The 121,843-nt window shown below is 40.9% G+C and overlaps 3 protein-coding genes and 6 non-coding genes across 28 annotated transcripts; 3 read left to right on the top strand and 6 right to left on the bottom strand.

The window, feature by feature from the left end:
* Nucleotides 1-1,399: 1,399 nt before the first annotated feature.
* trnah-gug (transfer RNA histidin (anticodon GUG)) lies at nt 1,400-1,471 on the top strand. Its single transcript has one exon. It is a non-coding gene; the product is annotated as a tRNA-His (tRNA).
* Nucleotides 1,472-2,817: 1,346 nt separating this feature from the next.
* Nucleotides 2,818-2,889, top strand: trnah-gug (transfer RNA histidin (anticodon GUG)). The gene has a single exon. It is a non-coding gene; the product is annotated as a tRNA-His (tRNA).
* A 1,656-nt stretch (nt 2,890-4,545) lies between these two features.
* On the top strand, nt 4,546-82,099 carry ptk2aa (protein tyrosine kinase 2aa). 20 transcript variants are annotated; one of them, XM_078175600.1, is made up of 36 exons: nt 4,546-4,761; nt 22,133-22,159; nt 30,921-31,165; nt 33,771-33,940; nt 35,869-35,956; nt 36,199-36,278; nt 38,349-38,411; nt 41,850-41,904; nt 48,253-48,393; nt 48,630-48,707; nt 48,956-49,063; nt 49,662-49,779; nt 50,196-50,226; nt 52,516-52,580; nt 52,920-53,006; nt 56,635-56,652; nt 60,238-60,294; nt 61,272-61,292; nt 63,805-63,902; nt 64,621-64,705; nt 64,805-64,905; nt 65,138-65,253; nt 66,833-66,933; nt 67,265-67,354; nt 67,436-67,640; nt 68,028-68,139; nt 68,235-68,309; nt 70,486-70,593; nt 71,192-71,302; nt 75,706-75,768; nt 76,306-76,345; nt 77,447-77,550; nt 79,347-79,502; nt 79,718-79,798; nt 80,140-80,225; nt 80,315-82,099. In XM_078175600.1, the coding sequence occupies exons 3-36, from the start codon at nt 30,965-30,967 to the stop codon at nt 80,430-80,432; spliced, it is 3,231 nt and encodes a 1,076-aa protein (XP_078031726.1). In that variant the 5' UTR covers nt 4,546-4,761; nt 22,133-22,159; nt 30,921-30,964; the 3' UTR covers nt 80,433-82,099. The 20 variants fall into 20 exon arrangements, with proteins under 20 accessions (XP_078031726.1, XP_078031727.1, XP_078031722.1 ...); XM_078175596.1 differs by lacking the exon at nt 4,546-4,761 and adding an exon at nt 15,809-16,029; XM_033636840.2 differs by lacking the exons at nt 4,546-4,761; nt 22,133-22,159 and adding an exon at nt 27,288-28,307.
* A 4,027-nt stretch (nt 82,100-86,126) lies between these two features.
* rplp1 (ribosomal protein lateral stalk subunit P1) lies at nt 86,127-89,296 on the bottom strand. The gene is made up of 4 exons (XM_033636503.2): nt 89,041-89,296; nt 88,015-88,089; nt 86,658-86,769; nt 86,127-86,255 (listed from the first exon to the last, which is right to left on the bottom strand). Exons 1-4 carry the CDS (start codon nt 89,110-89,112, stop codon nt 86,173-86,175), a joined length of 342 nt encoding a protein of 113 aa, XP_033492394.1. The 5' UTR covers nt 89,113-89,296; the 3' UTR covers nt 86,127-86,172.
* A 521-nt stretch (nt 89,297-89,817) lies between these two features.
* On the bottom strand, nt 89,818-98,791 carry clptm1l (CLPTM1 like). Its single transcript, XM_033638010.2, has 18 exons — nt 98,523-98,791; nt 96,913-97,141; nt 96,703-96,797; nt 96,075-96,264; nt 95,668-95,855; nt 95,482-95,560; nt 95,242-95,359; nt 95,046-95,140; nt 94,637-94,721; nt 93,950-94,053; nt 93,721-93,786; nt 93,289-93,339; nt 93,078-93,160; nt 92,934-92,968; nt 92,722-92,777; nt 92,337-92,381; nt 91,965-92,080; nt 89,818-91,868 (listed from the first exon to the last, which is right to left on the bottom strand). Exons 2-18 carry the CDS (start codon nt 97,075-97,077, stop codon nt 91,784-91,786), a joined length of 1,656 nt encoding a protein of 551 aa, XP_033493901.1. The 5' UTR covers nt 97,078-97,141; nt 98,523-98,791; the 3' UTR covers nt 89,818-91,783.
* An 817-nt stretch (nt 98,792-99,608) lies between these two features.
* trnah-gug (transfer RNA histidin (anticodon GUG)) lies at nt 99,609-99,680 on the bottom strand. The gene has a single exon. It is a non-coding gene; the product is annotated as a tRNA-His (tRNA).
* A 781-nt stretch (nt 99,681-100,461) lies between these two features.
* On the bottom strand, nt 100,462-100,533 carry trnah-gug (transfer RNA histidin (anticodon GUG)). Its single transcript has one exon. It is a non-coding gene; the product is annotated as a tRNA-His (tRNA).
* Nucleotides 100,534-101,707: 1,174 nt separating this feature from the next.
* trnah-gug (transfer RNA histidin (anticodon GUG)) lies at nt 101,708-101,779 on the bottom strand. The gene has a single exon. It is a non-coding gene; the product is annotated as a tRNA-His (tRNA).
* Nucleotides 101,780-102,324: 545 nt separating this feature from the next.
* Nucleotides 102,325-102,396, bottom strand: trnah-gug (transfer RNA histidin (anticodon GUG)). The gene has a single exon. It is a non-coding gene; the product is annotated as a tRNA-His (tRNA).
* Nucleotides 102,397-121,843: the final 19,447 nt, after the last annotated feature.

The raw sequence follows: 121,843 nt of genomic DNA, 5'->3' as shown, positions 1-121,843 counted from the left end.
TAAAAATAAAAATAAATAAATAAAAATAATTATTTTTGTTGAATTACTCTCAGTCATGGCACTCTCTTTATACAAGATCTCAGCTTTTGCTTCCTCACAATAAATATGCTTACAAACGTTATTTCACTGTTTGTTTGCTTGTTTTGAAATAAATATTGGTCTGAAGCAGAGACATACAAATCTAGAGTGCAATTAATTGATACACACACCAAATGCACCCACACCTGTTTACACATCACTGCCCCAGGATCCTACACACTTATTCTGTGGCACACATAAATAACATGCATACATACACAGAACAATTATACCCTGTCATATAAATACAGATCTAACTACTGGCACATACACACACATCGGCCTACTTCTAGGAATTGTGAATCCACCTGCAGATTAGAAACAGGGATTATGAAACTGTGGCTCAATACAGATTAAGGTACAATACAGTGATACGAGTCAGAGGCAAGGCACACTTGATGCCATGATTTGAGTCCAGCCTTTACATGTATAGCATGGTATGTTACAGGATGTAAATATAGTATGGTGACATCTGTCTGTTGTGCTTATGTTGTCTGACTGCCACTACCTGGTCTCTCTTCATGGGATTATGTGAAATTAAGATGTGAAAGAAGTGTTGAAGACTTAATCATTTGCTTTGTTTGCACCTCTGCTGTATTGGTTAACTATGACACAATGGCTCAGCAGGAACTGAAAGTCTATTTATAAGCACTGGACAATGAACATAAAACACACCTTTTTAAATTAGCCTGTGTGTCTTAATCTGTGTCCTTTTGCCAGCCTAAAGAGAGATAGAGAGAGACAACAGAGGGACAGAGTTTATATGAAGGTTTAACCTTAAAATGTGCATTGAGTCATTCAATACACAGAATGCATTTACATTTTTAAGCAATGTATATTTTAAAAAGTGACTGAGTAGCAACAATTTGTCAATACCTAATCATGGTTTGGCATCATGGCTGAAATCAGAAATAAATTAAATTACATTTAAAGGTACTCACATAAAGAAAATAAATACAAAAATATACATTACACAAGCTAAATTTCACATCAGCTAGACAGTTAACAACACTAGTGCTAGTGGCCTACTACTACTAACTTCTAGGCTACTTCTTCTACCTATTTCTGCAAAGAGAGGGAGGAGAATGGCCATGCAAAACTCCAGTTCATATTGTTTTTCATCTAAATCGTCCACAGGCAATATTTCTGCTAAGTTCCCAGTATCTCAGTGTAGACCTACTTATAGTGCCAAAACAAACGTACCCTTCAATTTTTGATTCCCATAAATAAAGAAAGAGAAACTGGCAATATTACATATTCCTGTGTATGCCATGTTGATTTTGCCTATGGTAATAATGTGGTCCTGCAGAGGAAGTGGCCAGCCGTGATCGTATAGTGGTTAGTACTCTGCGTTGTGGCCGCAGCAACCCCGGTTCAAATCCGGGTCACGGCAGATCTTCCTAAGATGCTGACATCAGCCTCTGTATTATCTAACATCATGGTTGTCATTTGGATCTTGGCCTTGAAAGGCATACGCTACAGTGAGCTTACTCTCAGTTGCCACTTTATTAGGTACACCCAGCTAAAATTGATACAGTGTAACACAAAATTATGTCTTAAAGGGATAGTTCAGATTTTTTGAGGAGGGGTTGTATGGAGTACTTATCCATAGTTAGTGTATTACATACAGTAGATGTCAGTCAGCACTCTCCCAGTTTGGAGAGGCAAGCTGGAGTATAACACAGAAATTAAGCAATGTACTGCTGCGGATGGGGGTCGATAATATAATGTATTTCAGCCACCTAAAAAAGTCCCACCTAAAGAAATCAATATCGATATAAGGGTATGCTATATTGAGAGTATATTCACAGTTTTACCTTTCCTTCAGACAGCCTGTACTGAAGGGAACGCCATTAACAGCTTTAGTTCCCATCAATGCTCTCGTCAAAGCCTCCAGACTCCATTGACAAAAACAGTAATTTTAGTACGCTAAACATGAGAGCTGCTGGTCTACTGCTACTTTGATCAGTTAGTTAGTTTGTGTTATTGTATGACTCTGATGAATCCCAACTAACCCTTTATAAAGCCAAAGTCACACAACAACACAAACTAACTAACTGATAGAGGCAGTAGTAGACCAGCAGCTCCTGTGTTCACCAATATTAAATCACTAGTTTTGTCAATGGAGTCTGGCTTTAAAGAGAGCAGAATAATGACATCATTTTTCCCACTGGAAATCAATGTCTGACATTAAGGTAAAGCAGTGAAAATACCATCAATATAGCATACACTTAAACTGATACAGAGTTTTTTAGGTGGCTAAAACAAATTTTGTTGCTGACCCATCCACAGCAGCACATTGCTTAGCTTCAGTGTTGGACCCCAGCCTGCCTCTCCAAACTGGGAGCATGCTGACAGTCATCTATTGTATGTAATATACTAACTATGGATAAGTATCTCTTACAACCCCACTACAAAGCATCTGAATTATCCCTTTAATGAAGTTTATAATGTTAAGTTTTCATGAATATAATGATGCAACTGTACTGTCATTTTAGAGGATGTACTACTACAGGTTTCTTTTATTGTGTCCACCCCATTTATATCAATGAAGAGAGGCTAAATGACAAAAACACTTCAGAAAAAGTTTAAACAAACCCTGCATGAATTTAAATTGTGTGTCTATAGCAATCTTTAAATAATTGAAATTTTAGGCTACACAACAGTCATTTCATCATCATCGCAAAACAAAACCTCAGTGTCCGTGAAACCACATCGTAGCATGAGGTGCGGTGGCCAGCCGTGATCGTATAGTGGTTAGTACTCTGCGTTGTGGCCGCAGCAACCCCGGTTCGAATCCGGGTCACGGCAGCCTGTTTTGAAGGGGAGATTAGCACCCTGATAGGGTGTTGGTGGTATGTAGATGAACCAAATAAGATAACACAAGCAAAATTCAGCATAGAGCCTCAAAGGAAAGGCTCCGCCTGAACAACAGATTTAATGTCATCTGTTCTTGGACATAAATGATTGAAACCACAAGGTCTTTCCAGCACTATCAAACAAGGATCCTTTTCAAAACTAATTGCAAACTTTTTTTTCAGAAAACACACATGGCAAAATATGCTAAATGCTAAATATGTGGAAATCCATACCCTCGGGGCAATACGTAAACCCAAATATACTGCAGTGACAAGTAGTGACCAGCAGGTGTCACCTTTGGACCTGTGTAACACGAGCCGATATAAACTGTACACCATGCAGAATACTACCTGGCATTAAGATGGACAAATGAGAGTGTCAAACAAGGTAAAGGGTGCAAGATTCAATTCATGATTCAGTGGTCTTTGACATAAAATATTTTCTGTGCAGAGGATGTACTCATTCAGCCAGATAGTCTTTCAGTCGTGCAAGCATGGACATCCAGTTCAATACCAGGCCTCGCAACTGATCAAGGGCCCCAAAAGTACATATGAATTAGTTGTGCGTAATTTGATTGATTGCAGATTTGTTTAAGTACCAAAAAAGTGCAATAAAGACTGATATGTGTTTTTATTATAACCCAATCTTGTGGCTTTTTACTTGTTATTCCACTATTTGAAAGTTAAGGTAACTTTGCAGATTCAGATTACACAAACTATAATCAAGTGACGTGATATTAGTCTATAGACTAAGATAATGACTTCACTGATCCCTGGGGGCAACTCCACATGCCAGCATTATATAAAGTCCCTACAATCGACCCCATTTGTGACAGCTGCAGCATTAAATCATGTAGTCCACACATTAATGTATCAATAATTATAATCCAGTGATGTAATATGCATAATCAGTACTGTATGCATATACTGATGGTGTAAACCTCATATTTTTACTTTAAGATCCTAAAAGTTTGAATGTATGACTTATATTTCTTCACCAGTTTTGGGGAGTAACACGTTGCATGTAGTTAAATTACAAAATAAAATTGTAATGAGTTACAGTTACTGAGAGAAAAATAATTAAATTACAGTTAATAATCAAAATGTAAGTGATTATAAATGGGTTACATCTGAATATCTTCTTTTTGATAGAGTTTCTATTTAAAACATTTATTCTGTTGCTTTCCATCCATTTTACAGCTTTATTGCGCAGTTTAAAACTTTTTTAAAATAGAAAAGTAGTCAGTTATCCAATGAAATAAATTGCATTACTTTGATGAAGTAATTCAAATAGTTACATTACTTAGGCCCATTACATTTTTAACTGTGTAACTAGTACTGAGCAACTCATTGCATTTCAAAAGTAACCTTACTACTACTACAATGGCTACTGCTGCTCTCACTGTAGTATGAATGCCTGATGATAACATGTACAGTATACACATTCATTCATTCATTCATTCATGGGCTGCAGTTTGCTGTGCCTGAGGCGAGGCTTTCCTCAGAGGGAGTAGTTTGCTCTGTCTCTCCCTCCCTCTGTGTGTGTGTGTGTGTGTGTGTGTGTGTGTGTGTGTGTGTGTGTGTGTGAGTCGCTCCCTGCACTGCAGCGGCCATATTGGAATGCTGGATGTGGAGAAGGGAAGCAGGAACAGGCGACGGGAGAGAGGGAGAAGGGGGAGATAGGCAGGAGCGAAAAAAAAAAGCACTAACTGTAACTACTCCTACCTCTCCAACTGAAATAACGGATTATTTACCGACTGTAAACAGCTTCCCACGCCGGTAAAGTCAACACAAACCTCTCGGACGTCTCCCGGAACAAGTCAACGTGAGTGATGTTGTGTTTTTGGGGATTATTTCAAGAGCTAACCTTTAAAGAAAGTAACGTTATGGGATGCGGTTGGTTTAATGTCCGTCCTGGCTGGCGTTGGCTGTTTCCTCCTTTAGTTTCTAAACCACACACTTTTTTGTAAGTGGGGAAATATCTAATATATAAGCTTAGTTTTGCAGCACCATAACTCGGACGTAGTTTTCCTTGTAGTTAGTTGGAGCAGTTGAAAGGAAGAGTGACCCACTGCCACCAAACTCGTCGCCACAGTCACATGGAGTGAATGTGGAGTAACGTTAACTCCAACCAACGGTGAATAAGTGCACAGAATTAACCTACATTCAGCTCCTAAATCTGTTTTAAGCACTTTTATGTTCCCACTGTCATGAAATCAAGGCTGTTTAGTCACCTTGATGTCCTCCCAAACAAACTAAACCCACTGAACTCTTCCTTTCTGTCTTAATATACCAGTTATGCTTTATTTTTTCCACATAACATTACTTGTTTCTAAAGACTTTCATAAACCTAACCAACCAATATGGCCCAGTTATTTAGGTTATTGGCTACATGACTGTGTTAATTAGTTGGGTGTATGATATGATGTGCCTGCCTACATTCCCTTTCATTTAGCTGTCATAAATAGGTGCGTATTAGTTATGTTGAGAAGTATTCATCCACAAATGCAATGTTTCAAATTAGGGCTGAAACAATTTTTTGAATAATCAATTAGTTTGCAACAATTTGCATAAATTTTGACAATCAAATATTTGTTTTAGTTATCTAGTCAAGCAAAATGCCAAATTTTCATGGGTGATAGCCTCTCAGATGTGATGATTTGCTGCTTTTCTATTGGCAGAAAGTGGTATACAATATTCATAACTATGTTTTATGAGTTTCTAATCACCTTAAAATATGTATTGTTGTGTTTTTGATACCTGAGAATGAGCCGTTTATATCTACATATGGAGTGGGTCCTCTTTCACAGAGTCCGGCATGTTGTTTCTACTGTAGCCCAGAACAGACAAATCAAACACTGGGTCTAAAGAGGGCCTTTTGCATTTTTGTGTCAAACACCATAGTTCTCTGGTTTTCTCCAGGTACTCCGGCTTCCTCCCACAGTCCAAAGACATGCAGGTTAACTGGTGACTCTAAATTGCCTGTAGGTGTGAATATGAGTTTAAACAGTTGACTGTCTCTATAGGAGACACACTGCCAGATTTTTGTCGAATGTTGGGTCGTTTTGCCGGCAAGCTGTGAGCGTTTAGACACACAGAGCGGGATTGGTGAGTTGAACTGAGGTGCCCAATTTTCCACCTCGTAGGGTAGACATATTGGCGGAACCCTTTTAGTTTAAAAAGACCGAGGCGGCCTTCTGCAACGGGAGGGGCTGTTGAAGACTTGTGGGAGGAGCTGTTGATGACGCCGCACGTGCGACCCACTGGTGGTGGATAAACAGGAAACAGCTGATAGCAGGAATTAGCGAGCAGCTAGTAGCAAGAGGGAAATGCAGACCTGACACACTGTAAAGATGAGCAACTGAGGAGACAAGGAACTGCGCGCCCTCCTTGCCCTCGCAAACGAAGAGGCCATTAACTGTCAGATGACGGGGACGGTGAAGAACGGGCCAATTTACGAGAGAATCGCCGAAGGACTGACCAGCTGTGGCATCCCTCCATGTCACTGGTTACGTCACACGCTGAGCTACGCGTTTTGTTACTTGCTCACGCCCCCCATTGCCCCAAAAAGGCACATTCTGTATGAACAAAAGTAGGTAGGCGGCATTTTGCTGCACTCCCCGATTTTGATTTTATACTGCCAATGCTGAAAGAAGACTGATTGGGGTTTCCTGCAAATTTGCACAATTCCTGTTTAAAAAGGGCTTATGTGTCAGCCCTGTGATAGTCTGGCAACCTGTCCAGGGTGTACCCCGCCTCTTGCCCAATGTCAGCTGGGATAGGCTCCAGCCCCCCCACAACCCTCAAGAGGATAAGCGGTTACGGAAAATGAATGAATGACACCATAGTTCTGCTAAATCCTTGGTACATGGGAGAAGTTCAGTTCTGCAACCTCACTGCCACATGCCACTAAATCCTATACACCAGACCTTTAAGTTGAATATCTTTTGTTCTTGGGCAGTTAGTCAGAGAAAACAAGACATTTAAAGACATCATCCAGCGTTCCCATAACTTTCTCATTTTATAGAGTAAACAGTTCATCAACTACTCCATGGAAAACATGTCTTCTGTCTTAAGCTATCATAAACAACCTCAGATTGTTGGTGCAGTTCATTCATAATTCCTTGCATATTGGAGCATCTTAAAGTTCTCTCTCTTTTAAAAAAAAACCCTGGTCTAAAAACATGTTTTCCATATTTCTCCTAGATAACAAAATGCTTATGTGGATATAAGTAAACACTCAAATGTTTGATGTCACTAAGTCCAAGTGAAACGTCCCAAAAACATGCTGCTCCTGTGTTCTGCATTTTCTGAACCGCGAAAGACTGCTGGAGCCTGATTTGCCTCTACTTCATATTCAAGATGTGAGAAAATGCTAATGAATTGCGGTATCCTGAGGCCACTGAGGCTTCAGACCTACAGTATACTAATAGGATTGCTGTTCTGCACATTTATAGTCGCAGTTCTGCGAGCAAGCTAAACCCAAAGCAGTCATTTATGTACTGATCGATCCATTACTGTTAGTGCAGGGAATGCACAGTTTTTTTAAGGTCATGGACTTGTTTATGATTGCACCTGTGCACCACAGTCACAGTTTGGCACATTGTAGGTGCAATACAAATACTGTGAGTTCACTGTCCTGTTACAGTTGCTCGCTTTTCGATTGAGGCATTTTGAATTCATATAGGCAGTCGTTTACCGAAACAAGCAAAAAAAAAGGGGGTTGCGATGCTAAAGCCAAAGTTTTAATGGTTTGTCTCATATTCTACTTTTTTTTAAAAAACACATTGCACTAAACGCTGTCAGCTGCAAAACCATATCGTCTAACCCAGCACTTAATTAAAATGTAATTGATTGGGAATGACATTCACAGAGCTTTCCACCGGTATGAGGGAGTATTTCTTAATTAGCAAACAAGGCTCACACTGCTAATTAGCTTATCCACTTGGTAAGCTTGTATTTAGTTCCACTCCGGCTGCTTTCATTCAGCTCACTTACCATGACCAAGTGCTACACCACATGCAGAACTGCTTCTTTCAGTGATCTTTGAAGCTGAATTTGTGCGGACAGTGACAACCTACTGTGGCTGCTTTTTGCTAATTATCACAGATGATAGCACACAGCCTTTAAGTAAGTTAGACATAACGATTTTCTGACTTGATTACGCTGAAATTTGTCCCATTCATGTGTGTTTGAACCGTGTGGTGAACTCTAGCCGCAGTCTACTAATTTGGCATCATAAGACCAAAATGAATGCAGTGTAATCCTTTATCTGGAGTAGAAACATGTCATTACCTTCAGTGTGTGACACAAGCAGAAGACGATGCTGCTTTGCTTTGTGACATACATCATGTGGCTCTGGGAAATCCCTTCCTATGGACCCTCTACTTTAGTTTTTAGTGTTTTTTTTTTAATTTTTGCTTTACTGTGGAAATGTTAATTTAGGCTTTTGTGATAGATAGCAGTAAGTCGGTAGGAAGAAATACACTTCACAGAGAGTATAGTAAATGGCTACACCTTGAATCCTGACACAACTCTTCCTGTGGCTGGTCCTCAGCAGGCTAATACAGGCGTGGCAGTGGTGTGTGTGCGCGCGCGCGTGTGTGTGTGTGCTTGTGTTTCCGTGTGTGTAAATTGCAGAGCAGTGCAGGAGGCCTGTATTTATAGCAACACTTGACTACACTCAGAGATCTTACAGGAGCAGTCCATTACATTGCAGAGAACGCTACCGTTTGTAGTCTGTCTTCTCTTTTTTATTTCCCGCAAGGTTCGCGCTCCGTTTTGGTCCCAACTTCTCTATTCTTTGCCGACATCTACTATGTATTCTATTCAAGTTTGTTCCACTCCAGACAGACAGTCAGAAAACATGTAGCGAAAAAGACAAGAGGGTAACAAAGCCAGCAGTCTAGTGTCAGTAGATAGCAGAATGTGGTGACTCAGAATGACTCTAACTAGTGATACCAATCACTCGGACACAGGCTGTGTGTGTGGAGGTATGTAGAGGTCCTGAATAAGAGTGTGTCCTTAGTGTGTGTGTCATGAGGAATTCATGATACCTAATGAAATAATTTGTTTGCAGAGAAAAAGAACAACTCTCGAGTCAAGATTTCAGTTTGAGCATTTTTGAAAATAAGTTGTTTTCCAAGCAAACATGGTGACCATTTTTCCCCCCAGTGATTGGCTACTTCATACCTACTGTGTAAATACTCACAGCTGTGTGGAGGTCTATGTTGTTTCCTCACCTCTTGCACAAATGTATGAATGTTATTCGCAAGCTCACCTCAGGAAGGAAAACTTATGAATGAACAGTCGACATGGGCGAATGGTGTTCTTTGTTTTGCCCCGGCCACTTAATTTGTAAGTATGACTAACTTTGTGTGTGTGTGTGTGTGTGTGTGTGTGTGTGTGTGTGTGTGTTTGTGCAAGCGCAGGCATGTATGCGATTGTATGTGTCCTATAAATGCAGCTTTTATCCTCTGTGGAACTAATTCCCCTGCATCCTCCTGCATGTGGTTTCAGCTGTGAAGGAAAAGGAGTATGTGTGTGTGTGTGTGTGTGTGTGTGTGTGTGTGTGTGTGTGTGTTTGTTTGGGTGTTTTTGGAGACAGGAGGTGGAATGAAGGTCCATTCCCTTTGCTTCTGGATTGGTTGCATTCAGGAAGCAGCCCCCACACCCCTCCATGAGCACACACACACACACACACACACACACACACACACACACACTCACAGAGCACTTACTGTACATCCTAAAGCATGCTGCGTCCCTCAGGAGCTGAAAGGAAAACGCCTTCTTCCTCTCAGCAGCAGCAGCAACGCTGCTCAGACCTCTGTGGGTTTGTGTGTGTGTGTGTGTGCTGGTATGTTTGTGTGTACCTGTGTGTGTGCATGCTAGTGCATGCTTGTTTGTGTGTCGCTCTGCTGTGTTAATGACTGTGTTTACTAAAGATAACATGAGTGAACACTGTCTTGGTTTTGTCAGTTACAAATCTTTGTGCTCATTATAACTTGGTTTAGCGATGTGTGTGTGCATTCTCGAGGTTGCATTTGTGTGTTTTCAATAAGACAGTAATATCTGCATCATGGCCACCTGCAGTTGTGTGTGTATAATTGTGCGTGAGTCATCTTCAGTGTATTCATTTATCCCAATAATTGGAACTGCAGCTGATACAGGCATTTTTTGGATGAGTTATACAAGGTTAGATCCATTACCAATCCATTGTTTTTTCTGGGCCAGCGGTCAAAAACTCCTCTAACACGAGATGATGTTGTTAGTAATGCAATGTAGCAGTACTAGTGTTTATTAGTAATGACATAGAATATACCTTTGGGTCCATATGTCAGCTGTCAAACTCCCCACAGTGGGAGTTCCCAAATATATGTTGAGGAATTCTCTACCTTGCTGTACATACATGGGCCAGCCATTTCAGAGATAACATCTCTGCTAAACTTAAATTGGTCCCAATGAACCAGAATGGTCCATCTCTAAATAGTTTAGTGGAAGACAGTATACATGAGGAGGTTGTCCAAATACAGTTGTTTTAGAGTGTGTCTGTGCGTAGACAGGCCACTGTGCAGCACAGCGTTCTCACTGTGTGCACTGAAATTTGCTACAATGGCAGGAAATGACATCGTAGTTAATGACTTGTCCCTCCTTGGGGCATGCACACACAAGGACACACAAACACACACACACACACACATACACTTATGCACTTAGAGCGAGCTACCTTCGGTCATGCAGGTCATTGGTGCAGCATGTCAGCTAGTGATGAATGAAACTGGAGCACAGTGATTCCCTCTGGTGTGTGTATATATGCATGTGTGTGTTTGTGCGTGTGTGTGTGTGTGTGTGTGTGTTAGTGTGCAAACTGACTGCTTGACTCAAGCAAAGTGACTCCCAAACTAATGACCACTCTCTTGCTCCCTCAGTTTTCTCAAAGTGAAGCAGCGACTGAACTGCAGACTACAAAAGAACAATTACAACCACATATATTGTAAATACGTCGGCCCTCTCCCCCTGTGTGTATGTGTCGTGAGTGTGTGTGTCGTGCTTGAGCGGACAGTCATTGTAATTACATTGCAGTGAGTCAGAGAGTGAGAGAAAGAAAGAAGTAATTGTTGGGCTTTGTCATATAGACACAGAGAGAAAAGAGGTGGGAGGAGCGGAGAGCTGGGTGGAAAATAAGTGTGGAAAAAAAAACAGAGAGAGAGAGAGATGAGGCAAGAAGAAAGGGTCTCAAGATGTACTTAACCCTAATTTTAAGCACATTATTTTACCTGTAGAGAAAATGTGTAATTACCTACATCAATCAATCTTCTTTTATCTTCAGTGGTAGCCTTGGTGGCAGGTTTCTTTTGTCCCCAACTGTTCTTTTCCATTTGTTCAGCTGTCCACCAGTTATGATCTCAGGATGTGTCTCAGACATCAAATGCACTTTGTCCAAACAATAAAAATACACAGATTGAGGCAATTAATGATACTGCAGTTAAAGGAACAGTTTGACATTTTGACAAGAACCAAGAAGAGGTGTCGATTTATCATTGGTTGTGCATAATAGTATTGAGTGACTGGTTTCCAGGTTAAAGCTGGACAAAATGCATTTAAATTGCACAATCATGAGACAGAGAGAGAGAGCGGGAGAGAGACCAAGGCAGACATCAGTGTCTGCTCGGCCAATCATATGACCTCATCCCTTCGCTCGATTCATGCACAGCCACACACCCACAAAAACACACAGTCATAGTAGATCACGGGGAAACACACACACACAGACACACACGCACATACAGATCGGCAGTGAAACACCTGGATGCGAGCCATAGGTATGACATCACACACACTCACATATATTCATAGACTGGTCTGCGACCATAAACGAGTGTTGCTGAGGTCAGATGTGGGTATAATGCCACAGTGTGTGTCTGCCTGTGTGTCAATATGTGTCTGTTTGTGTGATTAGTCAGCAGTAGGGACTCTCCTGTAACAAAGGTTCATTGAAGAATAGTCTCTGGGCTGTCTGAGTCTTAGTCTGCTAAAATGTTTTGTCCTGTTTTTAGATGGTTTTAACACGAATGTCAGCCATGGCAAACACCTGAAAACTGGCATAGGCTGATTTTGAAAAGGAATACTTAAAGCTGGGTTAGGCAAAAATCTGACAAAAGGCAAAAAAAAAACCCTGACAGAATTTGAAAATACATCCTCCTCTTTCAGCTTGCCTTTGTCCCCTCTCTATTTTAACACCCTCCCACCGGATGACCACGGGCGTATGCACACACTTCATAAATTAATCTTATTTAACTGTCTCTTTTTCTGTTTACCAGACAGAAAATAAGACAAGAATTAGAAAGCTAACGTTAGCCACCCCACCATTCCTTTGCCCTGCTCTGTCACTGTGGACTGCCTCTTCACAAGGAGAGGTTGCAGCTCAGGAAACGGACCTTCGATCGGTGGCTGCACAAACCCCCCAGCACTGGGTGTCATAGCAGGCTGGTGGCCAGCGGTAGTGCCAGGTCTTACCTGTTCATCGATCTGGACAGGAGTAAGGGCTGTCCGATCTCTCAGTTCTGGGGTTTGCGCTGGCTGGATTCGTGTTGCTCAGGCCACTGACTAGCTGCCAGCTCTGCGTTTTGCGGGGTGGTGTGTAGCGGCAGGGAGTGAGGCGGAGGGCACAATGTGATTCGAGGCTCTTGCTTACATTAGCTGCATAAATGTGAGCTTGATGCTGCAGCTCTTGAGCCTTTAGCTCCTGTCAGCAGAAGGCTAATCTGTTTGCCGCATTTTCTCTCCATCTCTGAAATACTTACGCCAATATTGACATATTTGTTTAGTTTATTGTCAGACTCTTTTAGACAAGTCCATCTTCCATTTCCAGGTTGCTTTGCAGTGTAGGCAGTTGATGCCAATGCTGGAATAGCAACTCTCTCAGCTGGAGTCTCCACAATTGAATTAGGCTCTCACTAAAAGGACATAAACGCGCATTGGCATTTGTGGAAAATTTGTAGGAATGATCTGTGAGTGGCCAAAGTCTCCTGCCACGGCCTGGATTTTATAAAGCCTGAAAACAGAGCTAAGAAGAGGTGCAGAAGTAAAGTGTACTCTTGGACCACCTGAATTCCAATATGCTCAAAGTTTATTATGGGATTTTTGCCCATGACTAAATCAGACTTTAACAGAATGTCAGCTGATGTCTTTTTTCTTGCTGTTTGAAGCTGATGGGATCATTTATGCACTGATGGAGAAGTTTACTAGCTATCAAACAAACTACTCTCAACTGGTACATTTGTTGGATTTGGTGAATTTTTGGAATCTGGCTGATTTGTTCACTTTCCCAACGTTTAACTAATGGATTGAATAGGAGTTTGTTTTTGTTAATGTTTTGATGTTTGGGCAAAGTACAGAATCAGCCCAGCAGACCCAGTAATGGGAAATAGATTTTAGTGGGGAAAAAAAGCAAAGTCACAGCAGCAGGGTTACGTTAGGACTGTGTGACACATGACTTTAAAAAGGCATTGCCACTAGAGGGTGATGTTAACACACTGACTCATCAAGCACGGATATGAGGGACAGAGCAAAGATCCACCTTCTACATGAGAGTTATTATAGCTGGGGCGTGTGTGTGTGTGTGTGTGTGTGTGTGTGTGTGTGTGACATCTTGGCCTACTAATCCAGTGGCCCATTAATCTGCTTTACTCCTGAGCAACTCTCGTCTCTGGTCTTGTCCGTCTGCCTGTTTGCTTACTTGTGTGTGAGAGAGAGATCATGTCTCCATCGTGGCTCATTCATAGTAAATATACTTTGTCAAACTGCTCATAATATCAAGGATCAGTGGCAGCCAATTGATTTTATGGCACTTGGAGCACATTTTGTAGTTCATATCTACAGGCACAAACAGTGGAAAACGGCTATAGATAGGAAAGTTTCCAGCAACAACAGATTTCTGCCTTTGGGATAAGGATGTTCAGGCTCCCAATTGCTAAACTCTTCTTGGTCTTATGCGATTTACGACACAAAATTGCTGCTTTGTTGTGTCAACCAACACTGTGTCCCTTCTTTAGAATCTGTTTTATGAGTCTGGGAATATGATAAGTGTTCTAAAAAGCCAAAAACACCCGAGATTGCTGACCGTGGCTGACGTTATTGTGGTAGGTAATTCACTACATACTGCAATCATCATTATTAGTCCTGACAATTTGAAGTACAAAAGTATTTTGCTGTATATCTGGCACAAAATGAAATAAAATTGCACAAGATCTTTAGATGAAAGGTGGGCTTACTTGAATATTAGTTGTAGAAACAATAACTCAGGTTGAACTTATTGCATCATTGTTCATCTGCCCATGTTTGCAAGGATCTACACTACGGATGGGTATCGGTACTCAATACATCGAAATTAGGGCTGCAACTAACGACTATTTTCATTGTCGACCAATCTGTCAATTATTTCTTTGATTAGTTGACTAATCATTTTATCGAAAAATGTGTTAAAATGTTGAAAAATGTCGGTCTGTCTCTCCCAACCCCAAAAACTATGTCATCTAATGTCTTGTTTTGTACTCACGCCAAAGGGTTTTAGTTTACCGTCATGGGAGGGTGTGTAAAGCTGCCAATATTTAAAGTAAGAAGCTGCAATAAGAGTATTTTGGGGTACTTTTATAGTATTTTTCTATGGAAAAAGACTCAAACCAATTAGTCGACTACTAAAATAGTTGATTAGTCATCGATTAGTCAACTAATCGTTGCAGCCCTAATCGAAATAATCCAGTACCAAGTGGTATCGAAACTTTACCCTTTTGTACCCTGATCTTAAAAAAACAAAAACAAAAAAAAAGGTCTTTGGTTTTGCGTGCAGCCAATCACTGTAAGCGTTGAAGTAGAGCACAGCGTATTTGACAGAATCATTTGTACAGTTTTTTAATAAAAATTGTAATAATGTGAACACTGTCAAAATGTTTTTAAAAAATGTAAAAGGTTATTTGTATGGGGACGAGTGGTGGTGGCATTTTAAACCACTGCATGATGCTCCCATTCATATGATGGGTAGCAATTGAAGTGCTTTATTGGTATTGGTATCACTTCAAGGGTACTTGGAATTTTTTCAAATGTGCATGGACTAAACATCATATTCCCATAACTTATTTTCAGTGTTTCAGGTTGACTAAACCATTCTGTCTCAAAATATTGGTAGAAAGAAATTAGTGTTGGGGTGGTTTACCTCTATATCCCTGCATGTGATTTGATTACACTATAATTGGATTAGATGTGCACCCCTTACCAAACAAAGTCAGTGGAACAATTGACTGTGTTTATTGTTCTGACGATTGATGGTTTCCATAGGACAATGTTGAGTTGAGAATATTGTAATATGATTAATTGAATAGCTCCTCAGGGGTGCGTTTGTGTCACAGAGGCAGAATAGCCAAAGGCAACACAGCTCACACTCCTGTCTTCCTCTTATTTTATTACCAAATCTATATTCTCCCCATATATTTTTTTACTCCTCACTTTTCTCCTTTTATCACCCATACTGCTTTGTTGGTGTTTCTGATTTTTATGCGTCTTTTCCTCCCTGATTATCACTTCTTTTCATGAAGTTGTTGCATCATTTCTTTTCATCTCTTCTCTTGTCTCTCCCCCTGAGTCCTGTACATCTGGCTCCCCCTCTCCCCCTCCATCCGTCTCCTGGGAGACAAAGACACCCCCTCCTCCTACCTCCTTTTCTCTCTCGTTCGTCTCCCTCCCCCCCTTTCACTGTCATAGGCTACCCCTCGCTTTCTCCCGCCTTCCCTCTTCCCTCCCCTACTCCACTCCCACCCATGCTGCTGTGTATCTGAGTGTCAGGGTACTAGGGGTAGTTGTAGTAGTAGTAGTAGAGGGAGGAGGAGGAGGCTGGGTTGTAAGCTTAAGCCGACATTAGCCATCATTACTGAGTTAGCTGACTAGCACATCTCAACACTAGCCCAAAGACCACAGGAGCCCAGGATTTTGGATTTTCCCAATTTAGCTGTCTGTCAGAGGGGATTACTCTTCTCTTCTCTTCTCTTCTCTTCTCTTCTCTTCTCTTTGAGACTTTAAATGGAAGGACTATATCATGGTAAGAATTCAAACATACAGTAGTGTGTGTATTTGTGAGTGGGTGGTTGCATGTGTGTGCATGTGTAAAACTATGTTCAGTGTGTATGTGTGTCTAAAAATGTATGAATGAGCATTTGTGTTTTCATCCTGTAGTCTCTAAACTCAAAATCAGGAGTTTGTGTGTGTGGCAAACAGTTATGATAGTGATGTCAATGAGGATGAGGAGGAAAAGGAAGACATTTTTCAACTGAATGGCTGAATAATTGAGAAAATAATGGTGCATTTATCAATAACATATCTGAACATTTGAAGTGCAATTTTTTGTTTACCATCTGCCACCCTTATGATGAGAGATGGTGTTTGTATGTGAAAATCGGAGGTGTAAGTGTTTGTTTGACTGTATGTAGGAGGTTTATACTTGAAGTGCGTGCGTGTGTGTGTGTGTGTGTGTGTGTGGTGATGGGGGGTTAGCGCTGCCTGTGCGTGTGTGCTTGTGTGTGTTTGTGTGCACGCGTGTGTGTGGGAGAGAAGCAGTATGTGTCAGATGATATGTGTGTCAAATTAGTGGGTTGTGTTTGAACACAAGTGTGGATCCTCATGTTGAGTGTTGCCCACGTGGCTCCATGTGTAGGTGTATCTCAGTGTGTTGTGTGTGTGTGTTATAAATGTAGGCAGGAAGTAACAATCCCCCTGCGGCGTTTTGTTTCTAGGTTATATCATCCATATTTCAGTGCATTTTAATATTTCGATCTTGGTTCATAATTGATGGAAATTTGCTTCATAAGAAGCGTAGTGATACACAAACACACACTCGGGACGCTGCACCTTTCCTGCTTCACTTCTTCAGATGTGATGATTGACCCTGTGCTTCTGTTTAGAACGCTGTAAAGAAGTACAAGAGATAAAAGTGCACTTATAAAGTATGTAAGCTATCCTAAAAACACAAATTTGGCTCAGAGGGCGTTATAATCTTCACCCTCTATCCCAAGACCTTAAATTTGTATACAGGAAAATGCACAGATATATAAAAGAACTTGAACTTGTGTTTATCCATTTGAGCATAATTAATTATACATATATTAGCCTTGTACTACTCTAATCTAACAGAGCACAGAGCTGAGCAAGTACAGATTAGCTTTCATTGGCCAATCAGAATCGTGTATCCACTTTTTAGCCTTGTAAACCAGTGCCCCCAGTATTTGCTCTCATACAAAATGAAAGAAGAATTAAATATTTAATGTTGCGTTTGATTTTCTTCTTACTCAAAAAGACATGTTTTCATCGCATGTGTAAATGTATGCTGAAAGCCACAACAGGGACTGCGATTAAATTGGCCATTAATGTCAGATGTGTTTTGATTTATTTTAAAAATACAGACTGGTATCATATGAAAAAAATTAAACGTAGAGCTTACGCTATCGCACCGGTTCACTCGTCCTAAATCTGCTGTGATGAATTATACACAGCATATCTGGTGTGAGTGTGATACATTAACATGTGTGCCGCTCCAGTAAGCCAGTTAGCTTTATCACTGCACCTAAACTGTACATACTTGAGTGAATGTGTGTGTCCCAGTGTGTGTGCTTGTGCAGATAAATGTGTATGAGCAGTCATGCGTTCACGTGACCTTATTATGTTGCATGCACGTAGGATTTATCTGGAGTATGCATCATCTGTGTGCTGGTGTGTGTCTGTGTGTGCAGTGCATTTTTATCTTGTGTTTATGGGACAGACAGGTTTTGAATGATTGCTCAGTGTTTATCTGAATGTGAATAATGAGGAAACGCACATGTGCTTCTGTTTGAAGTCATGACCTGTGCAGCTCACCGTAGCAGTATTTTTTATATTTCCAAGTGAAGTTGAGTCATGAAACGCACACACACACACACACACACACACACACACACACACACACACACACACACACAAAATACACAGCTATTAAGCACATTATGTGTCACTTTCAAAGTCAAAACGGTGCTCACAACCTGTTCTTGGAAAATGAATTTTCAAGGACAAAAACATCCTCTGTGTGTGTGAGTGTGTGTGTATGTGTGTGTGTGATTCTATTCATTTGTATGTATGTGTGATTGGCAGGTGTGATTGGTGCCTCAGGGGTTATGTTGTTGCATCGTAAGACTGCACGCTCCAGTAACGCCCCATTGTCCAGAGGGTCACACAGACACACAGACATGCACACACACACACACACACACAGACACACACACACACACACACACACACACACACACACACACACACACACAGGCGTGTGCCAGCTCAGCTTTAACCATTAGACACAGAGCAATGAGGCAGAACAGCTGACTGCTCTCATCAGGTTAATTCAGTTGATTCTTGCAGTGAAGTGTTTCCTTTTTTTGTGGGAAAAAGAACATCTGGCGCTGCTCCTCTTCGGCCTGCTCGATCTGTCACTGTTGTGTTGCGCTGCACACACGTTTGTTAAATTTCCCTAACTTTTATTTCCATCTTTTGAGCACAGCAGCTGTTGTGAGAAGCTGCGTCAGCCTTTCTATTTTACATGATAAATCGAACTGGTGTAATGTCTAGACATGCAAAAACAAGGATTTCTGGACTTGCTAAAATGATAATGGAAAACATCTGGTTGTAACGTTAAAACGCAATGATAACAGTCATTTAATTTTGATGATGGGAATTTGTTCTTCAGCTGAGCACACCTGTTTCAGCTTTTGTTTTTAATAATAATGTCAAATGCATAACAAAAAGATAACTTTGCTTTTAATCTCTCCATTCAAGAGGGTATTGTCTTTAATTTGTGACTGCAGCAACGGAAAATGTGTGACTCTGACCTCCCTCGGAGTTTTGGATTTTATTTAACTACTGATCTGAGACCAGTAGTTTAGACGTCATTGCATAGCAGACTCTGCCTTGATTGTTCCGTCTAATTACTGCCACCAAAAAACCTGTGATTAACGTGCAATTATACACAGCTTGCAGACTTGGAGGCTTTCAACAGCATGTCTGTGTGTAAGTATAGTGTATGTAAGGTGTGTGAGATGGTAGCTGACAGATTGTTTTCCGTTTTTGGACTAGTGTGCAAACCTAACAATGGCAGAGTGAGAGTACCCACATACTTACCTTCACTAAAGTGCCAACAATTATAAAACAAATGCAAAATACTGAATCTTAAAAATTCGGATTGTGGTGACATCAATCTGAATTTGTCTTTTTCAGTTAACAGAGCTGTAATTCTGAGGGGAACTGTTTGTGTTTTGGCACAAGACTGACTTTTTGTTTTTGTGCTGCCTGAACTCTTCTATATATTTTGCTTTTACTCCTCCACAATAGCTTGAATAGGTCACAAACCCACAGTAGAAAAACACTCAGAGTTGCTGAGAGGGTATTATTTGTGGATCTATCTTCAGCAACACAAAATTGAATTGAAATGAATTTAAGAGCTGCCTTTTGACAACATTTGTGGGATAGGGAGCAGTGTATCTGCATAGATCTGTGAAATAAATCCTTGCTCCTCTCCCCTCCTGCGTGTCTGGTTCTTGAGGACAGCTTGAGGAGCAGGTGTTTTGGGCTGCCTGCCAGTCTACAGGCCGTGTGTGTGTGTGTGTGTGTGTGTAAGAGCCATGGCCCTCTTTGATATATGTGCAGTGGAGGCTGTTAAACAGTCTGGTATGTAATTAGCACCATGCTAGCACTTCTGCAGCATATTCTATGAAGAGAAGAATCACATAGCGAGCTAAAGTTAACACTTTTTCTCAACACGGTGTTGCTAATGGTTTCAAGAAATTGTACATGAAAAAAAAAAACATACATAAAAGAGCTCTGGGCTGAAAATGCACTTTTATAAGAAGTGTTTTAACTGATTATTTTTACAAATATGGCAATTTTCCCCCATCAGGTGCGGTCTCATCTTGTCTCTCAGACATGAAAAGGCCACAGTCTCCAATGGTTTTTGAGTCTAGACTGTAGCAACAGCACTGCGGCTGCAAATGTCAGGCTACATAGCACTTAACTTGCATTGAGCTCTCACAAGAGAGACAGTGAAAGACAAATAGTCAGTGTAAGCATCCATGGGACAGATGGTGTGTGCAGGGTTAAGCTCTATCTACTGAAGATGTCATTATAGAATATTCGACACTTGAGCAGCTCCAGATCTGTGTAACTTGGTCCATTTGATCCATGTAGGATATGGTTTAGTCCAGGGCTCATCAAAGCTTCAGTGAGAAATATCCAAGATCAGTCAAAGCACCAACAGGGGAGATGGAGTAATGAGAGACGAGGACACAAATTGGCCTTTTTAGCATGCAGGTTGCCGTTATATTAGCCATTATAGCTAGGAAGAAATAGTACTTTGCAATATGGTTATTCACAGTTTTCAGGCAATCTGGCAAGTTCGTTATACATTTGTGCTATGCCAGTTTCCTTTGGCATTTCTGGCTCTTGAGTTTTTGGGGGTCGTCTCTGCAAACAAAGTCTACAAGTCTGTCACAGGTGGTCAAACTGTCCCCATTTCAGTGCTGCTGTACTGCAAGTGACTCAGAATAATAGTAATAATACTAAGGATATATAAATGGAGCATTCAAATACTGACTTGGACATTGATTACCATGGCAACTACTGAAGTTGTGAAGCATTTCGGCCACCCGTAGTTTAGACATTTATTATCATGCTTGTCATTGACTTAATCATCGAGGTGATCCATGGCAACGTGTTGTATTTTGCGGGGTAGCAGGCTTGATGTTTGCATTCCAACGCAGCGGGCCAAGTCACAAGGACAGTTTTCATATCAGAGATGAAGGTTAAGATAAGACTCTTTTAACATTATCTGACCTTACCGCCATTTGACATAATAACCAAATGCCTGACATACAAATTTTTCCCACTGTTTCAGATGTGTTTTGAGAGGGGATGCGTTTAAATGAATTAAGTTGTCAGATGAACCTAAATTTAAATGTTAAAATTGAAACTGAAAATGTATTACCTGAAATTAAGATTGTTTGCGGAGAGAGAAGATGAGAAGTTCTCAGAATATATTATGTAAAGATTCAATTAAAGTAAGATAAATATTAACAATTGTGTATTGTTAATATTTATCTTACTGTATTGATGTTATATTTCAGTCCCACAACCACTAGCATGAGCACACAGATGCACACACACACACACACTAACTGTGGGGTCTTGGTTTCATATTACAAAGGGTTGTCGATAATACACACACCATGAGTCACCTTTCTGGTATTTCCTTTTGGTGTGTGGAGATTCTTGTTACCATTACATCATTTTTGTTGACAACCCCTGCTGTCATTTCACCCTGTGTGTGTGTTCGTGTGCAAGTGTGTGTGCATGCTAACCCAGTATTTGTGTGTACATCAGGGTGTCTAAAGCACTTCAGCACTTATCCTCTTGACCTCCTCCTGCACACAGCCCTATCACTGCTCTAACTGGGTGTGATAGGTCTGGGTGTCAAGTTTTCAAAAGGCTTCTCCTGCACTTCCTGTGGGAGTTTGAGAGCTGTGGTATCGATTTAGTGTTATGTACCTAGCCTCGATGATAAGAGTAGGACTGTTTGTTTTACTTTTAACTTGGAGGCAAATAAGCATTTCGTGCACTTTTTAGCATCTACAACTTTCTGCTAAAACATGTATTCTCTTCATATTCAGTACACATAGATGTGAGTGTCAAGCAAGCACAGCCACGTCATTTTGTAGTTTACCAACCAAACAAATGAAAGATGGTGGAATCACCTGGAGCCCGCATCACCGTCCTCATCTCACAGCTGCTGAGCAAGAATCCATCAACATCTCTCAGTTAGCTAGTTAGTTTAATCAATAGAGCTTCAGCATATTGCGGGTGGGGGTAAATCATGTAACCATGGGATATTGATTTTTTTTCCAGAAGCAATCAATATCCTGTTGACTTTATCAGGTTATTGATTGATTTAATGAATCTATTAAAATTGACAAACATCATGCAGCAGACACTGGTTCCCTTTTGCAATCCACATTAAGTAACTGATCCGAGAACAAATGCTGTGGAATTTGTTCCAACCTGATGATTGCTTTATTCAGTGGCTCGTACTTAAACAAATCAGCTAATTCTGTTTATTATCTGTGTTTGTCTTTCAGATATTTCCAGGATTGCCTACTACACAGGTGAGTCACTGACCTTTGTGTTTTGTACACATCTGCTGCAGCACTGATGAGCACTCAATGGCTTCATTCACTCATTTAGTGTTTGTAGCAGCTCAAGTGTGGTCAGGTCAACACAGTGGGTCCCTAAAAGGGAAAAGATGAGATGTATTACTGTAAAACTACATCCAGTGCAGTGTTGTACACAGAAATGCTGCATCCAGGTGCTGTCTTACTCCTTCTTTCTCTCCTTGCAGCTCTTGTACTTATATAGCTGAAGTTACTTCCAGTAACCACTTTTACACAGCTGAAACACTAGGAGTTTTTGCAACTTCATTGTAGAAGATTTTGATCCCTGTTTCAACGCCAGTAATGTCTGTTGCCTTTCACACACAGCACCACTCATTCACCAGATCAGCCCCAGTCGTCAGCCATGGCAGGGCTGCCTTCAGTGTTAATAGGCTGTTACTTGTCATGTGTAACCAATCAGATGTGGGAAGGGCATTGAGTGAGGCAACAGAGTGGTCACACTACACAATATCAGCCCAATTACAGCCAGTTGCAGCGTCGTACGGTGTCGGCCTGAATCGTGAACGACAATGAGTGTCGTACGCGATAATCCATCGTTTCATCTTGTGTAGTGTGTCATAGTAGACGACAACTGATGCTACGTCTGGGACGCCTCACGACATCCAGACAGAAAGTCTAGCATGTTTGATTTTTTTATGTCGTTCACGACTGCTCCTGTCACAGCCGTCTCTTTGACCAATAGAAATAGATATTATTCCCTCTGTATTTTGATACTTTCTACTTTTTATCTGCTCCTGTTTGCCTTCATAAAGTTAATATATTGTGACGTAATTTCAAACTCAACACTTCCTGTATCTGTAAAAAATTAAAAGCCCATTATAACTTCAGTTGAGAGAATCCCTTCATTGTCTAAAAAGGCTTTTATTGTGAAACATTTGCAGGAACTTGTTGTGGAGGATTCAGTGACTTGCATGTTTGCATGCGGTACTTCAAATGTAGCTCCTGCCATCTGGTGGCACTTTTTATGTTACTACAACAAAATTTTGGCTGGCACATGAACTGAAATAATAGTAAAAATAATAAAAATAGGACAAGAACAACCCGATGACATCACACATGTTGCGAAAGACAACTGGGGATGATTGGTGTGGACCATCGTGTAGTCTGTCATGTCTGTCGGCCAAGTCATGGCACGATTTTATGACTCCACAATCACGTAATCTAACATAGTGACTGTCAGAACGGACAAAAATGTTGTGTAGTGTGAACCAGGCATTACTAGTGCTTTCTGTTTCTGGTGCTTTCAACCACATGTCATAGTCTTCATCAGGAAATAGAAGTTGGCTTCATTGTCATGATGTCAAAGTTTGTAAATTCCACACTTAAATCATTCCATTAAAATTTAGCCAACTCCATGACAACTGAGCCTACGTACAACTCACTGCTTAAGACCATGACATGCAGTCTGTATCTCCAGAGGTGGAAAAGAGACATAAATGGACCCTTAATTTTCAAAGATGAGGAATAGTTTTATTTCAGTATTTTATTTCCTACAAGGGATTGCAGTCTAATGAAGAACAAGTGTGATGAGAATAAGTGAATGTGTTGTGTTATTGTTTGACATCCTCTTGTGAGACGTCAGCTGTTGAGATATTCTCAGGAGCTCAGGCTAATAATCTGTGTTGGTGCTAATGAGAAGATAGACTAATTGCACATATTTATGTGAGTCATATTATTAATGTGTGAGACAGTTACACCAGTGAGAAAACAGACAGAATGGGACTATCTATCTGTGTGTGGGTGTTTTGGTCTTATTAGTGCAGACAGGGGTGAGGGAAAGAATTGCTGTAGTTGGAGTGAGTGACTAATTGTAATCTTCACTTTGTAGATAGCAGAAACAAAATATGCTCTTTGAAGATAATTAAAAGTCCAACGCCCAACCACCTGAGGGTGTGTTTTTTTCCCCTTTATGTTCTACAGAAATAAGATAAGTGGGGAAGCATATGTATGTGTCGTGGCACTCTGCCCTGAAAGAAGGCCTCGTTGGCCAGTAACGTCAGATAAATCAAGTTGCCAGTGTCCAGCAATTCCTATTTGTTGCCAGCTGCAAGGAAGTAAGAGAATAACAATGGAATCGTCAATACAGAAACAAAGTTGGACAGGATGTTTCCAGGGTAATTCCAGCATGTGTGCAGGCATTTTGGGGGTTTACGAGGCATTTTGGGGGTTTTCTTCACACCTAAAGTGATAATTATCAGGTGTGGGGTCTTCATCAACATAATCACTCCACAGTCTTCAGATACTTCATTGGACCGCTGATTTATGCATTTATGTCATCAGTGCATATCATAAGTAAAACTTCTAAATATTAGCTCATGTTAAACTATTTATGCCAACAATCACTTGACTCAGACACACAAAGAAATGGCAATTATTTGTCCTGTAGGTCAAGGAAATAGTAACATTACAACAACAAAAGGCCCTGCAAACATTAATGAGATATCCATTTGTGTTAATATAGGCAATTTTTAGATTCCAAAGTATGTTGACACTGTAAAGTGTGTGTTTTAAGAAGAATAGAACCTACGTACAACCTCATTACAGTATTACAAATTGAGAGAGGGAGCTGTAAAGTTGACATCGTCAATAGTTAAAGGGCCTATGAAGGGTACAAAATTAGCACCATCCAATAGCCAAATGTGGCTAATAGGTTTGCTTCACTCACTAGCCAAAAAAAAACATCAACAACAAAAGAAATAATGGTAACCCATTGAGTGGTTGATAAAATTTGAATATTCACTGGCCATTTGGCTGTTTGACAAAAAAGTGAATTTTGCAAACTGAGGCTGTGACTGTATGACTTTTGACATGCAGGTGTGAAAACAGTTATTGTTACACATAGTTCTGACAGGATCAGCAACAAAAATAGTAATGTAGCAAACAGTGATTTGAATTACAAGCAGGAAGACTGTTTAAATTTATGAGATGAAATACGTGTCTAATTCAAATAGCTTTTGAAGTTTAACTTCAAGGCATGGATGCGAGCGCATTGATTGTTCACTAATAAAAACATATGCACGCATACATCAAAGTAGCTACTACACTTCTGAGGTTTACCTGCATCTTTGATTTTTTTTTTTTTTTTTTTTTTTTTTTTTTTTTAGTAGGTGGTGGGTGTTTCCCTCCTCTGGTAAAATAATTATGTGTTCACAACATACAGCGCAAGAGAGCGAGAGAGAGAGACTTTGGCAGAGTCCCAAAAGAGCGCTTCCCATTCATGGCAACATCCGGCTCTCCGACAAAAGGCTTTCAATAGCACACACACACACGCACACCCCCTCCTAAAACCTTCTGGTCCCACCAGATTTTCATAACAATGGCCAATGCCTAAGATGGAACACAAATTATAGGAAACCCACGTGCGTGCACACACACACATACACACATACACTCACACACACACAAAGGTACCATCAAGATTTCAAGTTTCTGTGACGTTGCTGTGCGCATTTATGTTTGTGTGTGTTCAGTAACTCGCTGAACTCTGTTGGGTTCCTCAGTCGATGTGTTCGGCCATATAAATGTCCGTGTGATTAATGGAGGCTGGCATCTGGTCAGCAGTAACACTCGTGGTGATAGGTGCCACTCGCTCACAGGATATTGTAGGCATGTTGCCTTGGAGACGAGCCCTCAGGGCAGCACCTCCAGCACTCTGAGAGCTAGAGGGAGTATGACCCCCAGTGTACAGGCTGAATGAGTTTGAATGCTCAGTATGAAGTGCGATTGATTAAGACCTTGTGGTTTGGAAGTGGATTGGTCGGCATGTTGTGTAGACCTGCTTGTTTACATGCTGGGCACCGCCAGGGCAACGGGCATGTTGGCGAAAATGTACTTTTGTTCTCTTGTGTTTTTTCTAGTTTGGAAAAAGAATGTTTGTGTTCCGATAATTTCATTATTTGTGATAGCTAACTTGGCCATTTTGGACTAGAGCTGCAACTAACCATTATTTTTATTGCCAGAAAATGTCAGAAAGTGGTATAAAATGTTTGTTTTTTTTGTTTTTTTTGTTGGTTTGTTTTTTTGTTTTGTTTCCAAACGTCCAAGATGACTTCCTCAAATTAATTTTTCTGTCCAGATATTGAGTTTACTGTCATCTGGGAATGAAGGATTCAGAAAACATTCACATTTTAGAAGCTAGAATCGGAGAATTTTGACTTTTTTTTATCACTCAGACTAATTAATTGCTACTCAGATTAGTTGGCGAATATATTAATAGTGGAAAACCAATTAATCAATCATTGCAGCTCTATTTTGGAGAGCCAGACAGAGTGCAGGGGATTGTGGTAACTTGCCCAAAGACTTAAAAATGGCTATCATTAAATAGGGTTACAATTAACAATTATGTTAATTGTCGATTAATCTGTTGGTTATTTTCTTAACTTACTGATTATTTTTTTGGCCTATGAAATGGTAAAAAAAAAAATTATCCAAAGCCCAAGATGGCGTCTTAAAATGTCTTGTTTTGTCCACAAACCCGAAATATTCAGTTTACTCTCCCAGAAGAGCAAAAAAACCCAGAAAATATTCACATTTAAGGAGCTGGAATCAGAGAATTTTGACAGTTTTTCTTTAAATTACTCAGATAGTTGGCACTCACTTAAATAGTTGACAACTGATCAAATAATAGTTGCAGCTCTATTGTTAAATAGTGGTCAGTGTGAAAATATGTAGCTTTAAATTAGCTACAGGAGGAGTGTAGTGTGGGAGATGATGGAGATGTAAACTGGTTTTGATCACTGTTTCTGTCCTGGCTTCTTTTTACGTGTGTTTTGTATTTGCTGTTATCTTCAGCAAAGGAGGTGCTGTAGATGTGTATTTCAGAGTACTTACATAAGGAGATTTTTATCTTGCATTGCATTTACCATGGTAGCAATATTGGCACAACATGAGGGCTGTTCTGAGGTCAGCTTCATAAACAGAAGTGGGAGGTTTTTTTTTTCATTGAACACAAGAGACTAGTGAGATTAGCATATTAATAGTTTCTAGCTCCTCCTGCTTCTCCTGCAGCCCCTGTGTGTCTCTCTCTCTCTCGATCTCTCTCATTCCCCACTCAACTTTCTTTCAGTTGTGCAGCTCTGTCCTCTTCTTCCTCTCATTCATCCTGAAACAATCGCTGCATTTCTCTCCCTCTCTCTCTCTCTCTCTCTCCCTCTGTCTCTGTTCGCTTTGTTTTTCTGGCTCCCTCTGTTCTCTCACTTTCTTTTTCCAAGTTAACTTTCTGTTTGTTTATCACTGAGCGCAGAATTTGTCTCTCCTTCTCTGTGACCACTAAGTAACTGTCTGCTCATTGGACCAACACTGTACAAGTTGGATTTGGCTGTGAACTTTTTGCTGGAGGGACAGTCTTCTCACCATCACAGGGACTCCACTGAGCGAAATAGCCCGAATCCTCTCCTGAGCGATGGCAGCTTGACTCTTCCTCGGCAACTGCGTAACTATGGAGTGCAGGCATGGGGCAGAAATTGGGCAAAAAACAAACAGTGTGTTGTCATCAGAGAGGGGCCACTGAGGAGTACTTTAGAAGTGGACTGAGACAGAAGAGGAGGGAAGCTTGTGGATGAAACTAGCTTTACATCTCTGGAGATCGATCTTGACTTGTGCAACTGTGGATAACAGGAACAGGATTACACAAACAAAGAAGAGTTTTTTCATTTAACTTTCTGCCTGTTGATGTGTTTCTCGTTTTGTGGCGTCTTCACACTCCATACAACGTGTCAGAGGACATAAAAATTGGCCTTTTCGAGGATTACCCCTCTGGAAGTAACTGCTGGCTAACAAAGCTGTTGACAAAAGTTGGAGACAAAGATTTCAGCCTTGGAGACAGAGTGTGTGTGTGTATCGCAGTGTTTGGGTTATGTGAGCGTGTTCTTGCAGTTGTGTCAGGACCTTGGGGTGTGTGTGTGTGTGTATTTATTTATGTAGCTTCTGTACACAAGAAGTTTAGTGTGTGCGTGTGTGATGCGGGGCTGCGAGACTGCTAGCTGTGTGTCTGTCCTCGGCGCAGACAGACACAGGGAGGGACAGACATGTGTTTCCATGGCGATGAGTGGCTGCAGCCCCTTCCCCATGTGTTGGGACAGAGGTGAATGAAATCTCCTTCACACACACAGAAAAAACACACACACAGTAGCATGAAGCCCCTCCACAGTGTGACATCTGACTCCATGGGAACTGACTTGGTGTACAGCCAAAGCTACTGTTGCTCTGTGTGAGGTGTGTGAGCTGTGTGTGTGTGTGTGTGTGTGTGTGTGTGTGAGTGATTTGTCAATATAAAAGTCATTTGAAATGGGCAGAGTGACATGGAAGGACATATTTATCTCACTGTGATATGTCCCTCAACGACATTATAGTCTTTCCTCTGACTTATGCAAGTGTGTGTGTGTGTGTGTGTGAGTGTGAGTATGCATCCGCTCTCTCCGTCTCTTTCTCTCAGGTGTAATTACCTTCTAGAACATATCAATTTTCCTTTAATGGAGGAGAGAGGAAGAGAAGCACAGGGCAAAAGGGAAGCAGAAAAAAGATAGTGAAAGCGATCTGGTCTTTTTTCCCTACACAGTGTCATTATTACAGACCGCACACACACAAAACATGTCCTGCACCCTCACACACGCAGACACAGAGAAGGTTCTTCTTGTCGGGCATTCCCAGATGAAGTTACCATGGAATTCCAGGAAGTGTGTCAGTGTTGCGACTTCTTATTCAGGAAAAACGTCAGCCCGAGGTGCATTGTATTCTTCTTTGTGTCATGTCATAGACACACAGGTGCCTACGAGCCTTGACCCTGACTGTACTTCTCCGTCTTTATTTCTCTCCCTGGGAAGATGAAAGACATGAAACAATGAAATACCGAAGAACTATCTTGCCAAAGAACGTCACATCCAAAGCAGACTTTTGCTGTACAAGGTTTATTCTAAGGAAGACAAGAGCAAGATACAAGTCAACAATATTACAAGGGGAAGGAAAAACACCTAGCATCAGTCTATTATTATTATATTATACAAACTAGAGCAGAAATAATTAGTTGTCTAATCAATTAGTAGAATGACAGAAATACAAAACTATTAATGATTTGTTTCTGTCAGTGTTTCAAACAGAACTGCCAAACGTTATCTGGTTCCAGCTCCTTAAATGTGAGGATTTACTGCTTTTCATCGTCTAATAGTGGATTCATTATTTTTTAGTTCTTGAAATGTTCTTTGGACAAAACAAGCATTATGAGGTGGAGCTCAAACCATTGATTATTTGATTAACTGAGTGCCAGAAAATTAGAAATTTGCAACTATTTTGATAATCAATTTGCTTCTTCTCTCTGTTTTATATTACTGTAAAGTGAATACCACTGGGTTTTGGACTGCTGGTTGCACAAAGCAAGCAACGTGAAGATGCCACCTTAGACATTAGGATATACAGTATATTGACCAAACGATTAGTCAAGATGAAAATCTGCAGATTAGTCACTTCTTTGTTGTTAGCCCTAATGCATCCTTTTCCTGTGTATGTGATAGAGTTGCAAATCTTGCGGATATCCGCGGGTGGGTGGGCCAATAAAAAATAACATTGTAATTAATTTCGGGTGGATTGTGGGTGGATTTGTCAGTTATATTCGTATTTAATAACCTTTTTTTATATAGCACTTTTTAAAAAAAAACAAAGCAACAGAGCAAACAATATTAGGCTAGAGTAAATTTTTACATTAGAGATGTGACCACATTTGAAAGTAGCCCATAATCTTTTAATTGTTTAAGTCAAGAAAATGCACCTATATGAAAAGCGAATGAGCACCAATGGCTGGACATCATTTAAATGTAAATACAATAACTTAATATTTGGCACGGGTTGGGTGCGGGTCTCTAAATTTTAGAAGATAATTACGTCGGGTGGGTAGCGGGTGGTTGATTGATGAGTGCACGAGGATTCGGGTGCGCCCAATCGCCATCCGCGCATCTCTAGTATGTGAAGCAGTGGTCAATATTCGAATAAGCTAAGTTCACCCTACACGACTTTCAAAGTCATCAGATCGCTGTACCGTTTACATAACTTGCTGTCTTGTAATCAGGAGTCTTGAAGTTGTTGTGGTTTTCACACTACATGACTGAGCGGTGTAAGAGGGTCACACACTTCAAAATCTGTCACCAGGAGAAATCTCAGATGAGTATGTTATGTGAAGCAGAGTTGCTAGTAAGCTAATAATAGCCTAATACTCACAGAAACATTGCATGCAACAGTCCAACTTCCACTGTCTTTTAGTCTTTCTCTGTCACTTTCTGTCTATCCCTCTCACACACACATACACACACCGTGGAGCGTGTCGCAGAGCCACTTGTCTCTCTCCTAGACATGTCTTGTGCTCTCATTGGCTGTAGCTCGCTGACAAGGTTCCTGACAAGTCCAGATATTTAACATGCCAGAGTTTTGGGGAACATCTGCGACACAACGATGCAGCATGCAGCCATGGAAGTGGCAGTTTGCAAATGTTGAGCCAACACCAATTTGTTTCTGATCTAGGACTTTTGGCAGGGAGCTCCAAAAACTGTCAGTGAGCAGAAAATCAGGGCTCAAGTCAAGTAGTGTGAACCAGGCATCACAGGCTAAACTCTCACAGGAAGGATTAAGTTAGAAATATTCTTTTTCCTTCTGATTCGACTCTTTATTCTCCCTCATTTCACCAATGTCTGATTTTCTCTCTTCTGCCCAGAATATGACAGACACCTAGCAGCAGCAGTGTCAGCAGGGAAAACCATGGCGACGGCTTACTTGGACCCCAACCTGAACCATGCCCTCCTGGGTGGCGCCAAGTCACGGCTGAGCGCAGGGGGGTCGGACCGAACCATGACCGGCTCTGTGGACAGGGTTCTGAAAGTCTTCCATCACTTTGAGAACAACTCTGAACAGAGCTGCTGGTCCTCCAATATTAGATATGGAGATGCAACTGACGTCAGGGTAAGAAGAGAAGTATTTTTTTCTGCCATCATGTTCTAAATGTATATATGCTCACAAAATACAGGAGATGCCTTACATTTCAATACAATCCAAAACTCACAAAGTCAGCCGGATTCTCAAACAAGAGCAAATAGTGCATTTGCTGGGGACTACAACACATCTGGTGCTCATTTGGTGACCCGATTTGTTGCAGTTTATCCCAAGCAGTGGTTTTAAGGTGGATTTTCACAAGGTCCGAGCTGTCTCCTCTGATAAAGGACACTCTGCACAATGAGAATATTTTGCAGGCAAATACATACAGTACAGGCCAAAAGTTTGGACACACCTTCTCATTCAATGCGTTTTCTTTATTTTCATGACTGTTTACATTGTAGATTCTCACTGAAGGCATCAAAACTATGAATGAACACATGTGGAGTTATGTACTTAACAAAAAAAGGTGAAATAACTGAAAACATGTTTTATATTCTAGTTTCTTCAAAATAGCCACCCTTTGCTCTGATTACTGCTTTGCACACTCTTGGCATTCTCTCCATGAGCTTCAAGAGGTAGTCACCTGAAATGGTTTTCCAACAGTCTTGAAGGAGTTCCCAGAGGTGTTTAGCACTTGTTGGCCCCTTTGCCTTCACTCTGTGGTCCAGCTCACCCCAAACCATCTCGATTGGGTTCAGGTCCGGTGACTGTGGAGGCCAGGTCATCTGCCGCAGCACTCCATCACTCTCCTTCTTGGTCAAATAGCCCTTACACAGCCTGGAGGTGTGTTTGGGGTCATTGTCCTGTTGAAAAATAAATGATCGTCCAACTAAACGCAAACCGGATGGGATGGCATGTCGCTGCAGGATGCTGTGGTAGCCATGCTGGTTCAGTGTGCCTTCAATTTTGAATAAATCCCCAACAGTGTCACCAGCAAAACACCCCCACACCATCACACCTCCTCCTCCATGCTTCACAGTGGGAACCAGGCATGTGGAATCCATCCGTTCACCTTTTCTGCGTCTCACAAAGACACGGCGGTTGGAACCAAAGATCTCAAATTTGGACTCATCAGACCAAAGCACAGATTTCCACTGGTCTAATGTCCATTCCTTGTGTTTCTTGGCCCAAGCAAATCTCTTCTGCTTGTTGCCTCTCCTTAGCAGTGGTTTCCTAGCAGCTATTTGACCATGAAGGCCTGATTGGCGCAGTCTCCTCTTAACAGTTGTTCTAGAGATGGGTCTGCTGCTAGAACTCTGTGTGGCATTCATCTGGTCTCTGATCTGAGCTGCTGTTAACTTGTGATTTCTGAGGCTGGTGACTCGGATGAACTTATCCTCAGAAGCAGAGGTGACTCTTGGTCTTCCTTTCCTGGGTCGGTCCTCATGTGTGCCAGTTTCGTTGTAGCGCTTGATGGTTTTTGCGACTCCACTTGGGGACACATTTAAAGTTTTTGCAATTTTCCGGACTGACTGACCTTCATTTCTTAAAGTAATGATGGCCACTCGTTTTTCTTTAGTTAGCTGATTGGTTCTTGCCATAATATGAATTTTAACAGTTGCCCAATAGGGCTGTCGGCTGTGTGTTAACCTGACATCTGCACAACACAACTGATGGTCCCAACCCCATTGATAAAGCAAGAAATTCCACTAATTAACCCTGATAAGGCACACCTGTGAAGTGGAAACCATTTCAGGTGACTACCTCTTGAAGCTCATCGAGAGAATGCCAAGAGTGTGCAAAGCAGTAATCAGAGCAAAGGGTGGCTATTTCGAAGAAACTAGAATATAAAACATGTTTTCAGTTATTTCACCTTTTTTTGTTAAGTACATAACTTCACATGTGTTCATTCATAGTTTTGATGCCTTCAGTGAGAATCTACAATGTAAATAGTCATGAAAATAAAGAAAACGCATTGAATGAGAAGGTGTGTCCAAACTTTTGGCCTGTACTGTATAACCTCAGTACACTGTGTACTAGTGTATGTATCCTTTTAGATACACTCCCATGACACGGAAACTACTTAGCACTGCTCCAACTTTAGTGGTTGCACAGGATACATCACTGCAGACATCTTCTCCTCTCCTCTCCTCTCCTCTCTCCACTTTCTCTTTCAGTATCTAGGTCAGACCCCCTAGCGTTTGCAACACACATGGTTCTGTGAGCATTATCATGTGTGTGTATGATGTCTGTCAACTTGTTTGGGTGGGAATGGCGCATTAAGTCGCTTGAAGTCACCTACACACACATACATGGACTCATGTCCTCATTGACCTGGTGCAAAATAGCAAACATAAACACGAGCGCAGTTGGCACACTGAGGGATGGCAGACTGACTTCTTTATAGACTGGATAACTGTCTTTATCCACTGGGCATCTCTGGTTCACTCACCACATTGATATACAGTTTAGCACATGTGCTGAGCCACCACAGCTACTGATGAAGGGCAAATGCTTTGTAATTTAGCCCAGTTTAGCCAAATACACCAATAATTAAAGTAATATCTGCAGATTTTGCACTTAATCCCAAAATAATATTAGTGTTTAGTCTCACAACAGTGTGTCTAACTGTGCAGGTGAAGAGGGTAAAAAAAGTATAGTACAGTAAAACTGTTCCCTTTTTTGTTTCCAGGGAATCATCCAGAAGATCCTTGACATCCACAAAGTGCGCTGGACGTCTTGTTTTGGTCTGCGTCTCAGCAACAGCCAGTCCAGAGACCAGGTGCACTGGCTCCACCCCGATATGGGCGTGTCCCACGTCAGAGAGAAATACGACCAGGCACGACCAAACGAGGAGTGGAGGTAAGAGAAGAAGAAGAGTGTGTGTGTGTGTGTGTGTGTGTGTGTGTGTGTGTGTGTGTGTGTCATATACTAAACTATATGTTTAATAAGCTGTCATATTTGCTGATGTAACATATCTAAGATTCTATCAAACACAGTAAGCTTGAGGTATGGATACCTTTTCGATACCACAGGCGTAAAATGCAACAATCTTTATTAATTATATATTTGATAGTATCAAAAGTACCAGAGCTTTAAAAAACATAAAAGTCCAATCAGAGTTTTATCCCAAAACTGCACAGACAACCGTGAAGAAAAGCACCCGATCCTCAACCTGTGGCTGTTGTAACATTCTCTTCAGCAACAAACCCACCATACGACTGGATTCGTGCGTTCAGTGACTTTTTTTGGAACCAGCACTGTGTGCAAGAAATACTGTTTTGTTTGCCAGACATTTTTTCCTTTTTCCATGGTATAAAAGAGGTACCAAGTCTTGTTTTCTATACTTAAATTGACGTTTAAAATTGTGTATTGTGGCAACCCTAGTTCAGTGTCACTGCCTCAGGCTAAAAATAAGAAGCATGTCTGACACAGAGGTGCTGTTTTGCTGTGATTTTATTTGCTAACGTGCTGAGTGGTTGTAAAGGTGCTGCCAGACTAGATTTTCCTCTGTTAGATTTACTTGTGTGCAGACAGGAAATAGTGTGAGAAGGGTTGTGAGCAGAAACCTCGGGTATTAGCGTGGCTAGCGGGCTAACAGCAGCAGTCCACAAAGCTGTAAATCACAGCTTCTGATCAGCCAAAGCAGTGTCCCTTCTTCTCTGCTGCTTTTATTATTTCCCCAAGTGTATCTCTATAAATGAGGTTATAGACAGAGAGTATTTGCACAACACAAGATCAGTCTCACCTTTTCTCCTCAACTGGCTGGACATTAGAGCCACACAATGTTGTGTGTCAAGACTGAACTCTGGATCAATATGGAGTCATTTCTTATTGCATAGAAGTGAACGTGAAGCTAAATCAGGTGTGACTGGACTTAAATTAAGGCAGCCAGTATGCAAAGACGTTGGATAGTATATAACTGAGGTGTTGTCTCAAACGTTTACCAGGCAGAGTAGGTTTATATATATCAAATACAAAATGAACTTGGCTTGAGATTCTGTGGCGAAAGGGAGTAAAGAACCTTGGAGAAAAGCTGTGCAGTTACACTTCATAATTGGTTTCCTAAACATTTAATAGTGACTTATTTCGCCTTGTGTATTTAGTCAAATTTACTGTCTCCTCAAATGGCTAGCTTCAGCAGTCTGCCCTATTGTGCAGCACAACAGCAGAAGTGATTTATTGTAAACAACGTCATGAAAAACAGTGCAGCCCGTCTGTTAGGACGACTTGTATGTGTGTGGTGCGGTGTGGTTGAGTTGGTTTGGCAGTTTGGATGTTAATGCACTGGTATATATTACGTTTATTGTGGTGGTCTCTGTGCTGATGCTATTGTGAGGTGGAGACCTTTTGCACTGTGGACATAAAAAGAGCGAGAACCAGATGTCTGCTTTGTCTGACTAAGTCAACAACCCTTGCTGTCTCTCTCCTCCACTGATCCTGCAATCAGTCTCCTTATTTGCATTCTTGCATATCATTTTTTTCCTTACCACCTTCTGTTTTTCCTCTCCCTACTCCTTCTCTACATCCTTTCTCTTCTTCTTCTTCTCATCATGCTCTTTTTAATCATGTCTACTCCTTGATTAATCTTGTTCTCTTATTTGACTTCACATCCGTCCTCCTTTCCTCTCCTCTGCGCTGCTTTTCCTTAGGTTCTTCATGTTTTTAACCCCACAGAAGGCATCTCAAACACATCACTGTATCCCAACACTTATTTCCAGTAGATACAGAAGCTGCAAATTATTGTACAATATGAAGGCTCACTCTATCTTTCTCCCTGTCCTCTGTAGGTATGAGTTAAGGATCCGGTATCTTCCAAAGGGCTTTGTGCAGCAGTTTACAGAAGACAAACCTACACTAAACTACTTCTACCATCAGGTATAAACACACACACACACATTCCCAGAGGCACCCAGACACACAAACATATTTAATTTTCTGCCAGCAGCGAGTGAGCGCTGAGACATATGGTTCCGCTTGAAGGACTGTGTGTGTTTGCCTTTGGGTAATCTAGGTCAGCAAGACCGTGTGTGCATTTGTGTGTGAGGTAGACGGCATGTTGTTTGTAGAAATAAGTGTTTAATAAACATATTTCTGTGGTGTGTATTTGTGTCCCCCAGGTGAAGAACGACTACATGACAGAGATCGGGGAACAGGTGGAGCAAGATGTAGCTCTCAAACTGGGCTGTCTAGAAATCAGGTGGGACTTGTTCACACTGCTAAACTGTGGCTCTCTTTCAGGACTTTGTGCATGGATAACTGCATGTGCATGTTTGATGGCTATACAGTGCCCTCCAAAAGTATTGGAACAGTGAGTCCAATTCGTTTACTTTTGTTGTCGACTGAAAACATTTGGGTTTGACATCAAAAGATGAATATGAGACAAGAGATCAACATTTCAGCTTTTATTTCCAGGTATTTACATCTGGATCTGATACACAACTTAGAAGATAGCATTATTTGTAATGGAACACAATTTTTTTAGGTGAGCAAAAGTATTGGAACATATAAACTTAAAATAGATTAAAGTGAATGAGACTTAATATTTAGTTGCAAATCCTTTGCTTTCAATAACTGCATCAAGCCTGTGACCCATTGACATCACCAAACTTTTGCATTCTTATTTTGTGATGCTTTTCCAGGCTTTCACCGCAGCCTCTTTCAGTTGTTGTTTGTTTTGGGGGGTTACTCCCTTCAGTCTCCTCTTCAGCAGGTAAAATGCATGCTCTATTGGGTTTAAGTCTGGAGACTGACTTGGCCAGTCTAAAACCTTCCACTTCTTGCCCCTGATGAACTCCTTTGTTGTTTTGGCAGTGTGTTTTGGGTCGTTATCTTGCTGCATGATGAAGGATCTCCCAATCAGTTTGGTTGCATCTTTCTTTAAATTAACAGACAGAATGTTTCTGTAGACTTCTGAGTTCATTTTGCTGCTGCCATCATGTGTTACATCATCAATGAAGATGAAAGAGTCCGTCCCAGAAGAAGCCATGCAAGCCCAAGCCATGACATTCCCTCCACCGTGTTTCACAGATGAGTTTGTATGTTTGGGATCATGAGCAGATCCTTTCTTTCTCCAAACTTTTGCCTTTCCATCACTTTGGAAAAAGTTAATCTTTGTCTCATCAGTCCATAAAACTTTTTCCCAGAATTTTTGAGGCTCATCTCTGTACCTTTTGGCAAATTCCAGCCTGGCCTTCATATTCTTCTTGCTAATGAGTGGTTTGCATCTTCTGGTGTAGCCTCTGTACTTTTGTTCATGAAGTCTTCTGCGAACAGTAGATTGTGATACCTTCACTCCTGCCCTCTGGAGGTTGTTGCTGATGTCACTAACAGTTGTTTTAGGGTCTTTCTTTACAGCTCTCACAATGTTTCTGTCATCAACTGCTGATGTTTTCCTTGGTCTATCTGTTCGACGTCTATTGCTTAGTACACCAGTGGTTTCTTTCTTCTTCAGGACATTCCAAATGGTTATACTGGCTATGGGCAATGTTTGTGCAATGGCTCTGATTGATTGTCCATCTTCTCTCAGATTCACAATTGCTTCTTTTTCACCCATAGACAGCTCTCTGGTTTTCATGTTGGTTCCACCTCTAAATGCAGTCTGCACAGGCAAAACCTATCGTACCCAATCTGAAACTGAGCTCAGACATCCAGTGCTATTTATTGTTTGAATAATCAATGTAATTGGGAGACACCTGGGCAACAAAACACACCTGTCAGTCACATGTTCCAATACTTTTGCTCTCATGAAAAATGGGTGGGTTCAAACAAAAGGTGCTATCTTCTAAGTTGTGTATCAGATCCAGATGTAAATACCTGGAAATGAAAGCTGAAATGTTGATCTCTTGTCCCATATTCATCTTTTGATGTCAAACCCAAATATTTTCAGTCTACAACAAAAATAAAGGAATTGGCCTCACTGTTCCAATACTTTTGGAGGACACTGTATATCAGTGTTCATTATTTAAAGGAACACCTACTTCTTCGACTAACATAAAACCCCCAGTTGTAATTTGGATGTAGGTCACAAGCCAAAATGTTCTGGTCTCATAAAGTCGTGCTTTACACTGCAAATGTTGCTGAAGTTTTGACCTCTTCGGTCTTTCTGGAAGTAGATGTTGTTACATGAATCCTTGTCCTGGTAAAATTTAAAACCTGAAACGTTTTAGGAACTCATTTAACAAGTAGTCTGTTTTACGTGTGTGCATGTCTGCAGTGAATGTATCTGACCTTGTTCTCTCTGTCTGTGTCCTGCTGGTTTCAATTCCAGGAGGTTCTTCAAAGACATGAGAGGAAACGCCCTGGACAAGAAATCCAACTATGAACTATTGGAGTAAGTATGTTCTTCATGAGCGAAGTTGCTGCAGCAGTGCATGTTGTCTTTTAATAATTTCATTCTTTCTTTCTCACACTAAAAAAAAAACTTTGATAACCATTTTACAGCCTGGCTCTACCAGAGGTGTTATTTATAATATAAGCTTTAATTATTTATTTATAGTTGAACAAGGGAAGCTTTCACCTTAGATGCTGCAAAGGGTTTAAGGGGAGAAAAAAAGAATGAAGAGTGAGCTATTAGATGGATACAATAATGTAAATCACATTTGGTCTCACTCATTCGATCAAGTCTAACTTAAGTCTAACCTATAATATACACAGCTGACTTGGTCCAAATCTGGAAAGAAATCTTTTTGGACTTTGAGGGAAAGTGACAACCTTTCCATTATATAGATTTTTATGTTATTTTAGTCCATTGATCAACGTCTCTGGTTGACCTGGAAATATGTTTTGTATCCCAGTAGTAAGAACAGAAGAATAACACAGTGTCTCAGTTTTTGGTACAGAGTTCCTAGAAATCTGTGAAGTGAAAAACAAGAGTTTGGGAATTGCACAAAAGTCTGGAAACATTTAAAAATTGCTGTTCAATTTTTTTTTTGGTAGTCCAACTGTGATTTGACATTTTTCTACATGTACTTGCGCCAAAAAAAGGCTACAGTGTAGCTATAGTTATTATTTTTATCCCCGTTTCCTCAGTCACCTGATCACCTTCGTCTTGTTCTGTACTCTGTCATATTTGGAAACTGATTTGGGTTTGGCTGCTCTGTCTATGGTAGCTCCCTTGTTTGCTCCATGTGTTGCTCCCTGGTAGATGGATGTCGATGAAGAACATTAACAAACTCCGGCCCTAACGAGGCTTGGCTCTAACATGCTCTGACTCTAATGAGCTGCCCTATTCCAATGAAGTCTTTCTTTCAGTCCATCAGCCTAACGAGCTCTCAAATTAACTTAGAAGAATGCCTTCTGTCTTTCCACCGACATCTCTTTGTCTCTCTTCTCCATCCTCTCAGTCCGTCTCTTGTCTGTCTCCTCCAAGCTCTCATCCTCTTTTTTTGTCAGTTCTTTTTCCTGAGTTCCGCCTCTCTTTGTTTTTTCTCCATCTCCCTCTCACTGCCTCTCTCGTTTGATTGGAAAAAGATGTTGTGTCATGCATATTTTAAGCCAAAGAGAGACGGAGAGGGAAAGTGCTGTCGGGGCTTTGAATACACCAAGCTGACAGTTGGCCATCAAGGCTCTTGTTGAGTGTCTGTGGTCCATCACCGCCCATACATTTTGGCAGTGCTGTTGTTTCACCCATTTAATTTCTCCATTTTTCTCTGCTTTTTCCTCTTTGTTCCTTAAAGAGCAAAAGACCACACAAACACTTTGTTTTCAGGGTCCATTATTTCTGATTAAGTTCCTTATAAATTTCAAGAAGTTTCCTGAAGAGTTTCGTTTTTGTATGCTCCCTCTGGAGGTTGTGCTAGCAATTAATTGGAATTAATTAACTGGAAGTGTATCAACTGAGAACTGTCTCTATTCTCCCCATAATTTGTTCTGACTACATAGATCTTTCAAGGAAACCTCTCAGACATTATTGGGAAATTAAAGACCCATATTTTCAGTGTGTCTTCCAAGTATATACAGTAATAAGACTGCCTCAACAGATTTGTGTCAGTGTGACAATGTTTTTTGTCATTTTGGTTGTATTTCCATGCACTTATCCCCTGTTTGGTTAGTTCCTCTTCTGCAGCCACTAAACACAATCTCATTTTGGAGATCAGCTGGTCGGAGTTGGCTGTAGTCCTTGTGGTTGTGAGCTAATGCAATGCGTGTAATCAGTGGCTTTGTCAGTGCTCGTTCTTTGAGGTCGGCGTGGTGTGTCATCTCTGAGTCCTTTATTCCCTGTATCTGTTTGTGCGTCCTGTTCCTCCTTTGATGATAGCTTTGATTTTGAGAGAGAAAGTGAACAGTTTTACAGGTAACATGCAGCACATTTTATAAAATGATCCCCTCATAGACATGATGATGGGCAGCCCCAAGCATAGTAGTGGTTTTTACACTTGTTTTATTTGCTTAAGAGGAGAATACTTTATAGAGACAGTTCACTCTAAAACCTGTAGTGCAGATTATATATCTAAAATGTTTTGGTGTGAGTTGCAGTGTTGGAGATATCGGCTATAGAGATGTCTGCCTCCTCTCAAATATAATGGAACTCGATGGCACTCAGCTTGTGGTGCTCAAAGTGCCACAAAAATACATTTGAGAAACAATGTCTCTTTCCAGAAATCATGACCCGGTTAATCAGGATAATCCGCAGACCTTGTTGTGAGCAGTTTCATGTAGGAACTATTTTCTTTCCACCTAACTGCACGCGCCAACTGTATCACAGCACAGAAGGAAGTGTGCATCTACTCATGAAGGAGAAGCTTGTGCTTGTGAAATTGTAAGTTGTAAGGATCATTGGCTTCCTCCTTAGCTGGGCGCTAACATAAGCTAGCTCAGTGGTGCTAGGTGAGCTAGCAGTAGATGCACTCTTCCTTCTGTGCGTTGATGCACTTAAGTGAGCATAGTTCTGTAGGAAGAGAATAGTTCCTTCATAAAACTGCTCACAACAAGGTCTGTGGATTATCTTGAGTAACGGGTCATGATTTCTGGAAAGAGACATTGCTGTTGAGTTCTATAGAGATGTTTTACAGTCAAGTGCCATCCAGTTCCATTATATCCAAGAGACGGCAGACAACTCTTGTGCCGATATCTCTAACACTCTGCAACTCACACCAAAACAATCTAGATTGATAAATAGCACTGTGGGTAAGAGGAAAAATACTTGTTTTTGATTTTAGGGTGAACTGTCCCTTTAAAGCTGGGGCAGCCTGAAACTAAAACCCCAACCCTGTTGTACACCATGCAGTGTAATAATACTATACTACTAATTGACTGATATTTGACCTATGTTGGAGAAAAAGGGTGATGTAAGCTCCCAACCTTTCCCTCACTCTCTCTCCTCTTGTTCTCTCCTACTCTCTCTGTACTTGTCTTTTCTCCAGAGGAGTTTGAGTCATTAGCCGGCTTCCTGTTTTAGCTCTGCACATCTTTCTTTGTCTCTGTGGTCTCCCTCTTTGTACTCCTCCCTGCCTCTCTCTCTATCTCTCTCTTTCTGCTCTCCCTGTTTTTCCTCAGCCCCGTCTCTTAGGAAAAGATGAGTAGTGCTCTCTGTAGTCAGCACTTAGTCATAGCTTTCTGTTTCTGTTTTCTGTTTCTTGTCTTCAGTTGCCTGTCCTGCCTAACCGTGTCTGTCTGTAGCTGTTGTTGGTAATTTCTCTGCAGAGGAACAAATAAGCTCCTGAGATCAGATAAAGGCAGAAGTGGTTGTCGATTAACATTCCTCAGTGTAATTACAGCATAATGAACATTCTGCTCTCTTCCTCTTGTCTCTCTCTGTCTCTCTTTTCAGGAAAGACGTTGGTTTGAGGCGTTTTTTCCCAAAAGACCTGTTGGATTCAGTCAAGGTGAGAATAATGGGTTTTGAATGGAGATCAAAAGGAGGTGGAGGAGTACTCACAATAAATATGTCAGGTTGCTGAAAGAAAACACCCAGGAAATCTAGTTGAAAATAGTTGAATTAAAGGGTTTCTGATCATAATTTGGGTGAGTGAGCATTCGGCAGCTGCTATCATAGTGTCCCATCTGCTCCACTGGAGCTGCTCAGTAACTAAAAGTAACCAAAGCGTGTGGTTTATAGGCAGCTCCCTGGTGTAAGTAACTGCTGCTTTGAGCCAGTTTTCTGAATGTGTTACTTGACATGTTGTCAGACTCAGGCTGGCCTGGCTGAGAAAGTGTGAAGCAATCCAAGACTCAGCAAGATTGAAATGAAATCTTGGCCAACTAAGCGGCACAGTGTAGATGAATGGAGACGAGAAGGAGAACGAGTAGGAAAATATGACACTTTTACCAGAGAACCCACTTACACACTATATATAGATGAGTGTGATGAATGTAGTTTTCATCAGTGAAGAATCCATGTTCTGCAAGCCCCACTGTGAGAGGAATAGGTAGACATTTTGGGAAACACTCTTATTCGCTTTCTTGCAGAGAGTTAGATGAGAAGATTGTTACCACTCTCATGCCTGTCCAGTAACCATGAAGCTACAGCCAGCAGCTAGTTAGCTTAGCTTAGCAAAAAGTAAGGCTTCATTTACACCAAATGCAGCATTGCAGCGAAAAGCCCACTCTGCCCATTCATTTAAATGTAGGTAGTGCATCTAGGCTGCGGTGATGTGGCTCCAACGAGAAAACAAAGCAGTCTGTGGTGAAAAGTTGAAACAGATTCAGCTGTTAGAGAGACACAGCACGATGTCACAGTGTGGTGGCCAATCATGTAATCGGTGATCAGACTGGAAAGTCGCCGGCAGCCCATGGGAACAAGCAATACAATCTCTTTCTATCATTAAATGTTGTACAAACTTAACAAAGACAAATACTCCTACACCGTCGCACAACTCTTTGGCTAATCGGCACAATGCCAGATTTGGTGTGAATGCTGCTAACAGCTAGCCTGGATTTATACCAAAATTTGAGTTTCCTGATTGTCAGCACCCTGCAAGCACCGTTTTAATAACTTTGGTTATGATATGAAGACACGTTAAATAAGCTTTTGAGTTAGAATATTCAGTTCATTTGTATTTTGGCACATTTGGTGGTGTGTGTTTGTGTGTGATGGCTCGGTGGGCTCACTCAACGAACAGTGTCTGTGTCAGTGATAAATTTACGGCACGCGTTTCTGGGGAGGGTCTTGTTGTGTGCGTGTGTTTGCGTGGGTGTGAAAGAAAGGCCCCAGTGACCCGAAAAGGTCTCGATGTCAGCAGGCGGGCGGACAGATGCTCTGCAGAGGGACAGAAATTGTGTTTCTGTGTGTGTGTGTTGTGTGTGTGACCCTCAGGTCATGTATAAAACCCACTTTCTCTTTCCAACAATGAGGAGGGAGGAGGAGGTGTCAGTGTGCATCTCCTTCTGGGGTCCCCCCACGTCTGTCAAGCCCTGCTGACCCCCCCCCCCCCCCCCCCCCAATATCTCCTCTTCTCATTCTCTACTTCTTTGGCAGACATGACAACACACACTCCCCTGAGTCCTGTTTTATAAGACATCATATGTGGTCTGTTTTAGTTGCATTTAACACCATGTTGTTTTTTCAAGCAAAATTGCCAAACATTGTCTGATTCCAGCTTCTCTGTTGTGTCAATGTGATAATGAAAAGGAATATTTTTGGGTCCTTGACTGTTGGTAGGACAAAAAAGGCGATGTAAAGACATCACTTTGGGCCACTTTTCAGTTTTTTTGCCATTTTAGAGACCAAACGAAAAATCGTGGACTTGAGAAAATAATCATTACCTGCAACCCTAATTAGTTTCTTGTGTCTGCCTTTTAAAGTATTTTTGTTTGCATAATTATATCATGCATTAGCAGTTAAAAATAGTAATGTTAATGTTAAGCAAATAACTGTCTGACACATCTGCTCGCACATACATTCAGTGAGAGACGCAGAGAGAGAGAGAGCACAGCTGTCATTTACGTCTCTGTCGCTCGCTCTGGTGAAAGAGAATGGTAGTCATTTAATGGGATTATGCACCCTCAATGGACTCTACTTCCACACACACACACACACACACACACACACACACACACACACTCAAACCCCAGAGCAGATGGCTGTGGTAGTAAACAGTGACTGATGTTAGCTGTGGTGAAAGCTTTATAAAGAGCAGAGTCTGTTCATTCATATTGACAAGCTGGGCAGCAGGTTTAGTAAAACTGACCTTTAGAGGCTTTAAGGATCAAAGTTCCATCGACCAGCTTGAGCTGTGGAGTCTGTTGTCCCCTCATCAGATTCATAACCTATTGAATCCCTCTCAACTTTAATAAACCAAGGATTAGGACAGAAAGATTTGGTGATACCTTAGTGAGATTTATTGACACTTTTTGAATTAGAAACTTGGTCAGACCTACAAGTCTATTCTACAGCAGGCCAAAAATGTGATGAACATATGATGATGATCTGAAAGTACAATCATCAATGAAATGTCCAAAAAACAAGTACACACGTACAAGTACTGTGTGGATTTAGACATGACTGCATTTGTGCCTCCCTATTAAATATTGAGGTCTTCTAGCTAACTTGAGAATAAAGACTAAAAAAGATTGTTAGTATAGTCTCCTCTGATTTGTATTATTTACATGATGACTACTGTTGTTGCAACAATGTTTGGGTTGATAAAATTTGTTACACAGACTTGGTGCTAAATTTAAGCATTTTCACTGCTGAAGAACTGACAAAAGATATGTGCTACAGATATTTTCAAAATACCACAGTAGAGACACTAAGACCTTGAGGAACACTACAGAAAAATCCTTGCTGCTTAGTTACCAAAAATTTCGACATTTGGAGATTACCAGCGATCGGATAGGGAGCACATCTGTTTTGGAAATGACAGAGAAACACCCTGTCAGTATACTTATGAAAGCCATACATCCTCTGAATGCTCGTGGTCTCTTGTTTGTGGTTGTAAAGTTTCATGAGGCTGTGATTATCCTAGAGGTCACAATAGGTCATTTTATACAGTGAGGGCAAGTTTCAAAAAGTGATCTGACTATAATAAAAGGGCTACTATGGTGACTAACATCGTCATGCAGTAATACAGTATGTCTCACTGAATCCACAAGAGTCTCAGCTTTCTATTCATACCTAATTTATGCAGTTCCAAGACTGTTTAAGCGACCCAGTATGCAGACATATTCAAATACAATAGGCAAAAATAACACAGTTGTAGTGTATGAGGAAAAACAGCATGGGCCCAAAACTGCATGGGACCAACATAAAGTGGGCATGTCTGCAAAGGGGAGACTGGTGGGTATCCAGTGAACCCATTCTCACTCATATCTTGAGGTGAGCAGTACAGTTTTACCATTTTAGGCCAATGTGATACAACAAACGGACCAAAACTCCAAATTACCTCCAGTTACTTCTAATACAGATCACAGCTGAGGAAACACACACACGTAATACACACGGCCATCATTGTGTCCTTCCTTATGTCAACAGACTGATGAATTTGATAGCATTTTGTAAAGAATATACTGTGTGTGACTTGTCAGCAGAGTGACATAACTGTTCAGGCCTGTTGCTCCACTGACGGTCAACATGGTGATGAGGAGGACGATAGCCACTCGCAGGACTTCCTGTCAGGAAGGGTGGACACTTTGGACTGACGATATCTCTGTGTTCATACGTGTGTGTATGAGTGTGTGTGAGTCTGTGGTGGAATTCGAGGAATTTAAACACTGATCCTATCAAGAGTCCACATAAGCGCACAGACATTATATTCTGTAATCATTTGTGCGTTATGACATGACACACACACGGCTGCACACACAGGAGCATTGTGGATAAATGTGTGTGTGTGTGTGCGTGTGCGTGTGTGTGTGTGTGTGAAGGTTTCTTGATTCCTCCAGGCTTAATGAGTAGACAGCTGGCGACGGGGCTCTGTAATGCTGAAATGAAGTATAGATATTCATGCTTTTATTTACAATTGAATGATAAATATAGCAATAGAAATGGCAACAGAACAGATAATAAATTTAATTAAGGCTTGATAGTCATATAAATGATTCTGCCTTCAATAATGTTAAAGATTTCTTTCGCACGGTATACGTTTTATACATACTTTTCGTCATCTTGGCCTCATTAGACTCATCTGACAGTCAGCTTGTGTGTAAAGTCACATTTAAAGTCAAAAAATCAATGCAATAGATTTCTTTCTGGTTTTGATTTTAATTGTGCAACTGTTCATTTATTTTGTGTAGAATGACCTTAATGTGAGTGAACCAGACTACTGTAAATCCACTCATGCTTTTTTAAGCCTGGTTCGTAGTGAACTAAATCCCCTCTAATCTTGATCTTAATCTATATGCGGAGAGCTATTTATAGTTTGTCGGTACTGTACGTGAGCTTGTGTGAATGTGTATTTTCACTGACTGTACTAAGTGTTTCTGTGGGGCTGGGTAATATATTGACATTATATCAGTATTGTGATATGAGACTAGAAATTGACTTAGTTTTTGGATATTGTAATATTGTCAGTGTTGACTTTTCCTGGCTTTAAAGGCTAAGTTACAGTAAAGTGATGAAATCCTTTGAATTTACCAGACTATTTTAGCTGTTCTGATATTTTTCTTTACTCATTTAGTCATTATATCCAATAGGGCTGGCACAATGCCAGATGTTCACTACACCAGCAGAGTTCACAATAACAATATTATCACAATATCTATAGAAAATTTGGAAAATAACAACATAGGGCTGCAACGATTAGTCGGCTAATTGATGACTAATCAACTATTAAAATAATTGGTGACTGTTTTAGTAGTCGACTAATCGGTTTGAATCTTTTTTCATAGAAAAGTACTATAAAAGTACCACAAAATACTCTTATTGCAGCTTCTTACGTTCAAATATTGGCAGCTTTACACACTCTCCCATGACGGTGAACTATAACCCTTTGGCGCGAGTACGAAACAAGACATTAGATGACATAGTTTTGGGGTTTGGGAGAGACAGATCGACATTTTTCAACATTTTAACACATTTTTCGATAAAATGATTAGTCGACCTATCGAAGAAATAATCGACAGATTAGTCAACAATGAAAATAATCATTAGTTGCAGCCCTACAACAACAGCAAAAAATTCTATCAGTCACATTCATCTTAAACTGTGTTTATTATGTGTTTTGTCCCTTTTTTGGAAAAAAAAAATTACACTCCAAATACGAGTGTGCAGAAGTGAGAGAGAGTCCGTAACCATAACTGTGCAAAAGCATGCAAAAAAAGCAATTACACCAATGGATAGTTTAATGGCAACCCAAGGTTTATTAACATGATATCAATATTTCACTTGTTTAATATCACAATTATTGTTAATGTTAGTATATCTCATCACCCCTAATATCCACATTACTGATGCTTCTCTATGAAAAATGCAAAGCCAAAGTCAACCTTATCATTGCAATATCAATATCAAGATCAAGATCAAGGTACTTGGTCAAAAATATTGTGATGTTTGATTTTCTCCATATCGCCCAGCCCTATGTGTTTAGATAACACATTAATCCGTATGTATTTTAATATCCTTGATACTGAATATTTGACCATAGCTGTGTATAAAAGCTCAGATCATATGAGGCTGAAAAGGGGTTAAAAAGGTTGTCTTGTCAGGCGTGTATTCCTCTTCATATACGCAATGTTTTTAGATTAGGATTATGTGTATGTGTATAAGTGTGTGTGTGTGTGCTGTCCATCTTTATGTCTAGAGCGATGAAGTATAGAGAGGATTGTAAATGACAGAATGATGTTCCTAGATGGATTTTCTTTCTGTCAGCTCTCCATCTGTCTACGCTCTGTGACATAACCGACCTATAAAACTCTGCTCTGAGAAACACAAATGTCGCACTAAAAGTCTCTGTGAGCACTTACACATAGTGAGGTCTAAGTTTCGCTACACATGAACGGACAGGCTGATGTTTAATTGAGTGGTAACCCAGCACTATCAATGTGTCTTTGTGAAGATATTGATCTGAACTAAGAGTGCGCCTGGAATGAAGTATTGAGGTCAGTTTGATTAGAGCCAGAGTGGACGATTAGTCAATCAATGTTTTCCTCGCTTAGTGTCTCTGTCACTCTGCACCCACACATGCAAATACACCGCACATACACACACATATCCTCCTCTTTCCCAGTTACAGATTTTGTATGGGCTAAATAGCATTTTTATCTGTAATGTTCTTCCTTTTCTCCCCTCTCCTCAGGCTAAAACCCTCCGTAAGTTGATTCAGCAGACGTTTAAGCAGGTAGCCAATTTCAACGATGAGCAGTGCATCCTTAAGTTCTTGGAGGTGCTCGCACCAGTCTACCGCTACGACAAGGAGTGCTTCAAATGTGCCCTCGGGGTAAGTTTCTTCCATTCTTGCCTTCAGTGTACCGTGTCCCCGTGAACTCTGAGAGCTCTGGTTAGTTGTGTTAAGCTGACCCCGTTTGGTGACATCAGGTACTGCATGTCTCCAAGATGATGTGATTCATGCCATGACCTTTTCTAAAACCGTTTCCTTTGTATTCTCTCCCTCCTGTGTTGAACTTTTCCTCTTTTCCTTTTTTAATTCGTATCCCTTCTCTTCTCTATTAACAGTCTAGCTGGGTGATCCAGGTGGAGTTAGCTATCGGGCCGGAGGAAGGGATCAGCTACCTCACTGACAAAGGATCCACGGTGAGCTCCTACTTAGACTACATCGTACTATGAAACCAGGTTTAACATAAGTTATGAATGGCCTCTGCATGTTATGTTCTGCTTCCACAAAATATTTAAATGTTTCTCAATATGCAGAAGGAAGCCATTATTTCACATGACGTACAGGCTTAACTCTTGAGTTAAAGATAGACATGGATATTTTAAATTCTGGTTATGAATGAATATTTATGTTTCCACTCTTTCTGTGTTCCTCTCTCTGTCCCCAGCCCACACATCTAGCTAATTTTAACCAAGTTCAGTCCATCCAGTACTCGGCTATGGAGGAGAAGGACAGGAAAGGGATGCTGCAGCTCAATGTAGCAGGAGCTGCTGAGGTACTACTACCCTCTCTGTCTGCCTGTGTCTTTGTATAGATATAGACTTTGTCTCTGCTGCATTATGTTTGAAGCACACCTACTGTTGGTTCCTTTTAAATGCTCACTTTGTGCTAAAGATTCCCAAATTCTAAGCTATGAAGAATGCAAGGTACAACAGTTTTCTTAACGTCTAAAAGCAGTTTGTATTTGTGTAGTCAGGATGAGCACTTCTGCCTCTAGTGAACTCTAAAGAGTGATCATAAGCTGGAGCCATCGTGGCTTGGTGACTTGGCCCACTGTGTGAGTGAGTGGCTGAGATGGATACAGACATACAGATACTAGTTGCTTTTCATATATAGATACTGTATAATGGTTCTGCTCACAGAGGATGGGTTTCGTAACACACGATGCTGTATGGAGTCTTTCTGTTTTAATGGCTTTTATAGTATTGGATTTATTCACACACGCACACACACACACACACTGTGTGACGTAGGGAGCAGCTGGAAACCCCCACTATGTTGTTATGTGTAAGAGTGTGTTTGTGTCGCTGGAGATAATGGCTCTTTGTAACAGGCCTGCCATTGTGTCTGTGTGTGTATGTGTGTGTGTGCAGCCTCTCACAGTTACGACAGCGTCACTGACCATGGCAGAGAACTTGGCTGACTTAATTGATGGCTACTGTCGGCTCATCTCCATGGAAACGCACTCTTTCATCGTCAGATTTCAGAAAGGTATGAAACAGTAGATCCCACCTGCAGAGCGCTTTAATTGTTTTGTGCTCCAAAATATACTGAATCCATCCAAAATCCATGAAAGTGAAATTTGCCACTGAGTCTCCACTTGTTAGTTTTGGGAATTAGATTCATGCCAATATCAACAGTATATATTTGACTTGCAGCAATCAGTATTGCTAAGTTATTTCATCTAGTATTGTTGATTCTGTAGTTGTGCAGTGCTCCTGTTTATTAATACTATGTGATAAACTGAACTGTAGCACTAGTCCTTTACTATAGACATGTTGATTGTATTTGACATATACCTACTCTAATGCTGTGTGAGGACTGTATTTCGTATGCAGGGAAGTAACTTGTACATTGTGCTTCACATTTCTCATTCTGATCTGATAATGTGTGTTTTTGTCCTCTAGAGGGAGAGAGAGCACTGCCCTCCATCCCAAAGTAAGTACCTGTCTCATCCTTGGTGTTGTTACAGTAAACCTAACGTTACAGAGGTCTATAAACTGGCTCGTATCACAACTGTAAGTCATCAGATCTGTCTCGGAGATAGCTTGTTGGCTGTTTGAGGTGATTTACCTGTAGGTATACCACTCCTGTCACAGAAATCTGAAATTTCAGGGTCAAAAAAAAGATTTTCTTAGTCAGTGTTTAGTGATAACAGTATAGGGTTGGCATGTGACCAGGCTAATAATGATATTTTTATGACAACATTAATGTAAAATAGCTATTCATCTTGTAACCATGTGTGCTTTATAGCCTCAGTGCAGCTCTGCTTCAAAATGAAAGAGGTTCAGCCTCCTCATCAATATCTAACTTAAAATTACAGCTGAAGCTCCCTGTTCTTTCATTTTTCTGGTCCAGAAGTAGCCTCCAGTATGATGATTCTGAACTTTGTGGCAGATTTTGTAAAGACTGTAAGCACTGTGTACCACAGGAGGTTAGCATTTCAGTAAATTAGCTAACAGGCTATTTCACCAATTCAGGTGCTTGACTATGTTAAATAGTTTGATGGTGCATTTAGCTCTCACTGGTAGCACTCTTGCTGTGCAATGTACAGTATGTAGAGTGCATGCACAGTGGTTGTTACATCTCATAACAACATATTTCACATACTTGGCAGGCTAACCTCCTCACAAATTTGTCATCATGTATTATTGGTCCTTTTTTGTCTCCATAATGCTTCATGAGCATATTCTATAAGACGAGACAGCAGAAAACAGGAAACACATCTGTGGCAGCATTTCTATCCATCCATAAAGAGATGCATTTCCATGCGTTTAACACTAGGGGGTGGACTCTGTATAATATACTGGATTACGGACACTAAACAGAACTGTGCCAGTGAACTCAAGTTACTATTTCACAGCATAAGACATTTTGACAGTAGGAAATTTCGTGTGTCATGGTTAAAACTTTGTCACTTCATTTCACTCAGCTTGCTTGGCAGAGTGGTTTGACCGCTAAGTTTAGGAAACCATTACAGGTGACTCAAAATAACACTCTTTAGTTTTAAATGTGTCATCAAACTCATGTAAGTAGTACTGAAGTGTGGGACAGCTGCCCAAACAGCTCAATGTCGAACAGGAGTTGCATCATATGTGCAAAACCCTCTGTGGGAACACTCCTCTGAGAACTTGCACTCATACTCAGTATAACAGTAGGGCCAGTGTGAATTCATGTATTGTGCTTCTAGTAAATAATATAGCCAGAAGCTTTTCTTATACTGGTGCTGTACTGTGGAGATCATTAATGGACATTATCAATTGGTTGATTGACAGATAGTTAATCACCAACAATTTTGATAAATGTCAAACACTCACTGTTCCCTGCTTCTCAAATTTTCTGCTTTACTCTGTTTCATATTATAAGTTGAATATCTTTTAAATTAAGACCTCATTTTGGGCTCTGGGAAATGTTGATGGGATTTTTTTGTAGTGTTTTCAAACATTTTATTATTAAAAAAACAACACTGCAGCCCTGTGGTCTTACATCAACATGGCGGGTCATTGTGTCCTTAAAAAAATTACTTCAAACTCAAAAGACTTACCAGTTTTTAGAATAAGAGAGAAACTAAACCGTGACAACTTAATTTGAGCTCTTTTTACGAGATGTTTGGCCCAAAACTGCAGGGTCGTTAAAAAGACTTTAAGAGGAAATACTTGTACTTTGGCACAATGTAGGGCTCATTGTGTGTCTTAATCTGCAGCCATAGCAGCCTGGATGTGGTGTGTCCACATCTCACTGTCTCTAGATCAAATTCAAACACAAACCTTTTGCTTACTTTTGGTCATTTCGACTCAAATCTCTCTCTCTTTTTTTCTCCCCTTTCGCTCTGTCTGTGGTCAAATAAGGAGATAAGTTTAAGAGCCAAATATTTTCCACTTACGGTTTTTAAACACTTGGGCAGTCTCCTCCTCTTTCTCTCGGTCTCTCACTCTAAGTTTCTTTTCTTTGCTCTGTGTCTCTCTCTTTCTCTCTCTGCCTGTTGTGGTCTGTGATGTGAAGATCGTAGTAGAGCTCAGATGACACAGACAGAGAGACCATGGCGAAGGCAGAGAGATAATTGAAGCAGTGAGGGTTAGTTTACAGAAGCAGTTTCAGCTTAAGAATCACTCATATGTTTGGTAAAGAGGCCTCGACTTAACCTAAGTGTGTTTGTTTGTTGTATCTGAGTGTTAACTGCTTTGACTGTTGTGTAATTGTTGTCTAATTTATTCATTTCTCCTCCAGATTGTCCAATAATGAGAAAAAATTAGAAGCTGTCAGGAGTGGAGTAAGAGCTATCTCTGTCTCAGGTAGGATAAGAAAATCATGCACACACACTCACAGATCGACAGGTTTAGGAGCAACATGAACACAGTTTGATAGCTTCCTTGGCTCCGAGTACCGTCTTTCTTCCTGTCTTTCCATTTCCTCCAACATCTGTTTTTTCTCTCACTCATCTCTTATTGTTTTCCTCTCTGCTGGGACTGCCTCTCCCTCTCTCTCATCCTCTGTTCCTGCCTTTCTTTTGTTTACTTCCTCCTCTCCCCCGGGTCTTCCACACGTCTACGTCCTCTGTACTCACATCCATTCACTCTTTTCTTTTTTCTTCTCTCACACTCTGGTCATCTTTCCTGCCTGATTGGCTGCAGACCTAGTGACATCGACGCCTCCTAAGCCAACCAAGGCGCGGCGTTTCCTCCTCCCCTTTGTCTTCTGTTCAGATTCACCGCCCAATGGTACCCTTGGCTCTCATTGGACAGTTAGCTGAGGAGCGTGTCCACAAAATTGTGATGTGGCGGAATAAAATGCCTGATTTGATGATCATTGGGTAATGTTACTTTGCAGTAAAGATGGTGTACGGAAAAACCTCAGGAACCTCTGAAATCTGAAATAAAACTGCAGAGTAAATGCATTTTAATAAGTAAGAGATGTTTGAGGTAATATTTTGTCTTCCTGGATTGATTTAAAGTGCTAAATTGCATCCAGCAAAGGTACAAATATATATATATATATGTGTTAAAAATATTGACATAGTTTTGGCACCTGTTTTGGATTTGTCCATATTTTTTTTAATATAAAATTAGATTGGTTTTGTGGATTTAATCACTTTTTCTGCTGCATCACAATCTATCAAATTCTTAAGGATGCCCTCCTCTGCTAATCTTTGCCCTCAGTGCCTTGTTGCTTTGACTAATTCAGTCTTGCGCACACACAGACACACACACACATGCCTCAACCACAGTAACTGCTTGTGTGCTGCCGCTTATAACCAAGCCAGTGCTATTTAAATAAGACTGGGAAACAAATGGAAACGAATTGTGCAGCACAGGCTTTAACACCCGAGCCTTACGTGTATTTTTACTGTCAGAAATCAGTATTATTCTTTCTGTATTCAAGAAAGAGATTTTCTTCTTAGTAAAATACATGCTTTCATTGATGTTCATTGAATTAAGTGGTACTGACATAAAGAGTGAAATGGTTCCCTTGAGTCTCAGTTCAGCACATGCCTCACTGTTGAGGTCACAGTTTGGTCATTTTTAATCATCATTTTCAGTGTTTTATGTCAGTTGATTCAAAGCGGCAGAGCTTAACTCATAGCAGGGTGGCCAAGTGGTTAGAAAGATTGTTGTTCCATTTTAAAGATTCAAGTTCAACCACCAAGTATCTGCCTCATTAAAGTGTCCTCAAGCAGCCGATCAGCAACAGCTCCGGATCATGTTTAGTGCATTACGCAGGGGAAAACAGTTTAAATTACTTATTTTAATTAAAATGTAAGCATATAAATGTGACAGAGTGTCGGGATTCTACCAAAAATTGTATCCATGGATTGCATGTATGTGATATACCAAGATAAAAGGGTGACTACGTGTCCTCGTGTCTCCCTTTATGGGTTTGGCAGCGTTCCTCAGTAGCTAGCAGGACTGCTCAGAGAAAGTCATGGATCTGGACAGCAGCTGGTTTGTTGTTGAAACTTTAACAAACGATCCAAACGTTCCTTGCTGGAGGCTCCGAAAGTGACACGCAGGCATGGTCGACAGCCTTACTGTGAACTACTGTAAGTCATTAGAGCTGGTGGTAACAGTGTTAGAGTGATAAAGTATCTCACTGGATTAAAATGAGAGAACTACAGCAATAAAACAATGCATAGACATAAAGTCAACTAAGATGGACAGCTTTATTAAAAAGGTGAGAAACACTTTATAGCAGAAAATTAAAGCCACACTAACCAAGTGTGTTTTAAGATATCATAAAAGCACTTAGTGTATCAATAGCCTTCAGGATATCTGAAAGGGAAAACAAAGTAAGAATATAATTTATCATTTTAACCAGATAAAATAGAGGGATTTCAGTAAAAGAGTGCAAGTAGAGCTGAAGGCGAGTAGCAAAGTGTCTTCACTGTGATAAAGTGTAAAGCAAAGCAAAGCTAGGCTAAGGAAACAGGAAGCCAATGCAAGATTTAAAAAAAAATCTGACATTTTTGGGGAATTTTCAGATTTTGCTTTCTTGCTAAGAGACAGATCAGAATGACACCATTCGCCTGTGTATCTGCTTAATATGAAGCTACAGCCAGATGATTAGCTTAGCAAAGCAGAGGTGCTAGTAGGTGGATTTGATTACATTTGGACAGACCCAGTCAAACAGTGCCCCCCTTCTGCTAAGCTAAGCTAACTGGCTACAGACTGTATGTTTGCAGTAAAGACATGAAAGTAGTATTGACCTTCGAACACTCTGCAAGGAAGCAAATAAGTGCATATCCTAAAATGTGGAACTCTTTCTTTGAGAACCTCTTTTGGGTTAATATTCTTAAGAGACCATAACAGTAATGCAGTCTCATCAAAACCTCTGTGTAGATCCACATTTCCCCTGATAATAAAATATATGAAATAGGCTTGGGTGGATCTCTAATTTTTAATACCTTCATACCTTCCTGAAATTTCACCAGGGTATATGGTATATGATGGTATTAGTGTGCTGTGCCACCCCCTTCACTACTTTTCCAGAGCTCTCACAGTGTAATACACGAGAAAAATATCAAGAAAGTTATATTTTTACACTTATTTTCCACATTAAACACAGAAATACAACTGGGTACCTTCTGAATTCAAGTTTCTCTCTTTCACCGAACTATGTCAAGCAAGTGCTGTTGCTGGCTGTTTACAGTCCTGTCACATTATCCCCACCACCAGCTGCCTTTTCTACCAGTAGAGACCAGAGACTGACCCCTGGTGGTGCGTGCTGTGCACTACAAACAGTGTGTTTAACAGAGAAAGGAGCACCTGTATATTTGATAGTGCAGAAAATCATATTGTCAGGATATACCTTAAAACTGTGATATCGCCCAAGCCGAATGTGAAACCTTAAAAACATACATCTAATGAACCTTTTTTAAATACGTGAAACACCTTCATCAAGGAGTAAGTGTTGAAAATCTAATGACATGTGTCCATATAACATTTGTCTCTGGCAGGGCACTGGGGAGCACTGGACACGTTTTTGATGAAGCACTGTGAGCGGGTTTTGTTTCTGTGTTAACATTATCTTGACATTAATGTTAGCTAGGTAGCTAACGTAACCCTATGTTAACCAAGGGTTGACTACACAGCTTAAGAAAAGCTATAGGCACGTATGATGTCCATCTGATCTGCCCCCACAAATGGACTTTTCTGTCTTTGTCGTGATGGTTCCTGACTGACATATCAAGCAGCTCGGGTAGTCGGTAAAGGAGCGACAGTGACGAATTTAAACTAGAGGTCCTTGAAGCGGTCGTACAAAAAAGCTTGCAAAAACAAACAAACACTGGATGCAATGGTTTTCTGTAGGTGGCAGCATGCGACTGCAAATGCTCTCTCCTCATTAGAAAGAACCAAAAAAAGACGTTGCGCTATGTGGGCACTCAGCCCTACTATGCTCACTGTTTACATTGCACCACTGGATCTCACATGTTACACACTGCTTCATCCTCTGCCAACCATACATTAACTCTCCAACTCATAAATATTTACAGCTTGACGCAGACATCATACTTCATTGAAACCATACTGGAGTTCAAATGCTGCCTTGCATATTGCTGCTATCATGTATTAATTGAATTCATCTCCATGCGTCTGCACAGCATTAATAAAAGTTGTTAACTCTGCTTTTTTCACCAGAGATATTTTGGGTCTTAGCTAACTGCTCGCTGAGTGTTTGGCTTTGCATCTCTCATGTTGTTTCAAGGCTTTTCATGCTCTAACCGCTCTCTTCTCTCTCCCTCTTTTCTCCGCTCTGCCTCCTGCTTTTCTCTCCCTCGCCTCGCTGCTTTCTCTCTCTCTGTTCTCCTCCTCCCGCTGTCCCGTTTCCTGCATGCTCTCCTGGACCCTGCAGAAGATCTTAGTGGGGATGGTAAAGTTGCTGTTGTTTGTCACTCTCTCTTTGTTGTCCCTTCTTTATAGTCCTCACTCCACCAACACAACATGCAACCTCCTGTGGTAGGGTAGCGTGTGTGTGTTGGTGTGTGGGTTGATGTTTACGCATGCATTCCTACAGCTTTAACAATGGTGCTATGTGTTTATGTATGTGCTGTATAATGATTCTGTAGCCGTGTTGTTTCCCATGTTTCAGTGATCGGAAACATGAATAAATCACCCATAGCTTTTATGAGTTTGATCTGTTAGTCGCTAGTGTGGTTATGTGTTTTTTAGATGTTTGTGTCTGAGTCTATTTGTGATTATTTTTAAACTGGGTCACCCCAAAATTTGAAATATGTCTGTTTTAAACCACATGAACGACACAAAAAAACAGAATTTTTAAATTAAGTGCCATTTCTCTTTAAGGGAACTTCTCCAGATCTTTCTCTCTCTCTCCACACACACACACACACACACACACACACACGCAAAATCATGCACACGTGTACTCACATACATTCACGCACACACTCATGCACACAGAGTGGAGTAGGGAGAGGTTTGCTGGATTCAAGAGCGGGTGCATTCCTGGCTATAATGGGCTAACTAGATCTCTCTCTCTCTCACTCACACACACACACACATATACATACACAAACACACACATGCAAACACGCATTATCCCTCCACTGAGAGCAGAAAGACAGAGTTAGAGCGGTCAAACTTAGAAAGGGTTGATTCTTTTAAACAAATCCCAAACCACGTTTGAGCGGATATGCAGCAATACAAACAATAGACTCCACAGTTCAAACTAAGAAATATGTACGTAAAAGTCTTAATATACAGAAGAACAGAAACCATTTAAGTCATCTGCAGATTTAAAGGCAAGAAACAAACCAGAAAACGCTGAGGAAATGGTTTAAAATCAGGAAGCTGGAAGCATTTTTACAGCATGTGTGAAATCACTGACGGCCCAAGTCAGATTCAAAGACAAAAAAACAACAAAGAAGTTTTCCTGTTGCTTAAATGTGATGAAAAACAACTTTTATCGAAAAAACAATGTAATTTATTTCGTCTAATAAAACACATTTTAGTTGCAGCGACAGATCGAGGAGAGCTGTTGCTTTTATTCCAGCGCATATGAAGATATTTTTAGAGGAGCATTAAAGGCTTGCCTCTCCTCTCATGTGAATCATAAATCATGGACAGCAATAGTTTAGCAAAAGTCATGCCCGTTTGATTAAAAGTTTCAACTTTTTCCAACCTCTTTTCCTCTGGGATATTGTACTGATAAAATAAGAATGGTAAAAGTTGTATCCTTAAAGGCTGCAGTGTTTCATTTCTAGTTGAGAGTTACAGTACATAAAATGACTGGTAGCACCTTCATGTCATGTCTGCTAAAAATGAAGCTGGAGACAGTTAGCTTAGCTAGGTTAGCGTAAAGACTGGAAATGGGGAAACAGCTAGCCTTGTTCTGTACGAAGATTAACCAAACGAGATATAACATGTTAATTAGTGGACTTTAAGATGCTGGTTGGAGGATTTTTTGTGACCTTTGGACAGTGAGGCTAGCTGTTTCCCCCTGCATACAGTCTTTATGCTAAAAGCTAAACTAACTGTCTCCTAGCTGTAGCTTCATATTCACTGTAAAGACATGAGAGTGGTATCGATCTTCTTGTCTGACTCTCGGCAAGAAAGCAAATGTATTTATTTCCAAAAATGCCTGACCTAATTCTTTAACCATTAAAGGAGCAGTGTGTAAGATTAAGGGGGATATAGTGGCATCTAGTGGTGAGGATTGCAGATTGCAATTAGCTGAAACTTCTCTCTGTTAGAAGAAGTTTTTACCAGGAGCTGAATTATCCATGGAGGTCTTTTGTGTTGCGTTCAGGCGTTGTCACGTAAATAACAAATTCCAGCACTTGAATAGGCCATAGCACAACACAGCAGCATGTCAAGTGCACCCAACCCGAACTAAGCCCGAGCAAAATTTGTGATTTCTGATTTGTTATCCTGTCGGACTCAGGTCGGATATCCACACTCTGGTCTTTTCCTCTCCTAAACAAACAGACCAGGTGATTAAAACCAGTAAAAACACTGAAAAAAGCAGTTTAACATTACAAATCAGTATTTTTTCCTACACTGTTTAGCGGGTTGCATACGGACTGCTAGCCTAGCACCTCCTCCTCCTGTGCTCACCTGTTTTCTGATCCAGACATTTGGGTGTTTTTAACCGGGAGCTGAATTATCCGTAGAGGTCTCTTTCTCTTCTCTTGGTGATTTACAACCGGTAACAACACTGGAGAAAGCCACTTCACGTTAAAAAGTCAGTGTTTATGCAACACTGCTAGTCGCAGAGAGGCTACTTACTGTGGTGAACGGCGCAAAAATTGCCTTATCTAGAGCCATTTGGTTTGTCTGTTCTGGGCTGCTGTAGAAACATTGCAGTGCAACATGGCATACTCTGTGGACGAGGACCCGCTCCCTATGTAGATATAAATGACTCATTCTAAGGTAATAAAAACACTATGGTTTTTATTTTCAAGTGATTATACACTAAAGAAAACGTACTTATAATATACAGACCATATCTGCCAATGTATCCTCCTAAATCCTACACACTGGACCTTTAAACACTTAGCAGTCCCCTTTACTACCATCCAGTGTATTATTTATCCTGCCTTACTCTGACATCTAAACTTCCAGCCACTCGTGCTGTCTTCAGCTTGTTCTACATGGCAGTCTCTACATGGCTGATTATCATGAGAAAATCAGCCGTGGGCATTAGGAGAGGATTTCTGATAAATTTAGGGACACGTTCCCACAGAGCTTGATAAATCCTGGGCAGAGCTGCGAGGGTAGCGTTGAGGACAGCAGATGTTTGACTCTTGTTTCCAACAGCTGAGTCTGCACGCTGATTTTATTTTAAACACCACCATCTGGTTAGGATAGACTCGGTCCATCCTTCCCTTTCTTTTTTCCTGATGGCTCTCTCCTCTCCCCGTCGCTCTGCCTATCTGTCTGAATCTGCACAGATTTGATCCTAAACGTTCCCATCTGCTTACATGACAGCTATCCTTCCTCCTGGTTCATCTATCTTTCATTTTCTACTCGTCTCTCTCGATCTCTCTCTCCTTTCTGTCTCGGTTTCTTTTTCTTTCCCTCCTCTCCTCCGCCACCACAGTTACTCCCTGCAGCCCAGCTGCTCTCACACAGACAGATATGCACAACACATGCTCAGCTGACACTCTCCGCCAAGTGTGTGTGTGTAGAGAGAGAGAGAAAGAGAGGAGCTACGTGGGTGTTGCTTTGCGCAGGAGTTGCCGAAACTCTAAGTCAGTTCCATGCTTTATTTCTTTATGAGCAGTTTTGTTTTTTACTGCATATGTGTTTGTGTATGTCGGTGACCCTTCGTACCATAGCGGACGCACGGTAAACTGAACATGTGCATGACTTTCCCATTGTTTATGTTTGTGTGAGTGTTATTTTAGTAGACTTGTGTTCCTGTGTGTGTTCCTTTTTTTTCATTTTCTTGTGTTTTTTCTTTTTTTACATCGTTTGTGTGTATCTCATGTTACAGAGACCGATGACTATGCTGAGATAGTTGATGAAGAGGACACGTACACCATGCCCTCCAGTAAGTAACTTATTCAGTCTTGTCTCTTTGCCTAACATCTACCAACTCAAGAAAATAAGCTTCTGTTGCTCTGTTATTCTTCTGTCAGATGCTTACATTCTCAAACAAACACTCATTTCGTTCTGTTATCTAAAAAAACAAGTGTTGTGTGAATCTTTCCCAAGAAACACACACACACACACAGACACACACACACACACACACACACACACACACATGGAGAACATCAGAGAAGTTGCATTAAGTCAAGAAGCGGCTAATCAAATTTAAGCCAGTTTCAGCGTCTTATATAAACAGCCGAGACACCAGCTGGAGGTCAGAGAGGCTACAACTCATACTGTGTAACTCCGGCTGGTTGGACGCACATTGCATCTGTCAAATTCATTCATATGTTAGTCGAAACCCTGAATGTGCTGGTAAGTTTGGCTGCAGCCCTGTGAGTAATGGTGGTTTCAGCTCTCTGTTCCAATACATTTAATATGGATGTTTGGGCCAGTACAAAGTATTCATGTATTTGATTGCGTGGCCAACTTTGAAAACGGACTGTGTTCTCCTTTCCTCCCACAGTCTTTTTCTATCTTTCTATGTCTGGCTTTATTTCTTTGTCTCTTTCGCTTTGCTTTTTTTTTTTTGGTCTCTTTCTGTCTGCGACTTCCTCTAAACAGACATTCTGCAGACATATTTTCCTACTCTGTGCCTGAGGTTGTATGTGTGTCCATGTCATACTGTCTGCTGTGTAAAATGAAGTTGAGTTACAGTAATGGCTATATAGCAAACCTACTCTTTTAATCACGTGGCAGCATTTATTCATTAACTTATTAACTGAACATCAGGAAAAGAGTGAAACAGGTCCATTATCTGTGCCTGTAAACGTGTGTATGTGTGTATTTTCTGAGCTGATTTCAATCTTAAAGCAGCTGTCTGGCTCTCCCTCTCTTCATCTCTCTTTCTTCCTCTTTTTCCCATCGCCAACACAGTCAGCTACGGAGTAGTTGAAGGTAAAGCTCCCTGTCTCTCTCTCATTCTGTCTTCTGAAATCCTTGAGATTTTACATTTTTGTCCGTATTTTTCTTTGCTGGGTGCTTGATCACATCACAAGGAAACATTTGCCTTGTTAGGGGATCTTCTTGTAAGTTAGTTTGTTGATTTAAACCTAACAACATCCACTGATATACGTGAGTAACTATCAATGATATGGCATTTCTATAGTTAGGAACTATCAGTGTCTGGCAAAGAAAAATACAAAGACTCAAGGATCATGATATCAAGACTGTTGTTGACTTGTGGTCATCAGGGTTTTGTAGAGTTCATTCGGGTCTTGTGTTAAAAATGAAGGGAAGGGCCAATCCATAAACAATGCAAGATGTTACTTCATAAATACTTTAATCAGAAGTCTCCCCAGACCTCTGGAGCTAAACAATCTCACAGTGCTTGTGTTGTTTATTGGCGTGGTTCTCGTTTCAACTTCATGGTCATGACATTTTTATTTCTCAATTGTGATTTATTATCATGGCCATATGATGTTATTTTTTGGTCTGTCATCTGTGGGTTCTTTTGTATTTGAGGCAATTATTAATTTTACTGCAAATGAACTGCCGTATGGATTAATTGGAGTAAATTTCTTCCCTACAATAGAATGTGTTTTGGTTATGCTGCTGGTGTTTATCTGTTGGTTGAGTCAAATAGCTGAACTTTGTTTAGACCAACAGATAAGTAAACCTTAAAGGAATACTTCTCTAAAAAAAATGTTTATTTATGTACCAATTACTCACTTTGTGTTACGTTGTTTTCGTGATGAAAACTTCAGAGAAGAAGAATCCAAAAACAACAACAGCAACAGCGAACTCTCACACAACTCATGCAGTATAATCCAAATATCAGTACTGCTCAGTAAGTTCCAAACATATGCATTTTTCACTAAGGACGCATTCACACTGGCGCTATTTGGTCCACTTTAAACGAACCCTGGTCTGCTTCCATGGATAGTTCAGTTCGGTTGGAGTGGTGTGAACGCTCATTCGAACTCTGGTGCAGACCAAACCAGCCAACCCTGGTGCGCTTGAAAACTGGGGGTCTTGGTTCACTTGCAAGTGAACCCTGGTGCGGTTTGCTTACAGTAGGAAATGCAAACGGACTATCCAGCAGACCAAAGAGAGGAAGTGAATCAGAGAGAGGTAGTAACGTAGAGCGCAGTGCATTTTTGCGTTTGGTGTTTTTGTGGTGACCAAGCCGGCTGAAGGGGATGGATTTCCGTTTTCAGTCCTGGCCAATCGATGAGCAGGGATTTCTTCTTCCTCATGCTTTTGTTCTTCCTGGTCAGTGGTCGTTTCACACAATACTGCCCCCAAACGAGCAGCTGTTGTAACTGTGTGACGTTGGCAGTTTGGTCCACTTTAAAAAGTGCAGTGTGAAAGTGAATTGGTTTCTTCACAAATTCAGTGTAACTCGGGATGAGTAATTAAAATAAAAATGATATTTTTGTGGGTGAAGTTTTCCTTTAACAGGATAAATTTCCGCTCAGTGTCCTGGGTAACCTCTTGATCTCAGTATCTAGTCCATTTTTACGGCGGCTGGTTGGCAGCTGACATTAATGCACCACTGTAGAAATGTCTCATGACCTTTTCAGTGAAGCAGAAATATTGATAGCACATAAATGTCAAAGCATGCGGATGTCAGTTGCAAAAACAACCGCTTTCATTCAAATTCTTTCGGACATACTCACTGAATATAAAAAGGTTCCTGCAGACACACACTTTATCTAATATGCCTCAGATCCAGTGCATTAGTTTGTATCAGCCTGTTAGATATTTCACTAAAGAGATCCACGCCCTGGCGCTCTTCTTGGCTTTGCAAAGTGTTTTAGAAATTGGCTCTTGATGTTTACATGTGCAGAGCACTCCAGGTTTTCATCTCAATTAGTGATCTTATTTAGAACAGCTTGTTTATGTGTTTCCCTGCAGCCCCTCACTTCACTGTGTCAGTATACAGGAATAAACAGAACTTCTAAGGGGACTCTGGTGTGCATGTAAACAGATTCTTATGAGCCTTACAGTTTGCCTGTTAAGTGGGTTTACCGTATGTTGGTGTGTTTGTAAATGTTGTGTGGCTGTGTGCATGTTGAGTCAAGCTTTATCAAGTTAAAGGTGTTAGTGGAGGGGAATATAATCTGAATGTGCAAATCTGTGTTTAAATGGGTTTTTTTGTACATTGTAATGACTTATTTTAGTCTAATCTGATTGCCAGTGGGTGGGGCTTACCGAAATGACAACAATTCCATTGCCAGAAACTACAAACAAATCATTTCGAAGTATTTTAACTTACTTTTCTATTATTAAAAACAGTCACCCCAGATACCTTCCAAACTGTATTGTCCTGGTAAGCCCCATCCATGTGGTCTGAGAGAAGCATGTCAAAAGTAATGGGTGTTTTCAGTGTTTCCAGTGCATGAAAAACAGCAGGTAAACGTATAAATCTCGCTCTTTTTGCTTCTTTTCTTCTCCTCTCTCTCAGCGCGGGATTATGAGATCCAGAGGGACAGGATAGAGCTGGGCCGCTGCATAGGAGAGGGTCAGTTTGGAGATGTACACCAAGGAGTCTATAACAGCCCGGTATGTGGAAATACACACAAACACATGCACAGGCACACTTTTGTGTAGCCACAAATAAACCACCAGACATATATAGGACAAACAGAAGGTTCAAATAAAGCATAGTGTCAGTTTTGAGGTCTTGGGAAAAGTCTGGTAGTTACTCCTTTGTAATTTAAATGAAAAGTATTCTCAAGTCTTCACCCTAACATGTCCTCCTAACTTGACACGACACGAACATCTGACTGTTCTATTTTTTTCCAGTAAAGATGCCTTAACCTGCTCCATGTGTCAGTGAACAGGCTACGTGACGTGTAGCTTGTTCAAAAAACCGCTCGCCCTGGATCTGATTTTGCAAAGTTTCACGCACTTGCTCCATCTCCAGCCTGTCTTCATTTTTATCCTGACATCCTTGCTATTTCCGATTTACCTCCAGTCAGTAGTCAACATGGATGAATATTACAGCCTGTATTATTATCACAGTGTACAGATCACAAAAATGAATCATTTTAGCTGAGAAAATGATTAAAACTTAAGAAAATTACATTTCTATTTCTCTAGTTTTGTCTATTTATTGCATTAAACATTAAATATTTTATTATCTTTTCATCTGTTTGCTAAATTGAGACATAATGTCAGTATTTAAAAAAATGTAATTCTGATTTCAGTCCCTTCATTGCTGCAACACTGGTATGTATAACCTGCTAACTTGTGACCTGTTACACTGTGTGTTCTGCAGGACAAACCCTCTCTACCTGTCGCCATTAAGACCTGTAAGAACTGCACATCAGACAGCGTCAGAGAAAAGTTCCTACAAGAAGCATGTAAGACCACACTGTGTTTCATTTTACTTGACTTATTAGAAAACTGTGACTCATTTCATACGTGCTGAGTGTGTTAATGTGTGTGTGTTTCACTTGCAGTGACAATGCGTCAGTTTGACCACCCTCACATTGTCAAGCTGATCGGAGTCATCACAGAAAACCCTGTGTGGATTATCATGGAGCTGTGCACTCTGGGAGAGGTACGTCTGAGGATAACGTTCCCACACGCAGATTGAGTAGAGCGTGTGTCAAGTCTTCAGTTTATAAAGGAAACTGTTCGGGTATAAGTTACTGGAAAGCCCGCGCATTAAAAAAATCCACTGTGTACACTTGCACATAAGTGTACACAACTTTGTTCTGAAAATACACCGTAAAACGATTTCTCTATCTTTACCTTACACCTGTTTATCATCGTTTTCTTTCTGTCCACAGTTGCGTTCGTTCCTTCAGGTGAGGAAGTACAATTTGGATTTGGCCACTCTCATTCTGTTCGCTTACCAGCTCAGCACAGCGCTCGCATATCTGGAGAGCAAACGCTTCGTACACAGGTAAACACACACACACGAGCATGCACACTAGTGGGGCACGGCATGCAGATATATCAGTGGGCACTGCCATTAATCCATGGACTGAGAGGATCAGGTCATAAAAGTTAATGTTCTGATTAAAAGCAGATGGGCTGCAGGTGGGAGAAATGATATATACCAGTAAAGAAGAACTTTTACTGTAACCTCTTCTACTCTTCCTCCCTACAACAGACCCATTTTTGTCTTTTTTTTAAGTGGAGACAGGGTATTTAGGGTGAGACAGCAGGTCAAGAGTTGATGCCACATATGAGTGATATACATCATCTGAAAGCAGGGAACCTAAAGATTAATTTCAGATGCAGCTCAGCACTGTGTGTCAAGTTTCTCTGGTTATAAATATGTCGTAAACTTGTTTTGGTTGGAGTGTGTAAGGGCTTAGAACATTATAATGGAAGTATATAATGGTCATTCCCATGCTCATTTATGTCTCATAAGTTGTTATAGCAATTTATGTGTAGGTATCATTTGTCACACAGATTTGGTGTTGAATTTAAGCATTTTTTACCACTCAAAAAGCGATAAAACAGTGGTCAAAAATCCCTCTAAAATACCACATTAAGACCCCAAGACCTTGACATTTGGGGATTTCTGTAAAAAGTGTTTTTTGATTAAATGGTGAGCACTTTTGTTCTGGATGAGAATGGATTCCATAGGTCTTTTAGTTTCAGGTGATACCAGTATCATCACCCTGGCAGTTAAACTCAGCCCACTACAGCCTTCGAAAGCTAGTAATAAATAAACATTCATTTATTTAAAACCAGCCCACTTCAGTGCACTTAAGTGTTATGTCACCACATCATCACCTTTATTAATAATATTGAGTTTATTAAATACTTAGTGTAACACAGCAGCAGAAACCATAAGTGTGTAACCATTTAAGAGAGTCGCTGGTGTATGAGTGACTTCATTGATTGTTTCAGAGAATAAAAATGTAGTTCTGTTACTACAGTTTTTAGTTTTACTGCTTAAATGTCTCGTTATCTTTGCTGCAGTGACGTTATTGCACACAGTGAAATACAATTACTTAAAGCAACCTCTCCAATCATTAAAGTAAACCGGTGAAGAAAACTCATACATCAGTACAATACATAATTTAAAAGCATCATAGCCTACAGGGACTGGTAGAGGTAGAGGGGGAGTGACAGGTCCATGCAGCTGCAGGTCTCTAAATCAGAGATGATAATTCCTCCGGGTGCGAGGCAGGTGGATGATTTAAGCGTACATGTGGATTCAGATGACGTCAGAGGCGATCCGTGCATTACTAGCGCACTCACACAGAAGATTAGGAAGACTGACTGTGCTGGATTCACTTTATTATCATGGCAGGTTTATAGTATAACTCAAAATAAGTAACCAGGAGCGCTACAGGAGTTTTAATTCATGATGTAATCTTAAAGAAAGAACAGAGGATAATGTCTTGTTGCTTGTTACAGAATGTTTTGTTCTGTTGTGCAAATGTTTGATGGCTTTTCATCCATGAAATGATGAATAGCATGTATATGATTCAGGCCTGATAATGACAGTCAGTTCTGACTTACAGGGACATAGCAGCACGTAATGTGTTGGTCTCCTCAGTGGACTGTGTGATGCTCGGAGACTTTGGTCTGTCACGATACATGGAGGACAGCTCTTACTACAAAGGTAATGATACTCGAACACACACATGACACAGAACTTGATTCACTAATGTCCAAATGTATCCAAGACAGCTGTTAATGTTGTTGAGTACTCTAATTCCCTGAGTAGTACTTTAGCACCACCAACAGGTTTCATCAGGGTACTGCAGTTTATGTGGACTCACTGCACATGTTTGCATGACATAAAAACAGCATCATCTTCTTGTCTGTGACCCTCTGAGTTATTGAAAAATTCACCAGTAACCAAATGACAGCACAAATTTTAGTTATATAGTTTAAGAAAATGTTCTGTACGTTTAAAGGTAATGTTAATTCTGTATCTGTGTTTGTCTCAGCTTCTAAAGGCAAGCTGCCCATCAAATGGATGGCTCCTGAATCTATCAACTTCAGAAGATTCACCTCTGCCAGTGACGTCTGGATGTTTGGTGAGTTGTGATAATTTATGGGTTTGTTAGCTACAGGAAAAGTATGATGAGATCCAGCCCTGAAGAACTGTCTCTGTGTAGGTGTGTGCATGTGGGAGATCTTGATGTACGGCATCAAGCCTTTCCAGGGCGTCAAGAACAATGACGTGATTGGCAGGATAGAGAACGGTGAGCGACTGGCCATGCCCCCTCAGTGCCCGCCCACCCTCTACAGTTTGATGACCAAATGTTGGTCGTATGACCCCAGCAAGCGACCGCGATTCACCGAACTCAAAACACAACTCAGGTAGTAAAACATTTTTTGTCAGTTTGTGCTTAGAAGTGCTGTCATGTTGTCCTGTGATGAATATTACTTACACTTAAGGCCATTATGGTAATACTATAGTCATGGCTTTGCAGTGTTAGTATGTGATTTTGCATTCATTAACAGATGTTCTATGAATTAGTCCTTATTGTCCAGCCCTTGTGTCCTTGGTGTTAGAGCGAGGTTTCCTACAAATAAAGAAGAATTTTCCTTTGGATTTAATTTCCCCAGTCATAAAGTTGTGTTGTTAACTTTTCCCCCTTTTGATTTATTTCCCTGCACTGAGAAACATTTTGGAAGATATTTTTTCCCCATTGGTCCACCTATAAAGAAGAGGACCACTCAATAAGATTTGTATAACTTTTGCAGCACCATACTGGAGGAAGAGAAGCTCCAACAAGAGGAGAGACTTCGAATGGAGATGAGGAGACAAGTCACCGTGTCCTGGGACTCTGGAGGGTCTGATGAAGCACCACCTAAAGTAAGACTGAATGACACTGTGCTGTTCCCCTCTGATTAACTCAGTATATGTGTTTGACATGGCTAATAAACAAACTGTTGTCTTTCTGTCTGCAGCCCAGCAGACCAGGTTACCCCAGTCCTCGTTCCAGTGAAGGCTTCTTCTCCAGCCCTCAACTCAACCACTTCTCGGTACAGCAAACACACACACGGCCACACACAAACACCAACACACAGATCTCATAGTGAGAAAACTGTGCTCCTCTGTTCTGTCTCATCCACTGTGGCTGCAGTGGTGTTTTCCTCTGACTTCCAGAGGTTTCAGGTGGCAACAGCAGCAGAGAGGATGATGAGGGAATTTAGGACTCTTACGGGAATCTTAAATATATTGTAACCTGTTCAGAAACAGAGATGAAGGAAAACTCTTTTTTATTATTAATTTAAGATCATTGATCAAATATTTTCATTGGTTACGTGTGTTCACTACCACAAACATTTTTTTCTGATTTAATGTTAATCCCGCAATGTCGTTTAACTGAGCAGTTCAAGCAAGTTAAAAGATAATTTTTTGGCTCTTTTTCTGCAAAATATATATTTTTTTCTTCCCCTAGTCTCTCTGACTTTTGTTCAGATGTTTCCTGTTTGCTGTTCTAATTACTTTTCTGTTGTAGTTTTAAATTCTAAGAATCATAAATAGCTTAATTTAGTAATACTGTACATATTTATCCAGTTATTTTTACATATTTCTGCTGCAAAAGAACTGGAGACATTCCTTTTATTTTGCATGGAGTGCTTACAGAAAAATTTGCCATTGAAAGCTTTTCAAAAAATGTGTAGATGTTAAATATTAGAAAAAAAAAATCTTGTTTTTCATGTCATCTCCATGTTTATACTGTGTTTGATGCAAAGATGATTGAGGCTGGGTAGACAGCATAAAATAAAACTAAACACTGACCAAATTAAGGTGTGACAAACGTGAAAGTTGTATTAAATCAAAACTTTGTAGGAATGCTGTTTTCAGAAAAGGTTTATCAAACACAAATCCACCAATAATGTTCCATTCTACAATACTGGAAACATCTTTGATGAGTTCCATAAATCATATTTTTAATTCAGTCTCTGAAATGTTCTGGTTGAGCACTATCGTCACAATAAAGGCCGACCCAGTAAAGTCAGTATGGAGTCTGAGTAAATGCACAGACTGCTGGAAGCGTGTGCTGCGTGTGTCAAAGACAGAAAAGAGAAATGTGAAGGCAGAGAAAATGAGAGAGGCTCACAGTGCAGTTATTCCTCTCCTCATAAACCGAGCAGACAGCAGGCATTTCCTGTAGTGCTAAAAGCCACACACACGCGCACACACACACACACACACACACACACACAAATCAAAGCCACTCTCCAGCCCTTATGGCGGCGAGCAGCTCTCTCTCTCTCTTGTCCTTATAAGGAGTGTATAATTTGAACTGCTATTTAAGTCAAACTTGATCATATCACATGTAAGAATAACTTCTGTATATTTTGGTAGCATGTGTTACACACGAGAATGAGAACAGCTGAAATGCTGAACAAGAACTCCCATGATTCTTTGAGGCCTTGAGCCAAATCAGTGCTTGTTATTACTAACAATGCTTAATAAGTGTTAGCGGGATTAGTGTTATTATTTCATGAAGATTCCTCAATTATTCTCTCTGATTCAGAGAGCCTTTCTAGGAGTCCATTTGAATGTGGGTGCACTCTTCACTCTGCTGTTTGTCATCAGTTTTTTTGACGTAACATTTACAAAAACTGACAATTTAAAGTGACAGTTTTTGAAATATGACTTTGTGTTGTAATCCGGACAGAGAAAATTAAAGCACTTATTATATTATCTAAGATAATATCTCACTTTACACTCTTGTAACCTTCACACATGTGCCTTTACTGTACCAGGTTGTTTGCAGGTCCTTTACAAGGCTTGAAAAATTAGCATTTAAAGGTCTAGTATATATTTTGGGGCATCCATTAGCAGAAATGGAATATAATATTCATAACCATGTTTTCATTAGTTTATAATAAGTCACCAAACAGTCTTAAATTGGAATTTGTGAGGTCTTCATTAGTACAAACATTTTATCTTATTTCATTTATCCATCTTTTAATTTCTTTTTGTCAAAATGAGTCAAGCTCTTCTGCATGAAAGTGCCCAAGTTATGTTTTATAGTTGTGATGTCTAAGGAGCAGGATTGTGTTTGCTTTGACCTGCATGGAGGTGTATTTTTTCCCCTGTTGCAGTGATGTATAAGCCAAGTGTTGATCCTTCTTACCATTATTAATGATCTTTAATATTCTCTCCATCTGTGTCTGTCTCTGTATGTCTGTGCACCTGCAGCCGACAGCACATGGCGGTGTAGGAGGAGTAGGAGGCAGCTACCCTCCCACTGATTCCTGGAATCAACACAGACCTGAACACACGGCACTGTGGAGCCCGAACATGGAGGTATGCACACTCATTGATAAAGGACATCTGACAGGAAAAACCCCCTGAAATTACATCTACTTTTATTTTCCGACGTCTCAGCCACTTGAATCACATGCTGTCCATTGGTGAAGTGTTGCAATTTTCTTGAACCTTCACCTTACTGCATGCTGCATCCAGCTTAGCCAAAAAAAACAACAACACATATACCTAAATACAGTTTAAGGATGACATCTAAGACAGCATTTGAGCCTAAAACAACCTAGGTTTTCAGTTTCATATGTATTTATGTAGTTTACTTTTCATTTTGATTAAACATAGCAGGTGACATGAGGTGCTGGCACTTCAGCCATATATTAAAGTTGTTTTTTCCAGCGGACCACAGTGCTCTGTGCAGGGGAATAAAGTAACTGCAGTCAGGGAAATGTTTAAAACTTGATCCCTGCAGTCATTTTTATGAGCCGATGGATTTAAGATTATCACACTGTTCAAGCAGCTTGTTGTCAGCATATAAAGATAACTGAGGTGCTCATGTTGCTATCCTGATTGGACTTTTTAACAAAAGTTTTGAATGTCGAAAGAGCAACAGTTCACATTCAAGCACTGGTGTTTTCTGCAGGACGGTGGATGTGTAGGCCAGGCCATGATGGAGGAGAGGCTGATGATGCAGCAGCAACAGATGGAAGATGACCAGCGGTGGCTGGAGCAGGAGGAGAGCTTCATGGTTATGGTAATGGTTTTCATACACTGTAGGAATGTTTCTAATGACTAATTTCCCTATGTTTAAACAGATGTTGAGATGACGAGAGGACATCTCTCCAATTTCCCACTGTGCCATTTTAAAACTCAGTTTTACTCGAGCGTTACCGTGGTGACAGGGACTGCTGTCTGACGGCTACATGAATAAAACACTAGTTTAACAGACTAATATTTCTGGTGCAGACTAGCAAGGGGGAAGACGTTTAATCGCTTAAATTGACTAATTTCGCGCATCCCTAGTTAGGTTTGGACATACTTACTTAACTGAGCAGTAATTCTGATGCTGTCAAGGAGGGTAGCAATGTCAAATTTACTAGTTAATTAATCGAGCACATCCCTAATATATAAGCTACAGTTTTCAGTTTTTATTTGAAGACAATAGACACATTATGAGCAGAACATCACCTCTAGAAACAGATGGAAAATTAAAGGGAACTTACAGTACTCCGGTCCAACTTCTAGCCCTCATAATACATTGCATTCAGCACCTCTTTTGCAGGGCTTTAGTGCAGAGAGACTGTAAATAACATTTATTGGGGTAAGCAGTGCAACCCCAAAAAGTTTTCCAAACAAATTTCAATTTTAATCCTCCAAATACTGGTCTCTTAGTTCAACCGAAGGAAAATTCGATTCACTATTGTAGCTACCTAAATAGGGATCTTCTTCTAGGGCAACTTGACAGCTAACCAAACTATTCGCTGCCTGGTTCGTTTATATGTGTGAGGCTGTGGGGCGCTCTTTCGACTTAGTAAAATGTCTTTGCGTATTGCTGTTGCCAGATGAGCTGCACAATATCTTTTTCAGATCTTTGAAATGGCTCAGTTGTGATTGATTTATCTCATCAGACAGTGAAACATCCCCAAAAGGAGCCAAATCACTACTTTAGCAAAACAAGTCTGTTTTTCATCTCTCTTCAGGTCAGATTGTTTCTTCTCTAGCCTTAATCTGCCGCTTTCATTTCTGAGCCATGTGTAGGAGAGCTGAAATAGAGAGAAAAACACAGAGATGAGTGATGGGGCGAGACGTCCGCTCTCTGTATTTATTGCTTCACAGAATAGGAAATCTCTCAGGACAGAGCTGGCGGACGGCATTGCTGCTATCTTATTTGTTATTTGGTGAAACCATGGCGTCATTTATTTTTCCTGGCCTGTGTGCTCTCTTAATGCATCAGTTCCTCTGTGCACCCACCTTCACAAACTTTTGGTGAGATTTAATGCTGGGGATGCTAAATGGCTCACTACATCCCCAGCTGTTTTACGGCTCAGACTTTGGACCCTCATGGAAGTTGACAAGTAACAGGAAGCTTCCTTCACAGACGTGAATCAATCATCAATAAATACCTGTTATCAACCTCATTTCAGACACTTGATACATTTGAGCGGCACTGCCAGGGTATTTTTTACTCCTCCTCCTGATGCACCGCCATTTTAAGACCACGAGTCAGGTCATAAAAGAAGAAAGTCAGTGAGGTGGACTCAAAGTCTGTTAAGCTTGTTGTAATCTGATGTCACAGTTGAAAATAAAACCATAAAGTGAACTGTGTACTGATCTGATTTAACCACAATGACAAAGAGGATTATTTTTAAGGCAGTGTAGTTTATGAACTCGGTGTAGCTACAGCCTACTGTATCATCACAAGTGTTGACTAAGGCCTTTATCATTGTGTTGTGCACCGACAGCCCCAGAAAGAGCTCAGAGACATTTTTTTTAACAGCCATTTTTATTGCGTACTAGTATGGAGTATCGTAAGAGTTTCTGAGCTCGCTGATGATTTGATTTTAAAGAGAATCCTGGAGTCCAGCAGTCTGAACCCTCAACATGTATGTCTGTATAATGCACCAGTTTTAAAGGGGTAATTTATTAAAAAACTGCTAATTTAACTTTAGATTTCATAGAAAATGAACTCTAAATGTTTTTATTTATCAAGTAGAACATGATCTTAAAGTTCAGGTCTAAAAGACTATTGAATCTGGAAGTACATTTTTGTGATAATACCTATGCATATGTACTTAGAGGAATACTCCATCCCCCAAATGATCATTTATTTATATTATTAATCACCCCGTGTTACATTGATTCAGTGAAGAAAACTTTGGTTTTCTCTCCACAGTGAACAAAGAATGCAAAAACGGAGAAAATTCTTAATGAACTGAAAGGGGGAAAAAAGGGGGCCGTGTTAAACAACAGCAAACTATTTAAATACTCTCACACAACATGTGCAGTGTCATCATGTCTCATTAGTTGAGTATTTGCCAAACAGACAGCTCTTTCTGACAGGGAACTGAAAGTGAAATTTATCTATGCTCTCTTCAAAGTCAGACTGCATTGACTAAAGCAGTAATTTTACCTCGCTGAACACAGGAGCTGCTGGCTAGTCTACCACTGCCCTCTGTAGATCGTTTGTTTGTGTCATTGTGTGACAGTGACACAAACAAACAAAGCGAATTAAACATTATTGAGACAGCAGTAGACCAGCAGCTCCCATGTTCAGCATGGTAAGATAACCATTTTTGTAAATGGAGTCTGACTTTGAAGAGATCATCAATAAGTTTCACTTTCAGGTCAGTTCCCTATCGGAAAGGGTTGTCTATTTGGGAAGTATTTATTATGCAACTGGATAAAAGAGACTTGGATTATACTGCATGAGTTGTGTGAGAGTTTGTAAACAAATGTTTTGATATAGTTTTGCTGTTTTTTTAAGGTGGACCCCTATGACTTCAGTTAATCATGAATTTTCTGTTGTTGGATTCTTTGTTCACCATGGAGGCATGCTAGAAAAACAAAGTTGTCTTCTTGAATTCAATGCAACACGGGGTGATAAACTGATAAACAAATGATCATCTAGGGGGTGAAGTATTCCTTTAAGTAAATCATGACTGCGGGACTTTAACTTGAATGTCAGTATTTTTACATTGAGCTATTAATACTTTCACTGAAGTAGAAGATCTCAATACGTCTACCACTTTAGAGAACTGTCTGAATGAAGCTCTATTAGTGAAATATGTACATACACTTTGTGATAAACTGAAAGGAGGATCAACAGATGAATTAAAGAGAACGAAAAAGCAGTAAGAGAGTAGGAAGGAAAGTAAGGCCTGAAAAGAAAGAGATGGCGAGGAGGAACAAGAGTGGAGGACAGAAGGAGGGAGAAAGGAAGTGGGATTGGCATGAGCCCTTGAGAGGGTGGAACGAACAAGGAGTCACCCATCCAAGAGAGAGAGAGAGAGAGAGAGAGAGAGAGAGAGAGAGAGAAAGAGTAACAGAGAGAGGGGAAAACAGAGGGAGATGCAGAGAGATGGAAAAAGTGGGAGGGAGAAACAGACTGAGGGAGAGAAACAGAGACGAGAGTGAGGCGGTTGGATCTTTTCTTTGCAGGATTTTGTCTCTGTGGCTCAGTGGAGCTTTTCCTCCTCTGGAAAAACTTCTTCTCTTTCTCTGTCTTTCCCTCTCCCTCCATTCTTCTCTGACTCAGTTTTTCTGTCTTTCTCAGTTCACTTCTCTCAGTCTCATCTTCCACGTTCTTAGATTCCTCTCTCTCTCTCTCTCTCTCTCTCTCTCTCTCTCTCTCTCTCTCTCTCTCTCTCTCTCTCCGTCCTCCCCTTTATGATATTCTTCATCAGTCTTTCTCTCTCTGTGTCTGAAGTTTCTCTTTGCTCGCATCTCTCTTTCTCTCATACTTTCTGTCCCTATCTCCGCCCTCCTTTCGATGGCCTCCACTCTCTGCTTTCCTCCTCCCGTCTTCTTCAGCCTCTACTCTCCCAGGATGCATCTCTTCAAGGCGTGCTTCACCAAAACGGTACAGAAACAGAGAGAGAGAGACGGAGTTTGGAGTCGTGCTTGGGTTTTAGTGGTGAAAATATGGACAGGATTAAGTAATGGTGTGAGCTGCAGGAAGACTGTCAGGAAGTTATATGTGTGGACAGGTGTTTATCTGCTGCTCTTCTTCTTTACTGACTTGATGATGATGATGATGATGATGATGTTCACATTTTCAGGCAGTTCAGATGGAAAAATGACCTTCGGCAGATCGTAGACATTGGTGGAAATCCTATTGTGCAAAATACGTTTGCTGGTTCTTCTGTTGAAATGTGGTGCTCGGCTAGGAACAGATAACTGTGGCTGCTTTGCATAGACTTTTAATTTCTCTGACCTGCAGGTGACTGTCAACCTGTTCACTGGTTGTGTTTTTCATATTCTCTGTTTGTTTGTGGATGCACCATGCTTTTGTAAAGTGAGTCCTATGTCAAATAACAATGTGATTTTATTGTACTTTATTTTATCAATAACCTAAAACTACCCGGAACTTTTGCAGTGATTGAAATTGCTTGCTTGTTTGTTGTCCATTAAATCCATCTCTCTGTTTCTTTGCTGCAGAAGGCAGAGTCCAGGAACAGCAGAGGAAGCATCGACAGAGAGGACGGCACACTACAAACACCGGTCAGTCACTCTGTGTGTGTTGACACTCAAAGTATAATTGTAGAAATGCTGAAAAGTGAAGAAGCAAAGAATTGGATAACAGGACAAGGAGAAGAAAAGTAGCAGATCACAGCAAAGATGAGAGAGATAAAGAATTTAAAAGTGGGAAAGTATTCAGTCCAACAGACAGACTGACGGACAGACAGGGGAAATACAGAGGCTGGGAGAAGGAGAGAAAGTATTTCTGTCCGTGTGCCAGGGAGGGTACTGCCTACACACCAACCACATGACCACAGAGGGCTCATGGGAACTTTAAACCTAGAAACACTGCAGAGTTTTACTGTAAATGTGTATTATAATGTCCTAAAGCTATTCTTAGCACTGACCTTATTGTCTCCGCACTGTATCAACTGTAGCTGAGCGGTGACAGTGCTGATGGGTGTCAATATGATAGATTTTCTTATATTTAGCTTGTGAAATTACTATCACTATTAGAATAACTTTTTGGCAAAGCTGTTCCTCTTATTCAAAGAGCCTGTCGTGTTTGTCTTCGCACAGGGCGGAAGTCAACACATCTACCAGCCTGTCGGGAAACCAGGTGAGAACACAGACATACTTAAAGGAATACTACACCCACAAAATGATCCTCTGTGTATCAAATTACTCACCCAGTGTTATGATGAATTTGTGAAGACAAGTTTGCTTTTCTCGATGCCTCCACAGTGAAAGAAGAATCCAAAAACAAACACAATTCTTGATGAATTGAAGTCATGGGGGGCTGCGTTTAACAACACCTATTTACAAACTTTCACACAACATTTACCAAGTCGTATGCTCAGTACTTCCCAAACACATGGATTTGCTAAAACCTAACTATTTAAAACACTTTTGCATCAAGTCTCACACACTGGGGATCTCAATGAAGTGCATGAGCAGAGTTTAAATGCTTGCGTTTGCCCAGGCCTGCTGTGCCATCTGTGTTTGGGAACTACTGAGCAGGCAACTGGATAAATGAGACTTGAATTATACTGCATGAGTTGTGTGAGAGTTTGTAGTTATGACAATGTTAAACGTGGACCCCTATGACTTCGATTCATCAAGAATTTTCTGTTTTTTGGATTCTTTGTTCACTGTGGAAGCATGCGAGAAAAACAAAGTTTTCTCCCTGAATTCAGTGTAACACAGGGCGAGTAATTGAAATACAAATGGTCATTTGGGGGTCAAAGTATTCCTTTAACTTAAAGAAGAGCTCATACATTGTAAAACACTTGAAAATAAATGTCTTGCATTCATGTAAAAGTTCACAAGTATTGTCAGCAAAATGTACTTTCAGTATTAAAAGTAAAACTACCCATAGAACAGAACTGTCCTTTTCACAGAGTTAATAATTACTGTAGTTCCTATTGCAGTATTAATGTTGATGTGTTAAAATTAGCTCTACCTAAACCTGCATGTCAATTAGATTGTGCACTGATGGAAAGTCGTGTCTCATATTTCAGTAAACTGATGACATTTTTTATATTTAATCAAGTTTAAAGTAGCGTTAAATGGAAAAACTCATAGTACAAGTGCCTTAAAGTTCTACTTAAGTTGTAATAGTCACAAACTTTCCACCTCTGCACACTAGCATAAAGTAGCTGTTAGCATGTATTAACTTAACTCCATGCTACATCTCATACTGTCATACTCCTTTTTTCAGAACACGTGGCTCCACCTAAGAAACCACCCCGCCCTGGAGCTCCTGGTCACCTCGGTAACCTGGCCAGTCTCTGCCCCGTGGACAGCTACAATGAGGGAGTCAAGGTATTTATGCACACATCACGCTCCAAAACATACAGAGCTGTGAACCATTAATATTTCTGAGTTGACTTCAACCCTATGAACACATTTTGCTGATGGGTTGCATGCAGTGCCAATACCTCGCCTGTGGTCGGCTCTTGCCTAATGTGCTGTCCCTCTTCTCTCCCCCTTCACTCCTTCTCCCCCCTCTCTCTCTTATTAACATCCCTGCATTCATTCTGTTTGTTTCCCTTTCACACCTTGCCATCTTCCTATTACTCATCCTGCTTTTCTGACCCCTGCATCCACCTATCCATCAATCAATCTGTCACACCCTTACCCTCTCATCACGACCTGCTGCACACCCTGATCCCCTTCTATCTCCTCCCTGTCCCCAACCACACCTCCCTCCCTCCCATCTCCTCAACCTCCCCATAGCCGTGGAGGGTAAGCTGATCTTTGTGTTGGTCTGTCGTCGCTGTAGAGCTAGTAATAGTTGCCATCATTATTATGTGCAGAGAAGTTTCCTGAATTTTACTCAAGTTATTTTTCTTTACCAGAGGCTAAACAAAATATCACTGTTAGCATGACAAAATCGTTTTTCACGGAAATACTCTTGACAAAATAATCTCATCTGGGGCTTTCAAATGCATCTCATGAGGACTGTGAGATGTGGTTTAAAGCTCCAAAAGTTGACTTTGGAGCTGTTATTACTACAAGCTTGTTCCACTATTTCCCATTCAGTACAATGGAAACTTCTCATCCCATTAATAATAAGGTGGCTGTGGGCTTGTAGCAGCCGTAGCCAGAGTTTTGTGAGAAATATCCCTGGTAAAGAAAAATAAAACCAAAATGTAAAAGTCATTGTATTGTTTTTTCATAGATCAGTAGAACCATTAATAACTGATGACTGAATTTCTTGTGTTGCATCTTTAGATAATAACATAGTTACATTAATGTAGTTAAATTAGTTACAAACATTAACTGGTTACATAAAACTAATTAAAGCTGTGGGAAATGTTTGTCTCCACCATTACACAGAAACTTTTCCTCAGTGTGGCTTCAGGTGATTTATTTGTTTAAATCTCTTTACTGAGGCATGTCTCTTCTCATTGAAGGGGCGGCCTACAAATCACTTCAGCCGTGCTTTAATTATGTCCCCACATTACTGGCTGCAGCTTAAACAGAATGGAATTAGCTGGGTAGTTTTGTGAACATTAATTAAACCTACACTGAGGGGTTTTTGACTAAGATTAAAGGTGCAAAATGACTTTAAACATTCAGCAGGTACACAACCCACCCTTTGACATGACACGTTATCATTTAACATCAGTATGAAAACTGTTGCTTAAGGCAGTCTGTCACTAGAGAACTGACCCTGTCTGTCCTGCCATCACACTGTACTAACAGCCCTACACATTCCTCTGTTGTAGTAGAAAAACCAAGGTGTCTAGTACGTAGGTAGAAATGCATGTAGACGACAATAACAATCTGAGGCTTGTGTGAGAGTGAGAGTGTGTGTGTGTGTGTGTGTGAGTGTGAGAGAGAGAGAGAGAGAGAGAGAGAGAGAGAGAGAGAGAGAGAGAGAGAAAAGGGGGAATGGCGTGTGTGTGGATCCAGTCAAATACTGCCCCCCAGTGTTTTGTCTTTCTAACTACAGTCACCTGTGTTGACACTGGTAGCAGAATGAGCTTGTTTTTAAGAATTAAAATGAATTCAAAATACATGAACTAAAAACCAAACAAACAAAAAAACATGTAAATTTCTTCTTTTTTTTTTGGCATCTTACTCTAACGCTCATACTTTCCTCATTGGTCTAGCTGCAGCCTCAGGAGATCAGCCCACCCCCCACCGCCAACTTGGATCGTTCTAACGACAAAGTGTATGAGAACGTAACAGGGTTGGTCAAAGCTGTGATTGAGATGTCAAACAGGATTCAGCCTGCAGCCCCAGAGGAGTACGTCCCAATGGTCAAGGTAGGATCAATATTCACTCTCTGACAAAGGTCATAGAAGGTACAACAGTGTGGTACATGTAAACACCTGCACTGTGATCAGTTTATCTTCCTCTAACATAGAGGTGATGTTATAGTGATACACTTTACTATCCCATAAGGATAAAATCATGGAAAATAATTGAATGTTTCTGTGTGTGTGTGTGTGTGTGTGTGTGTGTGTGTGTGTGTGTGTAGGAGGTGGGACTGGCGCTGAGGACCCTGCTAGCTACAGTTGACGAGACACTTCCTGCGCTGCCAGCCAGCACACACAGAGAGGTAAACACATACACACTCAGTAACATTTTTAGAACTGAGGTTGAAAACACAAAACACCTGAACACTGTAACTAAATGCGCCTCAGATTGATTTTTTTTTTTTAATAAAAAATAAATGGTCTCATGAGGCGAAAGTTTCAATTTACTGGTCCATCTATGTCTCAACCCTCACCTATGGTCACGAGCTCTGGGTAGTGACCGAAAGAATGAGGTCGCTGATACAAGCGGCTGAAATGAGCCTCAGAGATATAAGATTAGTCGGGTGGAACGTGTACTAAAGTGGCTCAGAAGCTTTATTCTATTGATCTGATGATCTTTTCCATTTTGTTTGTGTCATCACAGATTGAGATGGCTCAGAAGTTGTTGAACTCAGATCTGGCCGAATTAATAGCGAAGATGAAACTGGCCCAACAGTACGTCATGACAAGGTATGTACACATATGACATGTTTTACTGATAATGATGATTCATTTTACAGTAGTGGTGACAACGTGATTGTTTTCTGTCTCCTGGAAAGTTTACAAAAGGACTACAAGAAACAGATGCTAATGGCAGCTCACGCCCTCGCAGTCGACGCCAAGAACCTGCTGGATGTCATCGACCAATCACGACTCAAGATGATTCGCCCGCATTAGTTTCTGTCGCTATGGAGATGGAGAGCGCAGTAGCTCTTAGCCAATCACAAAGAGAAGAGAACATTTAGATGGATATGAGAAATGGATGGATGAAAAAAAGAACTGATGGACGGCAGACATGACTGAAACAATCAGCGCCCTCCTCTCCTCCTTCAAACATTCATCGCTTCCTTTTTCTCTCTGGCGACGCTCATGTTTCGCTCAGTATTGTGTTGTTTTGTACTTTTGTTGCATTATTTGCTTTTGTATCCAGAGGAACGCTCCTGTCCCCCATCACGTATCCTCAGAGATGAGTTTTTAAGAAAAAATCATCCATTACTACTTTTTAATCTTTGAAGAAAGTGAATCAAACAGGTTTCAGAGGCTCGCTTGAAGGACTGCAGAGATATTTTGGTGAATGGACGCACCACACTGTGCCACGTAAACACGACTAACAGTCTCCACACGATGCAGGACGTAGCAACTGGAACTGAAGAGCCAGGATGAGGAGGATAATGAAGATGATATGATAATGTTGTTGTTTAAACATGCTTTTATATCATTATTAATTATTATTATTGCTATTTTCAGCCTCTGCTCTCGCAGTACGTCTCTACGTTCAGTCTTCCTCTTGAATATTCAGTTGGCAAAAATAATTGATTTACAGCTGCTCATAAATGTCGTAACTTCATCTCTATTTTTCCATCTTCTTCTCTCTAGATCTCTTTATCTCAGGCATCAAGAGATGGCATAACGATGAAATATAAAAGCTGTATTTTGAAGAACAAATTAAACGTCACAGGCCACTTTTTAAGTTAACTTGCATAGTAAATATACAAAGAAGCTATATTTTTAACACGTTTCTGAAGCATGAATTGTTAGTGAATAAGGGAGAGGGATGAACAGGGGGAGTAAAGGGACAGAGGGGTGAGAGGTGGAAGGAGGGTGGTTATTTTGAGTTACAACGGAGGTCCTAATTTTACTGTGCTGCACTGCATCTGACTAGAAAGTAACATTTCACTCAAATTATGTTGGTTTACTTAATAATTCAACATTTTTAGCAGCAATTCACGTTATTTTTGCAGAAAATTCATGGTTTCTTTGTTGCATGTTTTGTATATTGAAGCCAAATTGTACTGACGCATCAGCCATGTTTTGGGCCCCCTCTATCCAATTTGTCCTCTCCCAAATATCATGCAACAATATGCAGTGCAAGATACACCCTTGTTACATTTCCTTCACTAAAGTTGATCCAGGTTTTGGAATTTTAGGGACAAATTACGAGTCAACATACATAATCATCTTTATTGCGCAGTGAATTACAGTTGCATTTTTTTTACTCCTCTCAAAACCAGAGACTGATACACACAGTTTGTGATGGAGGCCAAAAACTGGCCACAGGTCTCATTCATGTCCAACATGATTCTCCTCTTTTAGTCCCTCTGTTTTCCTTCCCTGTCTTTCTACCTCCCTCCACTGGAGTTATTTATACCTTTATCCCCTCTCCTCTTCTGCTCCACATTTCTATGTTTTCCTCCCTCTTTTGCCACCCCTTCCTCCCCTCAGCCCCGTCTTCCTCTCTCCATTCCACTGTTCCCTCTCCCCTGAGGTGAGCAGTATTCTCAGGAAGGAGTCACATGTACAGTTGCTAAACCAAGCAAATAAAAACACTGTTATCCATTATGAAATACTGCCGGCTTCAGTCTGCTTCTTCTGACTATGTGTGCGTGTGTGTGTGGCCTTAACTAATTTCAAGAGATAAGATCAGTTTGCTGTGGCTTCTGCAGTGATGCAGGCACTGTGGCAGACCATTGTGGTGAAGAGAGTTTTGATTTACTGGTCCATCAACGTCCCAACCCTCACCTATGGTCATGAGCTTTGGGTCGTGACTGAAAGAAAGATCGTGGATACAAGCAGCCGAAATGAGTTTTCTTCGTGGGGTGTCTGGGCTCAGCCTCAGAGATAGGGTAAGGAGCTCGGACATCTGGAGGGAGCTGAGCTCGGAGTAGAGCTGCTGCTCCTGCAGCTGTGAACACATGAATGACATTTGCTTGCTTACATGCTTCTTCCAGAGCTGGTTGCATACCATCATAAGACAGGAAGATGAACCCTCAGAGCACGATTTGCACACTCTTGATCCAGGCACAGCATTCCTCAATTTACTTTTAATTCCTAAATTCACTTTAAGGTTTGAATTCTGCAAATTCTGCTTTCTAGCAGACTGTAGGGTGATGAGCTAAACATGGAAATGAGTGGAAAGAGGAGAAATGCTGTTAGAAAGCATCATAAATAAGCTATTGGCTTAATAAATCCCACATAATTTGTTTAAAAATCTGTTAATAATTTTCACTTTAAAAGGTTAAATGCAATTGTTTTGTGTCATGCAGACACACTGTAGCCAGATATGGGGAGTTTTGTTTGGGTCTAGCGGGATTCGAACCGTATCTTTCTGTGAAGGGCTTCCGGCCGAGAGGCGCGGAGCGTTCACCTTGCCGCCATCACGTGACCCTGTGTAAAGCTGTTTTAAAACGCATTTTAAAGCGAGCTGTTGTATATTTTGTACACTGGCAGCAAACCACTTGAGCAATGGGATAAAAAGGTGAGCAGCAACTCAGACTGAATGCTGTGTGGGGCATTGAACTTCCTTAGCTAGCCGTGCTAACGCTAGCAGGCTAACGTGCTAACGCTAGCTAGCGTTGGTTTCTTGGGCTCAACGGTTAACCTAGTGTATGCAGAATGTAAAAACTATAGAAAAACATTTGATAAATGTAACAAACTTAAGTCTTATTAAGTCTGGTTATTTCAAACCACTTTCCACACATGCCACATACACATTATTTTATCCATGTTGCTTTTTTCAGTAAAATGTGGTTGTAATTATAACTTCAGATGACAGGACGGTGCCTAACCATTTTACCATATGAGTGTGTTATCGTAATATGATTCATTTAGAGTTAGGCAAAAACAGGATAATAAACATTATTTATTGTTTAGACCTGCAAGAGGCAGCACTACTGCTCATAGCCTCCTCTCCCCGAGCCGCCTGCAGTGGACCGATAAAGATGGGAGGTCTTGTTCAGGTCCTGGACCACAGCTGGTGGACAGAGGCCATGAGATCTGCCATTGACAGGCCCAAAGACATTGGGGCCAGAGACATTCTATAACACCTGAAAAAGCACCTGGATAAACTGTAAAATATCAGCTCCTCCTTCAATACCAGCCCAGAGAAGGATTTGGAGACACAGTAGCTGTGTGCCTGTCGTAACCCTGCCCCCTGCTACTTTCAACCCTCCATCTGTGGCTCCCCCCCAGGAGAAGTCACTGAGCCGGGCCACCGTGGAGAAGATTGAGAAAGACATTCTGGAGAAGCAACAGCAACAGCAACATCAGCAGAAGAAGACGACCAGGGACTGTTTAGCCTGCAGTCAGCCAAAGTCACGATATCTTGGTGACAGCTCTTAAGTTCTTTTTTTTTTTTTACCAATCAAAAACAGTGAAGTACTTCCAGTGCTCCACAAAGGTATTTAACACCTATGCAGCTGAAGGCCTCACAGACCCCCAGATGTCTTTTGAGGACTTTGCTGCACCAAACAGAAGGTCGCAGAGTGAAGGAAGGTGGCAGAGGACAGGGCAAAGAGGAAGTCCGCGGTGCAGCTGCCAACAGGTGGCCTGTGCAGGTTCTGTCACTGGCTTCTTAAACAGGGCCCTGACAGCTCTTATATTTACACCAGTCCCTGGGGTGCCAGGAAAATACATCTACTGCCCCTCCAAAGTGTTCTCTCTGTACAAGGAGCAGGACATGGCAAAGAAGATCAGATTATTATTATTACTGTATTGAATTCCATATTATTATTCCAAATTATCCAATAAGTACAAATTCATCAGCTCTCTTTTCCATTTATAGGGCTGGTACCCACTTTGCGGTGGTCCTGTCAAAAACAGACAGCTCTTCTCTTACACTTAGGAAGTTTTGGCAGTGCCTTTCCCGTTTGTCAAGAGCTGGAGAGACAAAATTTGACGGAGGTGGCTACCTCCGTTTTCTCTCTACGCAGGATAAACACTGATATTTCAACCTACTGTTTTACTACAATACAAGATTGTTTGTTAATAGCTTGCCGCCATATTGTTTTTTTGACGAGCAAACCCGCATTTACAACATCCTCCAGCCAAAGCATTTAGTGGTCCGGTGTGGTGCAGTGCATTCTGGTAGTTGAAGGGTTTCCACAGGCCTTTTTCTCTGTTTTCTCTGGACATTAAGCACCAACTTCAAAAGTATTTACATATTTCTACTGCAAAGACAGCCCAGATTTGTATGAAAAAAGACCATCTTTTGAGCAGTGAAATGCTTCTTTAAAAACAGTTTTTTTTTCATTCTGGCACTGATATTGTAAATATGTTTTTGGATTAACTTTGTACTGTGTATATAGATTGTGCATTTCATTCACTGTTAAAGTGTTCTGTTGGGCTATTATCTTAGTTTTTACTTAGTGTGTTGAATTCTTCAGAATTCAGCTTCATTTGTCAAAATATCTTGAAAGCATCACTCGCATACACTTACACATATTTGCAATAAACATTTATTGTACTTTAATAGAAGTAAAACTGAAGCGCAATTGGGAATTTTGCATCTAATTTGCATAATTATTCAAAGGGTGTTTGATTCTTTGCCTTGATGTGAAGCACTTTCTGTTGTGTTAGTACTATTATTATTATTGCTATTAATTAGTTAGTTTTACCAATAGCAGCATGATAAGTGGCCTTATTGCCTAATCCTTTAAATCATGAGGTCCGTTATTGCCTTCTGCGCTAGGGGGGTCCGGGGGCATTTGAACATTTGACATCTAAATGAATTAATCTGATTGGGGCCAGGCAATTTTAGGCAATTCTGAGCAACAAGAGGCAGAATAGGAAGACAACAAAAACGTCTGCATTAAAATGTACATTTTACATCAGTTGAGGTTTGAACTCACGACCTTTGACATCAAGGAGCATCTTCTGTCTCTCTGAATTGCAGCCCCCAACCTGTAGCCATTTCTCTCTCTCTCTCTCTCTCTGTTTTCATCTCTCTCGTGTCTAGACCAAACTGAACAAATATTTACAGACGGACAAGCATAATAAAACTTTTATTTTTAAAATTTATTTTATTTTGAAAATGGCCAGATTCTCTCGTCTTTTCTGTGTCTGACTTCCTGTTTGGTACGATCCGCTCTATCCAGCTTAACAGAAGCGCTCGCAGCTCACATGAAAAATAGACCAGATGCCGAACTGAAGCACTGCAGTGTGTGAGCCTCTGTGGGCGCTCCGCTTTGCTCAGCGGCCTGTGTGGACAGTCAGTCAGATAGGTTAACATGGGCGCCGATTGAAAACTGCCTCCTCTGCTGGGCGCTGCGCTTCGAATATTCCTGTGCCGGAAATCCAGCACCGTGCTGGAGAACTTCAATCCCTGAAGGTGGGAACAGCAGATTCTCATATTTGGACACTATCTGGTAATACAAGAGAGACTATCTAGCATTTAACATAAGAGCAAAGCACTTCAGCATGTGATACTGCAGACAGGACTTTGACATAGAATACAGCAAAGTGTACCCAACGCGCAAGACAACAACTCTGTCATCCAGTGCAGCTGTAACGTGTTGAAATCTCTTGGTGGTGACAGGCAATGTTTGTGTGTCAGAGGCCACCATGGGAAATGACAAAAAAGTCAGACAAAGCAGCTGTCGTTTTTGTACTTTTATTTTGTTTTCTTACAAAAACATCTTTTTTAATCAAAGAGACCGAAGCCCATGTCATCGTCGGACTCCTCAGACTCTTCCTTCTTCTCCTCTTTCTTCTCCTCCTCCTTGGCTGTAGGAGGTAAAGAAGACAGGGTATGGTTAACAAAGTCAAAATCAACAGTGTGCACAAACTATTCTTTCTAGTTAAAGCGAGATTGGCCTTTCACAATCGCTGTAAAAGCTCACAGGAAGCTGGTAGTTATGCAAAGAACCTTTGCTGGAAGGATTTAAAACTAAAAAGGTTTTCCCTTTAAAGTGAGAAAAGGTCATTCCTGTCACTTTAAGAAAAACCTTAGCCAGGACTAAATTAAGAAAGGCCAGATCGATTCAGTTTAACTGTTCCCAGGTCTACACATCAAAAGCAGACCATCATTAAGTATATCCTAATTTAGTGTTGCTGTAACACCAACTTTAAAATATCTGCAGCATTTAAAATCTGCTTTCTAACTTAAACCACTGTCTGTCCAGTTACCTGGGGCGTCACCAGCAGCAGCAGCTCCTCCAGCAGCTGGGGCTCCAGCTGGAGCTCCACCACCGGCTCCGACGTTGCAGATCAGGCTCCCGATGTCAACACTGGACAGAGCCTACAACATTAATAGTCAGAGGTCAGTCACTTCATTTACATGTCTGGGGCTTGTTCTGATGGGTGATGCACAGAATCAAATGCATGACACTATTGTTCTTGTGTAGTGCAAGCTCTTGTGCAAGAGTGCTGCAGGGATGACTTTTCTGTAAGCCAACCCTTAAGGTAACATTGCCCTGGTTCCTTTGACAAAAAGCCGATGGAATTTTTCCATTGGATTCCGATTAGTGCAGATAATAAGCTCTATGGCAAACAACAGTTTATGATACTTAAACGTTTTTGCAGCAAGATATTCTTCACAAATGAGCACCACTTAAGTGTAAATGCAGTCGCCAGGTGTAAAAGCTAACGTTATGCTACAAACAAACTACACAATGGCTGCATGACTTCACATCATCACCACCACCACAAGGCTAAAGCCATGTCAAGCATGATGACATTCTGTAGTCTCATTTACCCACTTGTTAGCAACTGTCTCTTCTAAGACACAGAAGCTTTAAAATTCCAAACTGGGGTATTTACTGCCCCACTGAGGCACATTCACTGAATGTGAAGTCTCTCAAGCTTGTGTTGACCAGACCTTGTTGCAGGCACCTATCCAAAAACCAATTCAAAACACCCATTGACTTCAAGACAAGGGAACTGGAAGGGCAAGGATACTGAATAATTTCTGGGTTTTTGGACTCATTCTTACACCTCTCTGTTCAAGTCTGTACCGCCAACTTTGTAATACTTAGAAACCCAACCACAGTACAGTCAAATCTTCTACACAGGTCCTTTTTTCAAACGTAATTCAGTATGACCTACCAGTGCTTCTGCCATTTTTAATTTTGATTGAGGTGTCAGCAAAGGCAGAACATCTTCAATCCCAACTCTTGTGACTACTTACTTCACAATGTGTTGCAAAACTAAATCAGATTTATTCCTAGACATGATAAAAAACTAAAGCCTTTACAAGATTCAGTTTTTTCCCCTGTTGTGGCCAACTGAGCCTTAACTAATGCGTCCTCAGACACTAGGACACAAACACAACTGAAGCTACTTCTTTCAGTCTACAGAGATCTTTGACTGCAAAAGGAGGCAGCACAGTCCAGGGTACTCTGTCCACAGCAGTTTGATCAACTATAAAATGTCACTTTAAAAAAAGGCAAGTGAGATTTTAGGAAAGCAACAGACACTACTCCATCCAACTGGTTTTAACTCTGCATGTGCACCACCCAAACAAAGAGTGTCGCTTTTCTCTCACCTTGGCAAACAGACTTGGCCAGAAGGGCTCCACTGTGACTCCGGCAGCCTTGATCAGAGCATTCAGCTTGTCCTCCTGCAGACACAGAAAACAGCACGTGTTACAAAATGTGCTTCATTCATACTCACATAACTTGTATTAACATGATGCACATCATCAGTACACAACTTAGAAATATCACAAGCTAGGAGCGAGACAAATCTTGCATTAGTGCATCACACCACTTTCTTACTGATGACCATTTCTCCTTTATTATCCATATAACATGTTAACTTGTGCTTGATAAAATAATGAGGGATGCTGAGTTGATCAACAGAAACTTAACTGAAACTACATGGAAAATAAATTGATCATTTTTAACAACGGAGCTGAAACCCTTCCAGTGATCATGATGTTTTACTGCTACCTCACAAGGCTTATCACACTATCATTTATGGTTTGCACGTCACATCTATGTTGCATCCACATGCACCAAACATGGCAAGATAAAGTTTGGACACCTGACTAACATTCTCAATTAAACAAAGCAGGCTTACACTACGGTTAAAAATATGGTAATACATTGAAGTCACCTATGGCACCTTTCACTGCAAATCAAAGCATGGCTGCTGTTGTGTAGATTAGCTTAGCATTAGCTAGCACCTGTCATTTGAGTGACAGATGAAGATAACTAGAGCTTCAGCTGTGAGTTTAGATGTGCAAGACATGTGGCGAGGAGCAAAACTAACGCCACATATTGTTGATACAACTCATGAGATCACAACACAGTGAAGAGCCGTCTTGATACAGAAACGTGGCCTTACGCTAGCAACAAGCATGCCGCCATCTTGGCCGGTAGATGGGACTGTTTAAACGTCTGAACACCTAAACTCCAATTTTAACAGACATGTAACTGTTTTAATTTGTCAGTTAAGTCTTAAATATCTAGATGTTATAATTTATGACTTTAGACACGCGCACAACACTTCCAAAAGGTGCAGTTGACTGGTATTGTTCGAGCTGTCGGGGACAAGCCGGGGCACTTACGGTGACGGTAACTTCATCATCGTGGAGGATCAGAGCGGAGTAAATGCAGGCGAGCTCGGACACGGAGGCCATTGTAGATGTTATATTTTATGTTTGTCGAGGTGGATGCCTAAATTTGACGGTGCTAGTCGCCGGATTGCGGGCCTTAGCTTCTGGTGAAGAACCAAACACCTTAGGCACGTTCACTTCCTGTAGTGGAAAAGGGAAGGCAGAGGGCGGGAGCTTGCATAATATACGATGCGTCAGGACTGCGTGACTCAGACATCATCACGTACACGAAGTGACGATAGACGTAATCAAGCTCCCTCCATTTTTTTTATTCCAATAACAACTGAATTTTCTGCTAATTTAAATACAGTCAGAGATATTATCATTATTATTATTATTATATAGAAATATTTATTATTTTATGTTATAATATGTATACAGTACGTATACAGTATTTGAGTTTTATCATTATTATTATTATAAATAATAATAATATGAATAATAATAAAAATCATATCATATTTATTGTATCTTTTATCTGAATGTACATTTTTAGATTTTTTTTAGGGCTTTTATTGTCTTTATTACAGAACAGCCAGGGAGTGACCTATGTACATATGGTGCACTTTATCAGTCCTCTAGATGGAGGCACCTTATTTTTAGGAATTTTACACCATGTTTTTTGCTTTCTGTAGTTTCTGCTGCTATTATCAGTTAAAAACCAAAACTGTGACAAAAATGTACAAAGGAAACATGTTCAGAGGTTTTAAATCCAATGCAAACAACATATTCAGTCGGGAATTTTATTTAATCACAATCAAAAACACAAAAATTACAGTGAGTAAAACCATTTCAAGGCAATTTTCTGACAAATCTCTCCTGGTCACTTTTACACAGGAACAGAAAACCTGTGCTTGATCTTTGTGCACAGACCTAATATAGCCATATATCTTTCTACTTTAAAAAATCAACAAATTAAAAAAGCAAAACAACATAACATTAAAATGATGGCAAAAAAATAAAACATGAAATCCAAATGTAGTAATACTTTCCTCAAGTCTTACTATTTACTGTTTTCCCTCACAATGTCAGTGTCTGTTTAAAAACATCAGATGGACCATTTATGGTGAACTGAACATACAAAGCTAATAACAGTTTAAAGAATCATTCTCACATTTGGCACCAACATATTTCCTTGGCCCTGATATGTAGAAAATACTCGAGCAGGTAAAACTACAAAACTAGAGTGGATGGAAAGGACAGAATGGCTTTCAGTGGCACCCTCCTGTGTTACAGTGAAATAAAAGTAAATATCGTTGTACCATTTGTGGACATAGTGGGTTTAACTCAATAGATTGCAGATGTTTAGGAAAGTTATCCCTACTTCCGTGGCAAGAAATTGGAATTTTCTAGAGATTCTGTGACAATCAGGCAACTCATCCCCTTCACCATGGCAACATATTGGACTCTGATATGTCGCTACTATTACAGCCATCATTATGTACATAGATGGAAAGTACGTCATAAAAAATCTATAATTAAGAGTGATGCAATTGCTCTAACTTTTTAGTCTTTGAGACTTTTGATTCCTACCTCTGTCATTTTTTAAGAAACAGGGTCTGTCAACCTTGAATTTGTCTCATGTTAGCTTTGTCCACATGATAATCCGGAATAAAAAATTGAAATGCATACACATTGACACTTTTTAAGAGGCAGATTGTTAACAGCCTTTTCACTGAGCAATATTGACAGATAATTAGCACAGTTTCATAGAATTTCTAGAGAAACATTCAAATTCTGCATCAGGAATGACTAACTGAGTCAACAACACATCCACTTATGATTCGGAAACTCCTCTGAAAGTTCCGATGTATCAGACTTTGCGCTTATGGAATAATAAAATGGAAAATCAATATATTCAGATATAAGTTCTTCAAAGCAGTCTGACCCAGGCTCAAATTGTACTCAGTCAGTTAACTGGAATTTGTAAACACAAAAATTATTTAAAATTATCATAATCCCTTTTTGACACTGCAATTAAAATTCTGAAAATACAGTATTTACAATGGTGCTCAATAGGCGGATTTTGAGCTTAAAATGGGAGGCCCACCCAATGAAATAAATCACACTCTATTCTTGCAGCTTAGCACGGCCAAGCCAGTGTTTGGAGACGTGCAAAGCTGGAAATCAAGGTAGAAAAAAAGCCCCAATGGCTGTCCCAATAGAGGAGGAATGTGGCAGGCTCTGTGGATTGACCTGATGTTTGATAAACAGGTAGAGCAGAATTTATGGCTGACAAGACTCAAATTTGCCACCGATATTAATGTACTCTTTCTGACCTGTTGTAGATTTGGTCATAGTCATGAGCAGGGTGCAAGCCATTCACACCAGGTTGTTGTGTCAGTCTGAAATGGAAAACTTGCGGTTTACCTCATTGATGTTTCTGTCCCGCCACATGGTGCAAAAAAACAACACAAAAAAATCCTCTCCCGATTGCAAAAGGCAAATAAGCATATGTTGACCTTTCAATACTTCGCACTATGGGACGGAGTGAAAAAAGCCAAAAACCAAAAGGATGTCAACGCGCCTGGTCCATTTCCAACTAACTGACAAGAAACAAAAACCGTTTTCCAGGCGCCTCTGGACCGTTAAACCAGCTCAGTTGATATGACCAATACCAGTCAGTGGATACTGGTGGACTGATGACAAAACCCGCAGATACCAGATCAGGGAAGCCATGACTCCTCTTTCCTCACTAGTCCTTGTGAGTCTTTCCTTTGGGCTTTTCGTCGTAAGAAACTCCATATTCATTTACTCTCGTTTTGTCCACTGGGTAGAGCCTGGGGGAGGGAGGAGAGTTTTTTTGGTTAGAATACTGATGGATGTGTTTTGTTGTCAACTTGGGAATCTGTGTGTGTGTGTGTGTGTGTGTGTACCATCTCTGGTAGAGGTAAATGAGAAACACCACATCGTCCCTGAAACAGGCCAGTCTGTGAGACGTTGGCATGGTGATGATGAAGGCAAACACATCGTCGATGAAGGTATTGAATGCCTGACAAAAACCAATATCATACAGTTAATAACTTTTTTAAATGCACTAATAACTAATGAGGATCTTAAGTGACTTTAACCTGAATTAAATATTTTATGTAACATAGAACACCACCGTTTCTAAAATGAAACTTTGGTGATTTATCAGGTTATATAAATATAACAGCAGATCTCTAAATCCAGACACTCAATTGATTTATTAAAACATATTAATAGGCACTAACGGAATAACTAACAAACTGGAGTCCTGTTCTCACCTTGTACATGAAGGCTTTCCAGGGCAGGTGGGCCACAGATTTCAGCTGTTAAATTAAGCAGAATAAATCAGTAGGACGTTTGAAAGACAAAAACGGTATATCAAATTAATTTCAATGCTGCGGTGCAAACTTTCAGGCAATATCTGAACAATTTCATATTTTAGGGAGCATTTTCCCAGATCTGGAGCAGTTAAACGATCCCTGTGGAGTTTTAGATCTCTCGTAGCACTGTGGAGCTATTTTTCTACCAGTGCGTTTACCTTAAACTTTCCCTTAGAGCTGAGAGGAGAGTTTTTATAATAATGCATTTTATCCATTACCACATTTTAAAACTGTATGACGGGTAAGACCACTCTCACATACATAATGACAGTGACAAACTGACCTTATAGTTGACAAACAGTTGAGGAAGCATGAAGAGGAAGCCGAAGGCATATACACCTGGAATAATTAAAAACATGTTAAAAAATCTTTTTCTCTTTGATTAAATAATGGAAATCAATGGCACAAGAAGGAGGTAATCAACTTGTAATTCTGTCAATAATACATTAGTTTACAGTGTTTTGTCCACAGTGTTCAGAGTTTCAAAAAGCTTACCATTAACCAAACTGTTGATCAACCACGAGTACCAACTAAAACAGGGACACAGAAACAGAGGAAGATAATGACTGGTGAGACTGATGACAACAGCATAACATGATTAGTAATCAGGTTATAAAAACTGTGCACACAGACCCTTACCTCTTATATCGTAGGAATATTAGAGCATAGACAGCCCCTCCAATACACAGCGGGTAGAGGAGGTATGAGAGATACTTCATGGCCTACACAGAAACACAAGGTAATGTGAAACCAGTTACAGCACAATCTGTACTGTGCAGTAATAAAAGCACAGTATGTGTTATGGTTTATTATAGTGTATTGTAGTGTGTGTGAGTCTATAGTGTCTCACCAGAGTATCGTACTCCTCTGTTCTCCTCTCTGATTCGTCTAATTTCCCAAACTGTTGCACAGAAAAGAAACAGAATTGAACTCTGAGCACTGTAGCATATTCCACTTAAATTTATAGCAAAGCCAGTCATACACTGCTGCATGGAAACATTTGATTCCTTTACTTGCTTATCATGGTCACAAAATGTCGCTGTATCTCTGAACTTTAAGTTTCAACATTAATTTAGTAGAAAGCTGCGTTACAGCAGCAGACAGAGAAAATGAATATTGGCTGTGCACAGGAGTTAGAGGAAATGGTGCTGATGGTGTAGAGCAACCTAGACAGACATGATTTAATTTATACTGATCTGTTACAATAAACGGCAGATGATTGTAAAAAGATCAACCAGTTACACACACACACACACACACACACACACACACACACACCTACCAGGAACGTTGGTTTGCCTCCTTTCCAGAAAACCTGAATTTTAAAGGCCTTCTTCACCTTCCATACCTACAACAAAGCATTCCCAAAACACACACCATTACACATTAATCAACAATATTCTGATCCGTATAAACTCCACATATCATCCACAGAGTTTTTAAATTCATATACGTTTCTATTGAGCTCTGAATGGGTGCAGAGGTGTGTTTTCCACTTTGTGTGCACTTACTTCAATGATAGAGCCGATGCCTGCAGGTATGAGGACAAGCAGGCTGGTTTGCTCGTCAAACAAATAGAGGAAAATCACTATGGTGCTGAAACATCTCCACAGCACTGGAAAACAGAACACAAAATGTTTTACTGCAACGTTGCTGTTGTGCATTACACTAATGATGAATGCATTTCAGTCATTTTCTTCCAATTCTGTCTGCACCAATGTCATTGTATTTCCTACTCTAATAATCCTTAAATTAAGTTGCCTCCCAGTGCCAGAGCTGTGGATATACACAGCTCCAGTGCAGAGGAATTGTCTGGGTGAACAATTTTAAGTACAGGCTTCTTGCTTATATTGCTGCAGGTGAAATATTGCCCACCAGCATTTTGCAGATGGCTAATTCTTGCCATTACCTGAGAGCAAGCACGCAAGAGCATACTTCACTCTGTTGCTGTTTTTGTTGCCAAGCATAAGGAAGCAGAACGCGGCATCTGGCCACCCAGCGGTCCAGTCAGATTCACCTGTGTTACATATTTTTCTAAAGCACTGACAGTTACATGCTGTGCTGTAATGCTCTTTTTAAATCATTTACAACAAGTTTACAGCAAGCATCTGAATCACCAGACTTTTCCAACTTTGTCATCTGTTTTGCATTTGTTTCTTTTCCAATAGTATGTTTTTCATGAGAACAAAGTTGCCCACCTGCTTTGCTGGACATTCCCACCATGCTTTTCTTCTGCTTCCAGAAGCTGATGTCGTTCTTGAATGCCAGGAAGTCAAAGAGGAGCTGAAAAAGCAATAAATATAAACATATATCTGTCAAGCTACAGTCTGTTGTTGCCATTCATAATGACACAGTGAAATTGGTCACTGTACACTGACAATTGCTATACTGCATTCAGTGGTTATACAACTTCAGTATTTAGGTTTGATTCAACCTCATGCTGATTTCGTATGCTGGATAGAAAGTTCCACGAGTCAGGAATATATCCACATGCTATTGTATCAAGAAAATGTAATCCGGAGAATAGTGCTATGCTCAGAATGTTGCATTTATTTATGCCTTACTCTATTTTATTCCATTCTAGTGTAATCTCATGCGAAGACTTACATGGAAGGCAGCTACGAAGAAGGTCAGAGCCAGGAAGTACAGGTTGGTATCCACAAATATTCCCTTAATCTCATCAGCATCCTTTTCTGTGAAACCTGCATCACATCCCGGGAGACACACAAATATACATGACATTAGAGTACAAGGTTTCTAGGCTATGTGTGTGTGCATGTGTTTCTGTGACAGATTAACATACCAAACTGCTGCAGAGAGAAGACAGCGTCTTGCATGTGGATCCAGAATCGGAGCCTCCCCAGAGAAATGGAATCGTAGGAGATGGTCAGAGGCAGCTCCATGGAGGTACTGTTGATCTCCTACAAGTACACACACAGAAACACTCTGGTTCACTCTGGTAGTGCTAGTGTTTCCGTCTTCCTCTAAATAAGTTTCACAAGAAAATCTGCCACATATAAACCACCTGATATATAAAACTTACGACAAGGTCCTTGACCCGGTTGCTGAGCTCATCAACAAACAGCAGAGGTAGATAAACCATCTTCTTACCATTTTGGAATCTGAAACACAGGAAAACAAAACATCCTCTGATGCCTCTGAATCCTAATTAAAGTCTGTGCAGTTCATTATAAATGAGCTTAAAAATATGTACGTGTGTCTGTCTTACACTCTGAGGTATCTGTGGACATCACTAGGCAAGTATTCTCTGTCAAACAGGAAGTGGTCGCTGACAATGTTGAGTGTCAGGCGAGTGCGCCAGTGGGAAACTGGGTGATCTGACATGGAGGTGGCACCACTTCCTGCAGCAGGGTTACCGTCCGGGCGTTTCTTCTGCTGGGCTTCTTCTTTCTGACCCTGTGTGACCACATAGACGAAGAAATATTACTCTCAAACTCTCAATGCCCGATTAGTAAATTAACTCTTCTGTATCTATCTTCATAAGATACAGATACTATAAATATTAATAACATTATCACAAAATAAAACACCTACTACAACTAAAAATACCTAATGATATTGACAGATTCTCAAAGTGTCAAACACCTTTCACTCAAAAACAGAACGACTCAACACCTGTGCTTTATCCTCTCCGGATATCAAAGAGATTTCCGGCAGTTTAGGGACCATGTATGTGGTGAGCTGAGCCACCAGGTGGACCTGTCGTGGATCCTGCCACGGAGTGAAGCCGGCTTGATGGACAAATATTAGTGCATATAAAGTTCCATTGTTGCGGGTCTTCTTAGGGAGGGGGACATTTACTATCCTGGAGGAAAAAGAGAGAAAGAGGAAAGAGAGTGAGAGGAAGGACAGCATTAGCTTTATTGGTCTACGGTGATCTGCTCTTCATGAACCTGACCAGTGCCTAAAGAAGTTGGAGACTGTATACCATTGTGTTTTACAGTTTGTTTCTGGCTGTGTAAATTTTGTACACCGCTGTACAGTGTATGCTGCTACTAAATGGCCATCTCTTTGTATCTGCAAACTTTTGCATTGGTTGGTTTTTGTCATTTGTGGTGTGTGACAGTTGTATTTGTCTGTTTGTGTTCATTGTTGTAGCGATGTTTATGCCGCCCTCTTGGCCAGGTTGCTCTTTAAAAAGCATTAAGGCTTTAGGGTTTGTTAAACTTCAGTGTCCCATCAGACAGTTTACAGCTTTTCTATTCTATGTAAAATATAAAAAGTCACAAAGAGTCCCACCAACCTCTCGAACTTGCTGTTGACATCAAACTTTTCCTCTTTGTGGATCAAGGTATGTCCTCCCTCTGCATTGGGCCGCAGTGCAGTGTAGATACTCAACTGGATACACACAGGAACATATTACAGATATTACTTCAATCATACAATATACTACTGGCAACATGATGGAATCAAAACTGAGCACTGCAACCATCCGTCCCTGAACATCACTGACCTGTAGTTTCGGCTCCCCTGCCAAGAAGGGTGTGATACAGTTGTCACCTTTGGGTCTGTCGCAGGGCTTAGTGTACACTATCCCATACATCACCCAGCAGGTGTGGAGCACGTACACCACAAAGACCCCCACGATCAGCGTGGTGAAGGATGTTTTCAGGAACATGATGCTAGTCTTGTCGTCTCGTTACGTCGTCTACCTGGGCTAGCTGAGGAGCAGGGCCATGCGTCTGCAAAGTGAGAGTCATTCATGGAGGGTCAGTATGATGCTTATCCAAAAATCCATGCTAACTGTATGATATGAAAGAATGCTGCTGAGTTTCTCTCAGCTCTCCTCCTAACTCTGGCTAACTAACAACTAGTTGTCTGAGAAATTAAATTACTGGTACATCTGCATCTGCTATATAGCAGCCTCCACTCTTCTGAAATGGCTTTCCACAAGATTTTGGAGTCTGGACGTAATGTTCCAAATCAGCCACAAAAGCCTTAAAGGTAGAGAACTGATATTGGGTGATAAGGCGTGATAAAAACATGTTGAACAGGACTGAGGTCAGGGCCCTGGGCAGGCCAAGTTCTTTTAGTTGAACAAAAAGTATATCTTTAATGATTTGGCTTTGTGCATGGGGACATTGTCATGTTGAAACAGGAAATAGCCTTCCCCAACCCCAAACTGAAATTATTTATACAGTCTCGTAAAATGTTTGACACAAGGCAGTAATTATGGGGGACACATCCTCCCAAATATTCCAGTTCTGGTATTATAGTGTACTGCAGTTCAGCATGTGGTTTGTCAATTAATTAATTAGCCAAACATTTATCCAGTGACCAACACTGGTGTAAAGGAGCGTATTCAACCAATGTTTATGTCTTTATTACATTATATTTATCAGATAGCCCATGTGAAGTCTGAGTAAGGATCAATAATTTATGTTGCACAGCACGTGAAATTTATGTGGATGGAGCGAGCTTTAATATATTGCATATTCCTGTAGTGTATAGTATAACTGTACATGCTTATAATAACTATATTATTATTAAATATTACAGGAAATTTATTTTAAATTTAGAATTTAGTGTGGAAGCAACAACCAGATACAGCTGGTGTAGAACATTTACCAGAACTTGCCCATCCAGTTTTGTTATACTACACTGTAGAGACAGCCTCACATCCAGACACAACAATAGATGGTGATAAGAACACAGGCCTGAAATTCTGGGGGAATCAGGTTCACATAAATTTTTGATAATGTTTCAAAGTAACAGACTTACTGTGAACACTTTGAGTGTTACTGGCAAAGCTGTCTGATTTATCCACCACTTGTTTGCCGTAGGTTACAGTAAATAGCCACCACTGCCAGTATTTGCTAGTGGTGGTAATGTACCACCATTTGATTGATTGTGAGTGGGCAGAAAGCAAACCTTAGCCCTTGAATGTAGATAAAATCAGAAAACTGTCCAGTGCATGATGTTTACTAAAATCTGCTCTCTTCAGTTCATGTTATCGGAGCGTCAGTGCTGCCAGATTTTAAGATTGTATACTTGTTCTTCCTTCATGTGTCGTGTCGTAACGTTTAAATGAAAGTAAAATTCAGACGTTAACGTTAAACCTACCGGTGTTTAATGTGGCTGGCTGTCAGTGACAGGACACTCTCAGCTGGCTATCCGTCCATTCACCTCACAGACCCTGCCGGGTAGTTAGACACATCGTTTCTTTAAAACCGTGCACCTTCTTTGGCTGGAGACATGTGCTGTCTACTCCACTGGCCTCTCCATTCAGGAAAAAGAAGACAGCTAACAGCCCAAAACCTGTTAGCTGAAAGCGTGAGGTGGATCTAAATTTCCGCCGTTTGCTTCCTGGTTGATTTCTTGGACGGGATTTGGGGGCTGGTAACGCGAGACTTTACGTCACAGAGCCACTTGAAGAATGACGAGCATTAATTGTATTTTAAAATAACAAACAACAAACAGTTATTTAGCCCTAATAGACAGATACTATAAATGATTCACATTTATCAAACATTACCTGTAAACATTAAGACTTTTAACAAAGGTTAACCACCTGTTTTCAGTTGTGATAACAGGTCAGGTTCATGTAAGTGGTAATCAGTGAGGTTGCGTTTTGAGTCGATATCAATAGCATGTATGTAATAGTGTTGCTCATGTTACATGCAGTTTCATTTTAATGCAGGCTGCTTATGTGTGCACGTTTATCTCCTCCTTAAAATAGGCTGCTGTGACCCGGATTCGAACCGGGGTTGCTGCGGCCACAACGCAGAGTACTAACCACTATACGATCACGGCTCGCCATCTGTCCGCATGTTGGAGTGCGGATTGCCTCATGGACGGCTTCAGGTGACTGATGTTGAAATAATATAACAGCTTGTTCTAATTTCTCCCACATTACCTTAGGGCATATAACAGGTATAAAAGTCTATAGGTGATTTTTTTTAAGCCTTTGCTTTACCGCTGTTTATTAAAAACAACAACACATTTGGACTTTGTGAACCAAATTAAGTCACGTGTTTTTCTTTCTTTCTTTGCTTATACAGCAGGGAAGTGAGATCCAATTAAGAGGTCACTTTAGACCCATTTGGAAATGCACACTTATACTGTGTGGGAACAGACAGACTTAGAGCTGTCCACTTGTAATCAGATGTATGATGATGCCAAGTCTGAGCAGGCTCGCCCAAAATAGGATGCCGTGACCCGGATTCGAACCGGGGTTGCTGCGGCCACAACGCAGAGTACTAACCACTATACGATCACGGCTCGCCACCTGTATTGATGCTGTAGTGGGAATTGGCTCATGGAGGTGTTCAGTTGCCTGATGTCCAAATGATATAATAGCTTGAATTGATGTCTCCCATATTACCTTAGGGCACATAACAGGTATAAAAGTCTATAGGTGATTTTTTATACCTTTGCAGTTCTGTGGGAAGCTACTAAGCAGAGCTTTGCAAACTACCAATTACTAAACAATGAAAGACGCTGAACTACAGCCACTTACAGAAACACACAATTTAACAAAATGTAAAAAAACAAAAAAAACAAACATGGATTGACTTACTCAATAATCAGGATTGAATCCATTCAATCCAGTAACTGGACAGTCTAGAAGAGACACATCTGTCCTCAGCATGAAGCTCACACCCCTGCAGCATTATAGGGAAATTATACTTCTGCATTGAATCGATGCCGTAGCTACAGTGTAGGCTCCTCTTTTTTTTTTTTTTTTTTTTTTTGCTTACACAGCGGGGAAGTGAGATCTAATCAAGTGGTCACTTTTGGAGATGCATTCTCATGCCTGGTGTGATCAGACAGACATGGAGCTATCTCCTTGTGATCAGATGCATGATGATGCCAGATCTGAGCAGGCTGATATCAGGTCAGGTTTATGGAGGGGTGATCAGTGCCTAATGCATCACAGATGAGAGTGCATTTTGGGTCCATATCAATTACAAGTAAGTAGTAGTGTTGCTCATGTTACATGAAATGTCATTTTTATGCAGGCTGCTTGTCAGTGCACGCCTATCTCCTCCTTAAAACAGGCTGCCGTGACCCGGATTCGAACCGGGGTTGCTGCGGCCACAACGCAGAGTACTAACCACTATACGATCACGGCTGGCCATTTGTTCTGGTGCTAGTTCCAAGATTGGCTTGTGGAGGTGTTCAGTTGCTTGATGTTAAAACAAAATAACAACTGCTACTGACGTCTCCCACATTACCTTACAGGTCTAAAAGTCTATAGGTGAATTTTTTATGCCTTTGCTTTAAAGAAAACAATACATTTGAACTTTGTGAACCGAAATAATACATGTTTTTCTTTTTTTTTTTCCTTCTTCTTCTTTTCTTATAGAGCAGAGAATTGAGATACAATCAAGTGGTCACTTTAGACGCATTTGGAGACGCATTCTCGTGCCAGGTGAGAACAGACAGACATAGAGCTCTCCACTTGTGATCAGATGCATGATAATACCACATCTACACAGGCTGATAATAACAGGTCAGGTGTATGTAAGTGGTGGTCACAGCCTAATGCATCACAGATGGAGCTGAGTTTTGGGTCGATATCAAGTACATGTCAGTAGTAGTGTTGCTCATGTACATGAAGTGTCATTTTTATGCAGGCTGCTTGTCAGTGCACGCCTATCTCCTCCTTAAAACAGGCTGCCGTGACTCGGATTCGAACCGGGGTTGCTGCGGCCACAACGCAGAGTACTAACCACTATACGATCACGGCTGGCCATTTGTTTTGGTGGCAGTTCCAAGATTGGCTCGTGGAGGTGTTCAGTTGCTTGATGTTAAAACAAAATAACAACTTGTACTGACATCTCCCACATTACCGTAGGGCATATAACAGGTATAAAAGTCTATAGGTGAATTTTTTATGCCTTTGCTTTAAAGAAAACAATACATTTGAACTTTGTGAACCGAAATAATACATGTTTTTCTTTTTTTTTTCCTTCTTCTTCTTTTCTTATAGAGCAGGGAATTGAGATACAATCAAGTGGTCACTTTAGACGCATTTGGAGATGCATTCTCATGCCAGGTGAGAACAGACAGACATAGAGCTCTCCACTTGTGATCAGATGCATGATAATACCACGTCTACACAGGCTGATAATAACAGGTCAGGTGTATGTAAGTGGTGGTCACAGCCTAATGCATCACAGATGGAGCTGCGTTTTGGGTCGATATCAAGTACATGTAAGTAGTAGTGTTGCTCATGTTACATGAAGTGTCATTTTTATGCAGGCTGCTTGTCTGTGCACGCCTATCTCCTCCTTAAAACAGGCTGCCGTGACCCGGATTCGAACCGGGGTTGCTGCGGCCACAACGCAGAGTACTAACCACTATACGATCACGGCTGGCCATTTGTTCTGGTGCTAGTTCCAAGATTGGCTTGTGGAGGTGTTCAGTTGCTTGATGTTAAAACAAAATAACAACTGCTACTGACGTCTCCCACATTACCTTACAGGTCTAAAAGTCTATAGGTGGATTTTTTATGCCTTTGCTTTAAAGAAAACAATACATTTGAACTTTGTGAACCGAAATAATACATGTTTTTCTTTTTTTTTCCTTCTTCTTCTTTTCTTATAGAGCAGGGAAGTGAGATACAATCAAGTGGTCACTTTAGATGCATTTGGAGACGCATTCTTGTGCCAGGTGAGAACAGACAGACATAGAGCTCTCCACTTGTGATCAGATGCATGATAATACCACGTCTACACAGGCTGATAGTAACAGGTCAGGTGTATGTAAGTGGTGGTCAGAGCCTAATGCATCACAGATGGGGCTGCGTTTTGGGTCGATATCAAGTACATGTAAGTAGTAGTGTTGCTCATGTTACATGAAGTGTCATTTTTATGCAGGCTGCTTGTCAGTGCACGCCTATCTCCTCCTTAAAACAGGCTGCCGTGACCCGGATTCGAACCGGGGTTGCTGCGGCCACAACGCAGAGTACTAACCACTATACGATCACGGCTGGCCATCTGTTCTGGTACTGTGGTAACTGCTGTCACTGCTGTCTAGATTGGCTCATGGAGGCAACCCCAGTTGCTTGGGGTTTAAATAACAGGAGGGTGACTCAGTTAGCACAGTTAATTCTAAAACAGCATGCAAATACCTCTCTGAATATTTGTAAATACATAGCAATAATCATATAGGTACTTCTGACACATGATGTTTTCAAATTTGGTTTTACAAATTCTGCCTGATGAATGCATTACCTAGACATGCCTTCACAGCAGTTCGTATGAAAGAAAAGGGGGGAGGGGTTGATCGAAGGTTCAGTTACAGTAGAGAAGCTGAGGTAAAATAAAACTAAAAAATCATTCCTTTCCTTTTATAGCCCAAAACTGTTTGTAGTTTCAGTAGTTAACGACACAGAAAATGGCAAAAACATGAAGTAATACTTGAATCTATGCAAATATGAATGTAGTTGAGCTACCAGCAAGCCACTGTGAAATGTAATTAAACTAATGATTTAAATACATGTAGTTTACTACTCGCTAATGCTGCCCAAACTATTTTTCATATGATACAGCCATTCGCCTGTATTTGCCCAAATCTACAACAGCCACAGTGACATTTAATCAGTGACCTTTAGACACTGTGTGTCCCTAAATGACATCCTAACCTACTTTAATCACTCCTGTGCTGAAGAAGGTCAAGCTCACCTGCGTCTGTGAGCTCAGGCCAGGCAAATTCATTTCTACACAAGCTGAAAGGTTTACTAAACATCCCCCATTTCTTAGCAGGAATACATTCCACTCAGTCTATAAAAAAAAGAAATGCATTAAAATATTGGACTCACAAACAGTATGTCCTTTTTTTTCTTTACCCCCTTTCTTTAATCCTCTGATTTATTACTAAGCTTACTTAGTAGATTAGTAAGTATCAGTCTCCTTGTCATCTGCTGTGATGGAAGCCAGGGTGAAGCAGTGCTTTATAAGACAAATCATCTGTCTTTTTCTGGCCCTGTTTACAACTAGTACAAACATGTGTCCTGGGTGATCATTCAGACCACAAGTGGACAGCTCTAAGCTCTAGTGTTAGGATCACTCAGACCACATTCGGAGGAGGTCTGGCCACATTCTATTAGCAGTGTGTTGGCACATGTGTCCTGAGCCACACTAAAGGAATGCCTACTCAGCTGACGTTCTTGCTTACCTGACGCCCGACCAGATAAGAAAACTTTTGTGGGTGCAGATACACAGACACAGAGCTGAAGTACTCTGGAGCCACTCTCGTCAGTTCAGCATCTGCCCGGTTAGCTCAAGTTAATACAGCAGCAGGCCCCCAGGAAGTGCACCGGGCTTCAAAGCCAATTTGTGGCTTAAGTGGTCAAACAGTGGAATTACACCGTCACATGATGCCCTGTGGCCCAAAAAGACTTTCTCCATTTGACTTACATTACATCCCATGAAATGACTCATTTCATTTTCAGGATTCAATCCAATTACATTTGAAAAGTCTGAAGAGACGTACGCTTGAATCATTTTATCTCTGTTAAAGTTAGCAGAGTGCTAAACCACAAGCCAGCTTTGCTAGTGGGAGTCTCTTGTGTGCCTGCTCCATGGGCCACACAGTGTTGAAGCACTGTCGATAATCCAGATAATTATTTACGCAGCAGTTGAACCTTTTTGCCATCATGCGCCACTGAGCAACTTCAATAGTAATGAAACGGGCTCCGCCTCCAATGCTGTATCCTGTTCTCTTTATGCAAACATGACTCGTAATGTTTGCCGAGTGATGTGTGGACTCTTACCAACTGTCCTCAGCATAGAGCTCACACACCTACAGCAGTAGTCTCCTTGCAGTGCTTGTCTCATAATTAATGCCCCTCCTTAAAACAGGCTGCCGTGACCCGGATTCAAACCAGGGTTGCTGCAGCCACAACGCAGAGTACTAACCACTATACGATCACAGCTGGCCATTGAGTCTGACTGACCTAAAGAGCGTGAAGAAACCAACCTGCTACACTGACAAGCTAAAATGTCTCATAATTCTCAATGATTCTCATTTTTAGCAAAACCAGGTTATTGAACAATAGGCCTATAGGTTTTAAAGAGTGTCCTCTAGGTCAAAATAGCTAGAGCAAAAAAAATGAGTAACTGACAAACAACATGAGGTCACAGACTGATTAAAGCAATTTGACAGACAAAGTTGCTTTTCCCATTCTTTGAGCAGTGCTTAACACATTATATTTTAAATTTTTAATGTTTTTAAATCCCTATTGTGAAAAAAGTTAAATCTATTACATGATATATTACTCTACATACATATTTTATCAGCATCCATTGCGAGGCTACTCTCCATTAACCATGAACACAAATCAATGTGGTGGTAGTCATGAGTGTATAAGGACTCCTTCACAGTATTTCAGAAATGATTATACTATTAATCCAAGCTTATCCAGCTTTGGAGTCAAAGAGATATGCTGCACAGTTTCCAGCTTCCCACCTGGGTGTTTCCCAGTGAACACCAGAACTTGGGAAATCTTTTCCTTAAGTTATATCAATTATAAACAGCAGTATTCATTTTGAATTACATCTTCCAAGAGTTTTACAGAGGTGGTGTGTTGAACTGTGAGAATAATAACCTTGTCAATACGGGCTCATGGAGGGTTCTGGTTGCCAGCGGGTAAAATGATTTAACAGCCAACATGACTTTCTCCCACATAACCTTAGGGCATGTAACAGATATAAAAGTGCATAAGAGATTTTTTTTAATGCCTTTGCCACTATACATATAAAATATTCTCAGTACTGTGAAACAGCCCAAATCTAACAGTCACAGTGACATTTAATTAGTGACATTGACAACTGTTTGTCCCTAAAAGACATCCTAACCTACTGCAGTCACTCCTGAACTGACGGAGGTCAGTCTCACCTGCCTCTGTGAGCTCAGGCCAGTGGCACTGACCTCAATCATAATAGAGTCCTTGTATCTCTCAGTTTTTTTCTTATCTCAGATGTATTACAGCCTCACTCCTTGACCCTCTGCAGCTGGCCCACGGGTTGAAGTGTACCGCTGTGTCAACATGGTCATAATTTGTTAAAGAACTCCTGTGACCTTAAAGACTCTGCCAACAAGATATTATATGTGGAACATACATTAGCTGTGAATTCGGCACCATCATCTTAAAAGTGCTCTGTGGGCAAATTTCCCAACTGAACATCACTTCATAAATCTGCTGCTGGATATTATTAGACTTCCTGTATCAGGCGTGACCCCACCTGTCTTTGCTGTATCACTGTGAGAGATGTGCGCTCTATCCACGACTTTACTCCCTGTGCACAGGTGACACCTCATCTCTTGCTTCCCGTCTGTCAGATTGCTTACGTGCCTTTTGGGTGTCATCAACACCAATGAAATGGACGATAGCAACTGAAAATACTACAGAAACTAAAGGCGGGGATGCAACTGCAAAGAAAAGTGCCATAAAAATATTTTTTTACGATTATCCTTCTAAAGGGTAATACTAACCTTGACTTGTGTGTCCTATGGTCATTTTTCTTGTTGTTTGGTTGTTTTTGCTGCCCTGCTACATTTGTCCGTTGTGTTTGATCTTTGATCATATTGGCAGCTGAACCTTTGCTGTTTTTCATGACTTGATACCAATCACTAGGTTGTGGAAAAAAACAGATAAATGCATCAAAGACCATGTGGTGGAAAGTAACTTAGCACATTTACTCAAGTACTGCACTTGGGAGAGAGTTACTGCCGCAAGTGAGGGAGTTCAAGTATCTCGGGGTCTTGTTCACGAGTAAAGGTAGAATGGAGTGTGAGATGGATCGCCGGGTTTGTTGTGGCTTCTGCAGTGATACGGGCGCTGTGCCAGACCGTCGTGGTGAAGAGGGAGCTGAGCCAGAAGACTAAGCTTTCGATTTACTGGTCCATCTACGCCCCAAACCTCACCTATGGTCATGAGCTCTGGGTAGTGACCAAAAGAATGAGATTGCGGATACAAGAGGCCGAAGTAAGTTCTCCTCTGTGGGGTGTCTGGGCTCAGCCTTGGAGATAGGGTGAGGAGCTCGGACATCTGGAGGGAGCTTGGAGTAGAGCCACTGCTCCTTCGTGTTGAAAGGGGTCAGTTGAGATGGTTCGGGCATCTGATCAGGATACTTCCTTGGTGCCTCCCACCGGAGGTGTTTCAGGCACGTCCCACTGGTAGGAAGCCCCAGGGCAGATCCAGAACACGCTGGAGGGATTATATATCTCATCTGGCCTGGGAATGCCTTGGGGTTCCCCAGGAGGACCTGGAAAGCATTGCTGGGGAGAGGGATGTCTGGGGTGCTGTCCACCACTGTCCAGATTAAATGTCCTTAGTTTGTATCATGCAGTCTGATATTTGGTGTCTCAAAAGTTTTGAGTTTTATTTTGACATTACTGAACCTTGAACCAAAAAGAGTGCATGAATAAAAGGGATCTGCATTACAATCAATGTTCCCGAAAGTAATAAAGTACTCAGTCAGTGTTCCTGAGCCTTTAGGCTGAGCAGCAAGTCAAGAACAGTGCAGAAAAGTGAAATGCAAAAAAAAGGGCATCATTTCAGATATATGACCAAGAGAAGGGCAGAACTTTCAAACTTTCCCCTGATGTATTCCACGCCCATTCACTTGTCAGATGTGATTAAAAGGCCTCAGCCGTTCCCATACCAGTGATGTACTCGTTCCCTTCCCTCAGGAAACCTGAGTCACATACATTAGCTAAATTGCTGAATTTTTTGGTCTCCTGTGAGCCGGCGAGCAGGCGGAGATCCTCAGGCAGGTTCTTCCAACCGTCCCTCAGTCCCAGTTTGAGACTAAAGGTGACTCGACTTTTTGCTCTTAGGGCCTCCAAACTCTGAAACGCCCAGTTGGGGAATGAGCACTGGCAGATTCAGTGTCTTTTAAATCACTTCTCTTCTTACTTTTATTCATACTAAGTTGTCGGTTAATTTTAATACAGCGAGTATTTCCATTTTCTGCAACTTTATACTTCTACTCCGCTACATTTCAGAGGGAAGTATTTCACTTTTGAATCTGCTCTATTTGTTGGACTGGTGTAGGTACCTTTCAGATTAAGTTTAGATACAAACGTGATTAGTTTACACCAGCGTTAGTTTAATTTTTATTTCATTTTACTAAGTACGCAAGTTTCAGGTTGGCTTTTATTTTCTAAAGTCTAGTTTTTACTTTTATTTCAATTAACTAAAATGTTTTTTCATGTCTAATTTTAGCATTGAGTTTAGTTTAAGCTAACTATACTGGAATAAACAGCCCAATAGCATGTAAAAATTTTTAACATGAGCGACATATTGACAAGCAGCAGCATCTAAATGCTACTCACATACTTTGGTAATAATCATTCAATAATATAATACATGATAAGATAACTCTGAAAGGGAACATTCTGCTGAATAATGAGTATTGTTGCTTTAGATACCTAAAGTACAATTCTGATAGTTTGTGATTTTACTTAAGTAAATGATCTGAGTAACACAGTGTAGTAGGGGCTGACCCTGCTGAAAGGGAAATGGAAAAAAAATAGCTTTAGCTGTTTTTAAACGTCATAAAATCAAACATTTTTCTACTTTGAGATTGAGTCTGATGTATTTCATCTATTTTTATGATCACCTTGTTGGCAGTAGTTAAACTTTCCACCACTCAGTGGCGCAACAGCTCCGTCTACAAAAACACAGATGGCTTCAATTCTTTCATTAACCATTCTGAGACTGCCATCGCCTCTCTCTTCCTCAGTTTCCGTCTGTCTGTCGCTGTCCTTCCTTGATACTCTGTGATGATCCATAATCACCACTCCGTGCATCTCCATCAACATCCATCACTCTTTATGGAGTTTCGCAGTCAGGGGCGTGGAGGAGAGAAATCGAGAGTGTGAAAAAAAAAACAGCCTTCTAGTCAGGGGCAGAGAGAAGGCTATTCAGCACTCTATTTCCAAATGACCTCCCAGATAGAAAGAATGTGTCCCTGTCCACACATTTTCAATTGCCAGTCTTGGTGTATTAACCCGACACCTTTTGCTCTCTTGTCGGTGGAGTCCCACTGACCTGCTCCCTTTATTTGAATAAATCGCTGTCTCATATCAACTTTCACTTTACTTTTTTCTGAACCACGCCATTGCAGTCAGATATTGAATAACATTTAGTTATTTCATCCAGATACAGGGAGTATGCTCTGCTGGGTTCTGCTCAGCTTTGTTGTCCTTGTTCTTTGCTATGTAGGCCTATGTACATCAACAAAACAGATTCAAATTCCTTATGTGTTTGCAAATACTTGGCCACTGAAGGTGATTATGCTTCTGAAATATGTCCACAGATGTGAGGAGGCAGGTGTCATTGTATTTAGAATTAAGGCTGCAATATGTGACATCAAATTTAAAAAACAATTTGGATACGTCATAGATAAAGTATATTAATATAATGCATTGTGATTCTGTTTCTGGGAGGATGTAATGTAATTATCTAGTGGAGAGGCCGGGGCTGAGCTCAGCAGTGAGAGAGCAACCGCAGAGAACAACAAGAAACTATATAACAGTAAAGTTAAATGTTTCTATAGACATAATAACAAAAGATGCAAGTTAAAATCAGCATTGCAGTTTTTAAGGCTCCACACAGCAGCTGGGAGGTTATAATGTGTGTGTATGTGGCACTCAGTTACAAATATCCTCCCTACATGTGCCTGACCACTGCTGCAGTTTGATTAAAGCGTAGGTGGTGGTTAGTCACAAAGGTTAGTCACAGCAGCAGGGGAGACAGACCCCGTGGATGTTGGAGAATGACTTCTTCCCTTCTCTAGTATGACGGCTGATCTGTAAGTTGAACTGTATCAGGGGTGCAGTCACACTATATCAAAGGTAAGGAAAAAATTGCTGTTTGTTGTGCTGTGTTAGTCTCACCACCAACATACTGTAGGTGTGTAACTCAAAAATGCATCACATCAATCACAGGCAGGCTGCTCTCACTGACAAAATGGCCATATTGGTTGTAAGCAGCTTATTATGGTCATAGAGTGTATAACATAATGGATGTAGCTACTGTGACATCACCCATTGGTTTGTGGATAGCCATTTAAAGAATCCAGTTTGGCATTTCAGCCTGCGCCATCTTGGTTTTTTTGGAGCCCAAAGTGATCATATTTGATTGGTGTGGAGGAGGGAGGGGTGGATCTAACGCATAGACTGTAGCAACGCTTTGCAGACAGCCTGTCACTCAAAGTGGTCATGCCTCTAATTATGTGCAGCTTTAGGCATTAATACAGTGTTTAACAGATGAGTGATATAAATATTCTTCCCCCGTACAGTGGTCATGAATGTTAGCTATCGAAATTAGCTATAGAGACCAAAATCGTTTTTTGTACCAGGCTGTAAAAATGTTTACTTCTGGTGTAAAGCAGGACATTTTCACATCTGGGGCTTTAGGGATTGACTAGCTTGTGGAGCCACCCTCAAGTAGCCATTCAGGGAACTGCAGTTGGCACATCTGCTTTGGCCTTATTTTTCAGCTCCGGAGACTGTCACTTGAATACGACCCATACTTACATTTACTGTAAGGCAGCACTATGTAGTGGCCATAGTTATTATAGGAGCAGAGGAGGAAGTGAGGTGACGTAGTATAAAAAGCAATTAAGTCCTTGTAATGTTGTGTAAAGATGGAAAAAGGCCCTAGGGTGGGTGGATGGGTCAAACAAGCACAGGACTTTCACCCAGGAGACAGGTGTTTGTCACCCATAGACATTGTTGACTTTTTAATAGCAATGTAACACAGTATGCTAGTATGTGCAACATACTACAGTAGGTATGTGGCCTATGTGACATAAGGTATGTAACATCTGTCGTATGACATACGTGACATAACATTAGTAGCAAAAAGTCCGATGTGTAAGATTTAGGAGAATATGTTGGCGTGTGTAATATGATTCAGCAAGTACCGTTGTGTTTTTGTTACCTTAGAATGAGCCATTTGTATTTACATAGGGCCCTCATGCACAGAGATCGCCATGTTGCACCAACATCTTTCTACAGTATCCCAAAACAGACAAACCAAGCACTGGTTCTAGATAGGGCCATTCGCATTTTTGCATGGACCACTGTAGTTAGCAGCCCATGCACGATGAGCCAATATTGTCGGAAAAACACAGATTTTTATCATAACACTGATTCATTCAGTGTTTTTACTGGTTTTAATCACCTGGTCAGTTTGTTTTGGAGAGGAAGAGATTCGATTCCTGGTAAAAAGCTCCTGAACAACGAACACTGACAGAATTGACGTTAAATACGTGTTTAAAACTGCGACCTTTAGCACAGTAACCTATGCCATTTTGGGAAAGGTCATATGTGTAGTTTTGGAAGTCAGTGGAAATCAACCCATTCTGTCGTAGATATGAGAGAGTGTTGATCATAGCAGTCCTTTACTAATTGGTACATCATACCCATCTTCTGCTGAGATGACAGAGACACCCTCACTGCAGAACATGTGACCAAGTTGGAAATTATTGCAGAAAATGAGCATTCATGAAACCATGTGAAAAAAAGGGTCACATAAAACATGTGTTAAGTGTCTTTATTATATATTCAAAAGTTCAAAACTTTCTGGCTTCATCTGGCTTTTAAAGTAATGTCTTTTGTCATTTGTCATGGATACCTCAAATAAAATCTAACCTATCCTTTGTATGTTCTCAAATACAGACTACATTTTTAATATTACTCTGTTCCACGTTATGAAAATCTAAACTTTGAAGAAAACAATGCTTTCTTGCTGCTTCTTAGCCCAGGACTGCATCATCCTGTGCAGTATTTGGGGAGGTGAACTGAGCCTTCCTACACGATGCAGAGAGTCCTGCCAAGTGTACAGGCGCATTAAAGAATCTCTCTGTGACACGTACACTGTAGAGATAAGGCTGGAAATCATTGGAGTGGTCCTTTAGGCAAGACACCTTGCATCAGTCAAGCTGTCCGGTGCCCAGCATTGGAGGTTCTGGTTGTAGGCTACTGAGCAGCAGCTCTCAGCTGTGAGGGAGTGTAACTTTGTGAGTTAGACGCAGGGCGGGGTGTTGCTGAAAAAAGGGCGAGCGTGTTCACTCAACCTTTTCTGGGTCAATAACACTAAAAAAGCCACCAGTCTCCCTCCTCTCATCTCAATCAAAGCTATTGCATTAGTAATTTAGAGCGGGCGTTAAAAGGAAAATAACTTGCCTCATTTAAATGCTAATTTGTCTTGAGCTGAAGATTCAGTACAATGGCAACAGGTTGGCAGAATATGGAATATATTGTGTGAGAGCTCATAGATCAGACACAAAGACAGTTTCCCGACCACGTTTCCCTATAAAAATCTTTTATTTCTTCATGCATCTTTTGTGGCTCAGCAGTGCTGCATAAATACACAGGAACCAGTGGTCCGCACTGCTGCCGTGACTGAAAATCATTACTGATGCTTCTTTTTTCAATCACACCTTCTCTGTCAGTGGTGACAGTAACCCATGGCTTCTGTAGGCAGGCTGCAATCTGGCAGTCATACTGTACATGATTCTTTTACCATGACGCCACAGAGCGATGGTTTCTTTGCAGTCAATTTTAGGAGCATAATTACACACACATTGCGTGTAGGTGCAAACCTAGTGAGAAACAGCATTGATGAAAAGACAGTATTCTGACTCCAGACCACAAATTTTATTTCAATGAACAACCAATAGGCTTGTACATACAATAGCCACAACTTTGCACATGTATGTTAGCATGTGTTAACATAAATTATGATGCATCTGTGTGGAGATCTTCATTGATACTGTAATACATATTAGTGTTTTTTAACTTTTCTGTCTTTTCATTCAGCTTACGAGTTTTTTGGCAGCCTGGTCTCACTCCCAGAGCGTCAAAATATGCCACTTGGTTAGCGTCCCCACTGTGTAGCATCTGTGTGAGAGACAGCGGGCGTTCCACCAACTCCAGTGTAAACCCATCCATGCCATTGTTAGACACTCAGAACAATGAACATAGTTTTAAGAGTGTAAAGTCTGCTCAGGGTGGATGGTAGGGGTGCTGGATGGGTCTGACAGACAACAACCATGGTTGTGGTGTTTGTGCCACTCAAAGCTGGGTGTTTTTTAGTTACATCCACAATCTTTTCCTAACAATAACCTAGTAGTTTTGTTGCCCAACCCAACTGCCAACCCCTTCTTACTGCCACTTTGGGGCCATACAAAGTAGAGGATTTTTTTAGTGACACACTGCAAACACCAGACCAGGAGACCGGTGTTTGAGACCAACAAACAACATCGGCTGAGGCGTTTTTGCCACTCATGATCATGTGTTTTCTTAAGACACTCTTCTGCCTTCCCAAGCACATTTGTGCCAATCAAAGCCAAGTGTTTTTTGGTGACATCGGCAATCTGTTTCTAACTATAACCAAGTACTTTTGTTGCTTGAACCTAACTGCCAACCCCTTCTTACCATTGACCCATTCTGCATCAAGACACAATTCAAACAGGGTCATTTTAGTAACACTGGGTGCGATGTACCTTACGGGGTGGGTGGTTAACCATTGCTCAGATTTCCTTTGGTTGTACCTTGCCTCCTTTCCTCTTCCCTTCTTTCCCATGTCTGCCATCCTTTTTTGTTCTTAACTTCTTTCCCTCTGTTCTGCCTTTCGTTCTTCCCACCTGCCTGCAATCTTTACGTCATCTGTCTTCCTCCAACACAAAATATTTCAGTTGATTTTTGTCCTTTCCTGTTTGTTCCTCTCTTTGTTTTCTCCTTCCTCCCATGATTCCTTCTTTCCCTCCTTCTTATCTTCCTGTATTGTTTCTTCTCTTTCATAATTATGTCCTTTTTTCCCATCCTTCATCCCTCCTCTCTTCTGCCTCCTGTTCTTCGCACCTGCCTCTCATTCTCATCATTATCTTTCTATATACTTTCATTGATTTTTGTTCAAAACCCTGACACATCCTCCTTTCTTCCTCCCCCCATCATTTCTTCCTTCCGTCCCATCTTTCATGATTCTGGTCTTCCTTCCTTCATCCTTTCCTTCTGGTGATGTTTCGCCCCTCTATTTTTCAATCCTACTTTCCTTTCCTTCATCCTTCATTCCTCCCATTATTTGTTCTTTGCTTCCTCCCTTCTTCTCCTCCTTCCTTTCTTCTCATCAGCTCGCCTTTGATTTTTGCTCAAAATCCCTTTATAAACCCTTCTTCCTTTCTTTCCTTCTCTCTTTCCTCTATGTGATTAAACACCCCCCCCCCCCCACGCACACACACACACACACACACACACACACGTACGTACACACACACACACACACACACACACACCGAGGATATCTGTCTAATGCTGCCACTCTCCCACAGTCTCCCACACTTTTCTTTTTAATTTCTCCCATCTCTCCCTCTTTGCCCCGCTCTCTCACCGTCTATCTGAATCTTTAACCTCTTTCAATCTGTCTCTCTGTGTCATCCTCCGTCTCTGTCACTATTTCTCTCTCTCCGTCACTCGCCATCCGCCTCGCTCCATCTCTCTCATTCTCTGTCGCTCTGCAGCCACCCTCACTCTGTCTCTTTGTGATTGAGCGAGTTGAGAAGTTGGCTGGATACCCTTCTACTGTCCTCTAAGGTTAACCACATACACACACACACACACACACACACACACACACACACACACACACACTGACCTCTCTGTTTATATCATTGGCTCTCATAGACCTTTCAGCTCTTTTTTTTATTTGACATGCTTGGCTTAATGTATGGCCAACATCTATTACAACCCAATTACCTTTTGTAAGTGAGTGTGCAGGTGTGTGTTTGCATGTTTGTGTGCATATGTGTATGTAGGTGAGGGAGAGTATGTGTGCCTTGCTCATTTAGATTGCGGACCATATGAATTTCCATTATGCAGAGTTGACAAGGAAATGGCCCAATTTTTAATTGGCGGGGATTCGCCTGTGACACAAGGTCATTGGCTAATAATATGTCAATTATGTGTTGCCCAGCTGAGAGGGAGAGAAGGGAAGTAGAAAAGAAGAGGAGAGCAGAGGATGGACATAGCCTCATTTGACTTGTCAGCTATCTATCCCAGTAGTGATCTCAGACACCAACCCCCCCCTCCAAGCACACACACACACACACACACACACACACACACACGCGTGCAGGGCAAAGTCACCTCCAGGCACAACAGCAGGAACTCTTCAAAGCACCAGTCAACTCTCTTTCTTGAGCTCTCCTTCCTCCCTCTATTTTGTCCACATGCACTCTCAGGTTAAGACGGCTGTTTAATATAGGCTACTGAGGAGATACAGCATGATGTGGGTTTTCAATTTCATGGTTACCTGTTAATGCAGCTTCATCTATATTAACCCAGATCATTGAATCATCCTTAAAAGTACCCCAATTACATCAACATATCTTCATAAACAAAAAATATTATATGTACATAACATGAAGTTCTGTACTTAACATAAAGTTACAGAGGTTCAGTTTAGGCAAGTAAAGTTACATACAGGTTAGGTTTAGGAAAAGAAACATGTGATGATGATTCCTAAAATAACTCACTTGGTTCACTTGGTTTCACAAGGTTCACTGGTCTCCTTGGGGAAAGTCCTGTGTGTCATTGACCCACTCACCACCCCACTCTGCCTCCTTACATGGACTTTCGGTCTTTACACTACTTCCGTCTTTACTCTTGACAGTGCATTCGTCACATTGTCGCAGCCTTACATATTTATTTGTGAAAACAAGTGAATTTGGAATCTGTGCATGTACCTTTCCTCAAGACCTGGTCTTGGTCTCCCGCTTTGCTTTGTGCTTTGAGAGCAGGAACCCAAAGGACATCCTTGTTTTCACTGTTTTTGTCCAGAGGCAAAGTATCATAGTAGTATCTGTTGGGTACAAGGTGACTGTAGCTGAACACCTCGACAAAAGCCTTCATCTCTGACTTGTTGTGTGTCTTCTTATCTGCTTGTGGTCACCTCAAGGTAGATGTCTTCAATGGGTGGATGGTTGTAAGGGCAGTCAGTCATGCCATCTGTGTTCTTGATGATGACACCTTTGCTTTTTCTTTCTCTCTTTATTCCGTCTCTATCTCTCCACCTTTGCACCGGTAAATGTCTAGTCCACTGGCCACTGGTCTGATAGAGAGGTAATGCATCATCTGTCCACAAGAAAGATGGTCACATCCATGTCTCCATAGCCACCTCGCCTGTGTCTCCTTACAAGGAAATGTCGACATATCAATGTTAGTAGTCCAGTTGTCTTTCTATGTTTGATAGAAATCCAGACATGTCTTGCCTTTTTTAGCCGTAAAGTACAGTGAAGACATGTAACAGTAGGTGGGAGCAAAACATCAATGCGGCACATTCACTGTTAGAAATAAAGAAGAAGGAATAAATCCAGGTCGTGCCAAAAACTCTCTCCATCACACTTTTACACTTTAACTTTTCCATCAAAAAGTGAACTTCTTTCCACAAACTGTAACTGTTCACATTAGAAATATGCATTAAAAACAAACACACTCATGTTTTCCATCTTTACTCTGTTTCCTTCCTCTTTATTTTTCGGTGCTGCAGCTCTTTCGCCCCGCTGAGCTTTCACTGAGATGTGACTTCAACACTTTCACAGACCGCTAGCGTCCATACTGTATCTATGAGTGCAAAGCTTCGATTGTTTCTCTCTTCATCTCTCCTCCTACTCTCCCCTTCACTTCCTTCTCCCCCCCTTCCCCTCTCTCATCCTCAGCCCAGCTTCACGTCTTTTACTCCTCACCTTGTTTCTCTACATCTCACACTACTTTTTTCTCCTTCCTTTTTATTTTCCCTTCTCTCTCTCACCCTCTCCTCTTCTCTCCCAATCTTTTCATCACGACATGTGTGTGTCAATTTGGATGAATTGGCTCTTGTTGCTGTGGTGATGCCGTAACGGGTGGATCATGGAGGGAAGGCACGATGGAGGGCCGAAGGGACAGATGCACCGAGCGAGAGATAGCGGAGGAGAGATGGAGAGACATCTGATGTTCTCTCGCTGGGGCAGCCATGAGTGTAGTTACAATCTGTAAACACACACACACACATACACACACACACACACACACACACACACACACACACACACATGCACAGTGGGGAAATTAACACAGGGGAAATCTGTGCCCTCTCAAACAGAGAAAATTAACACAAAAGGAAATTGGTTTTTGCTTTTTGTGCATCTATGACAGTATATCCTTTGATGAATGATAAATAAATGATATGTGTAATTTATTTAGTTAGGAATGATGGATAGGATAAGGACTGAATGGGAGTGAAATAAGTAAAGAAACTTTAATTCTTAAAAGAACTGTTTGACAATTTGAGAAATTCACCTCATCGTCTTTTTGTGTCGGGAGTTAGATGAGAAGATTGACACTTTTATTTCTTCACAGTGAATATGAAGCTACAGCCAGCAGACGGTTAGCTTAGCTTAGCACAAAGACTGGAAATACAGGGAAACAACTCGCCTGGTTAGGTCTGAGGGTAATAAAATCTGCCTACCAGCACCTCTAAGGTTCACTGAGTAATGTGCAGGACTATTTCTTGGATGCGGATAGTAACTTCCTGGAGACTCTGTGGTTGCCTGGCAACTGTATACTGTAGTCTACTGTATTGATTAGGCTACACAAATGAGACTTAAATTATTATTAGTGAGCTTTAGAAGCAGTAGTAGGTGGATTTTTCAACCTTTGGACAGAGCTAGGTTAGCTGCTGGCTTTAGCCATTTGCTGCCTTTAAATGGAACTTGCGAGCTTGTGGTTATGAGATAGGAGGTCGTGTTCACAAGAGACTGAATCACTGTGACATCACACGAACAGCAACAATCACTTCTGGGTCCGTAACTGGCAATTGATTTCAGTTGCGTAGACGTGAGAAATCAGCAAACTTGTTGTCATTTTCAGCTGTAACTGTAACATTTAAAGATATGTTTTTATTTTATGTACTTTATATTGCTTTGCTAGCGTCTTTGATAAACCAAATCTATCGACACAGAAGCTAAACAATGTACCATTGTGGACAGGGGCCACTGCAAATGTATTTTAGCCACCTAAAATGATCCATATCAGTTTACGTTAGGACTAACTAATCGGGGCAGCAAAAGACAGGCAGCTCTGGTATACTGCGAAGTAAGATGACGGCTTTGAGATAACTGCTTCAGTTTTCCGTCAGAAAACTGATATTGATTTTCTTTAGGTGGCTAAAACCTGACCAGTTAAGGCAGCATTTGTATTTTATATTCGTGACGCGGGGGGTTTTCTACCTGGAAGTTATCGTAAACAAACAATGTGATTTGGTCGATATGCTTGGTGTTCAAGCGGTTGAGTTTTGAATGGCATCATAAATGTCACTGTCAGCATCTAGAAGCCACATAGGCAGAAAACAAGGAAGCCACAGGGACTATCAACATTATCCTCGGACATATTGTAAAATTACGAAGAAAAAACTATTAAAATTGTAATATATTAATCTAATATCCACTGAAAAATTATTTCAGATAACGTCAGTAAAAGCGCCACAACTCATGAACTCTGAGCTTTTCAAAAATTTGCCCTTACAAGGTTGCAAATACCACAAGAGGTGGGCATTCATACAGACACAACCCCATTTGAAAGCAGCAATATACTTGGTGTACTATCATTAGAGTTGCATTTCCTAAAATGTCAAACTACTCATTTAAGCTCTAACAAACAACACAGCACACAACACACATATGTAAAAACACACACAGTTTTGTCTTTTTTTTTCGTCTTTGTTTTTTCACACTCTTGCAAGACTCTGACAGACTGTTCAGGCAACCATGCCAACTGAGAGATCAAACGCCAAGGCAACAAGTGGTTTCTGTGATCACCGCGGATATGGTGAGACAGCTGACTACTTTGTAGTGTCCGTTTGCATGTACTTTTGTGTGTGTGTGTGTGTGAGTGATTCCAACCAGGTTTGTTGTACAAGTTGTAGTTGTACAGTAATCTAAGGAAAATGTGAAAGTGTATATGAATGATAGTGTTTTCTTTTGAGTGTGTTCATAGAAAGAAAAGAAAAATTATACGTATGTGTGTGTCTTCATTCTAGCGTATATAATTGTGTGTGAGTGTACGTGTGTGTGTGTGTGTGTGTTTGTATTTTTCGTGTGTCCACATGTGTGACTGTCTGCGGCTGAGTGTCTCCCCAGGCTCTTTTCTGATAGACCACTACTGGATGTTGTGGAGATGAAAGGGATGCTGGGAACTCATCTCACGCTATGAATCCTGGGTAAGTAGCGTGTGATGTGAGTACATCCTCATCACTCAGTGAAAGAAGGCTTTCATCCCTTATCCGTTCCCTCTATCAATATCCACTCGTTCTGTCTACTCTCTTCGTCCTCGCCCCCATTTCTTTCTTCTCTCCCTCGTCTTCAGTTTCTTCTTTTTTTCTATTGTATATTCTTTTCTTGTCTTTTTTCTTCCCCTACTCATCTTGTCTCATTTCACCACTTCCTCCTCTCCTTTTCACTCAAGTCTCCTCTCCTTTGCTCTGCTTTTCTCTTCACTCAACTTTTTCTAATTCCTCTTCACCAGTCCTCTCTTTTCCTTTCCTTGTCTTTTCACTCATTTCCTTTGTTTACTCTCACTCCTTTTTCATTTCAACTCAATTCCTCCGCACTCTCACCTTTCCTCTTTCCCTCTCCTCCTCTTTCTTTTCTTTAAATTTTCTATTTTCTCCTCTCCTTCTTCCAATTCCAATTTCCCTTAATCTTCTCTTATCTTTTCCTTTGGTTTCCTTTTGTCTTTTCTACCTCCATCACCTTCCTCCTTCCCACTTTCCTTTCCTCCCCTAAGTCTTCCCTCCTCTCCCTTCTTCTTTAATTTCCTTTAGTTTACCTCTCTCCTCCTCTCCTTTCCTCTCTACTTTCGTCCCATCCTCTCCTTATAATTCCCTCTTATGAAAGTGTTACTAAATTTATTCTCTCCCCCTCTTTCTCTCCCTTTCCTTTTCTCCTCTCCTTCCTCCTTGCTTTCCTTTCCTTTTCTTTCTCTTCTTTGCTCCTTTCTCCTTTCCTTTTCTTTCCACTCCACTCTTGTACATTCTTCTCTCCTCTCCTGTGAACATAAAATGATCAAAGTGCCCATTCTGGCCATGACAGTTCAATTTTACCAGGGCGCGCACACACACACACACACACACACACACACACACACTTGTACGTACTTTTCAAAGGGTGTACATGCGGTTAGAGAGCCTATATGTGTCTAGATGGCAGATTATGTATGCCTCTGCTTGAGCAAGATAGATAAGTCAAGTTTCAAATCGTAAGTCTTATGATTATTCTCATAAAAGGGAGATTTGACTTTGACCTTTTATAACCTCCAACTTTTAGATTTTATGGACAAAACCTGGATGAAAACTTACTTCATGAAATGGCCACAAAGTTACCGCCTTAATTCCCTTTTTCAGTCCACCAGCTGAAGTGCTGCTGGGCAAGACAGTTAAACCAGTGGAGCTGCTCGTGCAATAGAAGACTGTTTATAAGGCGCAAGACACAACATATGGTTTTACTCATGAAAGTCATTGATATTTTGTTAAATACAGTCTAACAGATGACCAGCTTTTCAGTTTTCCCCCAATTTTATGTTTTGGCCTAAAGTTGCCATGTGATTGATAATTTTACTCTGTCTTAATTTTAAGGTGCATCATACACATCAGCGTTAATAATGCACTTTAGGCATTTAGGGGGTAGGCCCAGGCAGACTTCACTAGCAATCAAACTGAATTAAGTCTTCAACTATGATGCCATGATCCTTGGTTTGTTTATATTCTGTTGCCCTATGGACTTTGTTTTGGAGGTTTCTGTTTGTGTTCCTTGTTTCATGTTGTTCATTCATTCAAATTTAATCTGCTTCCTGTTTTATTTTGTAGATTCTCTCCTCATGTGCTGTGGCTGGTTTTACTTCCTGTCTTTGTGTGTTCTCTGTCACACCTGTCTCGTTAGTCCCTCCCTGTTCCCAATAGTCTTCCCTTCACACCTGTTCTGTATTAGTCTTGTTTGCTCCAACCTAGGGTACGTCCCAAGTCCCTTAAAATTACTGCTAACCACCTAACCTAGCCACCTTACCTAACTGTTTAGGCCCTCCCACTTAGGAAAACATTTAAGGAGTTAGGAGTGAGGAGCGAGGATTGCTGATAAGAGACATGAGACGGCCTTATTCTGAAGCGTCACGTAAAGCGACGTCCTTTTCTGATGACGGCGGCACCGCTGGATCTGCTGCGTAACGGAGCCAGCGTTTGGCGTACATCCCAAGTCACATTATATCTACTGATCAAAGCTTAACAACCCTCACCTCCCCTTGGACCCTCACAGCGGATCAGGAAAAACTCCGCAAAAAAACCCTTTAACGGGGAAAAAACGGTAGAAACCTCAGGAAGAGCAACTGAGGAGGGATCCCTCTTCCAGGACGGACAGACATGCAATAGATGTCGTACAGAACAGATCAACATGATAAATTAACAGTAATCCGTATGACACAATGAGACAGAAAGAGACAGAGACATAGAGAGAGAGAGATGCAGGACAGATGGTAATGACAGTAGCTTACAACAACATTAATGAAAGTAATAATAATAATAATTAATATTAATAATTAATATTACCTACAGCCTATTAAACATTATTCCACTCACATGACATGCAGGACAATTAATGATGGGCAAATGTGTGTGTGCGTGGTGTTATATCACTCAATCAGCTGCACATTTAACAGCCACACATCACCGACAGTCCGCTGAACACCGCAACGGGTTGTGAATGAAATAAACTTAATTACAGCATGACAGTCTTGCAGGAAATATCATCAACGTTACTCTTCGTAGTCACGTAGGCATGTGAATTACAGCGTTTCATTGCAAAGAATGCATGTAACGGGTACACTTGCGCTGTTTCTCCGCCATCTCGTTCAAATGAGACAGACGTAGGGGGCGGGTATTTATACGTCATGGCCTCAAGCTGAAAAAGACTTCCTGTTAAGAACCTCTCGTGTTACCTTACTCATCGCACCTAACAGATCCCTCCTAATGCCTAACGCTAACTCCTTACTGGCAGGAATAAGAGACATGAGACGGCCTTAAAGATGGCGGAGCTCGAACGACTTCCGGTTCAAGTAAGGAGTTAGGAGTTAGCAGTATAAAATAAGAGACTTGGGACGTACCCCTAGTGTTCCCCTCCACACCCAATCTCCATTTCCCTCCTTTTGCCCGTGTCCACCTACTCCAGCTGTGTCTCGTTCTTGTGATTAGTTTTCTGTGTATATATACTTGTGTGTTTCCCTTTGTTCTTGGTCAATTTGTCTGTGTTCCTCCTGTGTACATTCTGTGGTTATTCCTGTGCTCATCCCTGTTTATTGTGTTTTTCGCGATTGGTTTTCAGTTTGGTTTTTGTTCTACT

The sequence above is a fragment of the Epinephelus lanceolatus genome, chromosome 16 (genome assembly GCF_041903045.1).
Source record: "Epinephelus lanceolatus isolate andai-2023 chromosome 16, ASM4190304v1, whole genome shotgun sequence".
Lineage (NCBI taxonomy): Eukaryota > Metazoa > Chordata > Actinopteri > Perciformes > Serranidae > Epinephelus > Epinephelus lanceolatus.
This window is presented reverse-complemented; position numbering and strand designations above follow the sequence as displayed.

Bases quoted from the DNA above. Each gene is read 5' to 3' on its own strand.
- ptk2aa (XM_033636840.2), top strand. From the start codon at position 28,184: ATGCGGGGCTGCGAGACTGCTAGCTGTGTGTCTGTCCTCGGCGCAGAC. The intron at 50,227-52,515 runs GTAAGTACCTGT...TTTCTCCTCCAG, and splicing joins GCACTGCCCTCCATCCCAAA to ATTGTCCAATAATGAGAAAA. The intron at 70,594-71,191 runs GTATGCACACTC...TGTTTTCTGCAG, and splicing joins TGTGGAGCCCGAACATGGAG to GACGGTGGATGTGTAGGCCA.
- rplp1 (XM_033636503.2), bottom strand. From the start codon at position 89,112: ATGGCCTCCGTGTCCGAGCTCGCCTGCATTTACTCCGCTCTGATCCTC. The intron at 86,770-88,014 runs GTGAGAGAAAAG...TTAATGTTGTAG, and splicing joins GGCCAAGTCTGTTTGCCAAG to GCTCTGTCCAGTGTTGACAT. The intron at 86,256-86,657 runs GTAACTGGACAG...TACCTCCTACAG, and splicing joins TGCTGCTGGTGACGCCCCAG to CCAAGGAGGAGGAGAAGAAA.
- clptm1l (XM_033638010.2), bottom strand. From the start codon at position 97,077: ATGTTCCTGAAAACATCCTTCACCACGCTGATCGTGGGGGTCTTTGTG. The intron at 95,360-95,481 runs GTAAGTTTTATA...GTGTACTTGTAG, and splicing joins ACCGGGTCAAGGACCTTGTC to GAGATCAACAGTACCTCCAT. The intron at 92,969-93,077 runs GTAAGGGTCTGT...TCCCTGTTTTAG, and splicing joins ATATTCCTACGATATAAGAG to TTGGTACTCGTGGTTGATCA.